Source organism: Astatotilapia calliptera, unplaced genomic scaffold (assembly GCF_900246225.1).
Source record: "Astatotilapia calliptera unplaced genomic scaffold, fAstCal1.2 U_scaffold_13, whole genome shotgun sequence".
NCBI lineage: Eukaryota > Metazoa > Chordata > Actinopteri > Cichliformes > Cichlidae > Astatotilapia > Astatotilapia calliptera.
In genome coordinates, this window is record NW_020535652.1 from 143,314 (window position 1) to 287,492 (window position 144,179).

Below are 144,179 nucleotides of genomic sequence, written 5' to 3' on the forward strand. Positions count from 1 at the left end.
ACCCATTTCAGAAACCCACTACCCCGCACAATGAACATCTTGTGCTATTCCGTATTTGATTCAGTCATTGAAATAGCTAACATGAGACAGGTGCTCTTGGATTACTATTGAGACAACAAACACTGTCATGAACACTATAAAAACTATACAACTATCAGCCGTGATGGGCAGGATTATCAATAAAAACACATTTTCTAGGTGTGTTAGCCATGCAATCAGCTACCCATTGCACAGCTTCAAGGACTCCCGGCTATGGCTATTGTAAACACTCACTCTTCTACAATGCCCGGGGAACACTGGCTTGGTGTGTCGCTTTGTCAACAACATAGAACCTGTGGCAGTATGCAGCGATTATGTGTGTGTGCAACGTGGATACTGATATGTACTAGTGGCTATAATAAAAAACAATATGAGAGCATGATTTAATCGAGTCAATGGTATTTATTATCAAAAATTGTTGCATATATTATACAGTCACATCATACATGCTTCAAGTGTAATAAAGAAATCAAAAATACATTAATAATAACAAAAAATATATTTAACATTGATAAAAGAAAAAACATTAACTATAATAAAAGAAAACAATCTAACCGCAGCAGTTAGTGAAAACAAATTACAGCAGAAAAACAACAGTCAATATTTTTGGCAGAAAAATAAACAACATTACAGCTGTGATAAGATATAGTCTGAATTCAAAAATCCAACCACTCAACAGGACCACCCTTTAATTTATTTTTTATTCTTTATTTTTTCTTTAAATGTACTATCACGCAGTGGGACTGGCAAGGGTCAATCAGTGTGTGACCTTCTTTATACAAGGCAATGGTCTTATGTACGCTGATAACGGTATGTTTAAATCTGAAACAGCCTTTAAAAACTCTGTCCAGCCTATAGATCTGTGTGTGGTTGTGACAGCTTTAATCAGGTCATAAATGTGCGTTTATCAACAACAATTTCACCTTTGTCATTGTAAGAAATCAAGTCTGGCGAACGGTTCAGAGCTGAGAGAATGAGTTCTGCATTCCTCCTTCTCCTTTTAGGTATGTGTGTCAAAACATTCTCTGCAATAAAATCCTTCACCCCAGCATCACCATAAACAGGAGGGGTGACCGCAGGTGGGACTTGCACATCTGTGTTAAACTGTTCCGGTAGTGATAAAGACAAAACACTCTTTTCACGGGCCCCTTGTCTCACAACTGTTAGGTATCTTTGGAGAATATCGCCATATTTTTTAGCTTTCTCATACACATCTATGTCTGATTCTTGTAACACTTGAAGCATCTCCTTGTCCAAGTCTTTCTGAGCCTGTTGTCTGATGTTGCCTGTGTACTGCTGCGGTTGCTTCAATAAGTCCAGCTGATGTTGAGGCACCAAAAACATCTTTTGCACATGCTCCATTGTCACCTGTTTGCTATCAGACTGGTTATAAAAGGGATTGCAGCCCCTAATAAGGGTAGTAAAAACCCTCCAGATTGAAAAAGAGAAAGACAATCAACCAAAGTTTTTATCAGCAATCAGTCTGATTAGAGATGTTTTCTTTTTTAGCCGTTTGTACTGCTGATTGGTCAGCGGAATGTTACCTTGCAATACGTTAAAGGCTATCTCACACAATGCATTGATGAAATCCAAGCCAGCATTGCTAATAATAACTCTGCATAGAGCCGGTGGAGACTTTTATATCAACTCCAACAGAGACAGATTCCTCCGCATGCGTGATGACATCCTTTCACCTCTTCACTGTTTTTTGTTTTGGGATATAAACAACCAGACGGTATGTCAGCAAATTTGTTCTGAGTTTTAAATAATCTGGGGTCTTGGCTTTATAGTCTATTAAAATATACCCATATGTTGTGGGTGTGGCATCATTAAACGCTTCCCTAAAATATTTAGTATTACCAGGAAACATTTGTCTACCTAAAAGCATGATTTGATATTTATCTCTAGGATTGTTAAACAATATTAGGTAGTTAGTGTTCAAGGAAATAGTTCTTCTGGATTTTCCTTGAATAAACAAATTCTGAACCAGATATATACAACTCAAATTCCTATGATGCACATACTTTGTGAACACATTTTGTACTTCTAAATTGTTGGCGGCATCGTTCATTACATCGTCTATAATTAACAAATTATTCTTGTCTGTAGGCAGAAGGGTGTCATCAGCCAGAGATTCGGGTATACCGTTAACGGTATAAGTTTATGTCTCTTATCTTATTTTAAGAAGCTGGTCATAGAGTGGCTGCCAGCATGAGCATATATACACAATGTTATCAATGCTGTGTGAAATAATCCTGGAAGCATTTTCAATGACTTTTTTTTTTTTTGTCAAAAATAAGTCTTGCCGCAGTTACTGGGACCGCTGACCATCATGCTGAACAGGTGCTGCAACCTGGCATCAAACCCATGATCTAATTTAAAATCCATAAGGTTGTGTAGTATAGTCTGGGAGCACACGGCGCTTGTTGTAGACAACTTTAAGCTTCTTCACAACGGTTTCATTCTTCAAATGAAGCTTCTTTTTATCGCGTTTGATATTATCAGACACAGCCACTAGGCGTGCGTCTGATTGGCTACAACTTGTGAACTAAACCTTAAGGATTTGTGGGTGACAACTTTGGAGTTTAGTGCGTTCAGTGTTACACCTTTACAGTTGACCTGGGTCTTGCCCAGCGATGTGTGATACGCGTAGCATTTTGGCCCACCGGAAACAAATTCTATTGTGTGATCCTCCACACCTCCCTTTCCAGAGTCTAATTCGCTGGTGAGATCCCCCCAGTCATTCAGTCACCAGGGCGTGCTGTGAAAATGACGCTGTCTGTATCACAATACAGCACACGCTGCTGCAAGTTATCTAACAAATCATACAGCATGAGTCTGGCGTGTCTTGAAGTCTTCATGGCCCCCACAAGGACATTAATGTTCTTCACGCGGGATGCTCTACCATCAGCGTGGCGCCACTTCACCATGGCGACGTCGTCAGAGATTAAACAAAACTGCGGCACGTCGTAATGGTCGCTGAACATTAGCTGAACTTGTTGCCGTTTGTCAAGTGTTTTCACATGTTCTGGATACTCTGAGGCCTCCTGTTTAAGTTTTAGAAAAGCTTTCACATAGTCTTTAAACATTGTGTCAGTCTTGTTGGGGAAGTGCCACACCTCATCAATAGAAACATTCCAGTATCCTTTCTCAACAGCTTTTTCAAGCTCAAATGAGACCCACTGTTCCCGCATGCTGTGTGCTGGTTCTGGTCTTCAGCGCACATGCTGCAGAGCGGAAACATCAGTTTACCATGGCACCTGTAGGGAAGGACTGTGTGAAAAAGACCTCTTGGAGGCAGGACTGCATTTAACAAAACCGAAATAATTTTCTAGTCTGTCAAAGTTGGTGTAAATGATTTGAGGGTGTCCCTACAGGATAATCTTTTTTAGATTGCACTGTGGGATAGCTTCACTTTCGGGTAACATTTAACACAGCCGTGGTGAAAATATCCTGCAAATTCATAAGCCCTGTTACTTGTGGGGTCAAAGCAGTCCACAAAAATATGGCCCAACCCTCTGTTCGCCTCCTTTGAGAGCATGTTTTATCACTGTGTTGGTAGTGTGGGACAGCCATTCAATAGAGACGTTTGAAAACGTCTTATTCTGCTCAACGTATGCACCATCATACGTGAGAGCGAGCGTGTCTCTAGGCAGAAACAGTGTTTTATACACACACCCATACTGAACGCAGCCAGGGTGGTATACATGAATGGATCAACTTGTGTACAACCCAGTAGAGTGTCACAATATCTGGTGCATGCTTTACGCAGGACATCAACATCGTTAACACAGTAGCGTCTGACTTCAGCCTGAAAATCAAAGGGGTTCTGTGAGGCGGTCTGATACCATTCCATGAAACTCGCCTTACCACTTTCAGACATGCGCTCATAGCCATAGAAGGATGGGGCTGGGTACGGACCAACACAATACTCATTATCCCTCGTGTTGAATCTGTGTGGGAAATGGCCCTTCTGCAGGTCATGAAAACTTAAAGCAGAGGGTATTTTGGCAAGTCCCATGGGCAAAAAGCTGAACGAATCAATCCACCGCTGGTCATAGTCCCTGTCATGCATCAGAATCACACGGCTCCCTCTCATTGTGACGGTAGGTGTTATGCCCTGCATGACAAAGTACTCCAGAAGTATGTAGTTATCAAAGCCAGATGCATTATAGGCTATGAATGTGTACCCACGAAACCTCGGACGTCTGTAATGCTGCACAAACGCTTCCACAAATTTTAATGTATTATATGTGAACTTGTTACCCTTCAGATCAGACACACACACACACACACACACACACAAAGTTGGCCCCATGTCTGCCGTTGTGATACCGTGTCTCAAAATCATATAAAATATATTCATCACAAGGGTTCCGTTTTTCAACAGGCTGTATGAAACACTGATGCTCAGAGTCCCTGGCTAATTTAGGCTCGTGTCAGTGCTCACATTTAGGCTGGACACATCTGTGTGGTGATTTCTTTGATTCTTTATATGTGACACCACAACTCATGCAATACTTCATATTGTCACATGGGACCATGTTGTGTTTTATTTCTGGTAATTTGTGTTGTCGGTAACAGTGTTGTGATTTGCAGATGTGGTTACAGTCACTGCATTTCACGGTGGGACCACTGTGGTGATGACAGAGTGTGAAACATATGTTGCATCTATATTTACAGCTGTGATAGAGCGGTGCTTCCTATGTGTTGTAACAGTAATTACAAACATAGCATGCCCCGAGAAAACCTGATGGCTTTTCAATCAGGTGATAATGTTCATTGTGCAGGTACAATCATTACAGTGTTTGGATTTGGCTCATCATGTGTGAAAAACCTATGCAGACATTTACACCCTGCTGCGTGATAATAGATTACTTCCTTAATGTTTAGGTGTTTCTCAAATTTGCCGGCATCAGAGAATGACACTGGCTGTAGTGCATAGACCTACTTGAGCATTTAACTGTTTAGCAGTAGCAAGTTTTTCATGCTCAGGGGATGTTGAATTTAATGAATGTGCTATGCAAAGGGAGAAGCACAAATTGTGTGTGTTGTTTGGTGTGTACAAATGTTTACCCTTCTTTGAGAGAATCTCATCATAAGAGATGTTTGCCAGTTTTAAGCGAGCACCATCGCTACTGTTTTGAGCAACCGTGACAATAAACTCTAATTCAACATGACCGATAGATTCGTCATTACTTTGCATAACTTGAGCTATTTGGTTGAGAAACAGGTCAAGGTCATACTGATCATCAGGATTTAAAAACAGCTTGAACATCAGAAGCCAATGAGGGCCCTCGCAGGACCACATTCAGAACACAGCCCTGCTGAGATCCATCCACAGCTCTATCACATTGGCGAAGCAGTTTCTAACTCTTTCTGGCAGTTGTTCAGGATCATCAAGACTTATGTCCCTTAAATCAAGGTGCTCACGCAAGTCTCGGGCGTTGAAATTAGGTATCTCTCTAATGCTAAGTTGACTGACTGCCAGACCCAAACTGAACAATGGGCTCGACTACTGCAGCACATGTTTGTGAATGGTTAACACTTAAGGAATTTCCATTGTTTGAGGGGTTGTGTGGTGATGCGTCAGCAGCAGCTGCAGCAGCACCCAGATACGCATGTACGCTAGGTGCACACCCCCGATCAGGTGTGACAGAAGCCTCAGTAATAAGACAGTCAGTGGTAGCCTGAGTAACAACAGTCCCTGCAGAAGCCGTGGCAACAGGCAAATCCGGATGTGAATCGGTTGCATGATCAGCAGCATCAATATAAACAGCATCAGGTTCAGAATGAGTTGGGCAAGGACGTGCATTAGACACAAGACTGCCTGCTACAGTGACACTACTAAGTCTTGCATGCAAACTTTTGAATTGTTTATTATTTGCGCAGCCCACTAGTTAAAAGCCTCAAAGTCAAACCATTTAGCCGAGTGGAGGTACCAAAATTGTGTTTGAATAATTTACGGAGTGGGTCCATGGTGTGGATTTTAAAAGTCAGCGATTTAAAAAACTGCTACTAATGAGATCTAATAAACCCCAGGTATTGTGTATTGCCTGGGTGATACCAGTTAGACCACCTGCAATTTCTTGCAAGTCCCCCTGTGCTGCTTCTTGTTGTTGGTTGAGTTTAGCTGCCATTTCTTGCAGGTTCCTCTGTACTGCTTGTTGATTTTGGCGAGCATCGATCAAAGATAGTATATCGTTTTTGAAGCAGAATGACTCTGTTCTGAAGTAGAGGTGCTTGTAGCATTTAAGTATGCGTCATATGCCTGTGATATTTGAGAGTCTGTTATGCAGCCTTCTTCAAAACCTATGTCTGAATCACTGTTGTTTCTGAGACATTCTGGCATGATGGGTATGTCAACTATATTGAAATCTGATAGACTGTACTCAAAAACATCGCTGAAATCACAAGGCAGGCACTCACTCTGGGGTATGTATGGGCTGGTGATGGAGAATGGCTCTGAGTCTCCTCTGTTGCACAAAGCTTGTGGTTTTTCTTGTTGTTGTTGTTGTTGTTGTTGTTGTTCTGGGAGTTGAATATCACGTAAATATTCCAAAAGCATCAAGGGGTCTTCATGGTCCACCTCATGGGAAGGGGTTGTGTGATTGCTGTGGAGATAGACGTGTGTTAAAAACATTATAAATACACACACACACACACACACACACACACACAAAACCGGATATGCTTGGGTCTTGATTTATTTATGACTATACTCACCCACTCGCACTGTATTCTGTCTCAGGCCTGGTGTATTAGAGCATTTGTAATTATTTAAACTTTTTTCCTTTAAATTGGTTGACACTGAGACTTGTATACATACCTAACGTAAGGTTTGGTCTTATCGCCCCCGCTTCTGTAGGTTTTTCTGGACAGCTTATTGACCCTATGCCCGGGGGAAAAGCACAGTTAATACACGGTTTAAACAAAACATACTTATATTTAAAATGTGTGCAACACTGTGTTTTTTTAGAGGTGTAGTTTGACCTGCCTGTGATCCTGTAGAATGAGACAGAAACATACATTTCAAATGTTACTATATGAGAAACAGGTAAGATTGTTTCTAAAACAATGAGACATCATAGAAAAAAAACTGGTTTGCGTGAGCGTGTGACTATTTAAAAAAAAAAAAAAAAAAAGGAAGAAGAAACACCAACCTTGTGTGAGACGTATGCTGTCCCATTGTGACGAGCTCCTAAAAATCAGGCTTTTGTTTTAGAAAAGAAAACAGATAGCATATCATAGGATATTCAATGATATAAATTAAAAAATATAACAGTATTGTTTTACTTACCATATATGAAGTCCATGTTAAAGAAAAAAAGAAAAGAAAAAAAACAAAAAAAAAAACAAAAAAAACACTGTTAGCTTTGCTGACCGTTCTGCTGAACGAAGTGTTGTGCTCGCGAGGGCTGTTTTGTAGTAGTGAGGAAAAATACAGTGTCTAATTAGGGTGTTTTTATATAGGTGGGGCTGGTTTCAGTTGACCTCTGAGATGCAGAGATAAAAGAGTAGGATGTAAAGAAAAAAGGTGGAAAACCCTTTGGAGGTTCAGTTGGACATGGTTTCAGTTGACCTCTGACATGGTGAGATAAAGGAGCAGTTTGCAATGAAAAAGGTGTAAACTATGGAGGTACAGTTGGGATGTGTGTGCTGGGATGCTCTTGATAAGGAAGCCTCTTTAAATGTTTTCTGAGGTGTGAGAAAGTGGAGGAGCAGTTGTAATGCTCTCCATTTGTCCCATATGTGTTTGCCTTTTTTTTTGCACATTGTACACATTATTCTGTTTCTATGTATTTGCTATGATTTGCTATTTGTCAAATAACATTGCTTCACTCACTATCCCGAGTTTGTTTGTGTAAGCGTTTTGTTGCCGGCAAATCAAACATTCTGCAAATTAAGGCAAATACTCAGTTACATGTTTCTTTATATTTTATTATGTTACAGAATAAGTAATTTCTTCATACTTACTTTGTTTGTCTCTTCAGTCTTCATGAGGATCAGGTGTGGGGGAAACACCCACTGGGCATTTCCTCATTTTAAAGTCTTGATGATGTCACATATGACATCAGCAGGTCAAACCAAGTGGAGGGGTTTCTTTTTCCATAGAGATGCTTCCTTTTGTTGGTGTTAAGGTTTAAAGGGATTTGTTGAATGTTTTTCCTTTCGTTAATACTGCCATTTAGTTGTGTAAATGTGCATATTAGAAGTGTGTAGAGGTTTTGTGTTTTTAGATCATCTGTGTAGAGTTTTAGATCCCTCAGTTTGAGTGAGTGGTACTGGCTGGGCAATTGGAGGGAAATTGATGGCCCTATTTAAAGCCAGTCTCTACCAGTTTCAAAAGAGGAGAGGTGAGCATCACATGGGGCCCTATCTGTAACCCCCTATGTGTAGTTGTGGCTTACTGTTACAGAGTGTGGCTTACTGTTACAGAGTGTGGCTTACTGTTACAGAGTGTGGCTTACTGTTACAGAGTGTGGCTTACTGTTACAGAGTGTGGCTTACTGTTACAGAGTGTGGCTACTAGATAATTGTAGGGGGTTGATACAGTGCTAGGTGTGAATATGTGGTTTTAGATGTATCACAAGAGAAGTTTATTTCTAAAGGAATACATGTTGTTTGTGGTGCTCTGTTTAAAAACTGTCTTTCCGAGCGCTAAAGAAAGTGAAATGCTCCTAAACTAGTTACATTAAATCATCTATGTCTAAATAACAGCGCTGATACCTATACAATCCTTAAAACAGTTTAATTAAAACACATAATGGTTTCATTAAATAAAGCACAATTAAACACTTATGAACTCACATGACCCCTGAACTCACATGCACGTGCAAAGCCAGTACACACGTACATGCACTCACATGGACGCGCAGGGTGGGGAGCAAAAAAATATTACTACTCACCTCACTACTTGTGGGCATCAACAGCAGTAGAGCTTGCTGCAGCTAGCGACGGGGTGGCCCTGTGGGCCTTCGAAAGTGCACCTTAGTTTGTTGTTTTCTTTGTTGTTGTGACCATTTTCCTTTTTTTGACTTATTGATAAAGCGTTGTTTCAAATAAAACCTTAATATGAGCTAAACACCTCTGTTTGGTTTCCTCTTCATTTTTTCCTGTTTGTCATTGCTCCCCACACCTTCCCCTAGACCTCATTTGTGGGGACGTAATACCAATAAATGCCAAACAATATTTTCTAGTCATTAAAATTGTTTAATTATGTGACCTAAATCATAATAAATCCATAAAAGTGTCATCCACACGTGTACAGTGACAAACTGCATGTAACATGTTTCTTGTTTGTTTTGTTTTTTTCTCAACTGAAAAAAGAAAAAGACAATGTTTCATGATGCACTCTAGAGTTGGGCTGAAATTAAGACATGATTTAATTACTGCAAAGTTAGAGGGAAAAAATAGTGCACCCTATTTTACATTCCTCAGAGATTTTGGTCCATTTTGACATGAAAAGCATCTCACTGTTCCCCAACCATCCAACTGTAGCTGCAGAAATCAATAATCATCAAACGAAATTATGACTTTTTTTTCCAGTCAAGGCTGGGATGGTTTGGACATATTCAGAGGAAGGGTAGTGGATATATTGCATGGAGCTGCCAGGTGAAAAAAGGATGATCAAAGGGAAGATTTGTGGATGTAGTACATATGCCCACAAAGAGTTGTGAAAGGCTCTTTGTTGCTTTTATTATCTTTAGTTTAAAACATGTATGAGTAACTCCAGGTAGCTTCATCTCACATTCATGTACAGGGTGGGGCATTTATATGGATACACCGTAATAAAATGGGAATGGTTGGTGATATTAAAGTCTTGTTTGTGGCACATTATTAGATGTGAGGGGGCAAACTCCTCAAGATGGGTGGTGACCATTTAGAAGTTGGCCATCTTGGATACAACTTTTGTTTTTTCAATAGGAAGAGGGCCATGTGACACATCAAACTTATTGGTAATGTCACAAGAAAAACAATGGTGTGCTTGGTTTCAACGTAACTTTATTCTATCCCTTCACTTCCACTGTCCCTCCCCATCAGAAGATGATGGTTTATTGCCCTCTAGACCTGTTCACTACATCTACACCATAAGGGACACTCAACCACAAGGTGAGACTGATTCTAATTCAAAGCCATTTTAATCAGTGGACTGAGATATTAAAAACATCACTCAGTAATTTGTCTTAGTCAGGGATTTCAAACTCATTTTGCATTGAGGGCCACATACAGCTCACTTTGATTTTAAGTGGGCCAGATGAGTGAAACTTTCTGGTAAATTAAAGATGTTTAATCCCTGAGATATCTTAATATGATATAAAGAAGTCAAAGGAGCTTGCAAAGAAAAGCGTCTGGACTTCTTTAAGTTACTTGAAGACGTTTCACCTCTCATCCGAGAAGCTTCTTCAGTTCTAAGGTCAAATGGTGGAGAGTCCCAGATATAAACCTAGTGGGAGTTTCCCCCCACGGAGGGACAAAAAGACCCCTGATGATCCTCTAATCGCCTGAGCCAAGGTGTGAAACTGGGTGTGGGTCCCAATCAGCCAGAGTATCGGGTGAGTTCATGTGAAACCTGGCCCCACTTTGTCATGCGAATTCCTGAGATCAGATGGCCCAGGATGTGAGTGGGCGTTAAGGTGTCTGGGAAGGGATCTCAAAACTGGATTATAGATGGCAGAGAGTTGGTGTCGTAAACCACCGCCTCTGTTCAAAGATGGTCGCTCACAGTGCACATAGATGGCTTCTTTCACTCCTCTTTCAAACCATCTGTCCTCTCTGTCCACAATGTGAACATTGGCATCCTCGAAAGAGTGTCCTTTATCCTTAAGATGCAGATAGAATTAGAATAGAATTCAACTTTATTGTCATTGCACATGCACAGGTACAGGGCAACGAAATGCAGTTTGCATCCATCCAGAAGTGCTTTAGTGATATAGATATATTACAATATATATTAGCAATAATATAGATATGTGAGTATATTACAGAAATGGGTCTATTATGGTATGTTATAATGTACACGGTATGAAGTATGTTGTGAATATTCTATAACTATAAGTATGTACAGGCTGTAGTGAGTACAAGCTATGTACAGGATATGAACAGGATATAAATATGAAAAACTATACAGAATATGAAATAAATAACTTTACAGAATCTGGGATATACAGCTATACAGAAATGGGAACTATGCAAGTTGTAAACAGTTGTAGGATTAAAAATTATCGAATGTACAGAATGATTATTTACACAGAGCTATACAGTAGTGCAGTTAAGATAAGTGAGGGTGTAGATAGTTTCTACAGAGGCTATATAAAGTGCTAGTGGTTGTGAGTGGTGGTTCAGTCCATGTTATTATTGTGTTTGAGGGTACAGTTGTCCATTGTGGGTGTGTGTATGTTCAGTCCATGAGTTTAACGTGGGTCAGATGTCAGGAGGCAGAGTTCAGGAGTCTGACAGCTGTGGGGAAGAAGCTGTTCCGGTACCTGGTGGTCTTAGTCCGGAGGCTCCTGTGGCGCCTCCCAGAGGGCAGGAGGGTGAAGAGTCCATGTGATGGGTGACTGGGGTCTTTGATGATTTTCCCAGCCCTTTTCAGACACCGCTTCCTGTAGATGTCTTTTATGGCAGGAAGTGGTGCTCCGGCGATGCGCTGGGCAGTTTTCACGACCCTCTGCAATGCCTTCCGGTCCGAGGCAGAGCAGTTCCCGTACCAAACTGTTATACAGTTGGTCAGGATGCTCTCGATGGTGCAGCGATAGAAGTTCACCAGGATGTCTGAGGACAGGTGGTTCTTCCTCAGAGTCCTCAAGAAGAAGAGGCGCTGGTAAGCCTTCTTGACCAGCTTGGAGCAGTTGGTCGTCCAGGTGAGATCCTCGGAGATGTGGACTCCCAGGAACTTGAAGCTGCTCACACGCTCCACAGCCGTCCCCTTAATGTGGATGGGTGGATGTGGGTCAGCATTCCTCCTGTAGTCCACGATGAGCTCCTTGGTCTTCTCGGTGTTAAGCAGCAGGTTGTTTCTGTCGCACCACTCAGCCAGACGATCCACCTCCTCCCTGTAGGCGGCCTCATCGTTGTCACTGATGAGGCCAATCACCGTGGTGTCATCTGCAAACTTAATGATGGTGTTGGAACCATCAGCAGGTCTGCAGTCGTGGGTGAAGAGGGAGTAGAGGAAAGGGCTCATCACACAGCCTTGTGGTACACCGGTGTTCATTGTGATGGTAGATGAGCAGCGGTTATCCAGCCGGACATGTTGGGGGCGGTTGGTCAGGAAGTCCAGTAACCATTTGCAGATGAGGGAACTGATACCCAGGTCTGTCAGTTTCCTGATGAGTTGTGAGGGGTGGATTGTATTGAATGCTGAACTGAAGTCTATAAACAGCATTCTGGCGTAGGTGTTGTTGTTGTCCAGGTGTGAGAGGACAGAGTGCATTGCGATGGAGACTGCATCCTCTGTGCTCCTGTTCCGGCGGTATGCGAATTGGTGGGGGTCCAGGGTGGGGGGGAGACAGGATTTGAAGTGTGCTAGGACCAGTCGCTCTAAGCACTTAGTGATGATGGGGGTGAGTGCTACTGGGCGGTAATCATTGAGGCAAGATGGGTTGGAGTTTTTGGGTATCGGGACGATGGAGGTGGATTTGAAGCAGGCCGGTACCACAGCGTGGGCCAAGGACAGATTGAATATGTCTGTGAGCACTCCTGCAAGCTCCCCAGAACACGCTCTGAGAACACGCCCAGGGATGCCATCAGGGCCTGCAGCCTTGTGGACATTGATCCTGCTCAGCACCGCTCCTACATCGGTGGGGGAGAGAGTCATAGGTTGGTGGTCTGGCGTCATGTCTGCTTTGGTTGTGGTTGTGGGGTTCCCTCGCTCAAAACGAGCATAAAAGTTGTTGAGCTCGTTGAGGAAGGAGACATCAGAGGATGCGGGGGAGGGTTTGGTGGTCCTGTAGTCTGTGATGGTCTGGAGTCCTTGCCACATGCGTCGGGGGTTGGAGTTGGAGAAGTGTTCTTCTACCTTCTTTTTGTAATGGTGTTTGGCTTTTTTGATGCCCTTCTTTAGATTAGCCCTGGCTGTACTGTAGGCGTGTGCATCTCCTGACCTAAAGGCAGTGTTGCGGGCCTTCAGGAGGAGACGAACATCCCGGTTCATCCAAGATGGACAGCTGAGTCTTGTCCTGTGGAGCCACTTCACAAGCGCATGGCACAACACAGAAGAGCCACCTCCACAGGACAAGACTATACAGACTAATGGTACAGTCATATTTACAAGCAGAGACAGCACGTGTGTATATTAACTCCTCACATCCTGCTCCTCACATACAAGGTCTTAAATAATCAGGCCCCATCTTATCTTAATGACCTTGTAGTACCATATCACCCTATTAGAGCGCTCCGCTCTCGCTCTGCAGGCCTACTTGTTGTTCCTAGAGTATTTAAAAGTAGAATGGGAGGGAGAGCCTTCAGTTTTCAGGCCCCTCTTCTGTGGAACCAGCTTCCAGTTTGGATTCGGGAGACAGACACTATCTCTACTTTTAAGATTAGGCTTAAAACTTTCCTTTTTGCTAAAGCATATAGTTAGGGCTGGACCAGGTGACCCTGAATCCTCCCTTAGTTATGCTGCAATAGACATAGGCTGCCGGGGGATTCCCATGATGCATTGAGTTTTTCCTTTCCAGTCACCTTTCTCACTCACTATGTATTAATAGACCTCTCTGCATTGAATCATATCTGTTATTAACCTCTGTCTCTCTTCCACAGCATGTCTTTATCCTGTCTTCCTTCTCTCACCCCAACCGGTCGCAGCAGATGGCCGCCCCTCCCTGAGCCTGGTTCTGCCAGAGGTTTCTTCCTGTTAAAAGGGAGTTTTTCCTTCCCACTGTCGCCAAAGTGCTTGCTCATAGGGGGTCATATGATTGTTGGGTTTTTCTCTGTATCTATGAAGCGCCTTGAGGCGACTTTTGTTGTGATTTGGCGCTATATAAATAAAATTGAATTGAATTGAATTGAACTTCATGCGGATACCCTCTCGGCGCCAGCTGGGGTCTCAAGGCTGGAGCCGAACAAAAAAAGACCCTGATAACGACTGTGTTTAACCCTTTAAGACCTACCATAGAACCAAGTCCGCCAGAGCTTATATTATATTTTTACATGCTGTGGAGCCATTTTTGGGAGCATTTCAAGTTGCTATACATCAATACAACCATTATAGCCCAAACTTTAATAATATGTCTGCATTAGGTGCATAGTAATTACATAAATTGCAAAAAAGTGCAATAAACTACAAAAAAATTGAAAATCGTTTTTGTTTTTTTAACATATATTTCTAGTTAGAGAAATTTAAGAGGCTTATCCCTCAAAACTGTAAATACAAAAAAGTTGCACAAACTAGTTTCCCACCAGAGGAAATTTATTTTAAGTGTCTTCATAGTTTTATTTTTGAAATACACCAACTTTTATATACTGCAGGAAAAACGAAAATAAATATTATAGTGCAAATTTGCAAAACAACAGCATATGCATCAAAATAAACTATTTCCAGCAGTGCAATATGAGTCCTAAGGATCCCAGAAACGACACAGAAAGTCATGAAGTCAAACATAACTTTTAAAAACACAAGTATAAGCTCATGAGGCCACGATGGTAAAAATAAATCTACATTTCCGCAAAATGACGTCACTTCCGGTTCCGGGCAGGTCATGCGGTCATGTGATAGTTCGCGCTGATGGACGTAGGAAGTGTTACAAACAGCTAATCGGATCGGCGAAGCGTGTTTCTGGAATATCATGTTTTTGTTGCTGCAAGTGATTTTTATGCAGTTTTTGCAAAGCTATATGTGGAAGGAAACTGTGACCTAGGACAAGCTGATGGCATAAGATGTAAGTACAACTCCTCCAGTTTCATATGCAAAAAAAATGATTGCTCTAGCTTACGTGGTTGCAGAGCTACCAGGATTTAAAAATAGTTACGCAAAACAGAGCGTGCCCGCTCCGATCGGCTGTAAAGGCTTAAACTGTTCCTTCCCATTCCATGCAAGGCCACCTGGGTTGGCTGGAAGACTGTTTACTTAGCCTAGCAGGGCGAAGGACACTGTCTCAGCTTAACTCTGGACACACATACATATACACTGATATGCACACACTCATCCCCCCTCCCTTTCCAAACGCCTTCGACGCTTATTCCCTTCCGATGCTGACGGTGGATCAAGGAGACCAGCGCACAGGCTGCAGGCCCGGATGTACTGTCTAAATCTGCTGTCTCTCACCCTTTACCCACCCCTGTTGCTTGTCATGTGTTTCTATGTGCAGAGGTGTTTTTTTTCTGTTCTCAAAACCTGGGTCTGCACCGGGGCCTCCTCCCGGTGGGACATGCCTGGAACACCTCACCCAGGAGGCGCCCAGGGGGCATCCTTGTCAGATGCCCGAACCACCTCAGCTGGTTCCTTTCGATGTGGAGCAGCAGCTGCTCTACTCTGAGCCCCTCCCGGATGGCCGAACTTCTCACCCTATCTCTAAGGGAGAGGCCAGCCACCCTTCGGAGGAAGCTCATTTCTGCCGCTTGTATCCGCGATCAGGATCAATAAAGTTTTATTGAATTGAATTAATTATTGTCCCATACATAATTATAATTTGAGTGCGAATGGTTGTTTGTCCCTGTGTGTTGGCCCTGCGACAGACTGGCGACCTGTCCAGGGTGTACCCTGCCTCTCTCCCTATGACAGCTGGGATAGGCTCCAGCGCCCCCCGCGACCCTGAAAAGGATAAGCGGAAGTGAATGGATGGATATTATTATTATTATTATTATTATTATTATTATTATTATTATTATTATTATTATTATCATCATCACAATGTTTTGATCATATGATTATTATTTATAGCTGAGTTGTGAAATATAATATTTTTATGACATGTCATAAACTTTTATTACCTCCTTTATTACTTCCTTTGCAATAAATAATTTGACACGGCCATAATTCACTCGTTTGACACAAAGTATGTGGGGATTTCTCTTTTATCTCCCTGGGAGAAGATCTTGCAGTATTCGTGTTGCACGGCAAGAGGCAGAGTAGTACCGCTGAAACCATTATTGCAAATAATATTGTAATATTGTAATATTATTGCAACAAACAAATATAAAGCTAGAAATGTACCAGACGGTTTATTTTTTCCTATGTTAATTTGATCCTATGTTTGGATAACAGTTTTCATTGACTGCCTCCGTGTGGACTCTGTGTTAATACTAATATGTAGAATGAATAATACAAAATAATTTTGGGTGAAAGAAAGTGATTGATGTTTAAATAGCTAAAAAGAAATCATGGTAGTTAAAACACAGGTATGTCAAACTCATTTTTCTTCTAGGCCAGCTTACTTTGATCTTAAGTAGGTTGAATAACTGAAACTCCAAGCAATATGTTCATAGAAGATAAAGAAGTTCAATTTCAAAAGCACATATCAGTTTTTCTACATGATATATTTTGGGCAGAACTTTGTGCCATCAGAAACTGAATTTGAATAAGTTAAATTCTAATTTGCATTTGTCAGATTGAATCTGTAACTTGACTAAATGATTTTTAAAACTGAATTTGAAATTTAATTTGAATTTCTAATTTGAAATCCAATGTATTGGTTTGAAAATAATCGTCACTAAATTGAAATTGAATTGTATATTTTGAAAATGAATTCATTTCCTTTCAAACTGTATTTCATCTTTTTAAAAATTTTCTTTCCAGTAATTTCAATTTCACTTCTCACCATTCAGTTTCAGTTCTAAAATTCAATTTCAGTTCTTAAATTCATTATTTGGGGATTTACATCTGGGTCCTTCGAGAAAACCACAGAGTAATCCAGCGCTGATTACTAGAACTACATTTTACCAGTGGACCCAATGTGTTATTGAGGGGAATCTAAAGCACCTTCAGCTGGAGGTGGATTAAGACTTCAGAAGAATGTCCAGCATAACTCTCGGGTTGGTAATAAATGTATTACATGTATCAGAACAAGCGTCATGTTAACAAATGATAGCCGTACAGTAACTTTTATGCTTATTGGGCTGCTTCAGGAGTCATGCATGCATGTAATAGACACGCTGTGTGAAAATTATCATTGCAAATAAAATGTCCAGTCTCTTAAGTATTTGTATTTGTACCTCTGTTTGATGTACTCATATGTCCATAAACAATCAGGTATTCACACTGATAAGTGCAAGCAGCTTCACCACAAGTGTATGTTCATGATTTTAACAATAAGAAAAATGTTGTGTACTGGAATAAACCCATTAGCTGTGCATTTTTTGTTTAAACAATGATACCACTCTGGATTTTATATTAATACATACTTGTTCACATGTTACTGTATCGTAGTAAAGTGAATGTGAGAAACATTGAATTATTATTAAGTTGCATTAAAGGCAGCTTTCTTCTCTGATTTCACTCCAGTGAACTGAAACTGCAGTGTTACTAGACCAGCATTTTTGCTTCTTCTTTTAAATGCCAAGTGTTGCATCAGCAGCACGAATAAGTCAAACAGAAACAGAATGTTGTTAACAATCTGGACGACATCATGGATTTTAGAGCTCTCTGCGTCAAACTCAGTGAGTACTTTCTCCACTTCCACATTAAAACTAAACTGTAATAAATCTATAAGTTAATAATGGTTTTAGAAAATTATGTGGTTTGAAAAGTTTCATCTAGAGGAAAATGCCAAATAACAAGTAGCTTTGTCAGCAGTTTTACATTTAAGTATTATGTATGGTGGTTATTCTTTTTTGTTATTTTTCTTTTTTAATGTGTTTTTTAATGTGTGTTTGTTTTAATGTGTGTTTTTAATGCCTGTTTTTGTCTTTTCAGTGATGAGTGTGATCATCCTGCTTTGTGCACATGATCAGAAAAGTGGTAAGTACCAGAAAAGTAAACTGACATGAACATTTATCAGTTCGTGTTTGGAACTTAAATTTGTGATTTGTTATATTCAAAAATAAAACTAAAGTAAATCTCTCATTTTCTTCATCTAGATGCATTTTCTCTTCATATCCTTCCAAACAGATTACAGTTCTTTGAATATGAGGCAGTGACCTTTTACTGTGAGGGAGTTGTTTATTGTGAATTTGTGCATAAAGTCAAAGGCAAAATAAAAACATGTCCCAAAGGATCATCCTGCACCATCACAAATGTTTATCTAGATGACAGTGGGGAGTACTGGTATGAAAATGAAGAAGGGATCAGAAGCAACAGTATCAACATCTCTATCACTGGTATGTTTGCAGTGAGACAATATTTTGTGATTCATTTTAATCAAATTTTATTTTAAAAAAAATACAAAACTCCTGTTATTCAGCTGGTTCTGTGATCCTGGAGAGTCCTGCTGTTCCTGTGATTGAGGGAGAAGATGTGACCCTGAGCTGCAGAAATAAGTTAACTCCCTCAGACTTCATGGCTGATTTCTATAAATATGGAGTCCACATCAGGAACAACTCAACAGGAAGCATGACCATCCACAAAGTTTCAAAATCTGATGAAGGACTTTATAAATGCAGCATTGTAGGAGCTGGAGAATCCCCAGAGAGCTGGCTCAGTGTCACAGGTGAGACAGTGAAGAGGTCTTGTTTTTCTCCTTTTTAATGCCGGTAGTAGTACAACTGTATCACTTATCATTATACTAGAATTTATGGTGAATTTGTCTGACAGAAGAGGAAACAAAGAAGTGGGTTTGTGACTGACACATGAATCAGCTGATGATCGCTAACTGCTCACTTCAGTCTCCTGCTTTGTGTGATTAAACAGACTCTTTTATTATAAAATAATTCAGTAATTTTTTTTATCATTTACACAATTTTCTCTTCAGATCAGACATCATAAACCACTGTGAAAAAAAAATGTCATGGTTAATAAACAACAAACAACAAATGGGATAAGAACTTTTGGACTACATATGGAGGAAAAATGTGCAGATATAATTTACATATAATTTTATACCATATTTCTTTAATTGTTCATTTGCTGGGCTTTTTAACAGTTTGGTAGTCTATGGGGGTAAATTCACAACTTAAATGGACAATAGAGGAACTGCATTTCTGCCAGTTTTTCAGCCCTTGAATTTGCCAATGTAAATATTAAGTAAATAACCAAGGTGAACACTGAAATAATTAATGAATTGTTTTTATCTCCTCAATCAATCATACAGAGACCCAGACAGACCCCTCGTCACAGCCTGGCTGTCATATTTACCTCGTCTTACGGACTGTGTTCACCATCATAATGGTGGCTCTGCTGTTGCTGCTTGTGGGACTTCTTCACTCTGGGAAAATCAGAGCCACAACACCTAAGTTAAACTCAATCTCATGAAATTGCAACTGCTATGATACATGAAACAGAGCAGGCAATGGTTATTATGAGTAACACAAATAGACAATAGAAAGCTGTCCTCCATTCTTTGTTGATTGATATATTAAACAATCCAAATATACCATGCATTGTTTTGTAATTGAAATAGATGTGTCCATTTGCATTATTTGCATGTCTATTAATTGTTATAAACATGCGCGTATTCAGTTAGATAAACCTGACAAACCGTGTTGGACAAACCCACATAGTGTTGGATTGAAATGCTAACAAAAGCAATTGTCTGTTATTTAAAATTTTAACTTATAAAAAATTAAAGCACATAGATCAAGTTTATTTAAGTGTATGAACCTTCCAGATCCCTCAGGTCATCTGGATCCGGTCTTTTATCAGTTCCCAGAGTCAGAACCAGACACGGAGAAGCTGCATTCAGCTTTTATGCTCCTTATATCTGGAACAAACTCCCAGAAAGCCTCAGATCAGCTGAAACACTCAGTTTATTTAAATCCAGGTTGAAGACTCACCTGTTCTCAGCTGCATTTGAATAAAGCACCAAATCCACACTTTTAAGCTTAAATTTCAAAACTTACACTAACTACTGATCTTATCTATTTCTGATTTTATCTGTTTTGATCTTATATACTGTTTTGTTCTGATTTTATCTGTTTGGATTTTATATACTGTTTTGTTTGTTTGTTTGTTTGTTTGTTTGTTTGTTTGTTTGTTTGTTTGTTTGTTTGTTTGTTTGTTTGTTTGTTTGTTTGTTTGTTTGTTTGTTTGTTTGTTTGTTAAGTGGGTTTAGAGCTCTGGGTAGCTCCCCAGCTGGGTCTAGACTGGGTCTAGAGAGTATTTTAAATTCAGGGAATTTAAAATAGAAAGTAGCTCGTCCACAGAAGGACTGGTAGCTCCCCTTACGATAAGGGTTCAGATCGCGCGAACAGGTGTGAAATGTGTGTGTTTAGTTAGTTTGTTTGTTTGCTTGTTTTAATCATTTTAAATCATGCTTTTTATTTGTTTTTGTTTCTAATGTCTCTGTAAAGCACTTTGAATCACCTTGTTGTTGAATTGTGCTATACAAATAAATTTGCCTTGCCTTGCCTTGCCTTACAAGCTGTTACCTTTTAATCCAGTTATATAGAAATATTTTCTTTTACTTGTTCTCTGTTAAACTCTATTAAATTATATATTTCTCACTCCCTCCCATCTTGCGCAACCCACACATACACAATCACACACACACACACACCAAAGTCTTAAGTTTAAATCAATTTGGTTTTCTTTATATTGCGCCAAATCACAGTAACAGTTGCCTCAAGGTGATTTATTTGAGGCCTGTCTTCAGATTCATTATTATGTTCTAAATTTTCTTATGCAGTATACTGGTTAACTTGAGCATATTTATAATTAATATACCTGGTTATATTCTGATCAGTATTAAGCAATTGAGTATACTTAATCAGTACTACAACCACATATACATTATGATTCTATCAACAGTCACAACATTTAATGCCATTTCTCTGATTCAGGATCACGTGTATGTGTTCTCAACACAATTCTTATCTTATAAAAAAAAAACTACATGTGTGTGAGTTTGAACTTACAAGTACAAATTTTGACCCAATTTTCCCTTTCTTTCAGCTGATTGGTCAATGTTATGTCAATCACAAATGTAAAAATCCAATCAGAGAACAGATGGATTTGGCTGTCGGAGAGGTGGCTTACTGAGCTTCTGGCCCTAATTCACACAAATTCTCATCTATGGACGCACAAACATAACATTTTTGGATATTGTGGTTTACGAGGTTACAAAACTCAGTTGACAACTACGCATTTGATGTACAAGTACAAGATGGGCTGTCCTCTTGTCTATGGCCATAATTTGAGCCCATAGACAGAGGACAGCCCATCTTTAAACACCCTGACTAAAGTGTGGTCGTGTACCCAGACAGAAGAAGTGGTGTCTTTTTTCATGCTGCAGCAATATCTATTAGAAAGCCGAAATACAATGCAGCCAAAAAATATCATGTGCCTGCATTTGTTTGGCAAAACTTTATGAAAGCAGAAGTCATTTGGGTTGAGTCAGAGTTTTTCCCACTTCCACTTAACATATAACCCTGATAACCACATGCAAAGTAGCATATACTGCTACATGTCTGTCAACACTTTTTGTGGCTGGTTTGTGGACATAAGTGACGCGTGACTTACTTTGCACTGAAATGTCTGTCTCCACTATCACATATTATTTTCATTTACTATGTTAGAGAATAAAAACAATTTTCTATTTTAGAAAAACATGGCCACAAACAAATACGCAAGTCTCTTCACTACTGTTTCCAGCTTCAGTTCAAAAGTGGTGTGTTTACTAGGATCAACAAAAGCTTCATCACAAAATGTGAATGGACTTTTTAAATATGGAAAACAGATGAATGATGAACTCATTAGTGTTATAAAGCAAGCACAAGAAGGTGCAGGTTAAATGACAACAGCTAGTTATGTATGTGGGTGAAGGAGCCATGATTACATCCCTCTCTGGTCTGTGGATGGAAAAAAAATAAGATGTAATCTGCACAATGAGGAGGTTAAGCTACAGAAAGCTAGAAACACCATTTTATACCATACTGTATTTCTTTAGTTGTTCACAAGTTGTAATTTTAATAGTTTGGACTTGCAGGACATGCATGAGGAAATGCAGTTTATGGGAATTTTCACCCATTGATTTTTATTTAATTTCTGCTATCCCAGTCAGCTGGAGACTCAACGCACAGAGTGAGACATGTTCAGAGCCCACCTGTTATATTTACCTCATGTTCAATCTTTTGTAAATGTAACTTTCATGATATAGGAAACTGCAGCAAACGATGATTAGTAGCACAAACAGATTATTTCTATAAGGAGAAGCATTTGGTTTCATTAAATGTAGTTTTCTTTATATAGCGTCAAATCCTAATAACAGTGGCCTCAAGGTGATTAATAATTTTTTATTCTTTACTAAAAACCAGAATAGGATATATTTGAATTGACAAAAATTAGTTGTCTTGTTGGTATTTAGTGCATCTTTGTTTGTCTACATGTTAAATATTCAAGGCTTTGTGTTTTGTTTTTTTGTTGTTTATTTTATTGTTATTCTACATTTTTCAATGTTTATCCTCAACCTCCTGTTTTATTTTGATAATAGTTCATTTTATGTTCACATGTATATTAAACACAAAGAATACAAACTGCTTCTCTTTAAGAGATCTACTCTAGCTCAAGGTTGTGAGTTACAATAGTTACATATGGGATGCTTGACAGAATTTGATTTCCCTTGCCTTTCTGTCTTTAACATTGGCACACACTCAACTCTGGAGTTCTGACATCCAATGTAACTGTAACGCAGGAGGTGCAAGGGAAAATTATGTTTACTCAATCTCCATTAATGCTTTTATTTAATCTGAAACATACATAAACACACACTCCCACATGCTCATACACTGCAATACAGCAATGATCTTGTTTCATTTTGTTCTCTCCATAAACTTCACAAGATGCTCAGTTGAACTTTCCCTCCTCCGAGGTAAACTTTTATTAAACTCTTAATAAACTGTCATGAGTCTCCCCTTCTCACCTTCCGGTGTTACACTCTCAAGACTCCGGGTGGAACACACAGGTAAATGCAATTCCCATTGCTACATCCCTTTTCTTTTACAAAGACAATGAACTATTCATAAATTGAGAACTCAATTTGCAACTGGAACAAAACTTAGACATGACATTTCTGTGTTAGACACAATTTTCTTCAAAAATAAAAATTCTTTCTTCCACTTACTTTTTTTTTTTAGCTTTCTTTCTATTTTCCTTTAGTATTACTTTTATTCATTTTTTCCATTTTGTTTCTCATTTCCTTATTTTTTTTTTCTTTTGTTTTTTTTTTTCTTCTTCTTCCAAACAAGTGAAGAAGTTCCAGATCACAAAGCCATAACTCAAAATATTATCACAGATGTTTTGCTCTGTTCTCTAACCAGTAAACAAATCACAACATATAACTCAAAATGTCATCACAGATTTTTTTTTCTTTTGTCTTTCCTCTGACAAGTAAACAAATTACAGCGTATAACTCACAGATTACCCCTTAATTGCATACATAGTCCTTCAAATATCCAGGTTGTTGTACTACCCGTCCTGCCCTGGTAGTGCTGTTTTGTGTGTTCTCTTTGCTCTTTGTTGGCACAGTAATGTTCTGCCCCTCAGGCTGGAGATGTGCTGACATGTCTTTTTTGACCTCCGCAGCTCGCCTCAGATGGCGACGATTCCTTCTGAGGACTCTGCCGTTGTCCAACTCCACATCATAGGATCTGTTTCCCAGAGTGTTACACACTCTAGCCTTGGTCCATAAGTTGTGTGGTTCAAAAGGTTGGACTCGCACCAAGTCCCCTGGGTTTAATGTGTCCATGTCCTTCGCTGTCTTGTTGTAGTACTTTGTTTGTCTCTCTCTGTTTTCATCAGTGCTAACTTGTTGTCAGTCACTTTGGGTTGCAACAATCTGTCTCCTATTGGGAGGAGTGTCCTCGTCCTCCTGCTTAACAGTCTCTGTGCAGGGCTGGTAGTTAAACCTTGTGTTGGGGTGTTTCTGTGGTCCAATAAGGCCAAATATGGATCCTGTCCAGCCAATTTCGCCTTTTTCATGAGTCGTTTGGCAGTTTTAACGGCAGACTCAGCTTTGCCGTTGCTCTGCGGATAGCCAGGTGATGAGGTATGGTGTCGAAATTCCCATTTCTGGATGAAGTTGGCAAACTCTGTTGAGCTGTACTGGGGCCCGTTGTCAGAAAAAACAATATTTGGGATTCCCTGACGTGCGAAATGAGCCTTTAGTTTCCTAATCACAGTACTCGACTTGGTATCAGGTAGATAATCTATCTCCCAAAAGTTGGAGTAATAATCAACAGTTATTAGGTAGTCCCTACCCTCAAAGTTGAATAAATCTGTCCCAACTTTGGTCCATGGTCTAGTGGTCGGCTCGTGTGGATTTAGTGTCTCTTGCTGTTGTTTTGCATCCACAGACCGACATATGTCACATGTAGCGATGTACTTTTTGATGTGGTCGTTCATACCGTGCCAGTAGACGCAGTCTCTAGCTCTCCTGAGGCACCCTTCTGTGCCGATGTGTGTTGAGTGAATTCGCTGGGTTATATCTGCCTGTAGTGCTTCTGGAATCACCACTCTCTCTCCCTTGAAGACCAATCCATCCTGTGTGCTCAGTTCATCCTGCAAAGATTGGAACTGGGTTATTTCAACAGGTACATCTTTCTTACAGGCCGGCCACCCCTTTTGTATTGTTTTTATCAGCGTTTGTAGTGTGTGGTCGGTTCTTGTCCCTGCCCGTATTCTGTCCATGCTTTCTGTTGAAACAGGTACATAGTCCACCATGTTGACACATTCTGTCTCCAACTCCGTCTGGCTTTTGATGCTATCCTGCAGGTAGGCCCTACTCAGCGTATCAGCAAGTAGCATGTCACGGCCTGGAACATATGTTATGGTTATATCATATTTTTACAGCCTTAATAGCATCCTTTGCAGTCTCTTAGGTGCATGTAACAGTGGCTTTTTTAATAATGTTCTCGAGTGGCTTGTGGTCTGATTGCACTCTCACAAGACGACCATATGTATATTGGTGGAATTTCTCCATCCCAAACACAATAGCTAAGCATTCCTTTTCGATTTGTGCATAACCTCGTTCAGTGAGCGTCAGTGCACGACTTGCAAATGCCACTGGTTTTCCATGTTGAGTCAGAGCTGCTCCCAGTCCTGTCTCGCTGGCATCACACTGCAGCGTCAGCTCTTCTTCAGGGCTGTAATATTTCAAAACTGGGACTTGTGTTAGTTTTTCTTTCAGTCTTTTAAATGCATCTTCCTGCACGTCTGTCCACTCCCATAGGCTATCTCTGTGCGTCAGTTGTCTGAGAGGCTCACAGTCGTCTGACAGATGCTTGTAAAACTTTGATAAATAGTTGACCATTCCAACTAGTCTCTGCACCCCTTTTATGTCAGTTGGTGCTGGCATTTCTGTGATGGCCCGTACCTTCTCTGGGTCAGCTCTCAGCCCCTCTGCTGTGAGTAGATGTCCGATGTATGGTACTTCCTGTCTTCTAAGCTTGAGTTTTTCCACATTTAATTTGATGTTTCTCTCTCTGCAGCATTCCAGGAAAAGTCTCAGGTTTCTGTCATGATCCATTTCTGCCAACTCAGTCGTCTCTCCTTTTCCAGTGATCAGGATGTCATCAGCAATGATGTATGTGCCTGGCAGGTTCTCTAACGGTTGCATCAGTTTGCGCTGAAAGACCTCTGGCGCTGGGCTGATCCCCATCGGCATTCTCAGCCAACGAAAGCGACCAAATGGTGTTGCAAATGTCTTGAGATGGCTTGACTCTTCTGCAAGCTTCACATGCCAAAAGCCATGTTTCACATCACAAACTGTGAAAACTTTCGCTTATGACACATCTGGCAATATGTCATCTATTGTCGGTCTTGGGTCAATACATATCCTGGGTTTGCCATTTGGCTTCTGCACTGTCACCATCCCACTGATCCAATCAGTACTACCTTCCACTGGTGCTATTATTTGTCTGTCTGCAAGGCTCATCAGTTCCTCTTTCAGTGGTTTCATCATCGACACTGGGACTCTGCGTTTTGGCAGTTTGAGGGGCTGCACTGTTGTGTCGATTTCCAGCTCATATTCACCTTGCAAACATCCATCTCCTGTAAACACATCCTGAAACTCAGTCTTTATCTCTTCCAACAACCATGCGTTTTTCTCTGATGGAGCTGTTGTCACTGAGCTGTTCAAAGCACAGATGTTATCATAATTAACTTGTATTAGCTTCATCGCTTCACTAGCTGTTCTCCCAAGTAGAGGTGTTTTACAATCCTCCTCTACCACTTGGAACTCGACTCTGTACTTTTTGTTGTTTCTTGGGTTTGTCAGCTTGACCTTACACTTTCCTAATGGACACAGCCTTGACTTATTGTACATCGCAAGAACCTTGTCTGTGTGCTCCATTTTGATGTTCGGGTTCAACAAGTTGATGGGAATAACGTTGCAGGTTGCACCACAGTCAACTTGAAACTTGACCAGGCTGTTGCCGATCATCATGCCTGCAAACAGCTGCTCTCGTTTTTTCATGTCTGATTCTCTGATCTGGTTCACTTCTACTGCAGTCTGTGTCATAGCTGTGACAGTCATTATGTCCTCACAGGAATCCGAGTCCTGCTCCGCCACTGTGTGGACCTTTTTTCCATTTTCACTCTGTCTGCTTTTACTCCTGCATGCTATAGCAAAATGATTTTCTTTGCCACATTTTTTGCATTTTTTTCCATATGCTGGGCATTTTGATTTGAGTCTTTCATGTGCTCTTCCACAAAATCTGCATGATATCTCTTTATCCAGTCTTTTTCTCTCTTTTTGTTTTACTGCATGCAGTTCCTCTACAGCCTGTCCCGCTATTGTTTTGTTGTATTCTCTTGAAATCTCCATTGCTCTACAAATATCTAGACATCTGTCTAATGTGAGGTTCTCTTCTCTGAGCAACCTTTCCCTCCAACCGGAGCTGTCTCTGATCAGTGAGTCTTTTAATTGTCCAAAGTTGCAGGTGCTCGCCAGCATTCTCAGGTCCGTAACATATTTATCAATATTTTCTCCAGGAGCCTGATTGCGTGCAAAAAATCTGTATCTCTCGACAGTCTCATTAACTTTGGGATTACAGTGTTCATCGATTTTTCTCATCAGCTCACTTACTGTTACTCTTGCCTCAGCTCCGATCAGCGTTCCACAGAGCTCCCTGCCCCGTTCCCCGATCAGATAGTAAAACAGCTTCACTCTCGCCTTTTCCTCAGCATCCGGCAGAGCTAATTCCATGTAGAGTGTAAACCCTTCTTTCCATGTTTTCCACGCTTTAGACAGGTTCACTGAATCCATACTCCACTGTGCGGGTGGCTTCAATCCATCCATCGTAGACGCCGCTGCGCTCTTCTCGTCAGCGTCTCACCTGCTGTCCTGAGCCGTTAGCACCTCCGAGGCTAACTAGCCTAGCTGGACGCGTCGATACCGTCCGCTCAATCTGTTGTCTTCAAAGCGCGGTGTGGATCACTCTAGACCCCGCTGCCACCATGTTTCATCTTGTTCTCTCCATAAACTTCACAAGATGCTCAGTTGAACTTTCCCTCCTCCGAGGTAAACTTTTATTAAACTCTTAATAAACTGTCATGAGTCTCCCCTTCTCACCTTCCGGTGTTACACTCTCAAGACTCCGGGTGGAACACACAGGTAAATGCAATTCCCATTGCTACAGATCTAAAGAAAAAATTGCTATCAGGCACATGTACACACTGTCAAACTTGTAAACTTTTTGTGCCCGAAAATAAATCTTGCAATATTGCATGACGACCAGCAGATGGCAGAGTTGGGCTAAAATGAACAAATTTTAGCCCAGCTGCCATCAATAAAAATAACTCACTGGAAAACTAAAAACAAAAGTACAGACTGTACTTAAGTAGAACTACAGATACCGATTCATCTTCTTTACTCAAGTGAAGGTGAAAAAGTAGAGGCTCTAAAAAGTACGCAAAGCAAGAAAGTAAAAGTAGCCCCATAAAAAAACATTTCCATGAGCTATTTTTATGCAGAACTACCTGCACATTGTTCTAATGTAATGTGCTGGAGCCACTATAGGGAAGCTGTACAAACAGATACTTACAAATAGCTCTGACAGCACTGAGCAGCTCCTTCAGTGGCTGCGGCATCCACGATGTGGGATGGAGAGATTTCGCAGGTCTTTCCTCCCCACTGCTGTCAGACTCAAACAACAAAGACTTCAACTGATCAAACACACACTTCCACACATGTGCAATAGCAATAACACTAAGTGCAATACTCTTTTCTGGCATCATTGTATTATACTCAATTGTGTATAGCATTTGTATTCTATTTTATTGATTTTATATATAGTATTTTATTTTATTTTATTCTATTATATTGTGTACGGTATCTTATTGATATCTTATTCCAGTGTTTTTCTGTAATTTTTCTAGGCAACTTTGCACTGTCCACACCTGTAACAAAACAAATTCCCCACACGTGGGACTAATAAAGGTTATCTTATCTTATCTTATTCTCTGTATTGTAGAGAGTTGGGATGATAAAATAAATTTAATGTTGGCCATATTATATTTAGATTATATTACCAAAATGTGTCTCTATTCTCATGAAGGACGTTAGTTCACTTTTGTTTACTAGCTCAGCTTAAAATTACTGTTGGGTAAGCATGACCCATGGTCTCTCCACCTCAGATACATCACAAACCAATAAAATAAAATCTCACTAAAAGTAAAAATAAGATGCGATTAAGATTTCTGCCTTCATTTTCTTTTTTGTTTTCTTTTTTTTCCTGTCCTGTCCACCAGTGTAACAATCAGAATTGTTGTCTGAAGGCCAAAGAAATGCCCAAAAGATTTATTTCTAAAGTGGATCATTTTGGCTGTTGCTTTACTTGTCCACTATCCATATTTTATTAGAAGTGAATTAGTTTTTTTATTTTTTATTTTGAGTTATTAAAATCACACAAGATGAGGAGAAGGGAAAGAAGAAAGAAAAAAGAATCAGGAAGAAAGTTAACAGAAGGAGAGAGAGAGAGAAAAAAATTTTCTTGATCTTCAGCTGAAGAAAAAAAATGTGAGAAAAAAGCAACACAGCAGGAAATCCACAGAAACAACCAACATATGTATAAGTAACCGTAAATAATAAATATTAAATGTTATTGAACAGAATACAGAATTATTAATACATGACATGTTTAGAGTCAGCAGCCGACCAAGATCAAGCCCAAGAGTGTGTCTGTACATCACTGTTTGTGCACCTGTGTTAAGCGTGCTTGGGTTCATACGGTTTCTCCTTTTAAGTATCTAATAGGTGTGGGGAGCCACAGCCACTGAATAAACAGACCGTCTGGACTCCGTTCAGGGTGCCCACCCCCAAGGCCCTATATGTATGACAGTACGGGTGAGAGGACAAATAACAACAGTGATATAAATGATGAGGATTTGTTTATTACTGTCACAATGAAAACCATGAAACTAAGAAGGCAGACATGATAGATATGCAATGACTGCAAGTTGTATTAAAAGCAGCAGTTTGTTTTCTCCCCTTTTATAGTGATCTGAAACTGCGGGTAACTTTAATGTAACGTAGCTTATTCAAATACTATTTTTAAATGTTTAGCATCGCTTCAGCTGCAGAAAGAAGCCACACAGGAAACACCCCCTGCTCACTGACTTAACATTTGTCAAGTGTGCACATAGTCAGCAGCAAGACAGCATGGAGGTCAGAGCTCTGTGCATCAAACTGTGTACGTACTTTATTCTTTTTCTACATTAGAGCTAAATTATAAATAGTTTAGTAAATTTAATAATGAGGTTTAGATGTAATACTTTTCTTTTTTTAACTTTCAGAAAATATTTTCTAATTTAGTTGTGCCATCCTGAGATGTTATTATTATTGCACTGTAGGCCTCAATAATTTGTATCTCTTTTTTGTCTCTTCAGTTATGACTCTTGTGGTCCTTTGTGCACATGGTCAGAAAGTTGGCAAGTATCAAAAAATTGCTTGTTGATATGGATGTTGTTTAGTATTTTGTGTTTTGTGGACCAAATATATGAAAAGTAGGAAAAAAGTATTCTTTTGTGATCATGTATATAAAGAGTTATGGTGCACATTTTCAGTTCATTTTCCTTTTTTCCTGAAATGTTGTTTTCTCAATATTTAGGTAAAGCTCATCAGTGATTCTTTTCGTTTGTTCTTTTCTCAGATGCAGTGTCCTTTCGAATCAGTCCAAACAGACTGCAGTTCTTTGAATATGAACCAGTAACATTTTACTGTGATGGGGTCCTTTATTGTCAAGTTGTTCATAAATTCAAAGGGAAAATAGAATCATGTAATAAAACTAACATGAAAACACCAACAGGATCATACTGCACCATTTCAAATATTTATCCAGATGATGGTGGAGAGTACTGGTGTGAGACTGAAGGAGGGAAAAGAAGCAACAAAATCAACATAACTGTCACTGGTATGTTTACAACAAGGTAACAATATTTTGTAATTTTAAATTATTTTATTGTCACATGAATCACAGACTTGTCTCATACAGTTGGCTCTGTGATCCTGGAGAGTCCTGCCATTCCTGTAATAGAGGAAGGAAATGTGACTCTGAGCTGCAGAAACAAGATGGCTTCTTCCAACTTCAAAACTGATTTCTATAAATATGGACATCCCATCCATAATAGCTCCACAGGAAACGTGACAATCCACAGAGTTTCCAAGTCTGATGAAGGGCTTTACAAGTGTCGCATCTCAGGAGTTGGAGAATCACCAGAGAGCTGGCTGAAAGTCACAGGTGAGACACTGAGCTATAAGTATATACATAGATGCCATATGAATTACTGCCCATGTTCTTTTTAGTAGATGTAACACTGTCGGCTAGATTAAAAAAAATAACTGGGTCAAGTCAAAGTTCGAAAAACATGTTTAGTGTCATCTTCCGTCTGTATGGAATGTGACCTCATGTGGTTGGTCGACCAGTTGCTGCTAATAGGGACAGAATTGATAACTCAGAAGAAAATAGCAACACTAAAACAAAAACTCAGTTCAACTTCAACTTTCATTCCTGGCTGCAACAATGACTTTTACATTAAGAAACTGTCTATTTTCACTCTGTCTCTTTAGCAGTAATGGACTCTTCATTACTTGGCTAGCTGCACTGAAACAGAAAAGTACAGTTGTTAGCTGTAATGTTCGAAGCAAAGCATTTTTTTAAATGACTGTGTAGAGGAGAGCCTGTTTGAGTCAGGTGGATCACACAGAACAGCATTTTTTGAAGTAAAACTTTAAACTAAAGTTTCCTTTTTTTTTGTTTCAGATGCAGTTTTTCTTCATATTGTTCCAAACAGATTGCAGTTCTTTAAATACGAAACAGTAACATTTCACTGTGAAGGAGTTGTTTATTGTGAAGTTGTGCATAAATTCAAAGGGAAAATAAAACCATGTAACATAACTAACGAGATTTGGATGGTTTATTTTTTTTCCTGTTACTTCATATTTTGAGTAATTTTTTTTAACCATTGTTTACACTCTCAAAATGTAAATTCCACAACTAACCCAGAGAGTCGCCAAGAGGGGAGAGACTCCTTCTCTGCTGCACCACCATGGATTATCGCCACCATTTTACTGACTGCTCTGTTGGTGGGGATAGTGGGACTGTATTATTTTGGCGAAGGTTACTGGGACAGAGGTAAAGAAAATAACATAATTATAATTTATGCATAACTTTCAAAAGTGTATGTATGTATGTATGTCAAAGCAGCAGCAAATTGGGTTAATAATACTACATAATTAATCTTCTTTATAATTGTCTCAGGATGCATTCTTCTGTAAGAAAAGAAGAAACAGAATACAATCATAAATTATGAGATTTGACAACCGCATCCAGACAAAGTAATAAGAGGAAGTCAAAGAAAGACAGAATCTGAGATTTTGAGATGATGTTACTGTATACATATCGTTCCTCTCACTTTGACTGTCTTTCTCCATCAGATGAAGATATTTTATATTCTACAGCCATTTACTACACGTTAGGCCTGGGTAACACTCAACCCAAAGGTGAGACTACTTGTTATTATTGATGCCTTATGTGCTCCATTCTGATAATATGTGATGGGTAGTAAATATAAAAGACAAGTCGTGATAGGAGAGCTAATGTTTCATAACTAAAATGTTCATACTTTTTTTTGGAGCTACGAAAATAAGTTATTATTGGTGTGTAATGTGTACAAAAGCAAATGGTTGCCATTATGTTTTGACATGTTTTGTTTTCTGCCTTTTTGGGGGGAAGGTGGGTGGGGGGTCTATTTTTCCTGTATATCTTACAGGTTGCAGAAAGAGAGCTGACTGAAGACACAATCACATTTAATAGAGGAAAAAAAATTAGGTATCCCAAATTTTTCAGCAATGTTGGAGTTGTTATTTAAATAAGTATTCTATTACAAATTACCTGTTACATTTCTTAACGAAGTAATTCAACACGTTATTTTATTACTCTCTGAAGAAATAAATGTGCCCAATACTTATTATGTAAGCTTCTCTTTACTCTGTAAAATTGCCAAAAAAAATGAAACACACAGTAAAATTTTGATGTCACATAATTAAATTTTTATGTAATAGATTTTAGTACAGCATTGTGTTACATAACTAAACACTGAAAAATCGAATGTGGTTACGCCAATGTGAATACTTTATAATGCATTATACCCAACACATATTGTTTTTGTAATTGATTAGTAAGTAATACATTGGCATGTCTATAATTGTTATAAAGTTCAAATGCTAATAAAAACATTATCTCTGTCATTTCAAAGTTAAATGTAAAGCGCATTGTTCAATTAGTGCTGTCCTTCTTGCATGTGCACTTGCTCATAAACAATTCAAGTGCATGAATGTGGTCAACTGCTAATCTGAAAGTGTCGCCTCTCTCTTTTTTTTTTCAAAAACATATGCACCAGGTTTGTGGTCATCAGTGAAATACACATGCAAAGTTTGATACTGAGCATGTCTTTAACTGAAATGTGGTCTAGTATCTAGGGCAAAAAGTGGTGTCTTATTTCATGCTGCAGCAACAGCTATAGCTCAGCAAAGCCACAGATAATGATCTAAAGTTCTACATTGATTTGGTTAAACTGTGTCAGAGCAGAAGTCAAGAGCTGAGTTAGTGTTGGTGACTCTATGGTAACAAAGAAGATCATTTAATTTAGTTCTTGGGTTGCAGTGCTCAGCTCCTCTGGGTTTGGCCTCAGTGAGTACAGAATACAGTAGGTCGTATTTTGAGTGGCTAAATAAAGTCTAATAATATTACTACCTCCCTTCTCATTCTGTTCTCTGCAAAATAAGAAAGGTAATTTATTTTCAGAAGGTCAGAGTGGGTTATAATCATGAGGGTAGCTTTTTTTAATGGTTTTAAATGTAAGTACAAACCAAACTTCAACCATTTTCTAACACAGCGTGAAGCATGAAGTGTCTTTACATGTAGAGTGAGGGGTAGTACATTGTGGTTTGCATGCACTCTTAAGGACAGACATTTTGTGTCTCTGGCTGCTTCTTTTTTATCCCTCACAGTGGGATTTGTTCTGTGGTTTGGTTTTCAACAAAAAGAAAGATCAAAGTGTGAGATGTTTGAGTTTCCATCTGAAGCAGAGGTTGCCACACTGCTTTCTGGTGTTGGCTTGCATTTGTACTTCTGATGTTTTAATTAATTCCAAAGCCTTGGCCTATTCTGAACAAAGCTACGCATCAGGCATTTGAATTGCGTCTCCTGGGCTTTACTCAGTTTCTATGTGATTTCTCTTTTTTTATCTGATTTAGTGCTCAGCTCAGATAAAATAATTTTTGTGGGTGATTTTTAATATCCATGTAGTTACTAAAAAAATATAGCCTCAAAGTGTCATGTAAAGGCTGCGTGCAGGCAGGAGTAGTGTAAGGAGGACCTACTGTGCAGACACTTGGAGGCAGAAAGTAAACTCAAACTTAGATTTATTGCTAGATGGCAAAAGAGAACCAGCTAAACGAAGAATACAAAAACTAAACTGAAAATACAAAAAACTAAGCACTATGGAACACACAGGAATAAGGTTAAGATCGCAACACAGGCAGAGGAAAACACAAGGCTTAACCCTTTAGAGCCGGTCAGAGCGGGTACACTCCGTTTTGCGTAACTATTTTTAAATCCAGGTAGCTCTGCAACCACGTAAGCTAGCGCAATAATTGTTTTTGCATATGAAACCGGAGGAGTTGTACTTACATCTTATGCCATCAGCTTGTCCTAGGTCACGGTTTCCTTCTGTTACGAGTTCAATATTGGGGATGGAGACAAGAGGCAAGGCAAGGCAAGGCAAGTTTATTTGTATAGCACAATTCAACAGCAAGGTGATTCAAAGTGCTTTACAGAGACATTAGAAACAAAAACAAATAAAAAGCATGATTTAAAATTGATTAAAACAAGCAAATAAACTAACTAACTAATTAACAAACAAACAAACAAAACAGTATATAAAATCAAAACAGATAAAATCAGAACAGTAGATAAAATCAGTAGTTAATGTAAGTTTTGAAATTTAAGCTTAAAAGTGTGGATTTGGTGCTTTATTCAAATGCAGCTGAGAACAGGTGAGTCTTCAACCTGGATTTAAATAAACTGAGTGTTTCAGCTGATCTGAGGCTTTCTGGGAGTTTGTTCCAGATATAAGGAGCATAAAAGCTGAATGCAGCTTCTCCGTGTCTGGTTCTGACTCTGGGAACTGATAAAAGACCGGATCCAGATGACCTGAGGGATCTGGAAGGTTCATACTGGGTCAGGAGGTCATTGATGTATTTTGGTCCTAAACCATTCAGAGCTTTATAGACCAGCATCAGAACTTTAAAGTCTATCCTCTGACGGACAGGCAGCCAGTGTAAAGACCTCAGAGCTGGACTGATGTGGTCCACTTTTTTGGTCTTAGTGAGGACTCGAGCAGCAGAGTTCTGAATGAGCTGTAGTTGTCTGACTGATTTTTTAGTTAGACCTGTAAAGATGCTGTTACAGTAATCAAGCCTACTAAAGATGAATGCATGGACTAGTTTTTCCAGGTCCTGTTGAGACATCAGATCTTTTATCCTTGAAATATTCTTGAGGTGATAGTAAGCTGACTTTGTTATTGTCTTAATGTGTTTTTCTAAGTTTAGGTCTGCATCCATCACTACACCCAAATTTCTCGCCTGGTTTGTGGTTTTTAGATGTATAGATTGAAGTTCTCTGGTGACCTGTAATCGTTTTTCTTTGGCGCCAAAGACTATTACCTCAGTTTTGTTTTTGTTTAGCTGGAGAAAATTGTGGCACAACCAGTCATTGATTTCCTCAATGCATTTACCAAGAGCCTACACAGGGCCTTGGTCTCCTGGTGACATTGTGATATATATTTGTGTGTCATCTGCATAGCTGTGATAGTTTATTTTGTTGTTGTTTATAATCTGTGCCAGTGGGAGCATGTAAATGTTAAACAGAAGGGGTCCCAAGATGGAACCTTGGGGAACTCCACATGTGATACTTGTCTGCTCAGATGTGAAGTTACCTATTGATACAAAGTATTTCCTGTTTTCTAAGTATGTTTTGAACCAGTTTAGTACAGTTCCTGAAAGACCTGTCCAGTTCTCCAGTCGTTTGAGTAATATGTTGTGGTCAACTGTATCAAATGCTGCACTGAGATCCAGTAAAACTAAGACTGACATTTTTCCACTGTCTGTATTCAGACATATGTCATTAAACACTTTGGTCAGAGCGGTTTCAGTGCTGTGGTTCTGTCTAAAACCTGACTGGAAGGCATCGTAGCAATTATTCTGTTTTAAGAAGTAACTGAGCTGTTGAGAAACTGCTTTTTCAATGATCTTACTTAAAAATGGGAGATTTGAGATCGGCCTGTAGTTGTTCATTTGTGTCTTGTCAAGATTGTCCTTTTTCAGTATAGGTTTGATTACAGCAGTTTTTAGTGATTCTGGAAACACACCTGATAATAAAGAAAAGTTGACGATCTGTAACAGGTCTGACTCTAAAGTCTTTGAGACCTTTTTGAAAAAACTTGTTGGCAGGACATCTAAACAGCAGGAGGAGGAGTTCAGTTGACCTAAGATGTCCTCCAGGTCTTTGCTGTTAATAGGTTTAAACTGTTTCATGGTATTTAAACAGTTTTTTGGTGGACACAGTACATATCCTGGATCTGCTGTTGATGTACCAATTGCTTGTCTAATTTTTTGGATTTTTTCTGTGAAGAATTTGGCAAAGTCATTGCAGGCCATGGTCGAATGAAGTTCAGCTGCCACTGACACAGGAGGGTTTGTTAGCCTGTCTACTGTAGAAAATAAGACCCGAGCATTATGGCTGTTTTTAGTGATGATGTCAGAGAAGTAGGACCTCCTTGCACTCCTCAGTTGTAAATTATAATTGTGAAGTTTCTCTTTATAAATGTCATAATGAACCTGGAGGTTTGTTTTTCTCCATCTGCGCTCAGCTTTCCACAATAACAACACTGGTCCGGCCGGGTTAAGTCAAACAATGATTTTAATGATCACACACGTGGGAGATGGACACTGATGCAGACAGCCTCAGATCTCAAAATGGTGGAGCATTGCTCAAACTCTTATAGCCTCTGGTTGCCTCCACCTTATCATAAAAGCCTAAACATTCACATGCTTTCTCTCACACGGCGCCTAAGCTATGACCTTGGCTCCCCGTCTATCTGCTCCTGCTGAGATGGGGCAGAAAACTCCAGCATGTTCCGTTCTCTTCTAATCAGACAAATAAGGCAATGACTTTCTGCAAACAGTATTTCTTATAACATCATAAAACAATATCATTCATCCACAATAAATCAGCAGTCTAATGTAATGCAAATCAGCTTAACTAATGCAATAGTTATCAGCTTCTTCTAATTCAGGAGACTAATGCAAACTAAAACTACATAATAATTCACAATCTTTAATTAGGGGTCTAACATGGCATAAAATAATATTATAATCTAACAGTGATTAATAATTTTTTATTCTTTACTAAAAACCAGAATAGGATATATTTGAATTGACAAAAATTAGTTGTCTTGTTGGTATTTCCTGCATCTTTGTTTGTCTACGTGTTAAATATTCAAGGCTTTGTGTTTTGTTTTTTTGTTGTTTATTTTATTGTTATTCTTCATTTTTCAATGTTTATCCTCAACCTCCTGTTTTATTATGATAATAGTTCATTTTATGTTCACATGTATATTAAACACAAAGAATACAAACTGCTTCTCTTTAAGAGATCTACTCTAGCTCAAGGTTGTGAGTTACAATAGTTACATATGGGATGCTTGACAGAATTTGATTTCCCTTGCCTTTCTGTCTTTAACATTGGCACACACTCAACTCTGGAGTTCTGACATCCAATGTAACTGTAACGCAGGAGGTGCAAGGGAAAATTATGTTTACTCAATCTCCATTAATGCTTTTATTTAATCTGAAACATACATAAACACACACTCCCACATGCTCATACACTGCAATACAGCAATGATCTAAAGAAAAAATTGCTATCAGGCACATGTACACACTGTCAAACTTGTAAACTTTTTGTGCCCGAAAATAAATCTTGCAATATTTCATGACGACCAGCAGATGGCAGAGTTGGGCTAAAATGAACAAATTTTAGCCCAATTGCCATCAATAAAAATAACTCACTGGAAAACTAAAAACAAAAGTACAGACTGTACTTAAGTAGAACTACAGATACTGATTCATCTTCTTTACTCAAGTGAAGGTGAAAAAGTAGAGGCTCTAAAAAGTACGCAAAGCAAGAAAGTAAAAGTAGCCCCATAAAAAAACATTTCCATGAGCTATTTTTATGCAGAACTACCTGCACATTGTTCTAATGTAATGTGCTGGAGCCACTATAGGGAAGCTGTACAAACAGATACTTACAAATAGCTCTGACAGCACTGAGCAGCTCCTTCAGTGGCTGCGGCATCCACGATGTGGGATGGAGAGATTTCGCAGGTCTTTCCAGTGGCGTGTCTAGAAAATTTTTGTTGGGGGGGCCAGGTAGGGGCACAGATTTGGAGAAGGGTGGCAGATTTAATTGGCAGATAATGTTTAAAAAAAAAATTCTACCAACCCTTAACCATAATTCAATAATCCTATAAACCTAATAACCAAATGCACTTTTAACTCTTATTAGAATGAGATTTTAACCACTACGGTGCAAAGTTTTTAGATACTGCGTTGATAAAGTACAAGAGATACAATCAGTGCTTTGTCAGTGTTTACTCAGCATTCAAGGACAGCAATATTTGCATAGTATTTTTACTGACATATAGTGCACATATGTTTTGGGCAAAAACATTTTTGAATATTAAAATACGAACATTTGTAACAAACAATTGACAAATTAGCCAATGCCAATGCAAAACTTTATCTGCCTATTAAAAAAAGAAGATAATCTTCTCACAAACTGGTGTTTGATTTTGAAACAGGAAAAAAGTGGGGAAACAAATGAAAAGACTAACATTTGAATAAAACCTGAAAGCAAGTAAATGCTTTCTATGCTGCCTTATCGTAAACTTTGGTAATATTGATAAAGAACAACACTGGCTGATGATGAAATACAGTCAGCTGGCATGGTGACACTGCCAGTATTAACCTGCAGGACTGGACTGGGACAAAAAAATTGGGCATTTTCACTACAGACTGACCCACCAGGTAGTAAAGCCATAAAGACTTTGACTGAAAACAAACCCTGTTGTGACAGTGATGTACAGTCTTGTTGGTATATGTATGATTTCTATACATTTTACGTCAGATAAAAACTTTGGTTGAAAGATTTAGATAATTATTTAATAAAAGCTAGGTATTTTAAATGAGAATAAGAAAGAAAAGTATTTCTTTGTGCCTTTCCCTGTTAATGCCCTACCTGGCCCCCTGGCAAAACTTTGCTAGACCCACCCCTGCACAGTTACCAGCTGTCAGCTACATAAAAAAGGATCCTGGTGTTATTTTTCTCTCAGAAACAGTTCATAACTTCCCTTCAACTCATTCATGTCACCTAAAAGGTAAACCTGTTTCTCCATCACCTGTTCAGCTCTGATGGTTCAGTAAGGACATCTCCTGGTTTCATCCTCATGTTTCCCTCTCACCACATATCCAAACCGATATCATGACCAGCAGCTTTACAGCTGTGGCTCCAGCAAACATCAACTGATACTAGAAATTAATATTAAATACATTCTAACAACAGCTGATCAAGCTTAAACGTGCTGCTGTTGTTTAGCGCAACATCTGCTGGTTTCCTCTTTCTGGCGCAAAGTGGGCGATAAATAAACAAGAGAGAAAAGCCGATCAGCTGATCATTGATCAGTTTCATGATTGAAGTAGCAGCAGGAGAGAGAGGGGAAGAGGATGAGAGAAGAAGAGGCAGCTGTGCAGCGTAAAGACAGAATAACTCCAGCTTTGTGTCTTTTTCCATTCTAGCTAAAGTCCGGGACAAACTGCGTCTCTTCTCAGCTCAATACGAAACGTGTAATATTTTCTCTGAATGAGGGACCATTCCATTTTTTTAAGGAGCCATTGGCAACTCTACTAACTAACCTTATGAATAAAATAAAGTTCACTATCAGTAACATCATAGCACCCACCCAGCTGGCTAAAACGCAGTATGAGTTATTGCAACTGACAGTAAAAAGTCAGCACAATGAAAATAAACTCCACCTAAACTTGGTTTATATCTGACCCAGATAGACTGCAGGTCATAACTTCTTACCTGAAGTTCAGTTCACCTGACACTCGGACTGGTGGCCGCCTCGGGGCTCTCCTCCTGCCTCACCTTCCCTCATCCACCTGCTGGCCTCTGTGGAAGCCCCGCCATAGCCACCACCAAACAACGGAGTTATTTCTACACATCGACCTGCATCTGGCCAATCCACCACCTCTCATTGTTCATGCCATTACAAAAAAAATAAAAAATAAGTCACTGGGGATATGCCCGGTATGCCCGATGGCCAGTCCAGCTATGTTAACCTGCAACCAAATCTGCAGCTCCATACAGCAATGTTACAACTTAGATTATATCTTATAACTCATAACTCTTATGTTAGCTGCCCTCAGTAGCATACTGTCTGAAATATTCCGGCTGCAATAATTCTTTAAGTGTTATTTTTTTCCTTGGGATTCTAATTTTACCGAAGTTTACTAAACTCAACAAACTTAATATTACTTACCGGGACATTTATTCTGTCCTCATTTTCTTTCACCGAAAAATTGTTTCCTGCAGTGCCGTCTTTCGTGCTTGGCTCTCCTACCTTTGCTAACGTGATGCACATAGTGCAGAAGCCGATGCTGCATTCACTTACACTCAGATATCTGAGCGTCACCGTGAAAACATAATCGGACATTTGATATTTGATTGAATTTTATTGTTTTGCCTTTGGGGTGGCACCTGGGGTGGCCAGTCTGGTTGGGGGGGGTGGCCTGTGCCCCCCCAGGCCACCCCGCTGGACACGCCATTGGGTCTTTCCTCCCCACTGCTGTCAGACTCAAACAACAAAGACTTCAACTGATCAAACACACACTTCCACACATGTGCAATAGCAATAACACTAAGTGCAATACTCTTTTCTGGCATCATTGTATTATACTCAATTGTGTATAGCATTTGTATTCTATTTTATTGATTATATATAGTATTTTATTTTATTTTATTCTATTATATTGTGTACGGTATCTTATTGATATCTTATTCCAGTGTTTTTCTGTAATTTTTCTAGGCAACTTTGCACTGTCCACACCTGTAACAAAACAAATTCCCCACACGTGGGACTAATGAAGGTTATCTTATCTTATCTTATTCTCTGTATTGTAGAGAGTTGGGATGATAAAATAAATTTAATGTTGGCCATATTATATTTAGATTATATTACCAAAATGTGTCTCTATTCTCATGAAGGACATTAGTTCACTTTTGTTTACTAGCTCATCTTAAAATTACTGTTGGGTAAGCATGACCCATGGTCTCTCCACCTCAGATACATCACAAACCAATAAAATAAAATCTCACTAAAAGTAAAAATAAGATACGATTAAGATTTCTGCCTTCATTTTCTTTTTTGTTTTCTTTTTTTCCTGTCCTGTCCACCAGTGTAACAATCAGAATTGTTGTCTGAAGGCCAAAGAAATGCCCAAAAGATTTATTTCTAAAGTGGATCATTTTGGCTGTTGCTTTACTTGTCCACTATCCATATTTTATTAGAAGTGAATTAGTTTTTTTATTTTTTATTTTGAGTTATTAAAATCACACAAGATGAGGAGAAGGGAAAGAAGAAAGAAAAAAGAATCAGGAAGAAAGTTAACAGAAGGAGAGAGAGAGAGAAAAAAATTTTCTTGACCTTCAGCTGAAGAAAAAAAATGTGAGAAAAAAGCAACACAGCAGGAAATCCACAGAAACAACCAACATATGTATAAGTAACCGTAAATAATAAATATTAAATGTTATTGAGCAGAATACAGAATTATTAATACATGACATGTTTAGAGTCAGCAGCCGACCAAGATCAAGCCCAAGAGTGTGTCTGTACATCACTGTTTGTGCACCTGTGTGAACATGTGAGCTGTCACTTGGTGTTCGCTTGCTCTGTGGTAGAGTATCACTTCCTGTTCCTGCTCAAACACAGTGGTGTTTCTGAGTAGCTTATTTGCTTAGCAATTTAATTAACAACTTTTAAATACATTCTTCTTTCATAGTATAATCTTCACGTGCTTCATCCGAAGCACACTTTCTGTGTACTCACTACCTAATTTATAGCCAAAGTATTCACTCACTGTCTCTGTACTGTCTCGCTAGCTTAGCTTAGCTCGTAGCCGACTCATTAGCACCATGGCTACTTCACCTGTCCCTCCTGCACTTTCTTGCTCATTGTGTCAGATGTTTAGTTACTCCTCGGCCTCCTTTAGCAGTAATGATATCTGTAACAAATGTAGCATATTTGCAGCGCTGGAGGCCAGGATTACTGAATTGGAGACTCGGCTTCGCACCCTTCATTCACCCGTAGCTAGCCAGGCCCCTGTAGCTGGTGCAGCCGAAAATAGCGTAGGCCCCGCTAGCTGTTCCCCGGCAGGTCCCAAGCAGCTGGGGAAACAGGGAGGCTGGGTCACGGTGAGGAGGAAGCATAGTCCTAAACAGAAGCCCCAGGTACACCACCAACCCGTTCATGTGTCTAACCGTTTTTCCCCACTCGGCGACACACCCGCCGGGGGTCAAACTCTGGTAATTGGCGATTCTGTTCTCAGACATGTGAAGCTAGAGACACCGGCAACCATAGTCAATTGTCTTCCAGGGGCCAGAGCAGGCGACATTGAAGGAAATTTAAAACTGCTGGCTAAGGGTAAACGTAAATTCAGTAAAATCATAATTCACGTCGGCAGTAATGACACCCGGTTACGCCAATCGGAGGTCACTAAAATCAATATTGAATCGGTGTGCAACTTTGCCAAAACAATGTCGGACTCTGTAGTTTTCTCTGGTCCCCTCCCCAATCAGACCAGGAGTGACATGTTTAGCCGCATGTTCTCCTTAAATTGCTGGCTGTCTGAGTGGTGTCCCAGAAACGATGTGGGCTTCATAGATAATTGGCAAACCTTCTGGAGGAAACCTGGTCTTGTTAGGAGAGACGGCATCCATCCCACTTTGGATGGAGCAGCTCTCATTTCTAGAAATATGGACAAATTTATTAAACCCCCCAAAATATGACTATCCAGAGTTGGGACCAGGAAGCAGAGTTGCAGTCTTACACGCTTCTCTGCAGCTTCTCTCCTCCTGTTACCCCCCCAAAAACCCATCTCCATAGAGACTGTGTCAGCTTCCAAAAAGACAAAAAACAAACTAAAAACCAGCAACAAACAACTTAAACATAAACAATTACAAAGAAAGAACAATACAGTATCCACATCTGAACCAAAGAGTAAAACAGTGAAATGTGGATTATTAAATATTAGGTCTCTCTCCTCCAAGTCTCTGTTAGTACATGACTTAATAATTGATCAACAAATTGATTTACTCTGCCTTACAGAAACCTGGTTGCAGCAGGATGATTATGTTAGTTTAAATGAATCAACACCCCCGAGCCATTCTAACTACCAGAAATCTCGAAGCACAGGCCGAGGGGGCGGTGTGGCAGCAATTTTTCACACCAGCCTATTAATTAATGAAAGACCAAGACAGACTTTTAATTCATTTGAAAGCCTGATGCTTAACATTGTCCACCCCAGCTGTGAAACTCAGAAACCAGTCTTACTTGTTATCATCTATCGTCCACCTGGGCCTTACACAGAGTTTCTGTCTGATTTCTCAGACTTTATATCTAATTTAGTTCTGAGCTCAGATAAAATAATTATTGTGGGTGATTTTAACATCCATGTAGATGCTAAAAATGACAGCCTCAACATGGCATTTAATCTGTTATTAGACTCAATTGGTTTCTCTCAAAATGTAAAAGAACCCACCCACCACTTTAATCACACTCTAGATCTTGTTTAACATATGGCATCGAACCTGAACATTTAACAGTGTTTCCTGAAAACCCTCTCCTGTCTGATCATTTCCTGATAACATTTACTTTTACAATAATTGATTACACAGCGGTGAAGAGTAGACTTTATCAAAGTAGATGTCTTTCTGAAAGCACAGTAACTAAGTTTAAGAATATAATCCACCCACTGTTATCATCTCCAATGCCCTGTACCAACACAGAGCAAAGCAGCTATCTGAACGCTACCCCAACAGAGGTCGATTATCTTGTTAATAATTTCACCTCCTCACTACGTACGACTCTGGATACTGTAGCTCCTGTGAAAACTAAGGCCTCAAATCAGAAGTACCTGACTCCGTGGTATAATTCTGAAACACGTACCCTAAAGCAGATGACTCGTAATCTGGAGAGGAAATGGCGTGTCACAAATCTAGAGGATCATCATTTAGCCTGGAGAAATAGTTTGCTGCTTTATAAGAAAGCCCTCCGCAAAGCCAGAACATCTTACTATTCATCACTGATTGAAGAAAATAAGAACAACCCTAGGTTTCTCTTCAGCACTGTAGCCAGGCTGACAAAAAGTCAGAGCTCTTTTGAGCCAACCATCCCTTTAACGTTAACTAGTAATGACTTCATGAACTTCTTCACAAATAAAATTTTTATCATTAGAGAAAAAATTACCAATAATCATCCCACAGATGTAATATTATCTACAGCTACTCTTAGTACCATTGATGTTAAGTTAGACTCTTTTTCTCCAATTGATCTTTCTGAGTTAACTTCAATAACTACTTCCTCCAAACCATCAACGTGTCTTTTAGACCCCATTCCTACAAAACTGCTCAAAGAAGTCCTGCCATTAATTAATTCTTCGATCTTAAATATGATCAACCTATCTCTAATAATCGGCTATGTACCACAGGCCTTCAAGCTGGCTGTAGTTAAACCTTTACTCAAAAAGCCATCTCTAGACCCAGCAGTCTTAGCTAATTATAGGCCAATCTCCAACCTTCCTTTCATATCAAAAATCCTTGAAAGAGTAGTTGTCAAACAGCTAACAGATCATCTGCAGAGGAATGGTTTATTTGAAGAGTTTCAGTCAGGTTTCAGAGCTCAGCACAGCACAGAAACAGCTTTAGTGAAGGTTACAAATGATCTTCTTATGGCCTCTGACAGTGGACTCATCTCTGTGCTTGTCCTGCTAGACCTCAGTGCAGCGTTCGATACTGTTAACCATAATATCCTATTAGAGCGATTAGAACATGCTGTAGGTATTACAAGTACTGCGCTGCAGTGGTTTGTATCATATCTATCTAATAGACTCCAATTCGTGCATGTAAATGGAGAGTCCTCTTCACACACTGAGGTTAATTATGGAGTTCCACAGGGTTCAGTGCTAGGACCAATTCTGTTTACATTATACATGCTTCCCTTAGGCAGTATCATTAGAAGACATAGCATACATTTTCACTGCTATGCAGATGACACCCAGCTCTATCTGTCCATGAAGCCAGATAACACACACCAATTAGTTAAACTGCAGGAATGTCTTAAAGACATAAAGACCTGGATGGCCGCTAACTTTCTGCTTCTTAATTCAGATAAAACTGAGGTTATTGTACTCGGCCCTGAAAATCTTAGAAATATGGTATCTAATCAGATTCTTACTCTGGATGGCATTACCTTGGCCTCCAGTAACGTGGTGAGGAACCTTGGAGTCATTTTTGACCAGGATATGTCCTTCAACGCGCATATTAAACAAATATGTAAGACTGCGTTCTTCCATTTGCGCAACATCTCTAAATTTAGAAATATCCTGTCTCAGAGTGACGCTGAAAAACTAGTTCATGCATTTATTACTTCCAGGCTGGACTACTGTAATTCATTATTATCAGGATGTCCAAAAAACTCACTGAAAAGCCTTCAGCTAATCCAAAATGCTGCAGCAAGAGTCCTGACAGGGACTAGAAAGAGAGAGCATATTTCTCCTGTTTTGGCTTCCCTTCATTGGCTTCCTGTTAAATCCAGAATTGAATTCAAAATCCTGCTCCTCACATACAAGGTCTTAAATAATCAGGCCCCATCTTATCTTAATGACCTTGTAGTACCATATCACCCTATTAGAGCGCTCCGCTCTCGCTCTGCAGGCCTACTTGTTGTTCCTAGAGTATTTAAAAGTAGAATGGGAGGGAGAGCCTTCAGTTTTCAGGCCCCTCTTCTGTGGAACCAGCTTCCAGTTTGGATTCGGGAGACAGACACTATCTCTACTTTTAAGATTAGGCTTAAAACTTTCCTTTTTGCTAAAGCATATAGTTAGGGCTGGACCAGGTGACCCTGGATCCTCCCTTAGTTATGCTGCAATAGATGTAGGCTGCCGGGGGATTCCCATGATGCATTGAGTTTTTCCTTTCCAGTCACCTTTCTCACTCACTATGTATTAATAGACCTCTCTGCATTGAATCATATCTGTTATTAACCTCTGTCTCTCTTCCACAGCATGTCTTTATCCTGTCTTCCTTCTCTCACCCCAACCGGTCGCAGCAGATGGCCGCCCCTCCCTGAGCCTGGTTCTGCCGGAGGTTTCTTCCTGTTAAAAGGGAGTTTTTCCTTCCCACTGTCGCCAAAGTGCTTGCTCATAGGGGGTCATATGATTGTTGGGTTTTTCTCTGTATCTATGAAGCGCCTTGAGGCGACTTTTGTTGTGATTTGGCGCTATATAAATAAAATTGAATTGAATTGAATTGAATTGAATTAAGCGTGCTTGTGTTCATAAGGTTTCTCCTTTTAAGTATCTAATAGGTGTGGGGAGCCACAGTCCTGCCCTCCAGGACATGAAGCAGGCATGGAGGGGACTCAGGCCCCAGAAATCCAGAGGCCTCCCAGACCAGGAGGATAACAGCAGGGGCAAACCCCTCAACAGGTAAAATGGAGAGGTGGGCACCGACACTACAGGTGAGGCTGAATAAACAGACCGTCTGGACTCCGTTCAGGGTGCCCACCCCCAAGGCCCTATATGTATGACAGTACGGGTGAGAGGACAAATAACAACAGTGATATAAATGATGAGGATTTGTTTATTACTGTCACAATGAAAACCATGAAACTAAGAAGGCAGACATGATAGATATGCAATGACTGCAAGTTGTATTAAAAGCAGCAGTTTGTTTTCTCCCCTTTTATAGTGATCTGAAACTGCGGGTAACTTTAATGTAACGTAGCTTATTCAAATACTATTTTTAAATGTTTAGCATCGCTTCAGCTGCAGAAAGAAGCCACACAGGAAACACCCCCTGCTCACTGACTTAACATTTGTCAAGTGTGCACATAGTCAGCAGCAAGACAGCATGGAGGTCAGAGCTCTGTGCATCAAACTGTGTACGTACTTTATTCTTTTTCTACATTAGAGCTAAATTATAAATAGTTTAGTAAATTTAATAATGAGGTTTAGATGTAATACTTTTCTTTTTTTAACTTTCAGAAAATATTTTCTAATTTAGTTGTGCCATCCTGAGATGTTATTATTATTGCACTGTAGGCCTCAATAATTTGTATCTCTTTTCTGTCTCTTCAGTTATGACTCTTGTGGTCCTTTGTGCACATGGTCAGAAAGTTGGCAAGTATCAAAAAATTGCTTGTTGATATGGATGTTGTTTAGTATTTTGTGTTTTGTGGACCAAATATATGAAAAGTAGGAAAAAAAGTATTCTTTTGTGATCATGTATATAAAGAGTTATGGTGCACATTTTCAGTTCATTTTCCTTTTTTCCTGAAATGTTGTTTTCTCAATATTTAGGTAAAGCTCATCAGTGATTCTTTTCGTTTGTTCTTTTCTCAGATGCAGTGTCCTTTCGAATCAGTCCAAACAGACTGCAGTTCTTTGAATATGAATCAGTAACATTTTACTGTGATGGGGTCCTTTATTGTCAAGTTGTTCATAAATTCAAAGGGAAAATAGAATCATGTAATAAAACTAACATGAAAACACCAACAGGATCATACTGCACCATTTCAAATATTTATCCAGATGATGGTGGAGAGTACTGGTGTGAGACTGAAGGAGGGAAAAGAAGCAACAAAATCAACATAACTGTCACTGGTATGTTTACAACAAGGTAACAATATTTTGTAATTTTAAATTATTTTATTGTCACATGAATCACAGACTTGTCTCATACAGTTGGCTCTGTGATCCTGGAGAGTCCTGCCATTCCTGTAATAGAGGAAGGAAATGTGACTCTGAGCTGCAGAAACAAGATGGCTTCTTCCAACTTCAAAACTGATTTCTATAAATATGGACATCTCATCCATAATAGCTCCACAGGAAACGTGACAATCCACAGAGTTTCCAAGTCTGATGAAGGACTTTACAAGTGTGGGATTTCGGGAGTTGGAGAATCATCAGAGAGCTGGCTCAGTGTCAGGGGTGATTTGAAGCCTTTATAACCTTCCTGTTGTGTTGTCTGATTGTCCGTCCCTCAGGTTTTTAGAAGCTTTTAATGCCAGATATGTAACGTTTTAAACATCATCTCAGTATAAGGAAGCTTGAATTAACATTTTATCTTCCGCTTATTTTTTTAGCTTTTAATCATTCAGCAACTAATCCAGACATTTACAAAGATACAAGACTCACCTGTGATGCCACACCTTGGATCATTTCCACTACTGTATTCGGTGCTCTGTTGTTGTTGGTGGGACTGTACCACTTTGGCAAATGTTGCTGGGAGAGAGGTAAAAAAAACACACCAATTGCTGCTACCTAAATGTTTTTACATGGATTATGTTTATTATGTGGTTAAGTTTAGTTGGTGCATAATGTTTGAAAACAATGTTCATTTCTTTCTCGCTGGCTATGTTGATACAGTTTATTTTATTATTCTTTTTTTCCCTTCAGCAAATTTCTTCTGTCCATCAACAACAGTCAATGGTTCAGGCTCAGCCGACGATCAAACAGGTCAGAACACAAACACTGTGGCAGTGTTGTTATTATACCATCAAACTGAAGGAAACTGGAAGATATATAATTTGAAATAGAAATGCTCTTATTGATTATTTGGATATTGTACTGAAGTTATACTGAGTTTATTTTTTAATTAATTAATTTTTTGATAGGCTAAGGCTATAGACTATTTATTAAGCTAAGTAAGAGTCTGTGCCTGTTTTCATATATTTTGATAACTTTTGTTATTTTACAGCTTCCACAGCGGCCACTATGGTGAATCCAGTCAGAGAAATGTATGCTGTTATAAGAAAAAAAAACAGGAAGAAGAAAGGTATTTTATAAAACATGTCTCTAAATTGACAAGCAGACAATCATAATTAGTTTTCTTGTTGCTATTACCTGCATTTTTGTTTGTATATCTAATCATTTATAAATTTGGAGATTTTAGTGCTAATTTTCAACGTGTAGGATATTTTTATTTGCTTTGTTGAGTGTTATATAAAGACCAACCATGTTTTCTCTCCTTTATGCAAAGTATTGAGTAGGAGCCAGAAAGTTATACCATAGCTTAGCACACAGGTAATCAATTAAAGGGTTTTTTGTTTGTTTGTTTGTTTGTTTGTTTGTTTGTTTGTTTGTTTGTTTGTTTGTTTGTTTGTTTGTTTGTTTGTTTGTTCTTACCTCAGAGTCCTGCTAGCAGCAGGTAACATAATGGACTGATAGGAATAGTATTGATTTTCATTTCTAACTCTGAATGAGAGATTTTCCTAAAGTTTCACATGAAATTGAATGACCACAGTGAATGATAACCAAAGATCATCATCCGTTATATTACTGTTAATATAAGTGATGACCTCTCAGCTTTACTGCTTTCCTCTATTAGACAAAGATGTACTGTCCTCTAGATCCATATTCTACAGCTCAGGCTGTCAAATATGTGTCCAGAATATGGGTCTAGTGACACTTACCCACAAGTTGCAACTCAATTTAAAAAAATCATCGTAATGGGCCATCCACCTGGGGACTCACTCAATGCTCATGTGTCCATAAGTGCACATGGCACCAGAACACCCTAGGCCTCAGGTCAATGATCAACTTTGTAATCGTATCATCAGATCTACAGCCATATATTGGAAAGTTGCGTAAAGAGAGGTACTGAGCTGTCAACTGATCACCACCTGCTGATCAGGTGGATCACACTGTGGGGGAGGAAGCTGGACAAACCTGGGGTGTGTTGGGAATGTCTAGGAGATGACCCCATCCCTACGATCTTCAACTCCCACCTACATCAGAGCTTTGACAGCATTCAAGGGATATTGGGGACACTTAGGCCAAGTAGAACACAACTCAGGCAGTGGTTTGAGTGGCTGGACTTCGGAGAGGCCATGGAAAAATACTTTCGGACTACCTTGAAGAGATTCTGGTCAGACAACTCAGGAGGGGAAAAGGTAAAGTGTGGGTGGAGCGCTGCTGACTTTGACTGAGGATATTCTCGGGTGGTGGAAGGGATACTTTATCAGTGGGATTACCTCCTTAATCCCACTGACACATCTTCCATAGGAGAAGCAGTGTCTGGGATAGGGGTGACAACTCTCCATCACAGGGAGTGAGGTCACTGAAGCAGTTAAACAACTCCTCGGTGGCAGGGCTGCTAGGTTGGATTAGGTTCACCCTGAGTTCCTGAAGACTATGGATGTTGTAGGACTCTCTTGATTTACACACCTCTGCAATGTTGCATGCAGATCATGGGCAGTACCTATGAACTGGCAGACCGGGTGGGGGTGCTTCAGAACTTCAAAAAGGGGGACTAGAAGGTGCCAGGGTGCTGGAAAGGAGAATCTGTCCATTATTCGAACATTTGATTCAGGAAGAGCAATGCAATTTTTGTCCAGGTTGGTGGAACACTGGACAATCTCCTTACGCTCTCGATGATACTTGAGGGTGCATGAGTTGGTCCAACCAGTCTGCATGTGTTTTGTGGACTTGGAGAAGGCATTCGAACCATGTTCCTCAGGATGTTCTACGGGAGGTGCTTTGCTTCCTATATAACTGTTGTTAGTGCTTTCCGGTGTCCCATCTGCTTTATCAGTTTACAGCTCTATAAATACCATTACGTGAAAAAAAGCTAATTGTGGTCAACCATTAATCTGAAAATGTCACATTACTTTATTTTGCAAAACAGATGCAAATGCAAGTTTGTTGTCAGTGATGCAAAGTCTGATACTGAGCATGTCTCTAACTTAGATGTGGTCTTGTACTCAGAAATAAGTGGCGTTTCTGTTAAATATAGTCAAAGAAAATTATGTGGCTTTCTACTTTTGTTTGACCACACTGTGTGAAAGCAGAAGTCATAAGCTGAGTGTTAGCGATGATGAAGAAATGGTTATGAGACGTACTCAGCTTCTCTGTGCTTCCCTTTAATTAATTACAGTAAACTTATACTGGTCCACTGGTTCCCGCACCCATATTAGTTCCTGGGGTGGGGACAGCTGGTGTCCAGCCATCACCTGCTGCCCAGATGAGGGCAGCCATAACCCAGTTCATTCCTGCACCTGTACATGTTCCTCATGCAGGGGCAGCTGATGTCCAGCTACTTCTTGCGCCTTTCCCTGTTCCTAGTGTCATGATCCCCGTCCCTCTCTGGCTGGTTCGTGATGGCTGCAGGTTTTGTTTATGTGTTGTTCTCTCTCACTCTCTCCTGCCTGCCTGGGTGGAGCTCGTTATGGGCTCTTGCTCTTGGCCCGTGCACCTGTGCTGATTGCCACCACCTGTTAATGATCAGTGCCATAACACCAGGGTGCTCTTTAACTATTTCATTCTCTGGCACGGAGCAGTTAGATGTGGGAATGTTGAACTTCCTGTGTTTCTTCTCTCATCTCTTAGAAATCGCTCTTTGTTTACTCACCTGTTGAACTAACCTGTGCTCTCTATATATAGATTTCACTGGATCTTGTGACAGACCCTCCCTTGTGATTTCTGTGTACGGCAGCATGAGTGGAGATCTGGATGAGACAGTGGCTGAAGAGGAGTGAGTATGTGCAGAAGAGAAGTGGTGGTGATGGTGCTGAAGAGGAAAGTGTGTGTGTGGATTCCCTTTCCTCTTCCCCCTGGACCCCTGCCCAACTCACTGTTAAAATATATATATAGCACTGTGGTTCACCCCTTTTCTAAATAAACTGTCACCTTTCTGCTTGCCAGAACTCTGTCTGTGTGTGAGACTGTCCGTTAGGAAGAAGCAAGCCCATCCCTCCAACCATACCCATTTCTCAGGTGGGGACAGCTGGTGTTTAGCCAGTCCCAGAACCCAATGAGAGGGCTCTGCGCTGCTGGCCGCACGGCCGACCCGAACTGCTCTGTGTAGGCCACTGGCTACGTGGCCAAGCCCCTAAACTGCTTGTTCTTTTTTTGGAACTCTAATGACCCAGTGTTTTTGGACTTTGTTTATTATTGTGGTGATATGTGTTTCTTATTTATTTGGTATTGTTTAGTTTCCTTCTGCTTGTAGTTTAATCATGTGTATTTCTAGTTCTTAGTTACTTGTTTATTTGGTCTGTTCTCTTTCGTGTCCTGTTTGTCTTGGTCTTGCCTCCCCAGAATCTCCTGTGTTAGTTAGTTGTACCTCACTGTAAAGTCTGTCTTGTCACCATGTTTTTGCATCTGTTTCCCATTCATGTCTCTGTGTGTCTGTCCGGTTTCTGTCATGCTGCTTGTCCCTCACTCACTCGCCCCCTTTTTGTGTCTTCGTGGTCTTTTGTCTGTTTCCTCCATCTGTTCTCTGTATTTAGACAAACTGCATCTCATGTGTTTCTTGTGTTTTATTATTTGTTTTATTCTGAGTCTTTTGTTGTGTGCACATGTTCAGTTTTGCTTCCCCTGTCTCATCAGTTAGATTATGTCCATCCATCTTCCGCAGGTGTTTTCCCTCTGCCCTGATTCCCTCTTGCGCATATATGGTCTTTCTCTCTCTCCATCCAGTGTCACGATCTCGTTCTTGCTGCATATTTTGCCTGTTTGGATCTCTGAGTGCCTGCCAGTTAAATTATTCAAATTTAACTTATAACTTATAATATAAATATGTTATAATATAATACAAATGTAACTTAAATTAATTATTCAAATAAAACTGATTCTGAGTCCAGTTCAGCCTTTGACTCCCTCATATTGGGTCCACAACTCTTCCTGCTAAACACAGCATAAGATGACAAGTTTGCACTGAAATGTGTGTCTTCACTATAAAGTATTGTTTTTATCTTCTGCAGTAGAAGATTAAAACAATCGTCTATATGTATCAGAAAACACCAACTTTTATGTATGTATTCAAATAATTCTGACATTGCTTGAAATAGTTATGTGGATCTCTTTTTCGCTGCTTCCAGCTTCAGTTTAAAACTGGCTTCATCACAAAATGTAGAGTAACTGTTTGATTAAATAAAAAAGCAGAAGAATAACGAACCCATTGCTGCTCTAATCCAAGCATAAGATGAAGGTTAAATAACTACAAGTTTCACTGAAGGCAGCATCAGGCGGTCTTTGTGTCAGATGACCAACCACAACCTCACCTCTGGTTCTGTGAAAACTATTTAGAGTTCTTTCAAATTAGTCACAGAAAGAGAGTCTGTTGGTCTGCAGCAAGACATCATGGAGGTCAGAGCTCTCTGCATCAGACTGTGTGAGTACTGTCTCCATTTATGCATTAAAGCTAAACTATAAAGACTTTGGTAATGTGAAAATGTTGTAAATTTAAAGCTATCATACTGAGGACCCTTTTGGTGGCACATTAGAGATGTAACAAATACCATTTTTAGCTGCTAGATTCAACAAGTTTTAAAAGTGAATATACTGATTTTTATCTGTGTTTTTGGCTTATCAGTGATGATCATTGCAGTCCTGCTCTGCTCACATTCTCAGAAAGCTGGTGAGTATAATCTGTTTCTCATTGGTATGACCATTAATTTTATTTTTTAGTTCGAAGCAGTAGGCAGTTTAAAAGAAGTAAAAAAGGATGTGCCAGTTTAGCTCTGAGTACAGTGTCACAGGCTGGCGTCCAACTTTTGGCCCTGTACTGCATCTCTTGTCGTTCTTCCCCCTAATTCTGGGTTTAATCACTGGGAAAGTTCTCATAGCCAATTACCCAGTTATGATGAGGATTTTATTTACTGTTATGCTTTCCATTTTGTTTTATTGTAAGAGTAACTCCAGAAGTTTTTGAATTAATCAGTAAACTGTCTCTTTTTCTTCATCTAGATGCAGTTTCTCTTCATATTTATCCAAACAGATTGCAGTTCTTTGAATATGATGCAGTGACATTTTACTGTGAAGGAGTCGATTATTGTGAAGTTATGCATAAAGTCAAAGGGAAAATAAAAACATGTCCCAAAACTAACAAGAGAACACCGACAGGATCATCCTGCACCATCACAAATGTTTATCGTGATGACAGTGGGGAGTACTGGCAAGAGACTAAAGGAGTGATCAGAAGCAACAGTATCAACATCTCTGTCACTGGTATGTTTGCAGTGAGACAATATTTTGTGATTCATTTTAATTACATGTAATATCAACTAAATATCAGACTCATGTTACTTAGCTGGTTCTGTGATCCTGGAGATCCCTGCTGTTCCTGTGATGGAGGGAGAAACTGTGACCTTGGGCTGCAGAAACAAGACAACTTCCTTCAACTTCACAACTGATTTCTATAAAGATGGACTCCACATCAGCACCAACTCCACACAAAACATGACCATCCACAGAGTTTCAAAGTCTGATGAAGGATATTACAAGTGCAGCATCTCAGGAGCTGGAGAATCACCAGAGACCTGGCTCAGTACCACAGGTGAGACAATGAAGAGGTATTTTTTTCTCCCTTTTAATGCCAGTCGTATTACAACTGTAATATGTGAGTAATGTGTCAGCTATAAAGAAACTTAAGTTGTTTCTATTCTGTCAGACAAAATCAGCAGAAATTGTAGTCTAACTCTATTCTCATCACTCCTGTCTCCTGCTTTGTGTGATTAAAAACTGTTTCATTACTAAATAATTCACTATATTTTTGTCACACGAGTGACATGGTTTCTTCCCTAGTTAAGCCTTTAACAGTTTGGCAGTCTATGGGGATTAACTAACTTTCCCCTCTAGTTGGAGGAACTGCATCTCTGGCAACTTCTCAGCCCTTGAATTTAATTAAATGTAGATCCAAGATAAATAACCAAGGTGACCACATATAGTTAATTAATTTCTATCATCTCTCCAGTCAATCACTTGAAAACTCATCACACAGACACTGAGATAAACCCCTTCTCAGAGGCCAGCTGTCATATCTACCTCGTCTTACGGACCGTGTTCACCATGGTGATGGTGGCTCTGCTGCTGGTGGTGGTGGGACTTCTTAATTCTGGGAAATTCAGAGCCGCAAAAACTAACTCAAGTTCAGTCCCATGTAAATGTAAATGTCATGTTACTGCAAGCAGTGAATGATTACAAGTAGCACAAATAGACAATAGAAAGCTGTACCTCATTACTTTACTTTACCTCACGCTCTATTTGATGCATCATGTGCTGTGACTGCTTAGACACAGAGTGGTTAGGACTGTTTTTTATAGGGTTTTTTTTTTTTTTTTGGCAGTGGTCAAAAATGTCTCTGCAAGGCATGCACAATTGTGTGCATGTGATGTGTCTCTGCATCAAACTTTAATTTTCATTATCAAACTAAAATGTAGAGATTGTTACATTTATTGTTGTTAAAATGCTGTGATGTTTTAAATGTTGGTGACACCTCAGAGCCAGACCATGTGAAGTCGAGGTCGTGTGGGTAGTGCCGCACTCCCTATGTTAAAAAAAAAGACAACACAGTACGTTTTGCAAAAGGCAAAATACAAAAAAACAACACAAAAAGGAAAACAATTACACTTTAAAAATGTCATTATTGAGGAAATGCATGAGAAGTAATAAGTATTCATTATCCAATTTATATTGATGCACAGACTCATACCTCTCACTGATGAATGTAGTTATAGACATTTTGAACACTGATCAATTTCCCAATTGCCCCTCATGAAGAAATTATTACCATTTAAGCAACATTTGAGGTATTATAACCATGTACCTGGATGATGGTGATACGTTGGCCTAATATGAACCTCTGTAATATTTTGGTGTCTGTAATTGAGCTATTTGTATATATTAGAGCTATATTTTGTAAACTTTATAATGTATTGCAATATTTAATTAGTTCACTATGTTACTGTTAATGTCTTGGAGCAACTGTAAACCACATAGGGATAATTAAAATATTATAATTCTGGTTCTATTTTATTGCCAGCCATTCACACAAACACTGTTTTTGTATCTAACATTCATACTCTGATGAACACAGACCAAGTCAAGCATTAGTATCTTTCCCAAGGATGAAGTCACCTCACTGACTGCTACATAGAGATTGGAATAAAGAAGAGTTGTACATTTCCTTGTTTACTTACTGATTCCATTTATCAGTTCAAGTTGCACAATCAGCTGATTTTAGTTCATATCCCAGAGAGAAAAATAATAGCACTTTTTACTACTATTATATGTATTATTACTTTTTTATTGCAAAAAGGGCAAGAGCGTAATGGTGAAGTGGCAACTGGACAAAAAACTGCATTATGCAGTATGTTAACACATCTTGGTTCTTTGCAACAATCTATAAAGGCAGCATGCTAATGCTAAGCTAGCCAAGAAACAAAAGTGATACTAAAGCTGAGTGAATGCCTACCCCAGTCCAGCAGCCAGACTGTGAACTTAACTCATTCACTGCCATTGACGTCTATAGACGTCAATTGAAAGGCTTACATTGACTGCCATGAAAATGGCTGGCAGTGAATGAGTTAAGCAAGTAAAAAATGGATGGGCAGCCAGGCTCCAGTTTCCATTTCCACCTGTTCTTGGTTCTGAAACCGAATGATTGTGGTGATCACATTGTGCTGGTTTTCATCTTTGCTTTGTACTACCGGCTTTGTGTTCATAACTAAATACCAAAGACAAATATCATATCTGTGTCCTCATTAGGATAGGGATTTGTGTCGTAGCCTATAAGTTTATATTGTTAAATAGTAATTATGAGATGGTGTGTTTCAGGTTATTTTACAGACAAATGCAAAAGCAATTTAACAAGTTGTATACTGAGTTACATTCTCCTGGAAGTTAGATATTCACTAATGCACCACATTGCTTTTAAGAAAAGTGTTTTAAATGTGTAATATTACATTTTTTTGAGTAATAGCTCCAACACTGATCGCAAAAAAGATGTGAAATGCCTCCAACATACACAGCCATCTAACCATACAGCAGGTAATTCATTTGCAAATGTAATGTCTTCCACATGCTGCTTAGTGATGGTGGTGACTGTCAAAGTGGAGCCAATGAGAATCGATAAGAACATGGATAAGTGATATTGATAATGGAATTGGATCTGCAAAACTTTAGCAGTGGCTGCCTTGCTATAGACCATAGTTGCCAACAATAATGTGCAATGATTAATACAAATACAGTATATAACTCTAGGTGAAACACTTTAATATGCTGATGTGCTGAATAATGATAAAAAAAAATAAAAAGCTAAAAAAATTATTGATATATTTGCAGCTGGTCCTAAAGATGATTTCTTATATGCACATCTGGTTATTATTCTTCATCATAGTCAAAATTGTACTCAGGGTCAACAAGCATGTAGTGTTTTTCTGCCTGACGAAAGTGAATGCTGCAATGTTCATGATTTACTGCAGGTGGCAGAGATGGATTGAAATGAACACATGCTGCCATCAATGCAAAGGGACCCACTGCAGGGCTCTAGACTAACTTTTTGCCATGGGCGTACCGGTACGCCTAACTTTAAAAAGTTAGGCGTACCGGCACAAAAGTTAGGCGCACAAAATTTTTTATAATAACTGATATAATATAATGTGTTTTTCTGGATACACTGTGCTTTTTCAGCATTCAAAGATTGATGACACCGTGTCAGAGCACTGGCTATGAATTTCAGAAGGATCAGGCTTTAACTTAACAGAAAAGTTAGCAATAGTTCTTTTCCTATTACAGCTACATCCACTTCTGTCGTGCCTAGGCTGCTCATAGGGCTGGGTATCATCACTGATTTCTATAATCCATTCGATTCTGGTTTTCAAAGTCCCGATTTGATTCAACTTAGCCTCAGACAGTCAGAAATATTATAATTCTGATCATTTATCAGTACTGACTTCATCAGAATTGTGAACATCACAGCAGATGCCTTTGTGTGAAAGTAACTGAGAATAAAACACCAAAAAACATAAAGGAGATTTTCCTGGTCTGGCTTTTTATAGCAGATAACCTTAAAAATATTCTACAATGTTCTGCATATAAAGTTTAAATTTCTTCAGTATTGAACAACAGAAAAAATAGGCTTTCTTGTCCGAGGTCATTTAAGTGAAAAAAAGAAAAGAAAAAGACAGCAGCCACAGCGCTGTAAACAATGGTAGACTGGTGGGTAATAAGCGAATGAATAATACAGAAAACAGAGATTGGAGACGGGAAACTGTTCTTGAAGTACAGAGAGAGATAGAGAGCTAGCTGTGCATGAAGTGTGATTTTAATAGTCGTGGAAGCAAAACAGCAAAATTCATGACGACATTGATCAAATGTGAAGCGCAGTTTGCTGCTTGTTTTGCTGCTGGCTCAGTGAATTTTGGTTGGAGAGACAAAACCTGCAGCTCAGAATCAGCGCAACAAGACGTAATCACAGCGCGGACCGGACGCATCAGAACCGCTAAGCTCCGACAGCGTGTCCGTCTGCGGGCCGTCGGGTGAGAAAGCCGAGAAAGACAAAGCTGATTCTCACGGTCCGCTCTGTGTTTACGTCTTTGTGTGGAGTCCATGTACCTGCTCTCATCTGCTGTTTGGTTGTTGTTGAAATGGTTTTGTGAGCTTTAATCTGAGAATCTGGCGTTTCTGGCAAAACACAGTTATATTTAAAAGTCGATTCAGGATTTAATGAATTGATATCGCTTTATTCAAGCTACTCACCTCCCACTTCCACCTGCACTTTCAACTGGACCACGGCCAGTCAGAGCGGTCCCGCCCCTGACTATCTCTGATTGGTTGAGTCCACAATAGGGGCATAATGTGTGTCTGTTGTTGACCACAGGGAAGGTTGCAGATTTTTTTTTTTTTTTTTTGCTAGCCGAACATTTGGTCGCACAGGTTCAACCAAAAAGTTTTTTGAGTCGCACCACTGAAAAATTTGGTCGCATTTGCTACCAAATTTTTTATGGCCCTCCTTGTCCTCCAGGTGCAGATCTGCCTTTGTCTATCAAGTGTATTTTCATTCCTGCTCTAAAGTGGGTGTGTCCATTCACCTTCCAGCTGACACAGCTGTCCTGAGACCTGTACAAGAGGAGTTTGACTTATCCGTGTAACTTCTGTATATTTTTATATATTTTATTTTATTATTTTTTACTATTTAATTTGTAAAAATGTGTATACACACACACACACACACACACACACACACACACACACACACACACACACACACGTAGAAAAACATTTAGTATACACATCCAGAAATGCATACACTATTATATATTGTACATATATTTATTAGTTTCAGGTTGGCCATTCTTGTATTTTGCTCGTTTGTGTTGTTGTGTTTTGCACATCTCTGTTGCTTGTGGGGCTCGCACACAAGAATTTCACTCGCATGTGCTGTGCCAGTGTGCCTGCACATGTGATGTGACAATAAAAGTGATTTGATTTTGATTTGATTTGATTTCAGGGTTCTCCTCGAGCGTTTCTGTGTTACAAAGATGGTTCAGTTTTTACTGGTGTAAATCACTTCAGGAACTTAAAACTGCATTTTTTGTTTGTGTATTAATTTTGTGATTTAGAAAAATATAATACTAGCCTATAGTATACTTGATTCTAATCTGTTGCATGGTCTCTTTTACTTTAGTGCTATTTTAGCTACTAGAACATAGAACACACAGCAAGTGTACCTGTTCTATCTACAAAATTAATGTTGCTTTGATCTGCAACAAACTTAAGCAATTTCCACCTCACCATCCGATTATGTCTGTGATGCTTCTTGTGTGGAAGAAAACTGCCTTTGTGATTGATCAGATGCTGCCAACACCACCACTGTCATGTGTTTCCACATCCCAGATCTGCTGCCTGAGCAAGTTAATATCACGGTAAATCATGTAATAGATATGCTGTTCCACTGTGTGGTTGTCACACTTTGTAAGGAAGCTTCAGTACCAGCAACGGACAATATTTTATTTCAAGCCAACATTTAAAGAGACACTACTAACACATTTACATCTAGGTTAATAATATTCTGGCATTGAATGGCTGAAATGTAATTCTTACCATCCTTAGTAAGTAACGACTTGTTGGTTTTAAACATATTATCTCCTCCTGCTGGTACTGTAACTTCGTATCCATTTCACACTTAGGAGAGGCAAAGTGTGACGTCCACCTGAGCCAGATACTTCAGGAATCAGCCTGCTTAATATGCATCTGCCATTCTACTGGAGAGCTGAGAGAGTTTTAGAGTTCTGAGCCTTCTGAGAGACTAGAGATTTATCTGTGAAAGTAATTAGACAGTGATTTAGATTTAGACCTGATAAAGAAACTTTTGATTAGCTTACCTGAGAGTTGAGTTCTGGGAATCTAGTTACTCTGCCTTCCCTGTAAAATACTCCAGACGTCATGGAGGTCAGAGCCCTCTGCATCAAACTCACGGAGTACTTTCTTCTTTCCCAGATTAAAACTAAAATATAAGGAATCTGTTTAAGTTAGTAAAGTTTTTAAATTACTGTGTTGTTTTAAAAGTTTTATGTCGAGGAATCATAACAAATGCACAATGCTAAATAACAAATACATTTATCAGTAGCTTTAAAGTTTAGCACTTTTTTGTCTTTTCAGTGATGAGTGTGATGATCCTGTTGTGCACACGATCAGAGTTGGTAAGTACTGGCTAGTTAAACTGCTTGAACATCATTTCATGCAATTTGAGATTTATTATTTTACCCTGTGATTTCATTTAGTTTGCTTTCCCATTTTAGTTATTAAAAAAAATACAAAAAAATAAAGTGAATCTTTATTTTGACTCAGATGCAGTTTTTGTGTTTTTCAAAACAGATTACAGTTCCTTGATTATGAGCCAATAACTTACTGTGATCCTCTTAACATACACAGGTACACCGTACAACTGGTGAACACAAATGTCCAATGCATTATATTTCAACATTAAAACATATGACAATATAAAATTCCGAAAATATAAACAAACACACCAGTGGACAAACTGGTGTATTTGGAAACTTATTATTTCTTCCTTAGCTTGATAATCACACGGCTAGACAGCCACCATGAGCAGCTTCTCTGACCTTGATTGATTGATTGAATCTTTATTTTGAACATGTTGAAAAAGTATTAAAAAAATAGAATTAAAAGAGACAAATGAACAAAGCAAACAAAAGGAAAACGAGCAACCACAACTCCAAATAACGTCCATGTTCAAAAAGGAGCAGGAAGAAGCATAAGCTTATTTAATCCCACCCCTTTTCCACTATCTAGTATCAATAGACTACAGAAATACCTCCTTGCAATTGCATTATATGTTATGTGTAATTTTTTTTTTAATATATACACATATATGTTTCTATCTATCCATACATACATATATACACACATACGCACATATACACATTTTCAATAACCCCATTAACACCTCAAGGATACAAAACCTACATATATATATATATATATATATATATATATATATATATATATATATATATATATATATATATACCCATACCAACATACCCGTGCATGCGCACACACATGAAAATATTAGACAAGAACACCCTATCAAATCTCTACCTTTTCCCTGTACCCTGTAAAAACCATATCCTTAAACCGCTTTTTAAACTGCGCCATGCTTGGACATTGCTTCATATCTTTACTTAGTCTGTTCCACAGCTTCACTCCACACACAGAGATGCAAAAACTTTTTAATGTTGTACGGATACGAGGATGTTTTAAATTTAATTCCCCCCTCAAATTGTATCCCCGTTCCCTTTTAGAAAACATTTTTAGAATATTGTCAGGAAGCAGGTTATTTATTGCTTCATATATAATTTGTGCTGTGAGAAAATGAACCAGATCTGTGAATTTTAGAATTTTTGATTTTAAGAATAGTGGATTTGTATGATCTCTGTAACCTTTTTTCTAAATAGAAGTGACTTCTGCCCTTACCTTAAACTTACTTAAATCAATTATTTTGCATGTGTCAAATTAACAGTATACTAATCCTGTATACAAATAGGAACATTTTAAACATGTTTAACATAAAAATAAAAACATAAAATAAAATGCATTAATGGCATTAGCATTACAAGAGCTCTGCCTGGTGGTGAAACACTAGCATTTCAACAGCTGTTACATCCTTGATCTATTGTTTTCAGTCACTACACAAAGCTCATAACCTTAGATAAGTGTGGAGCTTTAGATTAGACTGGTTAATGTAATAACAATGTAGTAACCCAATTAAATACAGTTGTTCCAATTTAAAAGCAGTGCAGCTGGATTTGATGTGCTTGTGTATAATTTATTGTAGTTCATGTGTATTTAATCATCTGCTTTCAGTTTCATTTGCTTTGTCCTTGTACACATATATGAATGCTTTTACAAGAAAAAAGCTCCTGCAGCTTTCAAATGCACCTAGTGTGGTCAACCACTACTCGGAAGGTGTCATATTGCTTTCTCAAAACAGAAGAACCAAGTTTGTGGTCAGCAATGAAGTAAACCTGTTTGAGACTGAACATGTCTTTGGCTGAATTGTGGTCTAGTACCCAGACATAATAAGTGATGTTTTGTTTCATGCTGCAGCAGAAGCTATTTAATAAAGCCAAAGAAAATTAAGTGCCTTTTACCATTTGTTTGGTCAAAAATGTGTGAAAGCAAAAGTCAAACGCTCAGCGAGTTTTGGTGACATAATGATAATGAATAACAGGATATGGTTTAGCTGTTGTGATGAGGTGCTCATTCAACATGCATAGATGCTCTCTGTCGGTGACCAAGTAGTAAAGCAGTATAGAGCACACAGGTGTTTAGTTCAAAAATAAAGTTTGTATTTACCCAGAAATGTGAAAAAATGATTAACAAATCCAAAGCTTGGACTGACAAATAAAAAGGTAAATCAACTCAATAAACTAAACTCAAAATAATAACAAACAAATCTCAAACATACATAAGCCAAACTGACCTCTTGCATTGACATATCAGGGAACTTTATTACTGGTTTAGCTAAAATATATAACACATGAAGAGAAGACAAAATGGCTGCCACATAACCAACCAACACAAAACAATGAAATAAACTCTAAACACCTTCCAGGCAATGAAGCATGTGGTTCAGTCCATTGAGACTCTCAGGAGAACTTCAGATGCCCCAGCCCTTTACCAGTAAGAAAAAGCCAAACCACCAGGTATGTCTAACAAAATAAAATTGGTATTAATACAACATAAAATATAATTTAACCTTGCAGCATTGATATGTGTGCACTTCATATAAACATTGCAAGGTGTGATGGAGAAATGAGCTAATTTAATAATGAAATAATATATTGGACGAGTAGTGACACGAACTACTGGTGTGAGTCTTACTATGTGTGGCTTACCATCACACTCTCTCAAACATTTTCTGAGTATACCTGAATGGAAGTGTGACTTACATTCATGTAAACCTGAACTATGTGTGAATAACGGAATTGCAATTATTTATCTATAGCGATATTAACTATCCTGTGACGAAAAATAGCTTCAATGACTTTGGTAATTCCTTGAGTGGGCTGAGTACCCCTGGAAGATGTTTCAAATGTTCACTACTTCTGTGACATATCTCAGCACAGTTCACCCAACTGTGCACAGGAAACATGAACCAGTCTACAAGCTGCATCAAACACAGCATTAGTCTGAATGGGTTTTTTGTTCCGCCCACTGACAGTGAACTGAAACAGTGAGGGTTGACTTAACACAAAAGCAACTGAGCTTCTTTGGAAACTGTAAAACTATATTGTTTCATTGCCTAAAGTCATAAAAATATTAAATTAATATTAAAATTGTTTTAGTAGATGCCCTCTGAAAACTGATTTTATACGTCAGTCTTCAGTCTGCGGCAAGGAGACATGGAGATCAGAGCTCTCTGTATCATACTGTGTGAGTACTTTCTCTTTTTCCACATTGCTATAAATGCTAAGTTAATAATTCTGTAAAAAAAATATGACTTTGTTTTTGTTTCTTTTTACTTTAAGACAAAAGCATTTTTGTGACAATGAATTTATTAGTAGCTGTAGGATTCAACATGTATCTTAGTAAATCTTTATCTCCCTTCAGTGATGACCATCATGACTCTGATGGGTGTACAGGGTCAGAAAGTTGGTGAGTACCAGCTGTTTGCTCATCTATGTGAAAAATATTTAAGATTTCAGAGGAGACAGAAATTTAGTCAAAAAAGTAGGAAGCAGCACAACTTGTTCTTTTGTGAACCGAACAGCGTGCGACAGTGGCTCAGGAATTAACTTGTTGTTCATCAGATCACACGGATGCTACTGAATCAGTTTTTTCATATACATCTGAAGGTCTGAAAATGTCAGTGGCTGCTGTGATGAGCAACTGGCCATCCTGAATTTAGAAGGAGTAATGAGGTACTCCTCCACAAATGCTTGTTTCTCACAAGGCTTGACGTTTCTGAGGCATCCAGCAGTTTGGAAGATTGTGCTGTTTTGCAAAATAAGATTATGCAAAGACTCCTCTGATTCAGCTTTCAGGACCTATAAAAAAAAAAAGGTTTACTGTAAGAAAAACAAAAATATAATTTTCACTACTTTTACAATTCATTCAAACATTGGATTAAAAAAGTAATCAATTTGATATTTCACTTGTGTTGTTGGGAGGTGGAAATCTGTCCTTTTAGATTACAGAATCTACACTGAAAAAAATAATCAGTGGGATAAACATAAAAAAATTATTGTAATCGGTTGCACGCAATTAAGTTATGTTTTGTCAGCCTTATTTTTTCATGTTATAACTGCACACAAATATTTTTGTAACATGAACATGATTTTTTCATGTTGTTTTGTATCCTTTTCATTCATGTCAAATATTTATAGAAACTACTCGTTTATCAGACATTAACTGGTTATGTAAAATGTAAAGAGTTCTTTTATGTTAATTGTATTTGACTGCCATGTGTTAGATTGGATCGACAAGATAATTTTATGCTATATACACACACACACACACTGTATGTACTGTATATTTTTCTTTCAATCAAAACATTTTTTAACAATGACCTGTATTTTTCAAAACAGTATACAATTGGAAGTTGTAACAGAGGTTCAGATTATACATGAGTCATCTGAATGCATCTCTTCCAAAATGTACCAAACACAAACAACTTCTGGATCTTAATTCAACATTCTAGGGCCTATGAAAATGTTAACGCTGAATTTTCTAGGAATACTGGCCCAAAGGTAAAAGGTGAGAAATCCTCGGGTAATTTTCAAAAAAAAAATTTTTTAAATGTAAGGCACTACGGCAACAGGAATGCAAATATTAAAATGTGACGAAGAAAAGCTTGAAAATAACATTTTCACCCACAAACACAAAACCAAGAGCCCTAAAATGTGATTCGTTTTGGCTTCCTTCTATAAGTGAAAAATCACAATAACTTATACTAACAAGCAAAACAAAACAGTGGTTGGACATCACAACATAACCAAAATTACTGTAACCATGTCCAATAAACTTAAAAATTGTATGCCTTCTAAACAGCTGCTTCAATTACTTCAGGCTTTTGACCTGAGAGCAGTTACCAGCTTCAAAATGACTTTGGTGACGGCAATGATGCAACGATCATTTTACAATTGAATGGGACTGAGTTGGCAATTACATGTGTTACGGCCCTAGCAGGGCCTCCTCCTGAAGGTGCCTGTGTGGGCGTGTCCCACCACCTCTTCTGCCTGAGGTGCCACCTTTCCCTGTTACACAGCTGACTCACATCAGTAATTAAAAGTATTTAAGCCCAGGGAAAGGTGAGCGCTGGGCCAGAGTGCCAGTAGTGTAGTTAGAGCTTGTGAGCTGAGCTGAGCTGAGCTGAGCTGAGCTGAGCTGAGCTGTTGTGGTGTTTGCAGCTAGTGAGCTGTGTTTTTGGTGGTTTTCAGCTAGTGAGCTGCTCTTTCTTTTTGGCTTACGTTTTACTTTATTGACCAACGCCTGAGTTTTGTTTGTTTTCTTAAATGGTAATAGCGGCTTGTCCGTCTCTTTTAGTTAGTATAAATTGAAACTTTAATAAAACTCTTTAATTTAACCCCTTTGCCTCCTTGACTCCTTTTTCTGACCCGGTCCCTTTTGTTACTTCCCCCTCCCTGCCTAGACCCCTCAGGGGAACGTAACACATGCAATGTCAGTGGCAATACACCTATAAAATTGTGAGAAAAATTAGTTTCACTATATACTGTAATTTTACCAGTGTTGGCAAAAAAGAATCAATGGAACATATTCAGAGAGGTAGACATATTGTTTCCATGTCATAACTGTTCACTCGTACAGTCTGTTCTTGAGAACCTGTGCCTTCTTTGAAATGCTGTTCCCTTCGAGCTCCATAAGCAGTTTCTGGAATACCTCGAAGGTATACTTCAGTTTTGGTGGGTAGGTCAGGTTCAAAGTGTACATTAATCCAAATAGCATAGCAGCTGCTAGGGCACAGTTGTCCAAATCCTGCAAGACTCTCTGGCCTTCCAGGACTATCCCAATGTCCTCAGGGCTGTCACTGGCATCTCTTGACTTGATGATATAGATTCCCATGGTTGTTTCCTCAATAGATTGTTGGATAACTCCTTTATCTGTGTCCTGGAAAATACACATTCCCAGAATTAAATTCAACAGAACACTGGTCATTGCAAAGAAGCAGAATACTGTCAGAGAATGAAGGAGTGTTCAACTATGAACACCTCTTCATTCTCTGAAGAGGTGTTCAGAGAACACGTGGTCCTAATGCATGTAGAAGGAAAAAAAAAAAAAGGTAAAACACCTAAACATAATATCTTCTCTAACCCATATAGACAATTCTCTGTATCTCTTCCTTGGTTAAGGTGACATTCAACCCCATTTATTAGTAGATAACTACATTTTGCCATGGTTTAGAAAGGACGCTGAAAAAAAGCAGTATTTTTTACAAAGTGAATGACACAAAACAAGCTTGTCGATTTAGTCTGGTTTTTGGTTATTATGTTAATTTTGTCAAAAGCAATAACCGTGGAGATACTAACATCTGAACTGTGCTAAACTATGATCCAAAACAAAGACGTTAGCTGGATCCAAGTATTTCATAAATATTTTTTTTATAAACACTTCCAGGCCATACAGTATTTTGTCTAATAAATAAGGTGGCCCCAATATTTATTAAATATGTCCATTAAAAAGTGAAATTGTGGCATGTCAGCATGTATATAAAACAAGGTTTCATAGCTAAATATAGTCTAATCCTTTTCACATATGTCTATTCATTTTAGAATAAAAAAAAGACAATCCGACATGACTTTGTTGTTCAGTTGTCCACGCGTCATTGTGGCAATAAAAGCCTTTTTCAGCCAAGGGGTAAGAGATTTTAGATTTTTAAGTTTTGGGAGGGGGGGTTTAGTTCATGAAGCAACCACATTTATTTTCAATAAAAAATGACCTTCTATAATAACACTTACCACATGATCTGTCATTAAATTGCTGGGGTCTTCGTTGAGGTACACACAGAGCCCCTTGATAATACTTTCACGCACAAGATCAACATCATCCTGGCAAAGGGTGACAAGCAGCACTTTGTTAAAATTATTATTTTCTCTAAACTGTAGACACAAATTAAAATTCTTTCTTACCTGGGCCATGGGTTCCAGAATATTCTGCAGTCTTCTTCCTATGTGTCCTCCTTGCTTTTTGAACACGTTTATAAATTTGTCCGATAGCACATCTATTTGCGAGAGAAATTGGGACTGCAGTGGCATGGTGGTAATCTGCCTAAATTCTGCATTTATCTAAAAAGAGAAGTTGACACATACAAATACAGTCACGAACTCAAATGTGACAAGGTCACATTTACAAAAACTTATATTTTTTCTCATATTACTAATTTTTAGCTATGCATCCCACTCACTTTTGTGGTGAAATGGACTGATTTTTATATAGTGCTTTTCTACTCTCCCAGAGTACTCAAAGCGCTGTATACAACATGCCGCATTCATCCAATCACATCAATTCACACAAACACTGTTTTCTAAGTTTTTTAGTGCTTGCTAACTACCATTCATACTCCGATGAACGCATCAGAGAGCAATTGGAGTTAGTATCTCTTGTAGCCGAAGGATACTTGGCATGCAGACTTGAGGAGCCAGGGATCAAACCACTAAGCTTCTGATCAGTAGATGGCCTGCTCTACCTCCTGAGCTAAAGCCTACAAAAAGAACAATGTCACAGGCCACACAGATTGACAACCCTCCATCAGTAGAGCTTAATTTTGACAGGCTTCCAGAGGAAAAAAGTTACACAACTGCTCGCGTTAGAAGTGGCTTATAACAACTGATAGTATATAAAAAGAGAATGATGTCACCACTTGTTAATTTCTAATTTGAAGTCTTAAGCTGTGCGTTTCCACAGTTGCCCTTCCAGCTTTCTTTTAAATAGCACGTCATTAGCACAGTGTAGATCTGCCTATGGAACCAAGAGACATTGTACCCTCATTAGTTAATCAAAAATCGTTAGCCAATGAGCATACACTAGTCCACTGTCCTTTTCCATATTAATGGGTACAATGAACACCATGTCATAATGGTAAATGGCCTGTATTTATATAGCGCTTTACTAGTCCCTAACTAAGGACCCCAAAGCGCTTTACATATCCAGTCATCCACCCATTCACGCACACATTCACACACTGGTGATGGCAAGCTACATTGTAGCCACAGCCACCCTGGGGCGCACTGACAGAGGCGAGGCTGCCGGACACTGGCGCCACCGGGCCCTTTGACCACCACCAGTAGGCAACGGGTGAAGTGTCTTGCCCAAGGACACAACGACCGAGACTGTCCAAGCCGGGCAGTGAAACTAGCAACTTAGACCACAAACACTCAGGAATCATAAACCATATTTACTGAGGTCAAAGATAAAGTCAGCAGACCTAGAAACCATTTCTATCTTTTATATACAGTGTATGCTTCAGGTGCTATAATCAATAACAAAAAATCTTTACAATTCAAAATGACTTTTGACATTTTCCACAAACCTGGCAAACAACGTAAATGTTGTCAATGTTCTATTACAGGATACCATTAAAACACAATGATCTTCACTAAAGAATTCACAAATTACATACCTCGCTCACTTCAAAGAGTGCTGGCCATCTTGCCTGGAAGTCGCTGATCATGGGTGTGTCACAAAGTACTTCATGTCTCCTATATGCAAATGTTTTCTCCATTTTCATTCTCACCACCTCCCGGTTGTTTGTCTTCTTCACATCTAAAAGAAGCTCCCCTCTCACAGTCTCAAGGCTATCTTCAGATTCTCCAACCGGATAGGGGAGACATAGTTTACTTCAGACCGCCGTGGTCTTTTAATGGCAAAAGCAGCACTTGATTTGCCCCCTGGTTTCTGTGTCACAGAGTTCATAACCACCTCAGGGCATCCTAACTTTCTTAATTGAGTGCGGTAACTTGCCAGTTTATTCTTTAAGCTAGCTTTCCATCCAGCATATCCTGTGAGGGAGCCCCTCTCAGTGAGACAAGGATGTTTTGAGATGAGGGCCTGACCAACTGTGTTAAAGTCTTTATCAGTGACATAAACTTTGTATCTGAGGCCTTCAAGAATTTGCGACTTCAGTTTAGGATCTGGAGTAAGCAATGTGCCCTTTTCTTTGTATGCTGCATTGCCTCGCTCAAGTTTTAGCTCTGCATCAAAGGAAAACTGAGGAACACAGAAAACCCTTGGCCACAATGCCCTAGAGGTTGATGAGCAGGATGCCTCAGATTCTGGTAATGAGAGTATGTCTGTATCAACACATCCACTGGACCGGGAGGTGGAATCATCCAGACCAAAACTGCATGAAGCATCAGCCTCAGCAGACTGTGTAGTTAAGCCTTTAGCCAGGGAAGTCATTCTGATTGTTCCCCTATCTTGTATTTCATCCATTGAAGTAAGGCTCATGAACTCATTCCCAAATAGTGGATCCATGAACTGAAGCCGGAAGTTGCTATTATTGAGGCCACACTGTCTTTGCACTTCTTCAATAAGTTCAATAACGGATCCTGGAAGTCCACAGTGAAAAGTCAGCCTCTGACTGCTGTTGTCTCCCAAAATCACTTTGAGAATTGCTGGGACCATTGTATATCCTTAATCTGCGAAATAGATGGAAAAGAACACTATACTTTAAAAATGTGAAATGATCAATCACAAAAACACGTCTGAATAATTAAATCTCAAACTTAAAAATTACATAACAGATAATTAAAAGATTGATAAGCTGCCCACAAGAAAATTAACAATTTAAATTGGAAAAAATAGAAAAATCAAAAAAATAAACATTATGTCTGCATAGCCAGTGTTTAACAAACTTATTACACCACAAGCCCCCCCCCCAAAAAAGAAAGAAAAACGAAATATTTCAGAATTAAAAGTTTAGGTCCTTTTCCTTTTCAGTGCATTACCAACATTTTAACATTAAGAACAGGAGTGAGGAGTTTAAAACTGAAGTCATCTTTTTATACGCAAATGTGAGCTGGCATACTAGACTTCTCTGAGAAATCAGAAATTAATCAAGCACAATCCACCACTAAAATCTATTTTTCTGTTCAGGATTGGTACTTAACTGAAATTTCACAGCAAAAGCTCAAAATCTTACCAAGTATATTTGTCTTTTTTCTAGTCAAAATACAGAGTTACATTTCAGTGAGATATAGTAACTTGTTTTTAGACAGTGCATCTTAAAACTGAAGAACTTTCACCTAATACAAGTTATTTTTGCTTGAAATGAATTAAAAAAATCTGCCAAGTGAACAAGTGAAAATTCTCCAGTTTCAAGATGCACTAATGATTTTTTTTGACTAGTGTTGGGGGAAAACTCTGTAAAAGACCCAGGAGAAATAAAGACACAATGAGACAAAGTTACTTTCTTTATCAAACGTGTACACGGGTGAGCTGCTAAGAACAACTCACACCATGCACAGTGGCTTGGTAATTTTTATAGGAAAGACAGTGAGAACAGGATAAGAAAATACAAAACAAATAAAATAAACAACTCCATATGTGGCGCTAGTCTCGTCAGCAGAGAGCTGGGAGAAGGCTGTGAGAGATAAAACAATCTAAAACAATACGTCCCAAAACAGTATGTCTTTGCTGAGAAAGTCTAAAAAGATAATTCTAAACTAATCTAACCATAGGCAAAGGGCAGACAAAAGGCATCTTTGTACATTTAAAAGAAGGTAAAGAAACATAGAATCATTTTTCCTGTAACATTCCCTCCTGTTTAACTTATTTTAAATGTATACAACAATTGTCTATGAAAATTATTTATTAAGTATCTTAGGCCATTTTTAATTTCCAAAATTTTCAAAATGTCAGCATAGCAGAAATGGCAGTCATTTGGTCTAAAGAATAAAACAAAAGAAAATAATAAAAAGAAAAACATAGTAAATGAAAATCAGAGTAAATGAAATAACAAGTGAAATAAACAAGAAAAAATAATAAAACTACAAAAAATAAAGGATAAAAACCTTATATTTTAAAATGATGCAAACCTTAAATTGAAAACTTTATGTTTAAAACTGAAGACTTCAAAAAAAAAATAAGAGTATGAAAACGTTATAAAAATGAAAAACTTCATGTTTAAAAGTCAAGACTTCAAAAAATAAAAGCATGAAAACTTGCATAACCTACTAATGTTTTAATCAGTGCATGATCACTTGACAAGTCATTTTTAATCACCACGTCATTTATTAGCAGCTAGTACAAGTTCTCCTCTAACAGAATTGCAACGGGATGTTGTTCTTCTTGAGGCACGGCAACATAAGCAGTCATTGTAGTTGTTATCATCTTTGAAATCATTACTCTTAGGCATGGCAACACACACAACACTAATATGAGCAGTGCTATCATGATGAGACCTAGAAGGAAAAATGGCTTTGCTACAGCAGCCAGCCATGAACCGCTGAACAGCCAGTCCAGCCAGCTTTGTGCTGCAGCTGCTCCAGGTGTGTGTTCAGTGACATATTTTTGCAGAGCGGTCAAATTCTGCAAAGCTTCATAAATGTCTCCTCCAGTTTCGTATCCATCAGGGATAAAAGTGCAACATGTTTCCCCGATCAGCTTGCAAACTCCTCCTTGTGATGCTGTTAGCAGGTCTAGTGTCAGTCTGTTCTGCAGCACCATCGTTCTGATGGCCTGCTGTTCTCCTGCTAAGGCGGTTCCCAGGGTCTTAGTCAAGTTGATGTGTCGTAGCAGAGCATATCGGTTGATTTCCACGTGATCCCGCACCTCGGCAACTCCAATGCCGGGGATCAAGCTCTGTAAGAATTTCACTCCTCCTCCCCAGATGCGAAACTCTCCCGGCACTCCAGTGTCCACGGTAATGCCGAAAGAATTGGGGGAGGCGATGTCCACTTCACGTCTCTGCCGGCTGCTTGGGTGATGTGCAACACTTTGCATGAAGAAAACGTGATCTGATAATTCCACCAGGGCGCACAGACCTCCCCAACCTTCAGGGAGTGACAGATAAGCCTTGTTGCCACATAGGAAGTACCAGTCAGCCAAAACTCTGGTTCCTCTGCTGCTGGGTGCCGTCCGTGCACATCCTGTCTGGTACTGAGTCTTTGTTTGTAGTGGCATTCGGTAGCTGTAGTTGGAGCGACAGTTGAGGCTCATCAGTGTCGCGTTACTGGCACAGGTTTCGTTGAGTGAACAGTCCATACACTTCCTCTCGTTCCTTGGTGGGCAGAAAGTGTATATGTATTTGCATAGCAGTCAGTTTTATTATTCAAGTAAGCTGTAGTGTTCATAAACTGCCACCAGAAGTTAGTGGCATAGCCATGGGGAAACTTGGTGTACTTTCCTTTGTCATACAGTGTCTGCCTTTTCTCCATATAACGTGACTTGTTGTCCCTCACGGAAGCAAAGGTGAGGAGCCCGGCCATGGTCAGGGCCGCTGCAGTTGATAAGAGCCACCACCTCATGACGACGGAACACACCCTCCTGTCGCGAGTAGACCCCCCGGCCAGGAAAGCTGACCCCTCCACCGGGCGAGATCACAACAAGTAGGCAAGCCTGCCGTCAGCTGTGTTTAGATGGCTTCACTGACTCGCCTGCAGTGACTCTGATGGACCCAGGATGGTCGTTCCGCAATTTTGCAAGCGGTCGGTGTAGTGAGGAGGACTTGGTATGGCCCCTCCCACCTGGGTGTGCTCCAGTTTTTCCTTTGGAGCACCTTGATCAGAACCCAGTCACCGGGCTTTAGTCTGCAAGACACTGGAGAAACATCATCAGGTTGTTGATTATGTACAATGATCTCTTTGTTTTCTAACAGCTTAGACATCCATTCTGCTAATGTGTTTTCTCTGATTGCTTTGTCTATTGGTTGACTGGTAATAGGCAGTGGAAACGGCCTGCCATGAATGATTTCAAATGGAGTTAGTTTATGGGAGCCTTGTGTTAAGCGCATCCACATCTTCACTAAACCCAAACATTCAGGCCACGGCCTTCCTGTTTCTGCCATGCATTTCCTGAGCCTTTGTTTTATAGTGCCGTTAGTTCTCTCTACAAGGCCTGCGCTCTGAGGGTGATAAGCACAGTGGTGTTTTATGCTGAAACCGAGTGCTTCAGAGACCTTAGTGATGACATCATTTACAAAATGAGTGCCGTTGTCTGATCGTATCAAAGCTGGGATGCCATATATGGGTATGAAGTGATTGCACAGGCACTTTGCTACTGAAATTGCATCTGCCTTTTTCACTGGATAGATTTCCGGCCACTTTGAGAACACGTCTATAACCACTAGGGCGTATTTTGACCCTTGACATTCGCTTAGTTCAATAAAATCCATATGAATTGTGTGAAAAGGATGAGGCGGAGTTGGAAAACGGCCTCTTTGTGGTCGCAGGTTACCCTGAGCATTATATTTTTGACACGTCATGCATGTTCTGACAAATTGTTTTGCTGAGGTTTCAAAATTTACAGTGTAGAATTTACAGTGTAGAAATGAGAGTTGACAATACTGGTCAGTCCCCCCGTTGACAAATGCGTACAGCCATGAGTCACTAATGCCGCCATTTTGTGGAGGAATTTTGGCAACACTGGCTTGCCATAACACATCATTAAGTCGTTTGTCAGAACTGCACCGTGTTTTAGCCATTTTGCCTGCTCTGCTGTGCTTGCTGCTTTTTGTTCATTTTTCAACACATCCAGTGGAATCTGATGTGTGTTTACTGCCATCAATGTCATGTTTGCCTGTTGTGCCGCCTATTTTGCTGCTCTGTCAGCAAAATTGTTGCCTGTAGTAATGAAAGAGTCAGTAGGCGTTGTAAGAGGTTGGCATACTGGTTTGCCAGTTGGTGTAATCATTCCTCTGGTTTTCCAGATTTTTTGCAAAATGATGCACAGCAGAGAAAACATACTGGCTGTCTATATAAATGGTTATTTGTTTATCTTTGTGTATTTCACATGCGCAACAATCTCGTGTGAAGTGACCTTCCTCTCCACGGTTCTAGCAGGCGTTGTCTCTATGTTATCTGCTGTTTCTGCGTGGCTGTCTGCGGCCTCGGTGTGTGTGACTTTGCTCCCCTCTCTGTTCCTGATAGCCACCTGCGAATTAGTGTTTTAGTCTGTTGTCAACAGTCAGCCTTATTTTTAAGTTACAGAATGCTTCTCCCTTTTTTTGGTTTTTGTTTTTTTTGTTTGGGAGAACAGATGCAACTCTACATTTTCACTTAAGGCAGTTTTAGATAATTTCTAGTTCTTCAAACAATGCATGGATCTCACACATTTCAAACTTTCAAGTTAGGGTTGTTTCCCATTTATACAAATATATATATTTAACTTTGCATTGCTCACAGCTCATAGCTCACAGCTCTAAACCTAGGCATTTTTCAATCATTTGCCTAATCACTATGTGTCACTGTGATTCTCAAGTATGGTCACAAGTTCGTTTAAATTCGTTTCCAAAACCAACAAAATAATCAAACAAAAACAAAAAACATAAACGTGTCAGGACACAAAAGAAAAAGAGGAAAAAAAAAGAAAAATGCTGCCACCCGAACAAGGCAGAAGTCTGCATATGTTGGCTTTTAATAGCATGCAGCTTGTAACATACTAGACTAATGTGCCTGTGTTAATTCAGCTCCATATTATTGTGTGAAGTTTCACTGGGTTGGGAGTGGTTTTGTGTGTGTCACATTTTTGGTGAGCCAATGGCTGGAATGGGGTTGGACTAATTAGAGGCAGGTGTACTTGATTGCACTGATACACTGGTCTACTTATAGCCCACACTACAACCACTGCTGTTTTGTTTTGTCTCTCTGTGCAGGTATGTAATGTGATGAAATCAGATATGATTGGGATGGATTGGTTTTGCGCTATGAATTTTATATTAAGTGTGTCGTTTTGTCTCTCTGTGCAGTCCAGGGCCTATTATATGCCACAGCCTAAAGGCAGCAGAGTTCCAGAGGCTTGAGTGACCACTGACTATATGCTTGCAGGGTGGTGGGTCTCCAAGGACAACTTCTAACCCTGTTAAAGGCAACATGTGGGGTGCAACTTGGCTGTGTAGCATAGCTGGCTCTGGCCTTGGGACTGTGGTTTTATACAATTCTTAAGTGGGACACTGGACTGTTTTATCTTTTATCTCTTGATATATTTTTCGTCAATAAATTATCTTTTAGAATTTTATTGACTGACATCTTTTTGCCCATGACTGAAACGGTTGGTCAGACCTAGAGTCTTTCTTTGGGCAGAATAGCAGCGTCTGCTCTAAAAGAAACAAATAAATAAAAAGAAAAGAAAATGTGGAACATGCTCATCAGCTTAGCAGTGTCTACATATGTAATTCAGCTTCTCAATCCTGTAGTTGTAGCTGTTGTCTACAGGGTTTTGCTTATTGGTTGTTATTATAGGTGTGCTCTATCTCAGCAATGTGTCATTCTAGGATGATAAGTTTCAAGCTGGTCAAGTGCCTCTATGCACTTCATTAGTTTAGTTATTCTCCGTATTGTCGTCATCTCACATGTCATTACACTGAGTTTCAGCAAACCTTAAGCTTGATGCAGACTACTGCTTAACAATTATCCACCTCACATCATAGCCGATTAAGGTGCCTCTTCATATTAATATTATGTCATTGTTCATATTATACCCTTTGTCTTATATAACAGCAATAGCATATTATAATATTTTATCAGTGTGTACCACTATACTACTCCTGAGCCAATTTGTTAGTCAGATCATCTTATTCGGCAAACAGATAATTTAGAATTCATCCAATCTGCGGTCACATTTGTTCTCTCTGTTGCATGGCGGACCAGGCAGTTCTATTATAATATATTATTTATATTTTATTTTGTATCCATCAAGGGCTTCAGATGACCTGCAGAATCATCCTTTTCCCAAGGTGGAGACAGTTACCTTTTCACACACTGTCCTTGGCTGAACAATGACACAGCCTTAATATACTTTATTTATCTTATTAAAATATTTTCGTGTGAATTATTTGCTTTATATACATTTTATACATTGTGGGCATGGTCATCATGCCAACTGTGTTTCATTGTTAATATCACTTTACAGGTTGTTATCCTTGCTATTATTAATTTCAAATATTATAAAGATAATTTCTACTGTAACTTTCCCTTTGTTCATCTTTATTTCGTACTTTTTATATTTATATCTACTCAGTGGGGTCTGTTTTCAACCCTTTTAAACTACTTCAAACTACTTTGATCTCTAGTTTTCACTTAATAAGGGATTATTAAGTTCTTCCTGATATGGGTGTTGCTGCAGATGCGGCTGCAGGAATGAGTGATGGCTTTCTAAAAGGGTTGTGGGAACTGCACAGTGTCTCGTCTTCTGGTTTTACTAAACTGGCAGTTGAGTTCTGTTCTTCTGACTGTTTATATTTTGTTTTCTTAAATCTCTCAGTTTACAGACACTGTTTTTGTCCGGCGTCTGGACTTTTCTTTTCTCACCACTGCTCGTCAGCAGGAGTGAGTTTTAATTTCACTTGCTTGATTACCCATCTTATTTATGTATTTACTTATTTTTGTTTAAGTAATATATACACAATACAGCTGCTATCACCTTCGCTGGTATTAGAGACGAGAGTGGTTGCTCACACGCCCTTCTACTTTCGGACTATTTCCAAAAGCGGTGTGAACTTTACGAGACGGAACTCGACCGTTCTGTCAACTCACCAGCACGTCAGTGAATAGCAGTAAAAGAAAAACACAGTAGGAGCAGCTCAGTCTCTTATTGGACCGTGAAAATTCAGCTTGCTCCATTAATTAAAACAATACACACACACACACACATTCACATTCACAGCTTCGACGCGCGCGCGACCGGAACCCTTATGATAAGGGGAGCTCCCAGAGCTACTTACTCCCTAGACCCAGTCTAGACCCAGCTGGGGGAGCTACCCAGAGCTCCAAAGCTACCAGTCGACGAGCTCCCAGAGCTACCAGTCGACGAGCTACGCTACCAGTCGACGAGCTTCCAAAGCTACCAGTCGACGAGCTACTTCCGCTATTTTAAATTCCCTGAATTCAAAATGCGCTTTTACGCAAGATTGTGTCAGTGTGTCTGTATCTACCTGGTCAGTGTCGCCGGGTCCGGTCCACCTCGATCGGGCCCCACCACCGTGGGCCGCTTTCTAAGACGTTGGCCAAGACCCGAATTTAACGCTCTTGGTCTTTTTCCACACACCTGGTGTGTGGGCTGTCGACAGGCGAACAACGTGGACTGGTCACGGAGATGGGACACGATGGAGGTGATCCGGCTGTCGAAGGACCAAGAAATGTTGGGGGAAAACTCTGTAAAAGACCCAGGAGAAATAAAGACACAATGAGACAAAGTTACTTTCTTTATCAAACGTGTACACGGGTGAGCTGCTAAGAACAACTCACACCATGCACAGTGGCTTGGTAATTTTTATAGGAAAGACAGTGAGAACAGGATAAGAAAATACAAAACAAATAAAATAAACAACTCCATATGTGGCGCTAGTCTCGTCAGCAGAGAGCTGGGAGAAGGCTGTGAGAGATAAAACAATCTAAAACAATACGTCCCAAAACAGTATGTCTTTGCTGAGAAAGTCTAAAAAGATAATTCTAAACTAATCTAACCATAGGCAAAGGGCAGACAAAAGGCATCTTTGTACATTTAAAAGAAGGTAAAGAAACATAGAATCATTTTTCCTGTAACAACTAGAAATAAGACAAATATACTTTGACCATTACAGAAACATAAACAGGAAGCACATAGAGTGCAAACCTCTGCCAAGCCAACTCACTCTCTGGGTAGAAGAGATCAGAGAGCCAAAGAAATTTGATATTTAGAATCCCTGTATGACTATATTTTGTAAATATAACCAATGGCAGTACGAAACATAGTTTTACATAGCTCTATATAACATTACTGTCACTTCGACCTTTAGAAAAATCTGTTGAGCTTGAAGGTCAGAGGTCGAAAGTGACATAATATTTAAAAAAAAAAAAAGTTAAATGATACAATCTATGTTTACAATAAAAACTACACTTGTAATAATCAGTTTCTAAGTTAAAAGACTTTTTGTGAATTTTCCACCAATAAATCCTTAAGTTGACCTTGAAGACATCACTTCCTTGGCGGTGGTAATAATTTTGGTAATTACCAATACTGTTAATATAGGGCAGATCTACATTAAACCTTACATTGGGTGGTCAAACAAATGTGTTAAGCACTGCACATTATTTGTCTTGTAGCCCTATGTCCAAAAAAACCCCAAAAAGTGCAGTCAAGTAAGAACAAAACTGCAAACTAATCAAAACTCCTAATTAACCAACTTTTTATGATGATGTGTCTTTTTAAGGTCACCATTCGGATTGGGCCAATCATGTAATCAGCCAACAGATAAGTGTCACAGAGTTCACTCAGTGCTAGAAGCTTGATTTCTCTTGAATGGGACATACTTAATTCAAAGGCTGTCATGGTCCTGGGCCATGTGGGCCCAGTATTCTTAGTTCCTTGTATTTTTGTATTTTGTTCCTTATTTAGGCCATGTTTCCTGAGTTGCCCTGTTGTGTTGTTCCCTAAGTGTTTTCCCTTCGTGACTCTTACCCCCTGTGTGCCCCTCTGTGTATTTATGAGCCCTCGTCTCTCTTTGTGTTTTATTCTGTTTTCCCCAGCCCGTTATGTCTGTGTTCTCCCCGTGCTCTCTCTCCTCCTGTCTGAACCTCTGTACTTCCTGTTTTACTTTGCCCGTCTCCCGTTAGTGTTGTGTTCACTCCTGCCGTGTCTTGTTATGATTATCAGTGTCACCTGTGTTTCCCGTGTGCTCCCACTTCCCTCGTTAACCCTCTGTGTATTTATGTCTGCGTCTCCCTCAGTTCTGTGTCGCGTTCTCCCTCATGTTGTGTGTGTTCCTCCCTGTGTCTCTTGGCGAGCTTTGTATTTAGTTTTCCCAGTTTAGTTTTGTATTTCCTACGTTCTGCCTCTCCAGAATTAAAGCTGTGATTTTTTGAGTTCATCCCCATGTCTGTGAGTTTTGCATTTTGGGTCCTCCTCCTGCCTGCCACACAGCGATCCACGACAAAGGCTCTGTAGTGTTCATTGTACCACCCACACAAAAATTTGACAATGAGAAACAGGTTCTCATTAATAACACACATCTGAATAATTTCGGCAAACTCTGGTAATCCGGATGTTGAACCATGAGTAACTATCATCCCTTCACTGTAGGTTATGCCAATAACTGACACGTTTTTGGCCAGATATACTTACATGTACCAGGGTGTTTTGACCTAATAGCTTGACAAACGTCCTCTTTCAGTAGATCAACTGGAACTGGGGACGCATGATGTGCATCTAGGTTGCATTTACCATATGACGGTGAGCTGATGTGGAAAGAAATCATCAGCTGATGTTTTGAAGTCAACGGTACATTTTTATAGCAACTGGTGTGTTTGACAATTTGCTTAAAAAAAAACGATGTTTGGCTTCAAATCGCATTGTCCATACTGCTGAAAGAGGGCCAAAATACCTTATCATCTGAGGATAGTGCTCAAGAAAGTGATGCTTTGGTAGAGGTCTGACACAGGAAAACAGCTCTTGGTGTCACGGTCCTGGGTCTCCTGACCCAGCATTTTTAGTTCTTTGTGATTTTTGTATTATTGTACTTGTGTGTGATTTATTCTATGGCTTCTAGTTTTGATCCCTTGCCCTTCATGTCTCTCTGTGTCCCCTCTGTTCTGTGTAATTGTGTGTCTTTGCATGTTTGCGTTTCTTGTTTTCTGTCACTCTGCATTGTGCATTATGTTCTCATGGTTGGTCTTTTGTTACTCTCTCTAGTCTAGTCTCTTGTGTTCCAAGCTGAGTATTTCCCTCTGTGTATTTTGGTTCTTAGACCTCTGCCTTATGGTTTATGTCTCTGTGTTTCTTAGTTGCTGTCTCCACTGTGTCAAGTTCGCGTCTCTGTGTGATACTTCCTGTTTTAATTTGATGGTCCGTGTCTTATGTGAATGCGCCCTGCTTTGCTTGTCACGTCAGTCCTGATTTCTCCCAGCTGTGCCCTCCTGTGTCTCATTCCCCTCGTTACTTCCCAGTGTATTTAAACCCTGTGTTTCTCTGAGTCAGTGTCGCGTCGTCCCTCATGCTGTGTGGATCTCCCTGTGTCTCTCTGTGAGTTTTTAGTTCCCAGTTTAGATTAGTTTGTATGTTTTTTCCCTGCCAGCAAATAAAGCTATGTTTTGAGTTCACCTCCCTGAGTCTGTGAGTCCTGCATTTTGGGTCCAACTCCTGCCTGACGCACAGCGATTCATGACACTTGGTACCTTTGTCTGTGTTCAACTATTTTGCTTTCAAGATATGAGATGGACTCATTAGTATGTACAAGGGGAACAACTAACTCAACAATATCTTTTAAAACCATTAATACAACCTATGCTGGCTCATTTTCTGGCACACGATGTCCTATTAAAAATGGGAGCAACCTCAGCAAATTCCAGTTTTCATGGGCATTGCCTCCAATTGTTTTCAGACCCAAGAGTCTCTGTAGCACAACATGTGGCTTGTTTGTTTTGTCTGACCATTTATAGGGGAATGACAATATAGCTTTATTTAGCTCATCTATTGTAAAAAATCTTCTTGGATATCAGTGATGCTAAGCAATGAGCCACCTCTACTGGCACAATACCCTCAAATAAGTCGTGAGCAATGTCAGGGGGAAAACCAGAGACTACATTAAAATGTGACAATCGTTTTGCAAAAACACAATCTTGTTTAACCCCCAAGTATTGTGTGCTGTTCTCAGAGGCTTTTTTAACATGTTCTGCATGAACTGCTTTAGTTCGGAGGCTAAAAAAACCTGAAGCAACACTGTGAGAATTACTATCACAACGTTTTGCTGTGCAAAACCAACAGAAGTAATCACCAGAAAAATTTTCAACAAAGCCAGCAATGCTGTGTGCTCCCAAATTATCAGCCACAATGCTATGCAAAGAACCTTTGAGAGATTTCCCTAACAAAGCAATATACACACCATGGTCCTCCAAACTTTTAAGATCTTCCACAAGAGGTTCCAAAACTTTGTCATAACCATATGCTCTAACATCATCACTTTTACAAAGCACAGCAAGATAAATAGATGATAAAGCAGAGTGACAGCCTGGGGGCAGGTTTGCTAGTATCCAATAAACACCAAAAAGCTTGTGCTTCTTTCGAGACGTCCCTAGGGGATTGCAGGTCTCAAAATCATCTACATACAAACAAAGTGATATACGCAACTCATCAGCATTCAAGAAACAGTTGTTTTTGAAATGATAACCATCTTTAACAGACCTGTACTCATAAGATGGGTCAACTTCAGTTTCGTCCTTTCCTCTATGACTTTCAAGTACCTTATCAAGAATTGCTTTTCTATTTAAACGTTGCTGTAATGATTGCAACAGTGGGACATACTGAAAGGTGCGCTTCTTTTTTTGATCAAGTATGTAGGTAACTGGTTCCACAACACCAAACGTTTCCCTGTAAAATTGTTTATGTTGATATGTGGTGCTAAGAGGGCCTCCTTTTCCTATTGCTTTTTGAAGAGGGTCAGATAAACAAACTGCTGCAAGGATTTCTTCAACTACAGAGTCTTCAACTTGAAGATGGTGATGGCTAAAGATGTCAGTTATGAAGTCTCTAGATACTGGGACTGATGCAGCGCTTTTTAAATGATAAAGTTCTTGTAAAAATTCATCAATAGCTGTACCTGGCACATGTACTAAACACTCCAACTTCAGTAAGGCCGCTGCAAGCTGCTGCTCTATTGCATTTGGCAGGGCTTTATCTTGATCACTGCAATCTACCGATATACAATTTGAATCCTCCTCGACAAATTCCTCACACTTTTCATCAGGAAATGATGACAGAGATGCTACTGTAGATTTCTTCACAGTACCTGGTTTAAAATCTGCAAGGTTATGGGGTGTATGTCTGCGACTCTTGTGAGATTTAAAGGTTCCATAAATACAAGTCTGAAAACTGCAACCAACAAACATGCAAGAAACATTTTCATTTTTCTTTAGATGTGAGTTGATATGAATAAAGTACTCCCTTTCATTTGCCAAGTTTTTGCAGGAACATAAGTGACAACTAACTATAGATAACTCTTTCAAAATCTGACTGTCTTGTGAAGAATGCACTCTACTTTGATGTACATTTAAGGCGTTCCATGTCTTAAATGTGCATGGGCATTTTGAATACATACATGGATAACGGGAAGTACGTCCAAAGTGTGGATGTTTGAGTTTGTAATGATTAAGTAGCTCCAATATACAGTGGGGCAAAAAAGTATTTAGTCAGCCACCGATTGTGCAAGTTCCCCCACTTAAAATGATGACAGAGGTCAGTAATTTGCACCAGAGGTACACTTCAACTGTGAGAGACAGAATGTGAAAAAAAAATCCATGAATCCACATGGTAGGATTTGTAAAGAATTTATTCGTAAATCAGGGTGGAAAATAAGTATTTGGTCACCTCAAACAAGGAAAATCTCTGGCTCCCACAGACCTGTAACGTTTTCTGTAAGAAGCTTTTCTGTCCCCCACTCGTTACCTGTATGAATGGCACCTGTTTGAACTGATCATCTGTATAAAAGACACCTGTCCACAGCCTCAAACAGTCAGACTCCAAACTCCGCCATGGCCAAGACCAAAGAGCTTTCGAAGGACACCAGGAAAAGTATTGTAGACCTGCACCAGACTGGGAAGAGTGAATCTACAATAGGCAAGCAGCTTGGTGTGAAAAAATCAACTGTGGGAGCAATCATCAGAAAATGGAAGACATACAAGACCACTGATAATCTCCCTCGATCTGGGGCTCCACGCAAGATCTCATCCCGTGGGGTCAAAATGATCATGAGAACGGTGAGCAAAGATCCCAGAACCACACGGGGGGACCTGGTGAATGACCTGCAGAGAGCTGGGACCAAAGTATCAAAGGTCACCATCAGTAACACACTACAACGGCAGGGAATCAAATCCCGCAGTGCCAGACGTGTTCCGCTGCTGAAGCCAGTGCATGTCCAGGCCCGTCTGAAGTTTGCCAGAGAGCACATGGATGATACAGCAGAGGATTGGGAGAATGTCATGTGGTCAGATGAAACCAAAGTAGAACTTTTTGGTATAAACTCAACTCGTCGTGTTTGGAGGACGAAGAATGCTGAGTTGCATCCCAAGAACACCATACCTACTGTGAAGCATGGGGGTGGGAACATCATGCTATGGGGCTGTTTTTCTGCCAAGGGGACAGGACGACTGATCCGTGTTAAGGACAGAATGAATGGGGCCATGTATCGTGAGATTTTGAGCCAAAACCTCCTTCCATCAGTGAGAACTTTGAAGATGAAACGAGGCTGGGTCTTCCAACATGACAATGATCCAAAACACACCGCCCGGGCAACAAAGGAGTGGCTCCGTAAGAAGCATTTGAAAGTCCTGGAGTGGCCTAGCCAGAACAGCACTAGATAATTGCTCTGAAGTGACAACAATCTGCCTCTCAGCAGGGACAAGCACCAAATATCTGTAAAGAAAAAGTCAATACATTTCAAATAATTATATTGTCACAATGACCCAGAAAATACAAAAAACTTACAATTTCTCTGGCACTAATGACTACTGCAGGCCCTTCATACCTTTCTTTTTTTTGTAAAACATTTTTACTAACACCAGTTAACTAAATGCACACAAGTTTGTTGGAAAAGATGTTAACACGCATAATACTGCCCTGCAGCTTAAGCTAGCATTATCGTCACTTAATTTGAGGAATAATTCTTATTTTCCATTATGTTGCTCAACAGCAGTATATACGAAAAACTACCTCGGTAAAAATTCACACATCTGATAGATTTTATCTTCATTTCCTTTCGAAAATTTATTTTAAGTTTAATTTACCTCGACAAAGTAGAGCTCTGCACCAAACGTACGCCTCCCACGAAGAGAAGAAATGGCGGACACCACGGTCAATCTTCCCTCGCAGAACACACCCTATAGGGGTAAATATGACCTTACATGAGCACGAATTTACTTTATTTTGTGGCAGAAGACAGTCGTATCCCTATTAGCTTGTTTAATGGTTAAGCCACTGCAGTTACCACCACTTAGTACAGACACTGATGCAACTTTGTAATACTCAGTAAATTTAGGCTGAAAAAAGATATAAATCTTATTTGATTATTACTAATTTATTTATCACATTTATCACACATGTATCGCATAATTTCTGTTACCATTAGCTAACTGGAGCCTTACGTTGGCCTTTCATGGTTTTTGATAAACAACCCATATTCTGCCCTCACTAGGGTGTAAAGCTGGTTTCTAGCTTGGCAGATAGCTAACAGGTCCACAATAAACATCCAGGAGTCAGCGGATACGTTTTAGATGTTTACTGTTGAAGCACTGTAAATCTGGTACAGAAACAAATATAAAATATTACATTTCTGCTGTAATTGCATTTTGTTTACAACATCAAACATTAAGTCATGCACTACAATGTATATAACACATAAACACAAACTTATCCAAACCCTTTCACTGGTTATCAGGCTCACGCATTTAGCGATTAGCTTAATGCTAACATTACATGGGAAATCCCATAGACGGGCTAACGTGTTAGCATCGCGGCCGTTTTTCCTCACAAAAGAAAGTTTTCCACACAAATCTCTAAACTGCTACACATAACTATCGCGGGAAAGCTTACAAAACAGATAGCAACTACTTACAGGCATGTGCTCTCTCAGGCTGAGCAAGAAAAAGTGAACAAAAAGTGGAATAGACGACAGTTTGTCTAAAGGACTGTTTTTCACTGGTGAGATACTACGGCAAGTCTGCTGGTACAAAAAACACACACCCAAATGATCATGCCTGCCTTAAAGGGGCAGCACAACCCACATACCAGAAAAATAACATTACACCAGTAAAAGTCCACATAACTAAAGGGTCTACACTTTTTCTCACTGGTGTTTTAGCTTTAAATTCTTATTTACCTTCAAGTAAAGAACTCCAGACGGTTTCCAGTTTCCAAAGCGAGAGACAAAAATGGCGGACGGTGCAGGCAATCCGGTTGTTCAGTGATGACTCGACGAATCCTACTTCCGGGTCTAAAGTAGTCTGCATTTAATATGGCTTTTGTGTTGTTAACATGTTTAATGTTATGTATTTTCTTCTATTTGATCTCAAAAAGCTCCTAAAACAGTCAGTGATCCCTGTTGACCTCCCTCGGCTTTTATTACCGCTAATCATTTATTTAAGCTCAGTTTTTAAAACCTTAGGGTGTAGCTACAGCCCATCCCATGCAGCAGTATATGAATGACTAACCTTGTATTGTGGATGGATTATCTCGGTAGTTCTCCTGGTTTTGTCCTTTTACAGCATCCTGCCATGCGATTACATTTGTTCCTGACCACCGAGAACACTCACGTTTAACTTTTATTGAGTGGAAAAAAAGTTAGCTTGTTTATATTATGCTAACATAGCTGTGTCGCTAGCGGTCACGTAGCACATCATTATATACCAGCTAGCCCAACTTCAGTAACCCTACAAACGTCACTGCTGTCTAGTTTTCTGTCTTAATTTATGTTGGAAGTGATAGCAGAGCTGTACGTTTTAATTTATTTCCAAAACCCCGCAGTCAGGACATGCTATATTGTATTTAGATAGAAGCTAGCGAGCTAACTCCCTGCTAACTTCTAACTCCGTTAAATGTCATAAATTCCATTTTCATGGATGCCTGGATGTTAAACTCAATCGTTACACCTGGTAGAGCAGAACGCTGATCATTTTATTAAAGATCAAAGACTTTAGACCGTTTTTCAACTCTCAGTAATGCCATAGTGATCGTTTGATATATGGACCTGCAGCGGAGTTTAGACCCAGACACGGCCAGTGACGTCAGACTGAACAATCTGATTTTTCCTCCTGAACATTTCCAGGGGGTGGAGCTTCAGGAGAAAATATCACTGCTTTGTTTCTTTCCAACATGATTTAGTCTAATACACTGAACATCCTTAAAGAATATGTGAAAATGAAAAGACTAAATTATGTTGAGATGAGAAATTGAAATTAGTCAAGCTGGATATATGAAATCCTTATATGCAAATTCAACAACCAGCCTATTGCATTTTTTTCAGTGTACCTTGAACCTACTTTCAAGATATGATCCAACCTGGTTAACTTTTATCATGATTAAATCTTTTAAACTGGCCCCAAGTGTCTTCTAAGTAAACCCATTCCCTGAGCCTAGGTAATTTTCTACCTGATGTAGAACTTTTGTGATCTCCTCATCTTGCACATCTTCTACAGTGGCGCTGAAACTCTGATTCCCTGTGATGTGGTTGACCAGGTTCTTGGAGAGGAAATGTGGTGCTGGTCCTCCATGCACAATGGATACAGGGATCATCTTTCCTGCTAAAAAGTACTCATCTTGCCTGGCAGCTGTTATACAGGGCACATAATTATCATGGTTAATTGCTATTAAATATGCTAATGAAAAAAATAAGCCAATTTTTATTAAAATTTCCATTGTAATAATTACGGAGAAAACATCCACCTCTTGAATTAAGATAACGGCTCTCTGGAGGTCCATCAAAGATGGGGCAATTTCTCAGACTGCCCATAAGAAGTGTGAGGAATTCACGCCTCGGGCCACCTGTATCCAAACCTTCTTCAAAGCTGCCAGCATCATCATTAAACTTGATGAACATGTCGTAGTTGTCAGAGTATGTGCTGCGTCGAAATCCTCTAACAGCTCCATCCCATACAGCTGACCTTGATATATTGAACCTGCTGACCTTCTTGTGGTCAAGTTCCAGTGCCAAATTTGCAATAATTTCATGTGCCTGCAAATTGGTGTCTCTAAAAAAAAGGGAAACTTATTTTTTAAATGTGTATATACTTCTCTTATGATTGCATGATGTCTTGTACAGAACAAGATGGCAGTTAATTGGATTCAAATGTTTAAATTACTGACACAGGTTCTTCTGGGGGCTCAGCTTTGGCTTCGTTAGGAGTAGGATCTTCATCATCAATCACAATCGGTTCAAACAGCTGTGTGTAGTTTCTGCAGAGTGAAAACATGTACACAAAGTGTAGATGCAAAAAGACAAATGCATAAACATGCAGTTCCAGTTTTATAGAACGGTTCTACTATTTTTTTTTCTGAAGAATCTAATGTAAAAGAGTCAAACTACATACATTTATAATAATTGTGTGTATATATTTTGTGCAACCCTCTGGAATAATTACTCAAGATACAACGCACCTGTAACAGGAGCTCTCGACAGTGAGGCATTCAGTAGTGGCTGTATCGTTTTCTTCTTCCAAATCTATGACCTGGAAATACAGAAATGAGGACGAATGAAAATTCATATTTGACCAATTGATAACTATTTTAATATAGGGAGCCTATTTCTCCTCCCCTTCTGGTCTGCTCATGGGTCCCTGAACAAAAGAAAAATGAATGGAAGTGAATGGAGCTATAAAAGTTATTTTCTGGTCTGCTTTGTCTTACTCTCTGAATCACACATATGTTGTACTTCAATTTAAATAATAAATAATTGTGTTTCAACTATGTCTGTAATGTAATTTGAGATTTGTTAGCTTGTAAAAATTCGTCATTAAAATGACTACAAGTCAGATGTTGCAAATATGACATCGCCTCAGAAGCTTTTCTCCCCCAGCGTAGCTGCTAATTACCACATGGCCAGATTTATAGTGGTTTTCTCCACATCATCCTGGAAGAAGGATTCGAAGCTCGCTAAACAAAACTAAGCTTTTCCTCTTCTCTGTGTCTGGTTCGATGATGTCAATTTTGTGAGAGGAACATTTACATTTCGCCACATCTTTTCAAACAAAACCTAAAATAACCTTTGCCACCTGTCGCTTAAGCACTTTTTGGCATCAAAATGTGTTTATATACTTCACGGACATCATATTTTAATTCCATGGCACACATCAAATGGGATCAGAAAATAATTTTTATTGGCTCATAGACTCCTATTTTTTTAGCAGTAGGGGACCCATGGTCCGGAAGTAGATGGATGTACCTTAGGTTCCCTATCCCAGTAGATTATCTAAAGGTACAATAAGTAAGAATGAAATAAGAGGAACATCCTGTGGTCAAATTTGTGTACTGCAGTCTATCTTTATAAACAAACGAGTGACTCTCCCTCCTCCCGTTCCATGAGTTTCATGGCTACGGATCAGCGCCAGAAGATTCTAGATGACAAAGACGAGTCATACACAGTTAGTTTCAATGTAACCTTCCCTCCAACATGATTGAGATATTAGACTGCTTTGTAATTATTTCATGTACCGGTATGACTTATTGTACCTTTAAGGGGTGGATGTTATAATCTATTGATAGTATGAAAATTGAGGATGTGAAATGCATTGTATAATAACAATGAATGTAATAAGCAAACAGTGAATCGTTATCTAATTGCAAAGTAAAGGCGGTGGAAATTGTCTGCTGCACTGTTTTACTGATAAAATAGTTTTTTACCTGTTGTACTTCATTAGCAAGCACAAGATCCCCAGAACCATTCCTTAGAGAACAAAGAAAAGCATTATTGTTGTGTACTGTGAAAATATTAATTGACATTGAAAATATTTAAGCATCTTGATTAACAAACAAGCAATATTATGTATTATGTAGTCCATGTTCCAAAAACCATATACAGAATGAATGACAAAAGTGTATATCTCATTAATACAAAGTGTAGGCAAAAAACAGTAAAAGATTACATGTTCTTAAAATATCACTTACTCGTATTCTGCCGCTTTCTGTAAAGGACTGCTTTCATGTTGAAGTTCCCATGGCTGAAACAAACAAACACATGCACGCGCACACACACACAAAATGTATTTCACATACAACTATTAACTGTTTTACTGAACTGAGGCAAATGGTGGTGGCTAAACAACAAAAAAACTCTATAAAAATTCTTAAATTGTACTTACCAGTGTATCAGCAAGGTCAAACTCAGACGGCCTTTTAATAACAATCTCTGGGTCAGAGTCAGACAAGTCTGAGTTTTCTCCAACTACAAAACATGAAAACAAATCAAGCTAAGCTAACTAATTTCATACTAATGTATGAAACTTTATTTGATCATCAATAATAGATTAATACGAAAGGCATAAAGTTAGCATTGAAAACTCATGACTCAGTAGATCCAAAAATGGCTGAATTTCATGTTTCCAGGAAGAAACAAAACATATACAAGCTAATTTAGGGAGCAATGGTGGCAGAGGAGTTAAAAGCCCGCCCTGTAGTCAAAAGGTTGAAAGTTTGAGCCCTGCTCAGTCTGTCGCAGTCGTTGTCCTTGGGCAAGACACTTCACCCTCCATGCCAGGTGGTGGTAGTGGGAGGGATAGGTGGCATCTGTGTACAGCAGCCTTGCTTCAGTCAGTGAGTCCCAGGACAGTTGTGTCCACATTGTAGCTAATCACTAGCAGTGTGTGAATGTGTGTGGGTGACTGACTGGTTTTGTTGTGAAGTGTCTTGGGGGGGTTGTAGAACCCTAGAAGGTGCTATATCAAATACAGGCCATTCACCATTTTAATGTAGGTATGCTATTGACTTGGGTGCTTTATGCGTAATGTTATCATTTCACAATTTCAAAATTAGCAGTTGTTGAAACTAAGGGAATGTGTGTCAAAATCCAAACAAACATTACCAGCTTACCATCTTCAAAGTCACTCTTCAAGCAGATGAAAACAGTGATTCTTTGATAAGGCTTGCCAACTTCAGCCTTATAAGCCTCAAGTATAAATGGTCTTTGTGTTCCAGGGACAGTAATGACCTCAGTGCCATCCGGATACAGAAGAAGGAAAGGTCCATCTTTTAGATCTTTGTTAAAGTCCTTCATTTTTTTTAACAGCTTGATTGAGCAGACTTGTGGCAGTAGCATCAGGGTCTGTTGTTAGGAAAATAGTTTTTCCACGGTATGGCTTCAAACCACCCTTTTTAATGGTCATCAAGCTGACATTTATCTGTAAGGAAAAAGACATGAACAATGGGCCAAGTAGATGCTAATATGACTCTAGGCAGATCTATTCAAACTTGAATATTTATTAACTGCAAAAGAGGGATCTTCCTGACAACCTTAATGTACAATTACTCGTAAACAATTGTTCTTATTCTGGATAGCTTTACTACACTGAACATTTTTTACACAACTCCCCTAAGGAATAACAAAAGAATGTCATTAGAAAATTAACCTCAACTTGTTTTCAGACTGAGCTAGCCAACCTACCTGAACCTCTTCTTTTTTCCTTTTTCTTTAAGCCCTTCCTCCCTTCAGAAAACTTTTGCCTCTCTTCATTTTTCTTTTTTCTGTATTCTATGAAGGTGCTGAAGGTTGGAGTCGGGCAGTTTGAGGTAGTCTGTGATGCTAAAGGGAAACAAAGGAAAAATGTACTACAATGTTACACATTAAAGACATTCATTCATGTGACATTCTATTGTCCACACAACACGCAAATAAGGACAACACTGAATAATTCACTAGAAAATTTCTACCAAGGAATGACAATGCAACTGATACTATTGACCAATACAATTAACCAGTAAGTTTTAATGTATAGACACATAATAGTGTTAGTTCCTAAAGTTAACCAAACATAATAAATGAACTCATTTATTATCGTTTCAGTTGTGGAAATGCTCAGAGGACTGTTCCACGAAGCAGGCTAATCCCAAAAGCCAGGCTCACTCTGAAAATCCAGGCTCGATTTCCCCAAATTCGGTTCCAGAAACGAGGCTAACCTGCAGTCTTTCTGCTCATTCATTATGCAATATGCTTGTGGACAAGTCTGGTCCGTGGCACCCTAGCTGCGAGGTTTGTTAACACTAGAACTGCCCTCAAACCTTCACTACTAGAAAGGTCTTGAGCAGTCATTTTGACAGCTGCGTGCATTTTCAAATGAGCCTCGATTTTCTGAGCTCGCTTAGTGGAACAGCCCTCTGGTCTGCTATGGTCTGGAAACAGCCAACGCTAGGCTAATAAATCAATAAATAACAAACATTTTATTATGCTTATTAACTTACTCAATGGGAGTGAGGTGTCTCCGATGCAAGATGCGTGATAAAGCCTCTCGCCACAGCCGCTGCAAAAGTTCGGTGACTCCTCAACCAGCTTTTTCCCACAGCTAGGACAAAACATTCCGCCGTTCTTGTTCAAACGAAATGCGCTACAGGCAGAGTAACTTCCGGTTCCAAAGACAAACAGCGCGGACATCCAATCAGTGAGGTCTCCTGTTGCCGACTGGTGCCTACCCTTTCCGGTTTTCTTAATGTAATTGTGCTTCTTAATTTGATTTTGTGATTCTCAGTATTGTTTTTGTGCTTCTTAATTTGATTTTGTGATTCTCAGTATTGTTTTTGTGCTTCTCAATTTTGTTGTTGTGTTTAGCAATTTGTTTGTGTGATTTGCACTTCAGGGCCACCGTATCAGGGCCTATACTGGTGTTTTTAAAAGTTATGTTTGACTGTATGACTTTTCTGGGATGCTTAGGACTCATATTGCACTGCTGGAAATAGTTTATTTTGATGCATATGCTGCTTTTTTGCAAATTTGCAGTATAATATTCATTTTCGTTTTTCCTGCAGTGTATAAAAATTGGTGTATTTCAAAAATAAAATGATGAAGACACTCAAAATAAATTTCCTGTGGTGGGAAACTATTTTGTGCAACTTTTTTGTATTTACACTTTTGAGGGATAAGCCTCTTAAATTTCTCTAACTAAGAAATATATGTTAAAAAATCAAAAACGATTTTCAATTTTTTTGTAGTTTATTGCACTTTTTTGCAATTTATGTAATTACTATGCACTTAAGGAATACATATTATTAAAATCTAGGCTATAATTGTTGTATTGATGTATAGCAACTTGAAATGCTCCCAAAAATGGCACCACACCATGTAAAAATATAATATAACCTCTGGAGGACTTGGTTCTATGGTAGGTCTTAAAGGGTTAAATACACAGAGGGAGCAATCAGTGAATGAGAGACAGAAGGGAAGCATAGCTGGTAGTGATGGGATTTCCGGCTCTTTTTAGAGATCCGGCACTTTCGGTTCGGCTCACTAAATAGAGCCGGCTCTTTCGGCTCCGAACCGGCTCTTCAGGTTGTTTTGTTGCTTTAATTAATTTATTATTAACAATATTATAAAATTATGCACAAAAGGAATTACTAACGTAAAAAAGAGTGGTTATATTTATATATGTTTATATATAAATATATGCGGTGGTCCCTAGAGACAAAACACGTACAAACTCCAAGACACATTTCTAGCATGAACTGAACTTCCAAAGCAGAGCTACTAGATCACTTAAATTACACAATTGAAAGCATATGTGTATTCTTTGTGTATTTATACACAGGCACTCATATATATTCAAATAATTTTTTAAAAAAATGTTCATTTACCTGTTATTAGGGCTGGGCGATATGACCCAAAATTCATATCTTGATGTTTTTTAGCTGGATGGCGATATAAGATATATATCTCGATATATATTTTTTTAAAGCCATAAAGTAAGAACAAAAAGAGAGTTCTTAGTCCAAGCTGTGTCCCAGATGTCACACAGGCACTTTTATTAACATAGAGCAGATGTACATAACATTTACTCAAAAATAATTTATGAGCATTTATTAAATAATAATGCTCCATAAATAAAATAAAACAGTGTTGTTTTTGTGCATAACAAAAAGCTCACAATTGTGCAGTCAAAATGTAAACTAACAGACGCTGAGCACAATAACAAAGACAGATTTCACAGCTGCTCTGTTCACAATTTGTACTGTGTGACTGACAGCCTGGAGTTTGTAATCCGCTTCGCAACCACGTCTCTTAACAGGTGCCATTTATGGTCCTTATACACAGTAGGGTAATATTACGTTGAAGCACAGTACGTATCACTCCGCGAGGCTAAGCCGTAATGCTCCGACAATCCATCAAGCGGTGCAGCACCGTAGCTTACCAAAGTCGTACTAAAACATTTTTTGACAGATTGCTGAGCGCCATGTTCCACATAAAATCGGTTCGCGGCCATCAAGCACAACCAGAATTCATACATAAGGTGCGCTGTCAACTTTTGAGAAAATGAAAGGATTTTAGTCCGTGCAGCACCTCTGGGCGTTAGCGTGGTTAGCTAGCTAACACGTTGACGCCGTCCAGCCCCACGCACGGGGCGATGCGCAGTAACTCGTTAACGGAGATTTGCCGTGTCCATCTTGTCGCTTCCTGCAGGTGACGCGATGGGGGAGGAAGGGGAGTTGTGTTCAGTGAAGGAGAGGCGAGGCCGAGTAACGTTGCGTAAAGACAAAAGTGGACGCAAGAGAGGCAAACTTGCGGCTCCACAAGTATAGTTATAACGTAACATAGACTATATCAATATAAAGGATATTGTCACATCTTATATCTCGTATAAAAAATATATAGATATTTTTTAATAACTCGATATATCGCCCAGCTCTACCTGTTATTACCACAAAGCAAATCCGGTTGTTGGTGGTACTTGCTGGCTTTCATTTATGTTCTAGAATCAATTCTCACATTAAAATATCGATATTTTAGTAATTTAGGGTAAATTTGTAGTTTATCATTAACAGGAACACAGTGGAAAGAAACTATAACATTCGGATTGTCTACATTCAAAGGAACTACTTCCCCTTCCGCCTTTCATAGTCATGTGCGAAATACGGCTGTATAAATGTCTCGCAGCCCCTTGGCGTGCACACTCACAACAATGGCTGAGCGTAATTGTGCGGACGTATTTTACCTCCACAAACAGCTGAGACGTGGTTTGTGATACATATGGCAAAAAAGTGAGGTGTTGTGGCCATACTTGCCAACCTTGAGACCTCAGAATTAGGAAGACATTCAAAAGGGCTGTTGGGGGGGGGGGATAAATACATTTTACAGTGTTTATTTATCGGATAAAATACGTTAAATGTCACCATTATTATTGGCCAGCCCGGAAACAACGGGGGTGTCCAAATTCAGAGGCTGCTTCCACCTGAGGACCCGGCCTTCGTGGTCTAAAGAAAGCCGTCACGTATACGTCACGAGCTCCCTCGGTGGAGTGAAACTCTGCCGTCTGCTCCTTGCTATCTAAAATATAACAGGGCGCTGGCGTAAACTCTCGACCGTCTCACACTTTGTTTAATTAGTTTTCTGTTTAACGTTTATTCAGTTGTGTGAAAACCCCGCAGGAACCCTCCCAAGGGATTATTAAAGTTAAATTTAATCTAATATAATAACTTTAATTTCAGCCAAACCAATTTACTCACGAACAAATAAAACACTGAAAAAGCCAAACAATAGCATTTTTACGTTATCAATAACTTATATATCATGTTTAACCCGAGTAGCGAAAGACAGGGGGGTTTGAAAACGATGTGTTGATCGGCTCAGATATTTAAAGTTTACACAGCTACATTCTGAAAACCTGAAAATATGTTAAAAGTTTTTTTGCGACCCAGAAAGAGAAATAAGAGTGATATTAAAACTAAGTCGCTCCCGCCATTGTTGGAAACTGGAATTGGCTGGGGCGCGCTATGAATTCTGCATATAGTTTTTCAATTTTGTTGCCTGGGTGGAAAATCGGGAGAAATTCGGGATTCTCCCGGAAAAATCAGGAGGGTTGGCATGTATGGTTGTGGCAACATCATTAACCTTGTCAAACACCTCAGAGTAAATCATATCACAGAATATGACGAGCATATGTTGAGATGAACTGAAGAGGAAGACAGGGACAGGTGACGTCTCTCACGGAGTCCTTTAGTGCTGCAGGCAGGCAAGGTGTTCAAATAGTGCACAACTTCAGTTTTTTTATTTCTATATGATGAACTCTGCATTATTAAGTGATAAGAACAAGAAATCTGATGTCCTGTAATCATTATGACGCTATAATTTGAGATACAATAAATAAAATACGTTTTTGTACAAAGTATTGGTATCGGATCAGTATCGTCGATACCACCCTGAATATTACTTGGTATCGGATTGGAAAGGAAATCAGTGGTATCGCACATCACTACTACCTGGGCCAAGAAACACCCATTGGGTCAAGATCAGAAACATCAGCATTGGCTGTGCATGGCTGCTCTGTTTTGGACTGAGCTTTGGAGCTCTAGTTTTGCAAAATGAACTCTCCATACAATTGTTATGTGTTTTGATTTTATTGGTAACAGTCATATCTTTTTGCAGCCTGTTCTCTGTGTTCTGATTCATCCAGGGCCAGGGGAAGCAAGTGGAGAAAAGAAACAGGTTGACCAATCAAAGCAAAGAGCCTTCTACACCATCACAGTTATATCATCTGTGCTTTATCTGTAGTTATCAGGGCAATTGCTGCAGTGGAACTTTTATGTTTTTAAAAATAAATACATTTTTTAAAAAGAAAAACAAAGCACAGGTAGCTGTGTCTGGGACAATGTTCACTGCCATGCAAACAGGACCTGCTCAGCATAGTTGGTTTGTCCTCAGTTGTTCAGTTACAGAGGTTGTGACAGTGTCTGCTTGTAGTTTTGGTTCCTAAATGTAACTCAGCTGCAAGTGAAAAAGAATGAAAATAGTGATTAAAGCAAACTTAAAAGCCTACTACCTTGCACATGTAGGGTCCTGTTGTGTGGTTGTTGTTTGTTGTGAGTGTGTCTAGCTGGCAGCTGGGACGCTGCAGCCAAGGTGCATTGTAACAGCAACCAAGTGAAATAAAAAGGAAATGTCAGCAAATGGAGACTTGTGGTCACGTCATGCCTCATTCCAGCCACAGGTAGACTTTAATTGTATTGTTTGCTTTTCAGATTGTTGCACTTATCTGGTGGTTTTATTTCATATAGGGGTGTTAGGATGTGTTTTTGAGTGATTGTACATCTGCTTTTAGGTGATTGCTAAGATTTAATGGTGGGTTATTTAAAATTCTGAGAATATTCAAGAAGTTGGTTGTATTTTGCATTTGCTATAAATAGTTTAGGATGTTGGTACATTCCATCATTCTGACATTCCTGCTCAGGTGGAGCAGATGCTGCAGATGGAAAGACTATGGACTTGGCATGTGACTTTTCCACATTGGCAGCAGGTGGTCACAACTCTTCTGCTTTTGTCGGAGCAAAACTCGCATTGCCTCCTGCTTTTCGTTTTAGTGCCTGAAGAGGGGCCTGCAGCAGCAGCACCCTGCGCACTTCTCACCAAATCTGCTGTGAGTGATGAGCGGGGAAGGTAGCCTCTCTTCGCTATCTGTGGCTAGACTAACATCTCTCCCACCTCCTCAATGTACAGCCTCCTCTTGTGTGATTTGGCCTGCTGCCATGATGGGTCAATTTCGTTCCACAAGACGTAGCCATTGTAGAGGGAGACATCAAGGAGGTGGTGGAATAGGGCCAATGGCTACCGTGCTGTGTGCCTCCTGCATGAAGAGGTGGCGACAGCCTAACATAAAAAGAAAAAAAAAAGACCAAATACATTAAACCTATGTATATTTTACACAAGAATAGATGAGCAAGAATTAAAAAATGTGTGCGTAACTGATTGGTAATGACACCTACCCTATCAAGGTTGTTGACACCTCCCTTACATTTGTTGTACTCAGTTATCATTTTTGGCTTTCTCTTGGCGTCATCGGTTATGGATGAAGCCTGGTGCTTTGTGCCCAGCAGGAGGCTGTTTGTTTTGTGTCGGGGGACGTAAGACACCAGGGTGTGCGTCTTTGTGAAGGCGAAGATGTGTCCCTGTCATCTCCAGGACCACCCTCATCCCCTGGTTGACCTACGCCTGTTTACCAGCTGCTTGGTGGAAGAAAGTGCAAGTGTAGACTTGCACTTTCCAGGCGTATGACGTCTTGACATCGCGTAAGCCCCAAACCTTCAGGCCATACTTAGCAGGCTTTTTTGGCATGTACTGCCTAAATCCGCACCTGCCTTTGAATGGCACAAGTTGCTCGTCCACACACACGTCTCTGTCTGGGCAGAACAGAATCTTGAGGCGGTGCACCCACATGTCCCAGACTTTGCGTATTGGAGCCAGTTTGTCACCACGGCGTTGGGGTCGGGAAAGTTTATCATCGAAATGCAACGCCCTGGTGATGTGAAGAAATCTTTTTACCGACATGGTGGCCCGGAAAACCAGCCGTCTGGTTTTCTCACTAAAGAGGTTGCGCAATGACTCGTTTCTTGAACGGTACACACCGGACAAGATCACCAGTCCCACATAAGCCCTTATTTCATCCGTGTCCACGTCTCTCCATTGTTCAAACCTGCGACTTCCTTGTAGATTTGTCATTTGTCATCGATGCAATGTGCAGCACTATTTCATCTGTGAGAAACAGCGCAAAGCTGGGTCGCTAATTCGGGCAGTGGCATAATGTGTGGGTCCCGGGATAAGTTCCGTGGCTGCGGGGACATAATGGAACGTCCATCCCTAGTGAAAGAAGAATATATGTATGCGAGAGTGAAAGAATGAATTTTGGCTTGTACAGCCCCTCATATATATGTATGTATATACATATATAGCTTTACCACACACACTCATCTGCAAAGATGAGTAGAATCCTTGTTCACCACTCTCCTTGGTGGAGCGATACGTCTCTGGAAAAACAAACCAACTGGATTTACCTTCCAAACATTGATCAAGTATCCAGCTGTCTCTCGCACTATGTCCCAACAAAGTAAAAATACAACTGGAGAATGGGATGCAAGGTAAGCAAATCCCAACAAGTCTGTAACTGTGAAAACCTTCACACTTAGGAAAAAAGTTCTTATTCCCTCCGGTACTCCATGCACTCAGTGCGTTGTTTTTCTGCCTTGCTGGCTATCTGCTCTGCTGCAGTTCTTCTTCTTGCCGCATAACGCAGTGCAGGACAACTTTAGCGCCATCACTGCCCTCTTTTGGATATAATTGGTACTGCTACTACTACATTAAACATTAAAACACTGGTTTGAACTGCAGTGGATAACCTTGAGAGGGTTTCATATGTATATGTTTCTAGGGAATTTAACGTTTGTAGAGAATACTCCTTCAGCTGTGTTGTCTGCAAACTCTGCAGGATGCACATCTCTTCATAAACTGTCTGCATCACTTCCTTTTTCATCAATATATTTGTGTTTTAGTGGGTGTATGACGAGTGCTGGACAACTGGCTGATCTTCTCCTCCAGAATATTAGTCCTGTGAAATTCGATGGTGACACAGACAACATCATATGATGCAGAACCCGTTGCTTCATCGCTTATAGATGTACCTAGAGTACTGACTGCTGTGTTTGTTAGAGGAAATGTAATGGATGTGATGACCAGACCATGTTCTCCAAACTGGAGGCATGGTTCATGTATTACAGTGTCATCAAAATGACAACCCAGAGGCGCTACAAGGTAGAGTCCAATCATTAACCTCAGATGAGTCCAATACATCTTCATCAGCATTCCTAAAATCTGATGATGGGATCATGAAGCTTTCTCATCTCCTTGATGTGAGTCAGTCAGTTGTGTAGCATCGTTCACATGTGTTTTCCCTCTATCATAAACTTCACCCTCATCTTCATCAGTGGAAAATCGCATATGTTCTTTTTTTTTTTCTTAGAAGCAAATAACTCCTCATGATCTGGTTTCTTCTCATTTTCATTAATGTGCATGTTATCCATCAATTTTTTAGGCAAAGAGTTTTGTTCTTAATTATTTAGTTACTGGCGTTTAAAAGTTAAAGGCACTTAATAAATAAACTTTGCTTACTTGTGCCATTGTTTTCCAAGCCGAACCATCTGGCAGCTGTCTGATCAACATATGTTGGGATGTAACCAGACAGGGTCTTCACTGTGGCATCAAGCTGTAATAACAGAGATATTTATTACTGTACAGAAAAACAAATTACTGCTTTCACGTCACATGTTATTACATATATTAATGGTACATCAGAATAAAAATGTATATGCTTTTCACATGTGTTTTGATAATTGTTTATGTCATTCTATGAAATCTGTTATTATTTTAGTGTCAGCCATCAGTCTTGAGAATTTATTCTTATCCTTGCTTTAAATTGAAGCCAAATATCAATATAAACACGGTTTAATTCATTTATTTTTAGATAAGCAAGGAAACGAAGAAGTTGTAAAACTGCTATGATTGCTAACTTAGCAATATGTCACATTTTTAGATGCTGCAACTTCGCATAAAGTGAGTTTTACAAATTTACCCATAGAGAGAGTAGTTCTGTGTTCTTGTAGCATTTACAAGAGACAGTCTTCAGGTACATCGTGATTCCCGAAGAAATCTTGGAAGTGGGCTATTCTGGTTTGTGTCCAAGTTGAAAGCAGCACATTGCAAGTTGCCACTGCCAGTTCTCAAGAGCGTGGGCTCTCCACACCTACCATGCATTTGGATTTCTGAACACAACACGTTTTATGTTCGTGCAATAAAAAAATAATAATCTAATTTTTTTTATGTTTGTACAGTATATTTCGTACATTCGTACAATATAATATTTATATTGTATTGTATTTATTGTATTTATTTATATTTATATTTATAGATATTATGTTGTTGAATGTGAAAAATATATTGTACAAAAATGAAAAGCATATTGTTAGAATGAAAAGATCTTCTCATTATAATGCAATATAGCTCCTTTTTTCTTTGGCCTGGTTGGCAGCTCTCCGCTTCCATAAAGAATGGAAATGAGATCCCATAAATCTTCTCTATGTACACACAGGTGGCATGACACTGCCTAATTTGAATAAACAGCTGCTTTTAATTACAGGCCCTTTGAACACTATCAGATCTAATGAAGTGAATGAAAACATAGACATTAAAAATCTCTAACACTACTTTTTCCACATTGTTGATAGTCCAAAGTACATGTTACTATATGTCACATTTAAAAACTGAATCTAAACCAGTTGCATCAATTAAACAAACTGCTTGTTAGTTTTGGTTTGGGTGAAAATAAAAATTCTATTTTCACTACATAAAGTCTCCACATGGTTAGAAAATGCAGATGTACCTACTACACTGCTCTGTGACCCAAATTAGAATAGAATAGAATAGAATTCAACTTTATTGTCATTGCACATGCACAGGTACAGGGCAACGAAATGCAGTTTGCATCCATCCAGAAGTGCTTTAGTGATATAGGTATATTACAATATATATTAGCAATAGTATAGATATGTAAGTACATTACAGAAATGAGTCTATTATGGTATGTTATAATGTACACGGTATGAAGTATGTTGTGAATATTCTATAACTATAAGTATGTACAGGCTGTAGTGAGTACAAGCTATGTACAGGCTATGAACAGGATATAAATATGAAAAACTATACAGAATATGAAATAACTTTACAGAAATCTGAGATATACAGCTATACAGAAATGGGAACTATGCAAGTTGTAAACAGTTGTAGGATTAAAGATTATTGAATGTACAGAATGATTATTTACACAGAGCTATACAGTAGTGCAGTTAAGATAAGTGAGGGTGTAGATAGTTTCTACAGAGGCTATATAAAGTGCTAGTGGTTGTGAGTGGTGGTTCACTCCATGTTATTGTGTGTTTGAGGGTACAGTTGTCCATTGTGGGGGTGTGTATGTTCAGTCCATGAGTTTAACGTGGGTCAGATGTCAGGAGGCAGAGTTCAGGAGTCTGACAGCTGTGGGGAAGAAGCTGTTCCGGTACCTGGTGGTCTTAGTCCGGAGGCTCCTGTAGTGCCTCCCAGAGGGCAGGAGGGTGAAGAGTCCATGTGATGGGTGACTGGGGTCTTTGATGATTTTCCCAGCCCTTTTCAGACACCGCTTCCTGTAGATGTCTTTTATGGCAGGAAGTGGTGCTCTGGCGATGTGCTGGGCAGTTTTCACGACCCTCTGCAACGCCTTCCGGTCCGAGGCAGAGCAGTTCCCGTACCAGACTGTTATACAGTTGGTCAGGATGCTCTCGATGGTGCAGCGATAGAAGTTCACCAGGATGTCTGAGGACAGGTGGTTCTTCCTCAGAGTCCTCAAGAAGAAGAGGCGCTGGTGAGCCTTCTTGACCAGCTTGGAGCAGTTGGTCGTCCAGGTGAGATCCTCGGAGATGTGGACTCCCAGGAACTTGAAGCTGCTCACACGCTCCACAGCCGTCCCTTTAATGTGGATGGGTGGATGTGGGTCAGCATTCCTCCTGTAGTCCACGATGAGCTCCTTGGTCTTCTCGGTGTTAAGCAGCAGGTTGTTTGTGTCGCACCACTCAGCCAGACGATCCACCTCCTCCCTGTAGGCGGCCTCATCGTTGTCACTGATGAGGCCAATCACCGTGGTGTCATCTGCAAACTTAATGATGATGTTGGAACCATCAGCAGGTCTGCAGTCGTGGGTGAAGAGGGAGTAGAGGAAAGGGCTCATCACACAGCCTTGTGGTACACCGGTGTTCATCGTGATTGTAGATGAACAGCGGTTATCCAGCCGGACATGTTGGGGGCGGTTGGTCAGGAAGTCCAGTAACCATTTGCAGATGAGGGAACTGATGCCCAGGTCTGTCAGTTTCCTGATGAGTTGTGAGGGGTGGATTGTATTGAATGCTGAACTGAAGTCTATAAACAGCATTCTGAAGCAGAGGTGTGGACTCGAGTCACATGACTTGGACTCGAGTCAGACTCGAGTCATTAATTTTATGACTTTAGACTTGACTTGAAAAAATGTTCTAAGACTTGTGACTTGACTTGGACTTTTACACCAATGACTTGGGACTTGAATTGGACTTGAACCGGTTTACTTGAAAAGACTTGATATTTTACCCCAAATATAAAATTTAACATGCATATTATATAGAGATTGAAAATGTGACGTCATTCACGGGTAGAACCGCAAAGGATTCTGGGAACTCGTGGCAAGCGGTACTAGCGCACGCAGGCTTTCAATTAAAATCAGTTATACAGCGATAAAAAGAAACACAAAAATGTCAAGAAGCCGTTGTATTATTAACTGCAATAGCCGGTCGCATGACAGCCACGGGAAGCCGACGGGTAAAGAGATCGGTTGTTATCGGATTACGTCGTTGAAGAGAAATTGTTCGAGCCATGTTTCCGAAGTAACAAAGAGGCGACTGGATTGCAGCCATTCAAAGATCAAATATAACGTCCCAGAACACTCCAGCTCACAGGTTAGTCTGCTCCAAGCATTTACACAAAGGTCAGAGTTTTTTAGTAGTTAATACGTCATTTTTCTTAACATAATTGGTGATATAGGTTACAAGCAAGTCTGGCGCTGAACAGAAATGGTCGCGCTATGCTCCTTTATTTATTGTGCATAAAGTGAATTGTCCTGACACAATATTGCGTTTCGCTTCTGTTATTATGGTACCTTGACAAAAACATATACTTTTATTCACAGGATAAAACAGGTTTTTTGTATCACTAATTGCCCAGTACGATTACAGCATACAATATTATTGTCACTGCTACATTTCTGTGATGCTACCAGAAATTATTTCCACTACTAATTAATTACCGTTGAGCTCAAAGGTCGTATTAATAAACGGTTAATGAATGTGTATTTATGACGACGATTTGTGAGACTGGTAAACTTATGATACGTACGATGGTCTTTCGTTCTACACGGTGCATTTCAAGGTCCTGCACCCATCCGTCGGTAAACTGTACCTGGGCTTGTTGCAGTGACCTGAAGTTACTAAACTTCATGAGTGTATGCACTCACTCCAAGAACCGTATGATTATAAATATGCATATAAATATGCTAAGATGAGATAGCTGACTTCATCTAACTAGCAAATGTTGTCCAGGCTACGTTGGTGATGCAGTTTTTTTTAATATGTATGATATTTTTGTCATGCGATTTTAAAGCTGGTCCTACAACCGCATCCAAGAATAACATGCAGCTTATCTCAGAACTGTCGGTGAAAATTATTCTTGGAGCTAGGTTTAATTGAGCTGCATTTTAAAGAGGTGCAATTTCACAATTTGTGTATATTTTCTAAGTTCACTATTTTGTCATGTGTTGAGAAAAACAGATTTTAAAATTACATGGTCTAATATTTACATTTAGCATATAACTGCAACATTATTTTTTCGTTGTTTTTTTTTTTAAAGACTCGAAAGGACTTGAAATTCAAAGTTTCAGACTTGTGACTTGACTCGGACTTTTACACCAGTGACTTGAGACTCGACTCTGCCTTGCCTGACATTACTTGAGACTTGACTTGAGACTTGAGGATAAAGACTTGAGACTTACTTGAGACTTGCAAAACAATGACTTGGTCCCACCTCTGTTCTGAAGTACAAGTGCATTGTGAAGTACAATTTGCTGCTGTAATTTACATTAAGTGCCACCTAATGATTCATGCAAAAAGCTCACATAGTTCTACTGCTGTGTCAACTGTGAGCACCCTGAACACTAGCAGAAGCATCAGCACACGTTTAGGGTCAATAGCAGTCAGTCAGTTTGGAGACGTGAACTAGAGGAAACAATTCAACCAAAAGGTGCTCTTTAATATCTTTTATTATAGTGATACCTTAATTTTTAAATGCCTTCTTTTTCATACATATTTAAACTGTTGTATCTTTTTAAACTAATGCAACTGGCATACAAAGATGAATCTTGAAGATTTGGGGGGATTTTAGATGATTCCTTCTGACAGCAGCACAGACAAAGGTTGCTCTGTGTTAACTATAAATTACTTACATTTTTTATAAATGTTGTCCACTGTACAGATGTTTTTGTGCTGCTTTATGTGTGATCAGATCAGACATCTTCTTAATACTTGCTTGTTGATTAGGTAGATGTAAGAACTTTGACTGGGATTATATAATTATATTATATCATGGATGAGGGACACAATTTGTTTTGTATTGGAACATACACTGCCAGTCAAGTTTGGAGACACATTCTCATTTAATGGTTTTTCTTTATTTTACATTGTAGATCTTCACTGAAAGCATGAAAACTATGAATGAAAACATGAATTTATTTCATAATTTTTTTGTTAACTCAAAACACGTTTTATATTTTGTATTCTTAAAAATGACCACCCTTTTCTTTGCTTACTGCTTTGCACACTCTTGGGATTCTCTCAATGAGCTTCATGAGGTAGGCACCTTGTTTTCCAACAGCCTTGAAGGAGTTCCCAGAGATGCTGAGCACTTGTTGGGCTTTTTGCCTTCACTCTGCAGTTCATCTCACCCTAAATCATCTCAATTAGGTTTAGGTCAGGTGACTGTGGAGGTCAGGCCATCTGGTGCAGCACTCCATCACTATACTTATTGGACAAGTAGCCCTTACATACCTCCTCCTCCGTGCTTCATGGTGGGAACCATGCATGTGGAAACTCTGTTCACCTTTTCTGTATCAAACAAAGGCACAACGGGTGGAACCACAGATCTCAAATTTGGACTCATCAGACCAAAGCACAGATTTTCACTGGTCTAATGTCCGTTCCTTGTGTTTCTTGGCCCAAACAAATCTCTTCTGCTTTTCCTAAGTAGTGATTTCTTAGCAGGTAGTTGACCATACCCATATGGAAAAGATATATATAAATCTTATAAAGTTTTTATCTGTCTTGTGTGAAACTTGTATGAAAAGCATACAAGAGTGAAAACAGATATAAGATCCCTTGAAAAATTATATAAATAAAACTTGTATGTTTTGGATACTTACTAAAACAATATATGAAAGTAATGAGAAAGTGGCCACTTTCATGAGTAAATCATATAAGCCTTATATGATTCACTATATGAAGTATAGCCACATCTTATGCAAACCATTACAGGTGACTACCGTATTTCCCGGACTACAGAGCGCACCCAAATATTAGCCGCAGAAGCTAAAATCAGTGGAAAATCCTGTTTTGTACATACATTAGCCGCACCTGACTAAAAGCCGCAGGTGTTTCAATGTTGACTTATCATATGTAAGAGAATATGCACAAAGCGAATTGTCAGGAAAGAGATGGCTGTTTGGAGACACACCCCTTTTATTAATATTTTGAAAAACAAGTTATGGGTACATATTTGCATAACTTTTTAGGTATATGTACAAGTAGCGGTAATTACAAGTACGAAACATGTACTGTGCTTCATGAATGAGTAACAAATGTAGTACATAACAATAACCTACAGCACACCAGAAAAATAGATTCGGACTACCTTTTAGGCTCAGGTGCAGCTACATGGCTTTAACAAGAAGAAAAGTCAGTCATTCACCATCTTCCTCTTCTTCCTGCGCAATAAAACCACCAAAGTCCTCTTCTCCAGTGTCGGAAACGAACAGGCTCAGGGTGGCTTCGTCATCCACTCTCCGCTTCTCTGCTCCGTTGTCACTTTCAAAACCAACCAAACAAATCCTCGTTGTCAGCGTCAGAGTCGAACACCCTCAGAAGGGCCGTGGCAGTGTCCTCCTCTCCATCATGCAGCTGGACTGCTGCATGATGGAATCCGTTGGTGATCGTGGATGTTTTCACACTTTTCCACGCTGTCAGAATCCAATGGTGGAGTTGGGCATAACTTGCTTTTTGCAAGTTTATCGCCGCTCATCATTCACGCCTCGAGCTGAACGCGTAGCGCTACTTTGAAGTTTGTTTTTCGCGCTACTTCGTACGGCACTACGTTGCCTGGCGGATGGACATGTGACCAACATACCACTCTTGAACCCCGATCCTTCCGCCAGGCAACGTAGTGCCGTACAACAGCGGAACAAACAAAACAAATCCGCTCATGGACAATCCATAGAAAAGCCGCACCTGACTAAAAGCCGCAGGGTTCAAAGCTTGTGTAAAAAGTAGCCCGACAATTACGGTACATAATGAAGCTCATTGAGAGAAGGCCAAGGGTTTGCAGTGGTGTCAACAAAGCAAAGTGTGGCTACTTTGAGGAATCTAAAATATAAAACATTTGGTGATATGTCTCTATTTTCCTTTGCTACATAATTCCATATATCTTGCTTTATGTATTTGCTATACTAACTGGTCCATGACTGCCTTAAAGTACAGTTCCTTAATACGATGCATCATAACTGAACTTTCAATCCGTCCCCTTTCTGTCTCTCTAATCATTTTTTTTTCTTTTCAGACCTACAACAAACAGGAGATATGTCACTTAACTCCACCTCAAACAATTTTCTGGACTATTTTTGCTCCTACAAGTCGCCAAAATTCATTCCGTTCTATGCAGTGAGATTCATCCTCATACTCACTATTTCTGTTCTTGTTTTTTATGTGGGTCATCAAAGATGGCGAAGGCAGCGCTCCTTTAAAACAGCAAGCCACTCTGACATCTTCACCTACCACGTGGCTGCCATGGAGCTAATCTGGGTCTTGGGGTGCTTCCTCATCTACTATGGCACATACACTAATCACTTAATGAGTGAGACTGTAGGATCACACGCGTCTCGTATTGCTTATTACGGAGAGATATTTTTCCACATCCTGACCTGTGTAGAGCGTTATCTGGCTGTTGTTCACCCCATCACCTACATGAGTTTAAGAAATGCCCGTGGGGTCAGGATCAGAAACAGCTGCATTGGCTGTGTTTGGGTGCTGAGCTTTGGACTGACATGTGTTAAAGTTTTATTACCTCCTAATTACCAAACTGCCCCACTGTTCTGCATTTTGGCTCCCTCCATAATAATCATATCTTTCTGCAGCCTCTCTGTACTCTGTGTTCTGATTCGCCCAGGGCCAGGGGAAGCGGCTAGGCAAAGGGAGACGTTGCACCAATCAAAGCTGAGAGTTTTCTACACCATCCTGGCTATAACCTGCACTGTGTGGCTATGGGTTGTTGGTTTTCTTGTATCAAATTCTCTCAAGCAGTCACTTCTGCTGAGCAGCACTGGCAAGTGTTCAATGTTGATGTATATGGTTTGGTTTAACTTGCCCAGCAGTTTGGTGTTACCTCTGTTATATCTGCATAGGGCAGGAAAACTCTCATGTTGTAGTTATACCAACAAGTAAAGACAACCACAGTCTTAGTGTGTGGTGTGTGTGGTGTAATGTGTTTATATCAGTGTGTTTTGGGCTGCTCTTTAAAGAAGGGAAACTTCCATCTGAATCTTTTTGGGAAGAAAAGCCATATTTCATCAGCTGCATACAAAAGAAAGTGATTATAAGGTACATACTGAGTTGATCATGTGTCGTTACAAAGTGTGGCATCACATAATTATGTTAAAACTTTGAAGAAGGTTCTGGGTTGATGGATCAGTTTGCCATATTGATTTAATTCTTTGTTTGAATGGGGAAAAATGCAAAACAAAATAAATGATGTCTTCCAAAGTCACATACAGAATAATGGCTGCTGTCTATGTAAATGACAGCACAAATCATCTTTACTGTTTGTACAGTGCTTGTTGGTGCTTTGTGTTTGCTTATATGATTTATTATATAACTTGCCGAGAAGTGAAATTAAGCTTTAACCACACACATTGATGTGATATTATCAAACTGTGTACTCGCATAAGGCCTGCCATGTAGAAATCATTCATAAGCCTGGAAACTTGCGGGCCTGAAATATGAAAGAACATTCTCTTCCCAATTAGTATATTGTTGAAAACACATGATTGTACCAAATTCCATAGATAGGGCTGTTTAAGGCAGGTTTTTACCAGCACATGTTCTAAAAAATTAATTATACATTATAGTGTAATATACTGTATATATATTTGTATTTTAAACAGTACTGCAGTGTAGAATACTTTTCTGAAAATAAGTAACCAGCTGAAATCATGAAAGACAGAGACTAAAAATAAAAAAATAATTTAATGCATCTTATTCGTCAATGCTTTTTCCAAAAGCTCATTTGCTAGTTCTGGGAACTGGTAGCTAATGTCTGCGTCCAAATGGCAGAATGAAACTCAAATCCATAGGGGAAGTTTCTAATTATGTAGTTATTGTTATTGAGGGTTGTAGGAAAGCACATTGTTAGAAAATGGGCCTGGCTATAAATTATTACCCATGCTAATGAAAGCTTTGCCTAATTCCAGCTTTAAAGCAGATTGTGTTTAGCTCTGTACTGTATGTGATGAAGATTCTGTGGCCGGATTAGTTGTTTTTTGTATTTACAGTAAATATTGTAAATAGACTTCTGTTGACAGAGCTGGTAGATGTAAGGTGGTAGACAGTGGATCTCTTAAATTTGACATCTCTGAACCAATGTGTCATGAGTTTTGCCTTCCCATGCATCACACCTGCATCCCATTAAGTAATATCTGTAGGAAGGCTGCAAATTATTGAGATTTTCCATTGCACCTCACATGAGCCTATCTTAAACACTACTGAGAGTTGTCTGGTATCCATCTTTTGATTTTTTTTTATGCTGTTACCAAATTAAAATAATCAAAAATATCTACTTCCCAAATGAGGTCTCTTATCACTGGAACTTTTTAACTGGCTTGTTTATCTCTGCTATTTATCCCCTTTTCCAAATTTACAGGCACCAATAGAGGCTCACAAAGTTGTCATATTATTTGACGGTTCTCACTGTATGACTTCAATTCAACCACTGCTCTGTTATTCACCACTCTACTGCCTCCACGTCACCACCCCCTATCGTCATTTAAGCCTCCATCACTGCAGGTAGCAGTAAACTTTAAAGCATTGATTGCCGGTCATCCACTGCAACATGTCCATCTGACGTAAGAGCCAGACCTTGTGTCATGGTCCTGGGTCCCCTGACCCAGCGTTTTTAGTTCCTTGTGATGTTTGTAATATTGTATTTGTGTGAGTTATTTTATGGTTTCTAGTTTCGATCCCTTGCCCTTCATGTTTCTCTGTGTCCCCTCTGTTCTGTGTAAGTCTGTGTCTGCATGTTTGATTTCCCCTCTGTGTCTTTCGGTTCTTAGAGTCCTCTGCCTTATGGTTTATGTCTCTGTATTTCTTAGTTGCTGTCTCCACTGTGTCAAGTTCGCGTCTCTGTGTGATCCTTCCGGTTTTACTTTGAAGTTCCGTGTCTTATGTGAATGTGTCCTGCTTTGCTTGTCTCGTCAGTCCTGATTTCTCCCAGCTGTGCCCTCCTTCTGTGTCTCATTCCCTCGTTATCCCTCTGTGTATTTAAGCCCTGTGTTTCTCTTTGTCAGTGTCGTAGTCTCCCTCATGCTGTGTGTGATTCTCCCCGTGGTTCCTGGTTTACTTTATGTTTAGCTTTCCCAGTTTAGTTTAGTACTGTTTTTGTGTTTCACCTTTTGCCAGCATTAAAGCTGTGTTTTTGAGTTTACGTTTTGTCTCCGTGAGTTTGCGTTTGGGTCCTTCTCCTGCCTGCCACACAGCCGAAACATGACAGAAGACTACGACCATTACATGGACCCAGCAAACCGCTCTCAGCTGCGTGAGCGTCAGGATGCTGCCTTTGCTGAGCTAGAGGAGGAGCTCCGCTTGAGGCCGTGGCGCACTCCTGACTACGGGCGGATTTTCCAAGGAACGCGGCTGGCTCTCGGTGGTCCCTGGAGCTGCCAAAAGCCCCCACCTGCCGCTTCACCTGCACCCAAGCCGCGGCCGCTTCAGGTGGGAATTCTCCGCGTCCCTTCAATTGCCCACGCTCCAGCCTCCGTGTCGCCGTTCTGCACGCCGGAGGCTCGGCTATTCTCTCCGCCCGCTTCCCCTCCCCGTAGGAAGCGGCGCACACGCCGCAATAAGATGGACCATGTTAAGCAACTCCCGGTGGTGAGTAACACTGATTATCCTTCTTCCGCTTCTCTGGACATTAAGAACAATAGACACACTCCTGATCCTGTCGATGTGTCCCTGATGGACGATGACATAGACTGGGAAAAGTTTGTTCATTTTGCTCCCTCTAAACAGGGAGAAATCAAAGACAATAAGCGCTCTCCAAAGGCTGTAAATGCGGTTAAAGGAAAAACTGTGAACACTTCTACCAGGTCTACAACACTCAGTTCAGGTTCTGTCAGTTCAGGTTTTGTTAAGTCTGGTTCAGTCATCCCCAAGTCAGCTCACTCTACAACTGTTAACCCAAGGATTTCGAAAACTATTAAAACAAGGACTGCTAATACTAAGACTGCAAAACACGAAGTGGACGGCGGGTTCATTTTTGACAGATCTGTTTTTGTCGACCCTGAGCCTGCCGTTTCTAAGACTGTTTTTTCTGAGCCTGCTCCTTTTCCTGCTCGTGTTTCTCCTCCCGGGGCAGCTCGGGCCCAGCGTACCTCTGCACCCGTACCAGTTCCTCGGGTGGGGGAGGCTGAGGCCCAGTTGGTCCCCGCTCTGGTTTCCAGGCCGGCTGAGGCTCTGTCCGTTTCTGCACCCGTACCAGCTCCTCGGGTGGGAAGGGCAGTTGCCCAGCCGTTGCCGGTGCCTGTTCCAGTCCCCAGGGTGAGGTCAGCCAGGATACAGCCCGTCTCCGCACCCGTACCTACTCCTCGGGTGGGAGTGGCTAGTGTCCGGCATGTGCCTGCACCCGTCCCTGTTTCTACTAAGGGCTCAGGAGAATTCGGTCTACAATCCACACCGCCATCACTACTGCATGCCTTTCAGTCTTTAGCTCAGTCATTAGCGCTGTTAGCCACCCAGTCCATAGTACACTTTCCCGTGCTTCCGTTAGCTCAGCCCTTAGCCCACTGTGCAGCTCAGCCAGCTCCCCATTGTTCAGCTCAGTCATCTGTTCCGTCACCCACTCAGCCTTCTGCTCAGCCGGTGGTCTCTGCACCTACTGGTCATGCCACGTCAGCTGGAGGGCCCGAGGAGCCCGTCCAGCCTCATGCCACATCAGCTGGAAGGCCCGAGGAGCCCGTCCAGCCTCATGCCACGTCAGCTGGAAGGCCCGAGGAGCCCATCCAGCCTCATGCCACGTCAGCTGGAGGGCCCGAGGAGCCCATCCAGCAGCCTTCCTCGTCAGCTGGTGGTTCCGGAGAACCACACCAGCCTCATGTCTCGTCAGCTGGAGGGTCCGAGGGGCCCGTTTAGCTTCCTGTCTCGTCAGCTGGAGGGTCCGAGGGGCCCGTTTAGCCTCCTGTCTCGTCAGCTGGATGGTCCGAGGGGCCCGTTCAGCCACCCGTCTCCGCTGGAGGGTCCGAGGGGCCCGTTCAGCCACCCGTCTCCGCTGGAGGGTCCGAGGGGCCCGTTCAGCCTCCTGTCTCCGCTGGAGGGTCCGAGGGGCCCGTTCAGCCACCAGCTGCTCCACCGGCAGCCTCGTCCACGTCTGCTGCAGCTCCAGCCTGTGCTTCGCCTGCTGCAGCTCCAGCCTGTGCTTCGCCTGCTGCAGCTCCAGCCTGTGCTTCGCCTGCTGCAGCTCCAGCCTGTGCTTCGCCTGCTGCAGCTCCAGCCTGTGCTTCGCCTGCTGCAGCCTCCGAGTCTTCGTCCTCGTCTGGTCCAGCCTCCGAGTCTTCGTCCTCGTCTGGTCCAGCCTCCGAGTCTTCGTCCTCGTCTGGTCCAGCCTCCGAGTCTTCGTCCTCGTCTGGTCCAGCCTCCGTGCCTTCAGCTTCGCCTGGTCCGGTTTCATCAGAGTCTTCATCTTTGCCTGGTCCGGCTTCGGCCTCTGCCTCATCGTCTATGCCTGGTCCGGCCTCTGCCTGTGCTGCTGCTACACCTGGTCCGGCCTCTGCCTGTGCTGCTGCTACGCCTGGTCCGGCCTCGGCTCCTGCTTTGCCGTCGCCTGGTCCGGCCTCGGCTCCTGCTTTGCCGTCGCCTGGTCCGGCCTCTGCATCTGCCTCGTCTGGTCCAGCTTCAGCCTCTGCTTCTGTGTCGGCCTCGCCTGGTCCTGCGGCTGTGTTGCTGCCGCCCACGCCATGTTTTGCCCTTCGGAATCGCCAGCCGCTTTCCGGGCCATCAGCTGGACATCGTTGCCATTGGGGTCGGCCGCCTGAACTGTTCCACCTGTGGTGCTCTCGACCTCCGTGTCGGCCCCCTGAACTGTTTCCACACCGTTGCCGTCCGCACGGACGGCCCCCGGAACTATTTGACCATGAACTCCTGTGCCGTCGGCCTCCGGGCCTGCCCCCTGATCAAATGAACTATGGACTTCTGGACCGTCACCCTCCGGGTCGGCCCCCTGAGGAGTTGTGAACTGTTCCCTGCGCTCCTGTGTTTTTGGTCGACATTGTGTTTTTGTGGCTTTGTTTCTGGCCCTCCGTCCTGGACCCCCGCCGCCCGCCCTGGGTTGTTTTCTGTTTGGTTTTGTTTTTCTGAGTTTGGGCTGTCTGGAGCCAGCCCTTGAGGGGGGGGGTACTGTCATGGTCCTGGGTCCCCTGACCCAGCGTTTTTAGTTCCTTGTGATGTTTGTAATATTGTATTTGTGTGAGTTATTTTATGGTTTCTAGTTTCAATCCCTTGCCCTTCATGTTTCTCTGTGTCCCCTCTGTTCTGTGTAAGTCTGTGTCTGCATGTTTGATTTCCCCTCTGTGTCTTTCGGTTCTTAGAGTCCTCTGCCTTATGGTTTATGTCTCTGTATTTCTTAGTTGCTGTCTCCACTGTGTCAAGTTCGCGTCTCTGTGTGATCCTTCCGGTTTTACTTTGAAGTTCCGTGTCTTATGTGAATGTGTCCTGCTTTGCTTGTCTCGTCAGTCCTGATTTCTCCCAGCTGTGCCCTCCTTCTGTGTCTCATTCCCTCGTTATCCCTCTGTGTATTTAAGCCCTGTGTTTCTCTTTGTCAGTGTCGTAGTCTCCCTCATGCTGTGTGTGATTCTCCCCGTGGTTCCTGGTTTACTTTATGTTTAGCTTTCCCAGTTTAGTTTAGTACTGTTTTTGTGTTTCACCTTTTGCCAGCATTAAAGCTGTGTTTTTGAGTTTACGTTTTGTCTCCGTGAGTTTGCGTTTGGGTCCTTCTCCTGCCTGCCACACAGCCGAAACATGACACCTTGGGCTCCATACAGAGTAAGTAAGTAAAACTTTATTTATATAGCACCTTTCAAGATAAAAATCACAAAGTGCTTCACAGAAGCTGAAACCTAAAAATAAAAATCAACTAAAAGCAAGTTTAAAAAGATGGGTTTTTAGCTGTTTTTTAAAAGTGACCACTGAGTCCACAGATCTCAGGCTCAAAGGGAGAGAGTTCCACAATCTGGGGGCCACAGTTCCAAAAGCTTTGTCGCCTTTTGTTTTCAGCCTCGTGTGCTGGACAGCAAGCAAGCCCTGGTCACATGACCTCAGGGACCTGCCCGGAATTTATGGATGCAAAAGTTCACTTATATATGTTGGTGCTTGTCCATGCAGGGCCCTGAAAGTCAAGGTCAAAACCTTAAACTGGATCCTGAATTTAACAGGGAGCCAGTGCAGCTGAATCAGCAGGGGTGTGACATGGGAAAACTTGGAGGACTTGGTCAGAAGCTTTGCAGCAGCATTCTGAACAACTTGCAGACGATCCAAAGAGGCTTTACATAAACAAGTAAACAAAGAATTACAGTAGTCCAGACGAGATGAAACAAATGCATGAATGACAATTTCTAATTCGGAGCGCGATACAACGGGACTCAGCTTAGCAATGTTTCTCAAATGATTAAAAACAGGAGCGAACCAAAGATTTTACATGGGCATCCAAAGTCAGAGCTGAGTCAATACTAACACCAAGGCTCCTGATAGACGGTTTTGCAAATGTAGCAAGTGGACCCAAATTTTCCATAACACTAGGTACAAAAGTTTTAGGAGCACAAACAAGAACTTCAGTCTTCTCCTCATTTAGTTGAAGAAAGTTTCCAGCCATCCAACATCTAATGGAGTCTATGCACTTGTGCAAAATTTGTAGCTTGGAAACATCATGGGGCTTAAAGGAGTTATATACCTGAATATCATCTGCATAGCAGTGATACAAAATGTCCTTAAAAGTGCTCAATAAGTGTTGAAGAGGAAGTAAATACAGTAAGAACAATAAAGGCCCCAAAACTGAACCTTGTGGCACACCATAGGCAAGAAAAGTAGAAGAGGAACTGTACTTAGAGGTAGCCACAGAAAAGGATCGTTCATGCAAATAGGATTCAAACCAGTCCAAAGCAGCCCCTGATATACCCACCCAGTCTCTCAGCCTATCTAGCAGAATATGATGGTCCACAGTATCAAAGGCGGAGGTCAGGTCCAACATCAACAGAACGGAGCATTCTCCTGCATCACATCTCATTAAAATGTCGTTGGAGACTCTAAGAAGTGTAGTTTCAGTAGAGTGAGCTCTACGAAAGCCAGATTGGAATTTATCCAGAATGCTGTATTCATCTAGAACAGCTATAAGCTGCTTAGCCACAACCTTTTCTAAAATCTTAGAAATGAACGGTAATTTTGAAATCGGTCTGTAGCTACTGAGAAGAGAAGCATCAAGCTTAGGTTTTTTTTTAACAGTGGGTGAATAACAGCATTCTTACAATACACAGGGACCTGACCAGAAACCAGTGAGGTATTAATAATTGTGAGCACACAGGGACCAATAGACTGAAAGACATTTTTAAACAAAGATCCAGGTAAAATATCAAGAGAGCAGGAGGATGCGTTCATTGAATTAACCAACTTGACCAGTTCAGGTAAGGACACAGGTAAAAATCTTTCTAAAATTACAGGCCTAGCTTGAGTTGGAGCAGACAAGAGAGACACAGAAGGAGAGATACTGTTCCTCACGTTACTGACTTTTTCAACGAAGAAAGAAAGAAATTTTTCACAATCTTCATTTGATGAAATTGGGACAGCAGGTGGAGCAGGAGCAACAATATCACTAATGGTGTCGAATAGTACCTTAGGGTTACTTCTGCTCTTAGACACTAAGTCTGAGAAATAGGCCGCCCTCGCATCTCGAACTGAAGTGTTAAAAGAGACTAAAAGGTCCTTTAGATAAAGGAGATAACATTGTCTAAAATACAAAGACAATGATTATTAAAAAGATTTGTTAAAAAATGAACATCATTATAGGGAGATAAAACTAAATTAAAAGCATCAGAAAATTTAACAGCACTAGAGGAAGTTAAGATGCGAGAGCTAACCACGTGTCGAATAGGAGAGAAGGACAAATGAAAAGACAAATTAAAAAGAATACAATGATGATCCGAAATAAAAATGTCCTCAGTACAAATAAAATCAATGTTTAAACCTAAAGTAAAAACAAGGTTCAGTGTGTGTCCTTTGGTGTGTGTGGGACCAGACACATGCTGAGTAAAATGAAAAGAATCCATGACGCTAAGGAAACCTCTGGCAAAGAGGTCAGAGTCATCATCAACGTGTATATTAAAATCCCCGACTATAACCAGTCTGGACAGCTTCAAAGTCGAGGATAAAAAGTCACTGAACTCCTTTAAAAACATAGTGTTTAGGCCAGGTGGACGATACACTACAGCGCAGTAAAATGGGAGTACCCACTCGGACAGAGTTCAATGAAGGATGAAAAGTCACCATCGCGCTGCCAGGTTTCGGTTAGAAATAAGAAGTCCAGTTTCTTGGAAAGAATAAAATCGTTCAGCAGGAACGTTTTATTAGTCATTGATCGAGCGTTGAAAAGCGCCACTCTCAGCGAAGTAGAAGACATATTATTAACAGAAGCAGCCCGATTTAGGGGACGAAGAAACAGAGAGTTTGATCCGCGACGTTCATAAATTCCACTCACCGCGGGGATGGAAGGCCAAACAACAGGAGAGTCTGGATGAACACTCCTGAGGTAGCGCCGTCTCATAGATCCAGGCACAGTTAGTCCCCGCTTCCAGAACAGTCTGAGTTTTACCTGGACACCTGCTCTTTTTCCTCTCCTTCTCCGTGACTTGCGCGGACACAGAAAGGCGCCACTGATGACACCTAACGAAGATCCAGACACCGGTGTCGGCAGCGGAGGATGGAAAATACCGCAGGAGGATAAGGCATCTTGACTTATCATAGAGGATCGGATGGATAATAGCGTCAGGCGATCATAGACAAGGGCAGCCAACACATTAGTGACAAAAAGCGAAAGCAAAAAGGCCGAAAAAAACAGCACAGAGAAACCACGGCCGGCAGCGGTAAAGCCAAACACAGGCGCCATCATACCGGAAGTGGGTCTGATGATGCTTTGATTTTAGACAGGAAGGAGTCACTGCCTTAAATGCCTACAAATGTTTCATCAGGGAGAGTGTATGTAATTGATGTCATTTTCAAACATGTCTATTTTTTTATATATGAAAGCCCTACACATCAGTGTTTTACCTGTATTCTGCTGTTGCCCCAGTGAGTTACAATGATGTCCACTGGACATTAATGGGAGACTAGAGAAATAATGAGAAAGATTTATTATTGAAAATCCTCTCAAAGCATCCTTCAGCTTAACATTTAACATTAACATAAAATTACTTACACTAAAAGTATCATTTAACTCTAAGCTGAGTAAACATGAAAAAATGCACTACTGTATGTTGTGTACCTTGACAGGTAAACAATTAATACTTATTTTGAATTTACACTTTCACTTCACAAGTATTTTGGAGAAAGGCAAAACTGGCATTTGTGAATGTGAATAGTTTTTACCCTCAGTGAAAAAGTTTGATGGACTATTGCTGTCACCAGGCAGGACTGGCAGAGAGCATGGACACTCAAGTTTATGAACATTATTGAAAATGAGCCGGTGTAGGATTTTCAAATTGATATTATAGGCACATCTACTAAAACAATTGTACAAGTTCAAATCTCAGTGACCTCTGACCTTGAGGTCGAGGTCACTGTGATTTGAATTTGTCCAAACCTTAGTGACCTAGACAGATGTCACCTAGGCTTTTCTATTGATACCATAAGTGTATTTTTTTTTAATATTTCAGACAAATTTGACTTCAATGTCAAAGTCAGTGGACATGTTTCCTGAAAATCTTGTGAGCTAAATAACATGAGAAAGAAGCGATGTAGGCTTTTCAAATCCTTACCATAGGTACTAGGAGAGTGAAGGTTAGCACTGGGCACCGCCGATATGTTCAATGTCTGTCAGCAGGATTAAGACTTGGAAAAACATTAAAAGGAAAAAAAAACACAATTAAATTTTTTATGGGTTACAGGTTGAGTCATGAAGTGATTTAAAAATTCCATTCAGTTCTTACATCACCTTTCAGACAGAAAGTTAACTGTTTCACTGCACCACAACAATTGTTTGTACAAAAAGGGGGAAACTGAAATTAATTTGAAATTAATTTAGTGAATTTACACAATTTCCCTTTTTCTATCAGACAAATGAAAAAATGTGAATAAGGGACTTTAACTATGGCCATTAATGTCAAGCACTATTTTGTAATCATTATCGTTTTAACCACATCACAAAAACTATGGAATCAGAACGATGCCACCTTGAAACGAAACCGAAAAAAAATATTGTAACTGAAATAGATGTACTGAAAAATCTTGTATTGAACAGTGGGTTCAGTTCCACCCACTGTTATCATCTTCAATGCCCTGTACCAACACAGAGCAGAGCAGCTATCTGAACGCTACTCCAACAGAGGTCGATTATCTTGTTAATAATTTCACCTCCTCACTACGTACGACTCTGGATACTGTAGCTCCTGTGAAAACTAAGGTCTCTAATCAGAAGTACCTGACTCCGTGGTATAATTCTCAAACACGTACCCTAAAGCAGATGACTCATAATCTGGAGAGGAAATGGCGTGTCACAAATTTAGAGGATCATCATTTAGCCTGGAGAAATAGTTTGCTGCTTTATAAGAAAGCCCTCCGCAAAGCCAGAACATCTTACTATTCATCACTGATTGAAGAAAATAAGAACAACCCCAGGTTTCTCTTCAGCACTGTAGCCAGGCTGACAAAAAGTCAGAGCTCTTTTGAGCCAACAATCCCTTTAACGTTAACTAGTAATGACTTCATGAACTTCTTCACAAATAAAATTTTTATCATTAGAGAAAAAATTACCAGTAATCATCCCACAGATGTAATATTATCTACAGCTACTCTTAGTACCATTGATGTTAAGTTAGACTCTTTTTCTCCAATTGATCTTTCTGAGTTAACTTCAATAATTACTTCCTCCAAACCATCAACGTGTCTTTTAGACCCCATTCCTACAAAACTGCTCAAAGAAGTCCTGCCATTAATTAATTCTTCGATCTTAAATATGATCAACCTATCTCTAATAATCGGCTATGTACCACAGGCCTTCAAGCTAGCTGTAGTTAAACCTTTACTCAAAAAGCCATCTCTAGACCCAGCAGTCTTAGCTAATTATAGGCCAATCTCCAACCTTCCTTTCATATCAAAAATCCTTGAAAGAGTAGTAGTCAAACAAATCTCTAAAATTAGAAATATCCTGTTTCAGAGTGACGATGAAAAACTAGTTCATGCATTTATTACTTCCAGGCTGGACTACTGTAATTCATTATTATCAGGATGTCCAAAAACTCGCTGAAAAACCTTCAGCTAATCCAAAATGCTGCAGCAAGAGTCCTGACAGGGACTAGAAAGAGAGAGCATATTTCTCCTGTATTGGCTTCCCTTCATCGGCTCCCTGTTAAATCCAGAATTGACTCCAAAATCAGGTAAATAATCAGACCCCATCTTATCTTAATGACCTTGTAGTACCATATCACCCTATTAGAGCACTTCGCTCTCGCTCTGCAGGCCTACTTGTTGTTCCTAAAGTATTTAAAAGTAGAATGGGAGGGAGAGCCTTCAGTTTTCAGGCCCCTCTTCTGTGGAACCAGCTTCCAGTTTGGATTTAGGAGACAGACACTATCTCTACTTTTAAGATTAGGCTTAAAACTTTCCTTTTTGCTAAAGCATATAGTTAGGGCTGGACCAGGTGACCCTGAATCCTCCCTTAGTTACATTGAAATAGGTGTAGGCTGCTGGGAGATTTCCCTGATGCATTGAGTGTTTCTTCTTCAATCACCTTTCTCACTCAGTATGTGTTAATAGATCTCTCTGCATTGGATCAAACTTCTTATTAATCTCTCTTCCACAGCATGTCTTTTGTCTTTTTCTGCATGTGTGTTTCCGTGGTTCTGCACATTGAGAAAAAAAAAAAGTACAATAAAACTATCTGTCATGTACAGTGGTGAATTCAAGTAAGATATCTGTTTGGTTTCTAAACCATCTCTCAGTATTTCTATTGCTATTGTTGGTTAGGCCTTTTTTAAAGACTGACAAACTATCTGCAGCATAACCAAAATCTCTATAAAGCTCTGTGAAAAGAGGCTGTATGTTTGTTTGAACACTGAAAGACCACCGAGATCATACACTTTGCTATAAGGAAGAATAAATCGATTATTAAAACATATTTATTACATGACTTATAGTCAATATCTGATGTAGTTTACATTGAAATTATTTTATTAAATTATATTATTATGTTGCATTATTGAATATTGAATATATAGTTCAGTCTCTTAATGCAGCAGTCCCAAACCTTTTTTGCGCCACGGACCGGTTTGTGCCCGACAACATTTTCACGAACCGGCCTTTAAGGTGTCGTGGATAAATACAACAAAATAAAACTAGTACTGAAAAAAATAAGATTTATTCATAACACACATGAAAAGATCCAGGAAAACCGAGTTAACGAAAAAACGATAACAAAAAACCCTGAAAACCATACATTTCACACCCGAGTCTCACTCTCGCGGCCCGGTACCAAATGACTCACGGACCCGTACCGGTCCGTGGCCCGGGGGTTGGGGACCGGTGTCTTAATGCACTTCCAAAAATGTACAATAAAGAGTCAGACAACAACACAACCTATTAAAACAAACCTACAGTCAGCATGTGGCTGTAAAAATATCAGTTAAGAGGATTAAGACTGTATGTTAAAATTATAATTTTTCTTGAGTATACACTAATTCACCTTGACAACATAATCAGTTATAGTATAGTACACCATGAGAAAGGGGAAGTATGAACGCCAGAAATAAACAGAAACACCCAAAAGCACATGAACGTCTTCTGGAACCCAATTTAAAAAAAAAAAAATACAAAAATTCTCTCACATGACGCAGGCTTATTGAAATTGTTCTTTCACGCCAATTTCTTTGTGTGCAGTTCACACACACATTCACACACACATTCACACATTGCATCATAACAATCATCATAGATTCAGTCTGATTATAATTGCTGTGTTCACTCTCTTGGTCTGTGTAATAACACAAACCATGTTTGCTGCAAATGAATTTAAACAGCAGTCTCACACAGTCTCCCCAGTTTCTCTATCAGGCAGATGAAAAATTGTAAATAAATGAATTTGATGACCTAATAAAATTCAAGCTGTATTTTAGAACATTATTCATTTAATCATGTGACAGAAATTATGAGTAAATCCATAATTTAATGGTTTTAATGGCAGTATTACACTCATGTACTCAACATCAACAAACATGTATTATTTTTTGGGCTGATGAAAATAAATGCTGCAATGTTCATGAGTCACTGCAGGTGCCAGAGTTGGACTGAAATGAACAGATGCTACCATCAATGCAAAGGGACTGACTGGGACAATAAATGTTTACAATACAGTGACTGTTCAATTTATACAGTACATGAAGATTAGATATTAACAGCGTGATTGGATACTACAAGAGATGATCACTGGGTCACTGGTGAGAGACTTAACAGAAGACAAACAATGATTTACACTGGCTCATTTCTGGAGTTACCCTCTAGTGGACACCAGAGAAACTGCAGTCTGTGGCAGTCTGTCATATTGTTGTGGAAGTTTTAAATAAATGGCAAACCCTCAATGATCTCCTCCATACCTGCTTCATACCCTGGAGGACGGGGCTGTGGCTCCCCACACTCCCTAGCAGATCGTTACATGGAGAAACCTTTGGAATACAAGCATGCTGATCCACACAGGTGTACACATGGGTATTCACAGATGCGGACTACAGCTTTCTTGGCTGCTGCCTCAAAGCACATTGTGCGCTGTCTATCTTGCGTGATGCACAATATCGTTTATTATTTAGTATCTACTGTTATCTACTGCTAGCTAGTTTATTGTGATGGTGCCGTTTTTTTTTATTATGTTGCTCTTTGTTGTTTGCTTTCTCTTCTGTTTTTTTTCTCCAGGTGTTTTGTTTTTTTTGTTGTTTTTTTTTTTTCTTTCTTCCCCCCCTTCTCACCATCTCTTCTCCCCTTTGGTTTTCTTTCTCTCCCTCTCTTTCTTTCATTCTTTCTCCCTGTCCTATCCCACAGTCATGTCTGTCCCGTTTGTAGCAACTGAAAATAAAATAAATTCATAATTATAATAAAGGTCAATCAAATGGACCAATATGGCAAGGCCATGATGATCCACTTGGTAAAATAAATCCGCTTGGCATCTTTCTTGGCCTCAAGACAACAATTCTGATGGCTATAGATCCAAACGGGACACAAAAAAAAAAACAAAAAAACCCTCAATGAACCTTTTTTGAAGTGGCTTAATCCCATTCAGAGAGAGCAGCTGAGTCAGATGCCCATGCCACTTTCTGTGAAGATGGCCGCTGTTTGCTCATGTCTTATATACGAGCTGACAAAACACAGAGACAAGACAATATTTTACAGCAAATCACGTGGGTCTATACCTTCAGCTCATCCTAGAAACCTTCCCCACGTAGTGTTGTCACACTTTGTTAGTAAGGTGCAGTACCAGCAAAGGGCAATATTTTATTTCAAGCCAACATGAAAACAAACCTTTAAAGAGACACTGAGAACACATTTACATCTAGGTTAATCGTTTCTGTAGCTTGCACCTCGCAGTGAATCCTTTACATTTATCTTCATGTAGTCTTCTCTTTATTGTCCACTTGGATATCAATACACCTCCTGGAGAGTGTTGTTCACTTGGTTCGCCCTTGAAAAGAGGTTTCTCTCCACCATGGAAATTATTCTGTGATTAGACCTACTGTGAGGACTTTTTCTCTTATTAAGTTCACCAGTGCTTACTTCCTCAGGATGTACCTAACTGTAGATTTTGCCACTCCTGATACTGTAGCATTTTTCGGATGGATTTTTTTCTGTTTCACAGCTTAAGGATGACTTATTTCACCTGCATGGAGAGCTCCGCATATTTTCGGTTCACAGCCAAATCTTCCAAATGCAAGGACTACACCTCAAATCAACTCCAGGCCTTTCATCAGCTTAAAAGAAAATGACGTAATGAAGGAACTGTTCACACCTGCCCATGAAATAGCCTTTGAGTAAGCAGGTCGATTACTTTTGATCCCATTAAAAAGAGGGTGGCACATGTTAAGGAGCTGAAACTGCTAAACCCTTCATCCAGTTTGATTGGGGATATCATATTCAAATGAAAGCTGAGAGTCTACACATTGTGTCTATTATATAACTATGACTGGAATATGTTTAAGTGAACAGGTTAAAAAACAAAAAAACAACTTGTGTCCGTGTCAAAACATATATCCACCTAAGTGTATATCGTCAGGGTTTCATAATAAGGGGTAAATCTGCATAAAAATCATTGTTTGAAATAAAAGTCCAGAATGTATTCTGCTATAAAGTTCTGGTTTACATTTGTATCTCTGTTTGATGTACTCACAGTCTCATACTTGCAAATCTTAGCTTCAGTTTAAAACAGGTTAATTCACTGATAAGTGCAAGCACCTTCATCATATACAATGAACCCATTAGCAGTGCATTTTTTTTCCAGTGTTCAGACAGTAGTGTCACTCTGGGTTTTGTGAAGCTTTAGCTTTTTTTTTCCCTGCAGTGAGTGTGAACTGAAACACTGAGGCGTGACAACAACAGCAGCGTCTCTGCTTCTTTGAAAGCTATTTTTAAATGCTAAATATTGTTTCAGCAGCAGAAATGAGCCACACAGGAACAGACTGTTGTTCACAATCTGCAAGACATTATGGAGGTCAGAGCCCTCTACATCAAACTCAGTGAGTACTTTTTTCATTCCCGCATTAAAACTAAAATATAAGGAATCTGTTTAAGAAAGTAACATTGTTAAACTACCGTGTTGTTTTAAAAGTTTCATGTTGAGGAACCATAACAAACTGCCAAACAGCAAATACATTTATCAGTAGGTTTACAAGTTTAGCCCTTTTTGTCTTTTCAGTAATAAGTGTGATGATCCCATTTTGTGCACATGATCAGAGAGTTGGTAAGTACTGGCTAGTTAAACTGACATTAACATTTATCAGTTACATCAGTTTGAGATATTTTATTTTACCCTGTGCTCCCACATTTCAGTTATTGAAAAATATAACTAATGTGAATCTTTTATTTTGTCTCAGGTGCAGTTTTTCTTCGTGTTGTTCCAAACAGATCACAGTTCTTTGAATATGAGTCAGTAACGTTTTACTGTGAGGGCGTCTCTCATTATAATGGTGTACATAAATTGAGAGGGAATATGAAATCATGCAGCTACACTAATGAGAAAACAGCAACAGGATTGTCCTGCTCTATGAAAAATGTTTATACAGAAGACAGTGGAGAGTTCATATGTGAGACTGGAGGAGGGGAGAAAAGCAACATTATCAACATCACTGTTACTGGTAAGTTTCCATTTAGTAAGCATTACGTTGTCATAATCAAAGACATCATTGAATAGATTTATACATGTTGGTTTTCAGCTGGTCCTGTGATCCTGGAGAGTCCTGCTGTTCCTGTGATGGAGGGAGAAGCTGTGACTCTGAGCTGCAGGAACAAGACAACTTCCTCCAACTTCACAGCTGATTTCTACAAAGATGGAAACCTCATCAGGAAGAGCTCCACAGGATACATGACCATCGGCAGAGTTTTATATTCTCATGAAGGACTTTACAAATGCAGCATTTCAGGAGCTGGAGAGTCACCAGTGAGCTGGCTGAATGTCACAGGTGAGACACTGAGGAAATCAACACTTTCCCCCCTTTTTTAATGCCAGGAGTATTAAAGCTGCATCACTAAACACACTCTTTCATTGCAAAATAATTCACTATATTTTTCTCATTCACACAATTTTCTCTTCACATCAGACGCCAAAAACCACCAAAAAAACCCCAATTCTGTCATGGATAGTAAACATCAAACAGGCTAACAACATGATTACATCCCCCTCTGACTTGTGGATTCAGTTATGAAAATATATAAAATAACCAGAGTTAATATCATAAAGAGAAGGAAAAGCTAAAAAAATAAAATAAAAATGAGCAGCAACAGGATTGTCCTGTTGAAAAAGCTAAAAGAAAAGCTAAAAAAAAAAAGAAAGATCTAGAAACAACATTTTTATTCAAGTCCATAAACATATTTCTTTAGTTGGCCAATTGTTGGGCATTTTAACAGTTTGACAGTCTGTGGGGGCAATAGAGGAACTGCAGGTTCTGGCAATTGTTGAGGCCTTTGTCTGTATGAAATGTAGATATTAATGAATTAAGTAATTAACCAAGGTGAACACATCTAATTAATTTTCATCTATGCTGGCAATCACACAGAAACTGAGACAGACCCCTCCTCAGAGCCTGGATGTCATATTTACCTCATCGTACGGACCGTGTTCACCATCACGATGGTGGCTCTTCTACTGCTGCTCGTGGGACTTCTTCACTGTGGGAAAATCAGAGCAACTAATTGTTAACCCAGATGTAAATGTAACTGTCATGATACTGGAAACTGTGCAACATGTCTGTGAAGGTTCTCAGTCATCCAGGTCATCGTAGTCAAAGGAGCTTGCAAAGAAAAGCATCTGGACTTCTTTAAGTTACTTGAAGACGTTTCACCTCTCATCCGAGAAGCTTCTTCAGTTCTAAGGTCAAATGGCAGAGAGTCCCAGATTTAAACCTAGTGGGAGTGACCCCCCACAGAGGGACAAAAGGACCCCCTGATGATCCTCTAATCGCCTGAGCCAAGGTGTGAAACTGGGTGTGGGACCCACAGCATATGTGTAGCACAAATAAACAATAGTTTTAAAAATTAGTCATTTTGGAAAAAATGCCTGTAAAATCCCACCATAATGCTGATAAACATCTCTGAAGTACCCACAACACTGCTTCTATAAAAGACTGTGACATATTTGAAGGAAAAAAATATTGTAAATATCTGCAAACACCTGCAAATTCCACCACTTTCTATTGCATGTGTGGTTGTAGGTGACCTGCAACTTAATTGTATTGAAATATTTCTTTCAAACATCAAGTGTATTTTTTTATTATAATCTATTTCTTACATATTTCCTGTTGTGGTGAGCATGATATGTGTTGTAAATATTATTATTAAATAATCACAGACTGCAAAGCTATTCATCTCTTAAATTTCCTGCTATTTGTCTCCTGTAAAAAATCACTATCCATAGGACAGTAAACGTTTGAAAAGAAGTAAACATGTTTAAAATTGTTCACTGCAAGTAAACATTTAAGACTGCTCCGTGCTCTGAAGTATTGTTTTGCATTTGTACCTCTGTTTCATGAACTCACATCACCACAAAAAGTTGTTAATCTTGTCTTCAGTTTAAAATGAGTGTATTGACTGGTAACCACAAAGAGCTTCATTGCAGGTGTGTAGCTATATTCAGTTTTTTTTCTTTAGCTTTATTGTTCCTGTTGCATATCCTCCCTCTTCAGCATGTATTGAGCCCTTTTAAGGACATTTCTTATCACTGCTATGCAGATGATATTCAGTTATATATCTCCTTTAAGCCTCAAGATGTTTCCAAACTACAGATGTTCCATATATGGACTCCATTAGAGGTTGGATGACTTTCTTGAAGTCCTTGTTTGTGCTCCTAACTTTTTTTTTCTTTTTCTTTTTTACCTAGGGCTATGGAAAAACCAGTTGCTACATTTGCCAAATCTTTGTTAAGGTTCACATAATTGAGGAGGGAGAGTACAAACAACCAGGTCCAGAAGATCTTGGTCAAACAATTGATTTTAATGAATACACGCGTGGGAAGACCATTCTGTATGCAGACAGGAATTAATCTTCGACTTAATCAAAGCATACACAGATTTTTATAGCATCAGGGTTTGAATTAACGACGCCCCTTCATACGTCACAGACAGAATATATACATACGTCAAATCAAAACCACAATGACTTTTAACACAGTTTGAAAGAACGTTGTCTTCGTCTCGTCTGGAACACGAGCCCCACATCCTGCCAGACGCTGTTCCTCTTTCCAGAGACAAACATGACCAACTTCTCTCCTATAAATGAGTCTAACTAATGTGTGTGTGTGTGTGTGTGTGTGTGTGTATGTGTTGACCCTACATGCCCTCTCATCTCACCCGTTGCACTTCTGACCTTTTACCAGACCAGAGGCTCATCCTTATGTGTAATACCCTAACTGAAACTACATGTACTATGTTGAATAAATGTTTTAATCAAGAACCTCTACTAAGAGCTTAATAAAAGAATATAAAAGTATAACAGACAATTTGAATAACCTAGTAATTCAAATAGCCTCGTCTAACCTGCTCAGAATAGACTCTGCTTTCACTTCTGCAAACTCTCTGCAACTTCCTGTCAGCCTGCAACTTAGTCTTTCTGAAAGACACACACACTGTTTAAACCTCTGAATACAATATCAATGCTGCAGATTCTATTATTAATGCAATGGTAATGATGATGATTATTTAACAATAGCAGTAAAATAATTTCCCTGCTCCACATCTTCTATCAGGAACCTTGGTGTAACGTCTGACTCAGCTCTGACTTTGGACCTTTGTGCTAAATCTCTGGTCCACTCCTGTTTTTATCACTTGAGAAATATTGCTAAGCTGAGTTCCATTGTATCAGCTGCATTGTATTGGAAATTGTCATACACGCATTTGTCTCATCTCGTCTGGATTATTGTAATTCTTTGTTTACTTGTTCATGTAAAACCTCTTTGCAGCATCTGCAAGTTGTTCAGAGCGCTGCAGCAAAGCTTCTGCCCAAGTCTTCTAAGTACTCCCATGCCTTATGACATTCAGGGCCCTGCATGGAAACAGCACCAACATATATCAGTGATCTTTTCCATCCTTACATCCCCAGCAGGATGTTAGATACATTTACATGCTATGACACATGTAAATGACACAGAGTTTGTGAGTTGTAATCACCCCAAAACTCTAAATAAAATCTGTACAAAATGACACTGCCAAAATGCAAAAGTGGAATTAACACTTTTTCCACCAGAGACAATAGTTTATTAATAGTTTCTTTTCAAAGATATTCATTCTCGTTTGGAAACAGTTTGTTTATTTTTGTTCTCTCCTTCCAATGTATGTTACAGAGAGCTGACCGAAGACATAATCACATCTGAGTGAGAGTGAAAACAACAAAAACTTATCATGTATTGCTTTTGTAATTAAGCAACATATTGTCAGTTGAGTTTGATACATGTATATAAATTGTTATAGCTTGTGTGTGTTCATTTAGATACAGCTGACAGGCAGACCCACATGCTCTTAAACTTGTTCTATCTGATTGGTCTTTTTAAAAGCGTATGAATGTTGCTACAAGAAAGAACTGCCACACTTTTACCATTCACTGCGGTCTTTTTGTGGTCAGCAGTGGAAAAAAAACCTCAATTTCTTTGCATGAGCATGTCTCTAACTGAAGTGTGGTCTACTACCCAGGCATAGTAAGCGGTGTCTTGTTTCATGCTGCAGCAACATCAACAGCAACATCTGTTCAATACAGCCAAAGAAAATGACATGGCTATCTATATTTGTTATGTCAAACTGTGTGAAAGCACAAGTCATAATCTGAATGTTGGTTGACACTGTGAGAAAAATGTAGAAAAGGCAATAAGAGATTCTCAGCTCTTAAACCTTTCTCAAGGTTAGAGAGGGACCATAATAACAGTCATCCCTCATTCATTCAGCAATGTGGCTGCTGATCTTATCATTAAGAACAAACCTTTTCAGTCTTTCTGTTGCCACACATGATAATGGCCTGTCTCACAGTGGGCTTTGTTTTGTGGCTTTCAAGAAAAACATATTATTTCAATAAGGAGAGATCACTTAGAAGAATAGAACATGATTTGTTGAAATAGAGAAATTTATGCATTTGCCAATTAGACTCTGATGACTCACGGTAGTAGGTGGTGGCATTTGTCATTCTGGATTCATGTTTTGAGTTTGACACGGAGAAGTGGTTAGCATAATAATTTGGTGTTTCATCTGACTAAACTACGAAGCCAGGTCAGAGATGACTTTGTCCTCTTACGCTTAGAACTCTCTTCAGATGTCTCTCACTTATGTAATATCTTAATAGTTCAGGCCAAGCTCAAAATGAAAATCTATGAATCACACCAATGGATGTGTGTCTTCCATCACTATGATTGCTTCCAACATCTCAGCGCTGACCTGAAACTGCATGGACTAAAACTAAACTGTTTTTTCTTTCTCCAATATCCCTTGTGGGGCTCCATACTACACCATAAATGTAGTTATAATGTCTGAACCTAAACAAACCACAGAAAGGTTGACGGGGAAAATGGACATTTTTTAAAAAAAGGGCTTAAAGGAGGAGGTCCTGTCCTTCTACAATAACCAAACATTTTTTTTTTAAATAAAATAAACTTTTGTAACATGTACAAAGGAATTTGCAACTTCTAAATGATGGAGAAATGTTGTAATTCTCGGTATTTGCATTTTGTTCTTTTAAAATCCTGATCATATCCAGGAGTTGATCAGTGTTTCTCACTAAACATGATTCTAACCTGAACTGCATCTGGAACGCATGTTGTTCAGCTAAAGTCCTGCTGTTCCTGTGCTGAATAAGCCAGCAACATTTTAGCATGTGAGGGAACAGAAGCAACATTATGAATTTCATTGTCACTGGTACATCTGCAGAAGGAAAGCAATATTCTGAGATAAGGTTGACATGTATTTAACTCTTTCCTGCAGAAACATGATGTGTTCCTCCAACATGGCAGCTGATTTTTGTGATAGTGGCTTTGCTGCTGGTAGTGGTGATGGTGGGAATTCTTAACTGTGGAAAAATCAGAGCAACAATAACTAACTCGTCCTTACGCAAACATAAATGTCATGATATATAAAAAACAATGCAGCCAGCGATGAGAGATAGACCACATCTTGCCTGTTGACGTTGTTGCATGTCTATTAAGAAACTCTGTGGGTAGTTTGTGAACAAACTTCACCTCCGACTTAGTTTGCACTGAAATGTTTTTCTCGTCAGTGCTGTAAAACAAGAAGAAGAAGATGAACTTTAAAATGGCTACAAATAGAACTGAAAGCAGCATCAGGCTGTTTTTGTGTCAGGTGACCTACCACAACAGCAGCTCTGCTTCTCTGAAAACTATTTAGATTCATTTCAAATATGCCAAATAGTCAGTCTGCAGCAAGACATCATGGAGGGCAGAGAACTCTGCTTTAGACTGTGTGAGTATTGCCTCAGTTTATACATTAAAACTAAACTATTAACTTTAACAAAGTCTCATAAAGCTGTTAAAATGTGATGTGAACCTTTTCGTGAGACTTCCTGAGAGAAGTAACGATGAATAACATTTTAGCAAAAAGAGTCAACAAAGATGAAAAGTCATACATTTTATTATCTATTGTGTTTTCTTTTGTCTCAGTGACTCAGTGAAAGTGACTGTCATCATCCTCCTGTGTACACATGATCAGAAAGTTGGTGAGTACCATTTATTACTAGAGCTACAATAATAAAGCAAAGAGGAGGGGGAAGTAATAAATATGAAATAATGTCATTATGATGATTCCATTTGTTTCACTATCCACTCTGTGCAGGGGCAAAGCTTATTACATTTTTAAACTGTAGAGATACAATAATTTTACTGCTGTAAAATCCAAATTTTGTCTTATTTAAAATATAAATCTAATATAATCTGCTTCTTAATGTATGTTCTTTAAAATACAGCGTGTGTTTTTAATATATTATAATTATAATAATGCATAATTATGTGGACATGCATATTAGATCGTTTTTTATTCAAATATAATCCCTCCAGAAAGGCAGGAAAAGCCCGGAAACTTACTTTAAAGCTAAATATGTTTCTAAATACTTTAAAACTAAATATGTTCCCTAAAACGGTGACAGAGCTACAGACCCATGACAGCCTTACACAGGTAGCCAGCAGCTATGACCAGCACTACTTGTGCAGTTAATAAACACTAGCACCCCCAGGCTTCTACCTTTCTACCTATAAAACCCGAGAGCAGCCAAATGGCTGGTAGGCTTTTAGCTAAGCTTTAGCTTCAGCCAAGTGGAAGCTAAATTGTCTAGTCATTCATATGTAAATTGGGTCGTTATCTGGGAATTCTGGAGGGAGGGGAGTGGGGGTGTGTGATTGAGGGCCATCTAAGTTTGCCATCTTAGGGAGAAATCAACACACATGGGTATATGTCCTTTGTTGCTAAGATTTATTGATAAAAACAGTACAAAAAACCAACCATTTGTACACATATTTACAAATAATAATAAAAAGTGAGTGAGTACAAACAATTCAACATTTTCAGCAATCACTCACAATCCTGGCACTGCCATGGTATCTGTAGTCTGCATTTACCACATGTGTATCTTTTGCAGTGAACACATCGCACAGTGGCATGATTGTTCTTGCAGTTGTGTTTGACCTGACACGAGGCTCTTTTTCCAGGGCTAGATGTGGAGGGTTGTGTCCGAAGCAACTGTTCTTTTCTTGCCTTCTTCCCAGCTACATGAGAGCGAGCCAACTCTGTTACAAGCGCCACCAGGAAGTCCACCCGTCTTTCCTTTGTCCCGGTGCATGCTTGATACAGCACATGTGCATTCAGTGCTGCCATGTCAATCATGTTATAAAACACGGCGACTGGCCAGCGCCGTGTTCCTTTGCGGACAGTGTACTCCCGAACCATCTGGTCCATCACATCCACGCCACACTTTGTTTTGTTGTAAAGGGTGACAGTGTTTGGCTTCCTTTTGGTGGTGTTATCAGTCTGAACCACGCTGTGCATGCTGCTCAGAATATAGACTGTCTTCTTCCGTTTGGCCGCATACGCCGTCAGCGTGGCAGCAGAGGTTGAAACATATACCCATGTGTGTTGATTTCTCCCTAAGATGGCAAACTTAGATGGCCCTCAATCACACACCCCCACACCCCCACTCCCCTCCCTCCAGAATTCCCAGATAACGACCCAATTTACATATGAATGACTAGACAATGTAGCTTCCACTTGGCTGAAGCTAAAGCTTAGCTAAAAGCCATTTGGCTGCTCTCCGGGTTTTAAAGGTAGAAAATGGCCAAATGACTATCCGTGGGGGTCTAAGTGTAAAAGGACAGGTAATGTTTGTCACGCTGTTGCACACACAGCACGCTCGTTTGTTTCAGTGCGTCAGTTGCAACAAGACAGCTTACCAACATGTACGTGATAAGCTAATACTCCTGGGTGCTACACACTACAGTGTACGCTGTACACCTACTTACTGGTTTTGTCGCATCAGTATGTGTCTCTGAGTTAACTTGTGTTTCTCCTACAGCTCCGGGCCGCAAAAAATGCGCGTGCTCTTTGTGAGCTCGTTCGCGGCTCGTAACCAGCGCTTTCTGCCGTCAAGGGCGATCATTGGTTAAATGTGATCATGTGACTGATGCAAGCCAGATCCTTTTATTTAGCAAAACTGTGATTAATAGTTAAATATTATTGTTGAGGGGCACAGACAGGACTCCGCACGCACACACACATAAAAACATAATAATAATAATTTTTTTTTTAAAAAGTTGCCTCAACAAAAGGGCACCATGGGCACCCATCAGGAAAGGGGCGGGTGCTCAAGCCCCTCTAGCCCCCCCCTCTGCACGTGCCTGGGTATGAGTGAATGAAGGCTGTAATATTTTGTCAAAAACAAAAACAAGTTCAACATTTAAAATTTTAAGTCACTTGTTGTGCAGATGGTTCTGTGATCCTGGAGAGTCCTGCTGTTCCTGTGATAGAGGGAGAAGCTGTGACTCTTCGCTGCAGGAACAAGATGACTTCATCCAACTTCACAGCTGATTTCTTTCTTTTTTTTTTTTTTCTTTTTTGCCTGTCCCATTTGGTTCTTTAGCCATCAGAATTGTTGTCTGAAGACGAACAAGGATACCCAATGGATTTACTTTGCCAAATGGATCATCGTGGCATTGCCGTATTGGTCCATTTGGTCGATCTTTGTTTTTATTATTTATTATATTTTATTTTCAGATGTTACAGACGGGACAGACATGAGTGAGGGATAGGAAAGGGAGAAAGAAAGAGGAAGGAAAGGAAAAACAGAAGGGGAGAGGGAGAGTGAGAAAGGGGGGGAGAAAAAAAATAAAAATCTCCTGGATCACCTGTTGAGAGAAAAATAGAAAACAAGCAAAAAACCCCAAAAAAAACAAAGCAACATACTAAACACAACACCATCGCATTAATCTAGCTTAGTGTAAACAGCAGTAAATACTAAATATTCAATGTTGTTGTGCAGCACGCAGGACAGATGTGCTTCGAAGTATCAGCCAAGAAAGGTGTAATTTAAGTCTACGAGCAGTGAACACCCGTGTGCATACCTGTGTGGATCAGCGCGCTTGTATTCCAAAGGTTTCTCCATGTAACGATCTGCTAGGGAGTGTGGGGGGGCCACAGCCCCATTCTCCATGGTATGAAGCAGGTATGGAGGAGATCAAAACTCCAGACATCCAGAGGCCCCCAGAACACAAGAGACCAAGGAAGACCAACAGAGGGGCAGCCGCGCCACTGTCCCAGAAAGAGCTGAGGAGAGTCCCAGATGAGGGCTCACTCAGCAGCCGCGGAGCAGAAGCCAGGGGGAGTTGCAGTGACGCGCCCGTGAGCTCCGCCGGCGGCCAGCTGTGCCTGAGTGACCGAGCCCCAGGCCGAGAGGCCGGGGGCACCCCACCTCCGAAATGGCCCGAGCGAGCCCCAGGCTCCAGGCCCCGATAAGCGGCCGCCAAGGAGTGAGCCGGTGTGTACCTGGACGCTCACCCCCGGACACAAAGAACCACCAACGCACCGACACCTGAGGGAGTCCGCCACTGGCAGGGGAAGTGGTGGTAGGGGGAGATAGGCCTCCAAACCTTGGAGGGCCTGAGATGTCCCCAGAGAGGTGGCGTCTGATACCCAACCTGACATATAGACACAGACATACAGGCACACACAGACACAAACATCCATTTCCCCCCTCATGCTCTCATATGCACTTACTCCACACTCAACCAACGTGGAGACAGACATAAAGAGATGCTGTACACACGATCACACTCCCCAAGCGTACTCTACAAACCGGGTCTAGGTACCCTTGCCCCTGGAGGGGGGAACTGCACCCAGACCCAGGTGGTGTTACCCTTTTCCCTGCGGTGGGGAGAGGCAGACCACCCCGACTCCGTAGCAGCAGGGAGGCCCCACACCCCAGACCGCAGTCGGACGGCCAACTCCTCCTAGCCCTCCCACTCCAGCAGGCCGCAGAGAACGGGGGTGAGAGAAGACTCCAAACCTCCCTCCACCCGCTCATTGTAGTGTTGATGCATGTGTGTTCTAAGGTGCAATTAAAACCCAGGAGGGCAAATGTGACGTTGTTGTCCCTGGCTCTCTTTCTCTCTCTTCCCCTCCGGCTCTGTTCCTGTGCTACTGAGTGTAACTACCGGCTCTTCCCCCTCTGCTCAGCCCAAAGCACAAGGCTGGCGTGTGAAGTGAAGCGGGAAAAAAGTGCAAGAGAGAGAGGGTGAGAGAAAGAAAAGGTCGTTCACTTTAAAGAATCTGTTCTAAGAGCCGTTTCGTTTGTGACCGACACATCACTAGTGACTATAGCTCAGGAGGAAGAGCAGGTAATTTGTTGTTGTTTCTTCGATCAGAGTCTATATGCCAAATATCTTTGGGAAACATACTAACTTTAAGTTTCTCTCCGATGCGTCCATCAGTGTGGGAATGAATCACTGAAAAAAAGAAAATCAAAAGTAATCAAAAATGGCCAATTATACCCTGGAACCCAGAGAGTTAAATATATTGTGTAGAGACGGAGGAAATATAGCAAAAGAGTGTTTTGTACTAGCCTATCAACATGTTTGTTTAATTGTTTATTACTCAGGTGGGCATTTACACAAAATGCAGTTTCTGTCAATTTTTCAGTCCTTGAATTTGCCAGAATAAAATGTAGATATTAAGTAACCAGCCAATGTTAAGACAACTAATTAATTTCTATTATTTCTGCAGTCAGTTACCCAGAGATTCATATTTACCTCATCTTACAGACTGTTCACCATCGTGATGGTGGCTCTGCTGCTGCTGCTGCTGGGATTTCTTTGCTGTGGGAAAATCAAAGTTAAAACAACAGATTCACCAGCATGTTAATGCATGTTAACTGTTGTGATACACGAAACAGTGCAATGATGGCAAGTAGTACAAATAAAATAATAGAAAGACATTAATGTGCTTCATTTATTTTGAGTTTTTTATTTTTAAGTTTCTAGAAGCAGATCCATTATGTGCTGGGACAGTTTCAAAAAATGAAAACATGAAACATATTATATTCCTATATTTCACTAAAACTCTGCATCAGCATAGGCATATGTAAAGTATTCACTGCTTCTTCTTTATAAAATTGCTTTTATGTACACACATGTGAGCCGTGACTTTCTTTGTACTGACACATTTCTCAGATGTATTTAGAGTCAAACTGTATGTAGCATTGCATCTCCCTGAGAGAAAATGTCGCAGTGTTTCATGTTGGGGCAAGGGCGGAGTAGGACCGCTGAAACATGCTGTCATTATTGCAAAACAACTGACTTGAAAAATTTCCAACATCCTGTATAACATGTACAGGAAATGTCACTTTTTTTAAACAGAATTAAATGACTGCTATCCAATAGTCACAGCCTGCAAAACTCCATTAAAAATGATTTCATAACAGTCCAAAGACTGTCAGCTGCGAAAAGCTAAGTGAGAAATAACTACAATTAGTTGGGGTGTATGTATACTTTTGACTCTGTGTGAATTAGAAAATATAAAAAAATATTTTTAAACTTCTGTGCCCACTAACTGTTCTTAAAAGTCTTTAATGATGTATGTTGTATAACCATTTCATTATAAAAAAATATTTTAAAAATTGTGTATGTTTGTGTCCTGTGTCCTATGTACTGTTTGTTTGTATATGTTTCTTTCTGGCTGCTCTTTCAACCAAATTTCCCCTTGTGGGACGATTAAAGGATTATTTTATTCTATGCTATTTATTTGTGTTGCTCCAGCCAATCTTGAACAATATATGTGAAAGCTGCTCCTTTTGCAATGATCCATGGTGAGGGGTTGGTCGCCTATGCTTAGAGAAGCCAATACAGGTATACCAAGTTTAAATGAGCCAATAAGTGGATGCCTACACCTGGAGGACATGAGACAAAGAGACAGAAAAACCAGTTACATGTTATATTGTTCCATTGTTTATTTTTGTTATTTCGAGTCCTAAATTGATGAAATTCCAGTCCTTGTCCTATAGTTTCCAAAGGTCATCAAAGCAGAGAAGCTATAACTACTGTCTATTATGTAATGTTCTCCTGTAGGGATTCCTGTTGAGATTGCTTTAGACTGATGGTTTATTTTGATGATATTATGAACTGTTGATGGTGGCAGTAGTCTTCAAAATTTTACGTTGAGAAGACTTATTCTGTAATTGTTCAACAATTTGTGAATGAATGCAGTTGTTTTAACTCATGGAAATTGAATCCAGCACATAAAACAAACAACTCCTTCTGCACTCATGACTACTAGAATCATGAATCATGCAAATGAGAATGAGAAAGTGCTCCCTGTACATGCTGCCTGCAAGATTATGCCTCATTTGAATTAACACCTGTTTTTTTCTTTGCAGTACATTTGAATCCTGTCAAAGGTAATGGACTGGTAGCCTCAAGCACAACAAGTCATATAGAAATGATGAAATAGGGCTTACTGTTTTTTCAGACTTCATTAACAGTTTACTTTGTTGTAAAGTCTGAACTAATTCAACTCTGAGTTGGTGTTTATTTACTGCATGTTTGAATTTCTATTATTTATTATCTGCCACATAAAGAGTCCATGGTCATTAGAATGGGCCCTAGAGCAAGATTGTAGTTTCTCCATGCCTGATAAAGTTGACAGTAACTGAGTCAGAGAACACTCTGCTGCAAACAACTCAGACAGTCCTGCTGCTGTGGTGGTGAGCACAAGCCAGATGCTTCAAAGGACATTTGCAGTGAACAGCAATCACTCAGTTTGGACGCCTGAGATTAACAACAACGAGACGACAGACGAGGTACTTGTTCTTTATTATAATCCATATTATGCAGAAAAGTTTGCATTCTATGTCTTTGTTTGTAGAAAATTAAAAATCTGCACTTACCTTTGTTTAAAAAACAATTACACTTTCATTGCTTCTTATTAAACACTTTAAAGAGAAAAAATACATTGCAGCTCTCTGTTAGTAAAAAGTTTGATGATCATGAATTAAAAATAGTATTTATACCTGACTGGGAAATGGGACTTGATTAGTTTAATGGCCATATAATGTATTAAAATTATTGATATTGCATTGGAAACCAAATAAATGATACCCAGACAATTTAAATACACTATAAAAGCTGTGGAAAAAACACACACACGCTGTTATGTGTGTCCAAAATGTACTGTAATATTTTGGCCATGCTGAACTTAAACTCAGCAGCCTTCTACTAAGACTGAATTATGATATGCATTAAGGCCCCAAAAGGTGCAGAATGACAACAAGTAAAAGGTGATATAACAGCAGCACACTATGATCAAAACAGATGTCCCTGAAAGTCAATAAGAAATGGAAAATGATTGTTACCTGTGCTAAGAAATGATCACTGTTAGAGCTACAATTGGAAAATAGGATAAAAAATATCCCAATTTGACACCAAAATTAAAATCAACCAAAAAAAACTTTAACTGCTGATGATATTGCAGTTTTTATCAAGATTAAATACTTATTTGTGACTTCAAATTGCATAATTCATAAAACACAATGGCAGAGCAGGTTATAGTCCAGAAATTAAGTTTGATTTGAATAAACATCTTTGGTAATAAATGTTCTACAAATGTAACCGATTGGATTTCTAATCTGTGAACTAGTGGGTACAATTCCAGCATTTTTTAAAAATGAGACTGTCACGGGACTGTCACGGCAACAGTCTTGTGGTGTGTGGGAAAAGGACTCGAATGCAGGCACTTAGTGAGATGCGAGGGAGATTTATTATAAATGAAAGAACACAAAGTGGGGATGGCAAAAACAGAACTTAGGATAATCTAAACTGGGAGAAACTAAACTATTGAACGGAAAACCTGAACACGAAGGGGAACAGCAGGGAGAGCACACAGTGGATTCACAAAGAGGTTCGCAGACAGTTTCCAGGAGACGAACACAGACGGTCCAGTAACCAGCACACCAATTCACACAACATAAATACACCCAGGGACACTGGGACATCACACACAGCTGGACCTGATTAACCTGACGAGACAAAAGAAACACCAGGGACAGCAGTAAAAGTGTTTCAATTTCTTTTTTCCTTTTTCTACTCTATACCTTCTGTCTCCTTATTTGTCTCTTGAATTCCCTTTTTTCAGCACAACTACAATATACAGGAGATATGGCAGATATGTCAGTTAACACCTCATCCACCTCCAGTGTTCTGGATTGCAACAACTACAATGTTTACAGATATGTAAGCATTACCATCAATACCTTGAGAATCCTCCTCCTCCTCCCTCTCTCCACTATCGTCCTCTACCTGGGCCATAGACAATGGCGGCAGCAGCGCTCTTTTAAAACAGCAAGTCACTCTGACATCTTCACCTACCACATGGCTGCCATGGAACTGATCTGGATCTTTGGGGGCTTCTTTGTTCTTGGTAGCAATTATATTAATAACTCAGCACTGACAAACCTTGGATTAAATGCTTATTATATGACTTTCTATGGGAGGATCATTTTCCACATTCTCACCTGTGTAGAACGTTACCTGGCTGTTGTTCATCCCATCACCTACATGAGTCTAAGAAACGCCCGTGGGGTCAAGATCAGAAACATCAGCATTGGCTGTGCTTGGCTGCTATGTTTTGGACTGAGCTTTGGAGCTCTAGTTATGCATAATGAACTCTCCATACAATTGTTATGTGTTTTGATTTTATCCATAACAGTCATATCTTTCTGCAACCTCGCTGTTCTCCGTGTTCTGATTCGTCCAGGGCCAGGGGAAGCAAGTGGAGAAAAGAAACAGGTTGACCAATCAAAGCAAAGAGCCTTCTACACCATCACAGTTATATCATCCGTGCTCTGGTTGTGGTGCATTGGGCTGCTTGCCTCTGTTCCAGTGCACAATATCCCTGTAATAAGCAAGACTGTCAAGTGTTTGGTGAAAATAAGTGTAGAGGGACTTAACCTTCCCAGCTGTTTGGTGTTACCTCTGCTTTATCTACACAGAGCAGGAAAATTCACATGTTGCTTTTCTTTTAGGAAACTATTCATGAATTCTAGTTGAGTATTTATCGTAGTTGTCAGGGCAATTGTTGCAGTGGAACTTTTATGTTTTCATAAAAATACTTTAAAAAAAAGGGACCTGTCTTCACACCTTTCACTGTCATGTAAGCAGAATCTGTTCAGCATAGTTGGTTTGTACTGAGTTTTTCAGATAATTGCAGAGGTTTTGTCATTGTCTGCTTGTAGTTTTGGCTCCTAAATGTAACTGAGCTGCAAGTGAAAAAGAATGAAAATAGTGATTTAAGCAAACTTAAAAGACCGCTATCTTGAATATAAATGCTGTAGTTCCTTTAAAATTGAATGTTCCCGTATGTAATTTCAGTAATGCTTACACTGGTTTTATCATATGGCAGGAACTGATGTGTTTGACTAGTTAGATGACCTGCCAGTGCCAAAATAAATAAAATGCATTAGCCGTAAAACAGCTAACTGTACTAGAATGGTTTATTTGAGGAGTTTCAGTCAGGTTTCAGAGCTCATTGCTTCTCATGGCCTCTGACAGTGGATTTAACTCTGTGCTTGTCCTGCTTGACCTCAGTGCAGTGTTCGAAAAATACTGTTGACCATAATATCCTACTAGAGCGATTAGAGCACGCTGTAGGTATTACAGGTACTGCGCTGCAGTGGTTTGCATCATATCTATCTAACTGACTCTGATTTCTTCATGTAAATGGAAAGTCCTCTTCACACACTAAGGTCCATGCTAGCACCACTTCTGTTTACATTATGCATGCTTCCCTTAGACAGCATCATCAGAAGAAAGACTTCAATTTTATTTATTGCTTTTCAGTTGCACTTATCCAGTGGTTTTATTTCGTATATTTGTAATTGATGGAGTGTAGACTGTTTGCTGGGGTGTTAGGTTGTGTTTTTGAGTGATTGGGCGTTTGTTTTTAGATGGTTGTTAAGATTTAATGGTGGGTTCTTTAAAATTCTGAGAATATTCAAGAAGTTGGTTGTATTTTGGTATAAATAGTTTAGGATGTTGGTGCGTCCATCGTTCTAAACTTAATGTCAATCCTGTAAAGCAGTGAGTGTCAATCAAGATGTGTCAGGTGACATGAGGTAGAGAGAGACTGAAGTCCCCCTTTGCTACTGCTTGTTGTCACAGCTGAGAGGGGGGGGGAATCCACCTTTAAGTGATTAAAATGATCGGAGTGCAAATCACAGAAAATGGTTTATTTATAAAATGTATGATTTAATAAAAAGAACTTGTATTAAATAGATGGTGATTGACAAACTCCGTTTTAAAAAAGTAAAATATTCCTGTGTACTTCAATTAAAAAGAGATTATGTTAAAATTTTCATGTGAAAATTTGCTAAAGATGAATCTAATGAATAATTGAATGAAACATGAAGTGAATTATATTTAATTCACTGTGTGAATTGTGTATGAATGTGTGCGTGAATGGGTGGATGACTGGACGTGTAAAGCGCCTTGGGGTCCTTAGGGACTAGTAAAAGCACTATACAAATACAGGCCATTTACCATTTACCATTTACATGCTGTTGAATGTTTAACGATGTTAGAATTTCTGTGTTTAGAATAATGAAGAAAATATAATGAAGTGATTTTAAACTTTAAACTGTGTGTTAGATCATGTAAGTCAGAGAGAGGATGGTAACGTGTGGGTAATTAAATGTTAATGATGTGACTACATGTCCCCAGAGGTGTGGTTAGGTGTTAGAGGTGGTATAAAAGTGGGCAGTAAAAGACATTTGGGGTTCTTCCCCTCTGTCTTCTGTGAGATGAGCAGTTTAGATGATTGGATATAAGAGGTTCACAGTTGAAAATTCAAAGAGGGATGGTAGAGTTATTGACCCAGTCCAACCCGACCTCTGCAAACTGGTTGTATATTTTTGGCTTTCCTCTCTGCTCATTTTTGCTGTGTTAGATGGTTAATTCAGAAGGATTTTGGGTTACATCATACTTCTACAAAATGCCCAGAGAATGCTGCTTTCCTTCTGGGAGATTATCATCAATAAGTGCATCTATGGATCCAGGTATGCTCATCCTTTCTTCAGCCTCTCTCCGCTAAAGACAAGAACAAAATCAGCATTAGCTCAGAGTAGGTTAAGTAGATAAATATGATACATGTTATTTGATCATTTTGTTGTTATTGATATTATTTGATTTTGCTTTCCTCTTGCAAAATTGTTTTAATTAAATATTGTGCAAAACTATTCTGGAATTAAAGTCTAAATTGTGGACAATCACTTTTTAACCTTTTGTGAAAAGGTAAAAGACTGACTAGTGTCGTGACACCAGTCTCTCTCATCTTTTTTTTTATCTTGGTAGAGATCGTATGGGCAGAAATCTGTGCCATCAGAAACGCTCCTGTTTTCTGCCTGGAGACACTGTAATCTGTCTTTGGTGGTTTTTTTGGCAGCAACTGTGACATTCAGCTATCACCTCATTGTTCTGACCCACAACACAAAACTATCCACTACACTACACAAGACAACACACTAACTGTACACTCCAAAAACTCTCTCTCTTTCTTGCTTTTCTGCCTTCTTTCTCTCTCTCTCTGTCTCGCTCTCCCTCGCCATCACTCCTAAAACGTCCCCCTTTTCCTAAACAACCAAATGTGATGTTCCCATACCATTTTTTCATTGGTTGGCATTGTACATTTTTCCACCAATACAAAGGGGTGTTTTTTGTTTTGTTTTTTTAGTTTTTGGACATAAGCGGAGAGTGCTTGCTAGTGCTGTCCTTAGACAGCAAACTTGACCAAGCAGAGCGGGCACACTCCGTTTTGCGTAATGTGGATAAATATATTAGGTTTGCTTGCTAACAAGAGGCCTCTGTTTGTAGAAATGCAGCAAAATAATAAAGTATGAATAGTTTGAGGAGGGGGAGAGATCATGTGAAACATCATGTGTGTAACTGTGGGGGTAGATAATGCAGGAGAGGAGACGCCAGTGATGTGTCTATATATGTACACAGGATGATCTTCTGACCTGGCCTTAACCCTTTAGAGCCGGTCGGAGCGGGCACGCTCTGTTATGCGTAACTATTTTTAAATCCCAGTAGCACTGCAACCACGTAAGCTAGCGCAATAATTTTTTTGCATATGAAACCGGAGGAGTTGTACTTACATCTTACGCCATCAGCTTGTCCTCGGTCACGGTTTCCTTCCACATAAAGCTTTGCAAAAACTGCATAAAAAGCACTTGCAGCAACAAAAATATAATATTCCAGAAACACGCTTTGCCGATCCGATCAGCTGTTCATAACACTTCCTACGTTGGAATAGACGTCAGCGCGAACTTTTGCATGTCTGCCATGACCTGCCCGAAACCGGAAGTGACGTCATTTTCACGGAAATGTATTTTTTTTTTTTACCATCAGGGCCTCAGGGCCTATACTGGTGTTTTTAAAAGTTATCTTTGACTTTATGACTTTCTGTGTCGTTTCTGGGATGCTTAGGACTCATATTGCACTGCTGGAAATAGTTTATTTTGATGCATATGCTGCTTTTTTGCAAATTTGCAGTATAATATTTATTTTCGTTTTTCCTGCAGTATATAAAAATTGGTGTATTTCAAAAATAAAACTATGAAGACACTCAAAATAAATTTCCTGTGGTAGGAAACTATTGTGTGCAACTTTTTTGTATTTACAGTTTTGAGGGATAAGCCTCTTAAATTTCTCTAACTAGAAATATATGTTAAAAAAGCAAAAACGATTTTCAATTCTTTTGTAGTTTATTGCACTTTTTTGCAATTTATGTAATTACTATGCACTTAATGAATACATATCATTAAAATCTGGGCTATAATTGTTGTATTGATGGATAGCAACTTGAAATGGTCCCAAAAATGGCACCACACCATGTAAAAATATAATATAAGCTCTGGTGGACTTGGTTCTATAGTAGGTCTTAAAGGGTTAAGTAAGAAGCAAGCAGGGAAAAGAAGTAGGGCATTTTGATATCTTCATAGCAGGAGGAGCAGGGAGCCAGGACATATAGCGGTAAGAGACACGACAGTTACACACATACATGGTCATGGGATGGAGCGTATGGATTCAGTGATCACAGTCACATGTGGAGGGTCAGGTCAAAGTGTGTAAATGTATTGTGTGACAAAAGTTATAAATGTACATGACTGAAGGAGCGGCCTTCAGATCTGCAGGAGGCTTCGTGCTGTGCACATCTCCCCATGTGCATGGGTAAATAAAGAAGAACACGGGAAGTGAAGTATGATGTCTCGAGTCGTGTGTTTTATACCAGTTCAGAATCAAAAGAATCAGGAGGTACAGAAGGTTGGAACAGTAAGTAGTTTTTTAAAACCCTGTAGAACTGCAACCACATAAGCTAGCGCAATGATTTTTTATTTTTTTTTTGCATATGAAACTGGAGCAGTTGTACTTCCACACATAGCTTTGCAAAAATTGCACAAAAAGCACTTGCAGCAACAAAAACATAATATTCCAGAAGCATGCTTTGAGGATCTGATCAGCTGTTCAAAACACTTCCTCCACCATTACCTGCCTAAAACCGAAAGTGACCTCAGGAAAATGTCGTTTTTTTTTACCTTCGGGGCCTTATAATGCTATACTTTTATATAGGATTAGGATAGGATATACTTATACTTCTAGAGTACATGATCACATTCGTACAATATAATATTTATATTGTAAGAGCGTGAAAGGCTTTTTTATAACATGATGAGTATGTATATTGTAACAACGTGATATTATGTTGAATGTGAAAAGTATATTGTACTATCATGAAAAGCATATTGTTAGAATGAAAAGGTCTTCTCATTATAATGCAATATAGCTCTTTTTTTCTTTGGCCTGGGTGGCAGCTCTCCGCTTCCATAAAGAGATCCCATAAATCTTCTCTATGTACACACAGGTGGCATGACACTGCCTAATTTGAATAAACAGCTGCTTTTAATTACAGGCCCTTTTTTAACACTGTCAGATGTAATGAATGAAAACATAGACATTAAAAATCTCTAACACTACTTTTTCCACATTGTTGACAGTTCAAAGTACATGTTACTATATGTCACATTTAAAAACTGAATCTAAACCAGTTGCATCAATTAAACAAACTGCTTGTTAGTTTTGATTTGGGTGAAAATAAGAATTCTATTTTCACTACATAAAGTCTCCACATGGTTAGAAAATGCAGATGTACCTACTACACTGCTCTGTGACCCAAATTGTGAAGTACAATTTGCTGCTGTAATTTACATTAAGTGTCACCTAATGATTCATGCAAAAAGCTCGCATAGTTCTACTGCTGTGTCAACTGTGAGCACCCTGAACACTAGCAGAAGCATCAGCGCACGTTTAGGGTCAATAGCAGTCAGTCAGTTTGGAGACGTGAACTAGAGGAAACAATTCAACCAAAAGGTGCTCTTTAATATCTTTTATTCTAGTGACTTAATTTTTAAATGCCTTCTTTTTAAAATATATTTAAGCTGTTATGTATCTTTTTAAACTGATGCAACTGGCATAAAAAAGATGAATCTTGAAGATTTTGGGGGATGTTAGATGATTCCTTCTGACAGCAGCACAGACAATGGATGCTCTGCCATAAATTATTCTGTGTTAACTAATTTTTTATAAATGTTGTCCACTGTACA

The 144,179-nt window shown here is 39.8% G+C and overlaps 6 protein-coding genes and 1 long non-coding RNA gene across 7 annotated transcripts; 5 read left to right on the forward strand and 2 right to left on the reverse strand.

Moving 5' to 3' along the window:
- Positions 1–6,552: 6,552 nt before the first annotated feature.
- On the reverse strand, positions 6,553–6,933 carry LOC113017463 (uncharacterized). Its single transcript, XR_003271486.1, has 3 exons — positions 6,869–6,933; positions 6,766–6,792; positions 6,553–6,653 (listed from the first exon to the last, which is right to left on the reverse strand). It is a non-coding gene; the product is annotated as an uncharacterized LOC113017463 (long non-coding RNA).
- A 9,429-nt stretch (positions 6,934–16,362) lies between these two features.
- LOC113017445 (low affinity immunoglobulin gamma Fc region receptor II-like) lies at positions 16,363–19,465 on the forward strand. Its single transcript, XM_026160597.1, has 6 exons — positions 16,363–16,380; positions 17,580–17,637; positions 17,894–17,938; positions 18,058–18,297; positions 18,381–18,626; positions 19,227–19,465. The coding sequence occupies exons 1-6, from the start codon at positions 16,363–16,365 to the stop codon at positions 19,385–19,387; spliced, it is 768 nt and encodes a 255-aa protein (XP_026016382.1). The 3' UTR covers positions 19,388–19,465.
- Positions 19,466–29,726: 10,261 nt separating this feature from the next.
- On the forward strand, positions 29,727–46,458 carry LOC113017446 (Fc receptor-like protein 5). The gene is made up of 7 exons (XM_026160598.1): positions 29,727–29,760; positions 29,957–29,998; positions 30,220–30,480; positions 30,562–30,807; positions 31,594–31,701; positions 32,004–32,069; positions 46,334–46,458. The coding sequence occupies exons 1-7, from the start codon at positions 29,730–29,732 to the stop codon at positions 46,456–46,458; spliced, it is 879 nt and encodes a 292-aa protein (XP_026016383.1). The 5' UTR covers positions 29,727–29,729.
- A 417-nt stretch (positions 46,459–46,875) lies between these two features.
- Positions 46,876–50,284, forward strand: LOC113017447 (uncharacterized). Its single transcript, XM_026160599.1, has 8 exons — positions 46,876–46,909; positions 47,106–47,147; positions 47,370–47,630; positions 47,712–47,957; positions 48,113–48,262; positions 48,426–48,485; positions 49,722–49,921; positions 50,216–50,284. The coding sequence occupies exons 1-8, from the start codon at positions 46,879–46,881 to the stop codon at positions 50,282–50,284; spliced, it is 1,059 nt and encodes a 352-aa protein (XP_026016384.1). The 5' UTR covers positions 46,876–46,878.
- Positions 50,285–53,111: 2,827 nt separating this feature from the next.
- LOC113017461 (low affinity immunoglobulin gamma Fc region receptor II-like) lies at positions 53,112–54,995 on the forward strand. The gene is made up of 5 exons (XM_026160610.1): positions 53,112–53,142; positions 53,344–53,388; positions 53,718–53,978; positions 54,061–54,306; positions 54,751–54,995. The coding sequence occupies exons 1-5, from the start codon at positions 53,112–53,114 to the stop codon at positions 54,945–54,947; spliced, it is 780 nt and encodes a 259-aa protein (XP_026016395.1). The 3' UTR covers positions 54,948–54,995.
- Positions 54,996–64,099: 9,104 nt separating this feature from the next.
- Positions 64,100–87,162, reverse strand: LOC113017448 (G2/M phase-specific E3 ubiquitin-protein ligase-like; the record flags this gene model as incomplete). Its single annotated transcript, XM_026160600.1, has 3 exons — positions 64,100–64,324; positions 86,562–86,740; positions 86,856–87,162. Coding segments are annotated over 3 exons (711 nt in total), but the record flags the coding sequence as incomplete, so codon positions are not given.
- A 35,815-nt stretch (positions 87,163–122,977) lies between these two features.
- Positions 122,978–124,709, forward strand: LOC113017462 (low affinity immunoglobulin gamma Fc region receptor II-b-like). The gene is made up of 5 exons (XM_026160611.1): positions 122,978–123,028; positions 123,208–123,252; positions 123,386–123,646; positions 123,725–123,970; positions 124,565–124,709. Exons 1-5 carry the CDS (start codon positions 122,998–123,000, stop codon positions 124,705–124,707), a joined length of 726 nt encoding a protein of 241 aa, XP_026016396.1. The 5' UTR covers positions 122,978–122,997; the 3' UTR covers positions 124,708–124,709.
- The last annotated feature ends 19,470 nt before the right edge of the window (positions 124,710–144,179 follow it).

What these genes read in the sequence shown, in the direction of transcription:
- LOC113017445 (XM_026160597.1), top strand. An exon ending in TATCAACATCTCTATCACTG is followed by an intron (nt 18,298 to 18,380) that starts GTATGTTTGCAG and finishes CCTGTTATTCAG; the next exon opens with CTGGTTCTGTGATCCTGGAG. An exon ending in GAGCTGGCTCAGTGTCACAG is followed by an intron (nt 18,627 to 19,226) that starts GTGAGACAGTGA and finishes TCAATCATACAG; the next exon opens with AGACCCAGACAGACCCCTCG.
- LOC113017447 (XM_026160599.1), top strand. Translation starts at nt 46,879, where the DNA reads ATGGAGGTCAGAGCTCTGTGCATCAAACTGT. An exon ending in TGCACATGGTCAGAAAGTTG is followed by an intron (nt 47,148 to 47,369) that starts GCAAGTATCAAA and finishes TTCTTTTCTCAG; the next exon opens with ATGCAGTGTCCTTTCGAATC. An exon ending in ACAACTCAGGAGGGGAAAAG is followed by an intron (nt 49,922 to 50,215) that starts GTAAAGTGTGGG and finishes TGTTGCATGCAG; the next exon opens with ATCATGGGCAGTACCTATGA.
- LOC113017462 (XM_026160611.1), top strand. Translation starts at nt 122,998, where the DNA reads ATGGAGGTCAGAGCCCTCTACATCAAACTCA. An exon ending in AGCCCTCTACATCAAACTCA is followed by an intron (nt 123,029 to 123,207) that starts GTGAGTACTTTT and finishes TTGTCTTTTCAG; the next exon opens with TAATAAGTGTGATGATCCCA. An exon ending in GAGCTGGCTGAATGTCACAG is followed by an intron (nt 123,971 to 124,564) that starts GTGAGACACTGA and finishes GCAATCACACAG; the next exon opens with AAACTGAGACAGACCCCTCC.
- LOC113017461 (XM_026160610.1), top strand. Translation starts at nt 53,112, where the DNA reads ATGGAGGTCAGAGCTCTCTGCATCAGACTGT. An exon ending in CTCACATTCTCAGAAAGCTG is followed by an intron (nt 53,389 to 53,717) that starts GTGAGTATAATC and finishes TTCTTCATCTAG; the next exon opens with ATGCAGTTTCTCTTCATATT. An exon ending in GACCTGGCTCAGTACCACAG is followed by an intron (nt 54,307 to 54,750) that starts GTGAGACAATGA and finishes CTCATCACACAG; the next exon opens with ACACTGAGATAAACCCCTTC.
- LOC113017446 (XM_026160598.1), top strand. Translation starts at nt 29,730, where the DNA reads ATGGAGGTCAGAGCTCTGTGCATCAAACTGT. An exon ending in AGCTCTGTGCATCAAACTGT is followed by an intron (nt 29,761 to 29,956) that starts GTACGTACTTTA and finishes TTGTCTCTTCAG; the next exon opens with TTATGACTCTTGTGGTCCTT. An exon ending in CGAAGGTTACTGGGACAGAG is followed by an intron (nt 31,702 to 32,003) that starts GTAAAGAAAATA and finishes TTTCTCCATCAG; the next exon opens with ATGAAGATATTTTATATTCT.